Below are 129,342 nucleotides of genomic sequence, written 5' to 3'. Positions count from 1 at the left end.
CTAGTTCCTGTCTCCTCACACCTTACACACCTTTCTCCACCCAGCCGTATTACTTCCTTCCTAGTGCTGGGATTAATGGCATGTGTGCTTCCCAAATACTGGTAGCAAAGGCAGGAGATCTCAAGTGCTGGGATTAAAGATGTATGCTACCACTGCCTGGCTCTGTTTCTCCCCTAGACGGAATCAATCTCATATAGCCCAGGGTGGCTTTGAACTCACAGAGATCCAGATGGCTCGCTGCCTCCAGAGTGCTAGGATTAAAGGTGTGTGCCACCACTGCCTGACTCTGTGTTTAATCTAGTGGCTGACTCTGTCCTCTGCTCTTCAGGCAAATTTTATTAGAGTACAACAAATATCACCACAGACGGTCGTGTTCCTTCCTCTGTCGTCCATGTGTCTCTACATCCAGGGGTGAGGCGGGTGCAGCGGCCATCTTGTCAACCCCTTAGAAAGCTGAGTGAAACTGGGAGTTTTAAACTCTGAGATGTGGGTAAGCATATTAAATTAGTTTCTTTCTTTTTTTAATTTGTGGTTAGAGGACTAGACTTTATTTAAAACAACAACAACAACAAAACACTTCTGGAATAAGTACTTTGTAAGTATAAAATTAAGCCCGATAGTAATAATTAAGCTTTCATCTAAAATAAATACTGCATTCTGTTGAGGGGTAACAAATAGATGAAGATATTTGGGGCTAAAAACCTACTACTTGCAATATTTTCAGTTCCAAATGAGTTTCAAGCAATATAGGCTAGTCTGCTATTATAAATTATGCCGAGTGTTACAACTGATAGTCCCATTTCTTCCCACATCATTTGTTTGCTCCCTATGTCTGCAGACTGAGAAAGCAAGGAAGCAATGTCACCTTTCTCTTAGATTTTACTAAGAAAAAAAATCAGACTTTTGGCCTGAGGCCATGTCTAGGGAAAATGAATTTCAGAGCATGTAGTTCCTTGGAGTGCATTCATATCAGCCGTCATTCAAACAACTTAATACATGGAGAGACAAATTGGTATAAATTCCACAATGGAGAGTGCTTTCTAGTCAGGACATTTTTAACATGAAAACATTTCTTTCCAGTCTTTTTAGCATGTTATTAATATAATAGAATATAATAGAGTGCTGGCTATTACTTGAAATCACTTAAAACTGCTAATTAAATAAATCCGTAGAAAATATTAGGTATGAATTTGACTTCAAAGATGATTCTTTGTTTAATTCCTGGGATGGTGGAGCAATTACTATAGTGTCCAACTGAGGTATGTGCCTGGTATTGTAATACTTTATACTGGCAAGTTCAATACACAGAAGTACAAGAAGTAAGAATACACAACACAGTGTGTCCACCGTGGGTTCAAGAAATTGAACATTGTTACAACAGATGCCCCTCCCTCCCCCTCCCAGCCACTAACATTCCTTCCTCCAAATTTAACCTCTTCCTTTTTATGGTTTGGATTTGGAATCATTGGGCTTGTGTTCTATGTTTCAGTTTTCACTCAACAAAATATTTGCAAGGTTTATCTGTGATGCTGTGTGTTTGCGTACTGGCAGCGTTATAAGTAGCATAACTAGGAAGGCCTAGCCCATTGTGGGTAGGGCCACCCCTGAGCTAGTGGTCCTGGGTGCTATAAGAAAACATGCTGAACAAGCCATTGGGAGCAAGCCAGCAAGCAGCTCCCCTCCATGGCCGCTGCATCATATCCTGCCTCCAGGTTCCTGCCTTGACTTCCCTCAGTGTGGACTGTGATGAGAATCGTAAGATGAAAATGAACCCTTTCCTCACCAAGTTGCTTTTGGTCCCCATGTTTTATCACAGCAATGAAAACTCTAAGGCAATATGGTTCAACTGATCAATCATTTTATGGTTAGTGCTACTTTTCTCTGTGTAGGAGACGTTTTCTGAGGTCCTTTCTTTCTACCCAAAGAATAAAAAGCTGTAAGAGAATATTCTTCCCATCCTTAAGACAACAGCAAACCCAGACAGGCAATCAAGGTACAGCACTGTGTGAGTCCTTCAGACACTGATTACAAAACCACTGAGGAGATGTAAGACTGTGCGTCCGTGTGACACTTTTGGTGGCTCACCATCTAGCTGGGAAAACAAAACAACACAAAAACAAAACAATCAGCTCCTATTTCGCTAAGCTCCTAAAAGACGGATTTGGACATCTGGGCTAGCACATCTGCACATCTGTTTAGAAGGATTAGGCAACACAGACACTAAGGTACCACAGACGCTGGCGGATCATACATTGGTCCTGCAATATTCTTCATGGGTGTACCTTGGATGCTCTTGAGAAAGACAAGATGGGTAAGAGACCAAAGAAAGCTCCCTTCCATAGGTAGAAGGCAGTCAGGTGTGACCCCAACACCACCTATTTCCCCAGTCCCTTATCTCCTACGACCTCAAGGCCTCAAGATGTTAGAATGGACACCAGAGCTTTCCCTGAACATCCACATGCAAAGCCGTGTGTTCAATCCCAGTACCCGGGGAAAAATACAACCATGGAATCTGGAGTGTCCACAAAACATCACTCCTAACATCCAGTGTACACTAAAAAGAACTAGACTAGCAATAAAAAGGAAAGGTGGCCAAAGTCCAGAAATCCAAGCAGCCAAGGTGTGAAATGACCCAGATGTCTGACTTAGCAGACAGATAGTTTAAAGTAGCTAATATAAATAGTTCAAAGATCTTATAGTTAAAGGAAAATGCAATCTTAATTGGTAAATAAAGACTTTTAGCAGAGAAAGTATGGAAGTGACTAAAAAAAAGGAACAGTATTTTTAGAACTGAAAAACATAAAACTAAAATTAAAACATATCTGGGTGGTTACAAGAGTGTATTTATAGGATGCAGAAGAAAACTCAATAAACTTGAAGACAGCTCAATAAAAATGTAATCTGAGGATCAGCAAGAAGAAAGGGTGAAGGAAAGGAACAAGGATCTGCGGAATGTCTCAGATCAGCCACAGTGGTTGAGTTCCAGAAGAGTCTAAAAAATTAATTACAAAAAAAAGCCCATTTAGGATATAATAGCTCGGTGAATAGCATGTGTGATTCACTCTCCCCAGGAAGAGTCCATTACGGTGGGAGAGGCATGGAAGCTGGGGCAGGAAGCTTGGCAATCACAGCTTTGATGGCAGCTGGAAATAGCAAGCAAGGGTCATGGAAGTTGGCTCCAGGGCCCTTCTCCCAGCAAGGCTGCACCTCTCCACAGCCTACCCAAAGAGTGTCACACAAACTGCGGACCAACTATTCAGTACACGAGCTCATGTGGGACACCACAGTAGTCACATGAATGCATGCATTCATCCTAACAAACTGACAGAGCACTGAGAATGTGTGGATATGACCACATGCCAATTAAACCTCAGGAAGGCTGTTTTTTGTTTGTTTGTTTGTTTTGTTTTGTTTTGTTTTGTTTTGTTTTTTTGTTTTTTAAACACCAAAGTTTTAAGAGACTTCTACATTTCTAGTGAGATGTTAAATTGTTCAACTTTGGAAAGAGTTAATTTCTTTTCTTTTTTGGTTTTTCGAGACAGGGTTTCTCTGTGTAGCTTTGCACCTTTCCTGGATCCCGTTCTGTAGACCAGGCTGGCCTGGAACTCACAGAGATCTGCCTGCCTCTGCCTCCCGAGTGCTGGGATTAAAGGCGTGCGCTGCTGCTGCTGCTGCTGCTGCTGCCGCCGCCGCCGCCGCCGCCGCCGCCGCCGCCGCCGCCGCCACCACCACCACCACCCGGCCAAGAGTTAATTTCTTATAAAGCTAAACAGATACTTAGCCTATGATCTATCAGTTTTTACTTCTGGACAATTTTCCAACAGAAATGAAAACATAGGTCCACAAAAACCTCACACCCACACATCTTCATAGTAATTTTATTCATAATCATAAAAATGGCAAAGCATCTAAACAACCTGCTGAGTAGATACAGAAATCATGGCCTATTCAGCCAACAGAGTGCCACATAACAATAAAAGAGAATGAACAATCACAACTACAAGCAATGAATCTCAAAAGCATTAGAATGGATTGCATAATACCATTTATATGAAGTTTTAGGATAAGTTAAGTTAACCCATAGCGAGAGAAAGCTTCTCAATAGTGGCAGGAGGTAGAGGTTGGGAAAGCAGGCATAGACTGTACATGAAGGAATAGCAACATGGTTTCTAAGAGTCACACAGTTCTACACCTAAATGACCATGGCGGTTGTGTTCTTGCGTACATTTATCAGAATGCACTGGACAGTAAGAGACTTGAAATGATTTTGATTGTGCCTTGCCAGGAAAGGCACTTAAAATATGTTTTCATGTTGTTTGTAAGTTTTTGGCCTAATCTCTTAAGGCTGGAATGCCATTAGCTGAGATGTAGAAGTCAAGGATAGCAGATTTGAGGCCAAAGTTGGGGAATCCAGTTTCCCCTGCATCAGGATACAGGCGTCTCTCTGCGAGTCTCCTTCAAGCAACGCAGCTCCTGGAATCGATCAGCCAATCGTAGGGGCCCAGTTTGTGTGCCTTCCTGTCTTTGCTCCCAAGGAGCAAGGGGCGTCATTAGTCTTGTTCACTCTGTCCCTAGCCTTGGAGCTCAGTCCTTTCCAGAGTGTCCTAGAAGGTGACCGGGGCACAGGAACCTTTTCTGGAGGTGGGCAGTGCCTTTGATTAGGGCAGATTTCTCTCAGAGGCCAGTTCCTGAGGCCCAAGAGGTGCCCTGATAAACACTGGAGCCCTAGGCGGTAGAGGTGGAAGCCCACTGAGGGCCCTGCAGCCGCTGAATACTGCAGCCTATGGATCGTGGGGAGGCTGACAGCCCCTGGGTGAGAGGGGTCCCGTGATGCAGCCAGACCACCCTGCCCATACTGTCGCAGGGCCTGGGGAAATCACACTCGCCCACAGGGCCGAGGGTGCTTGGGTGGGGGAGTCTGGAATGTCAGAGTGTGGCGGTGGGTTTGAGGGGGGCCCTTCTCAGCGAGCTTCCTAGCGGCAGGAACACCCTCTCAGCAGGCTAGACGCGGTGACCCCCGGGGTGGCGCTACTTCATCACGGCTCAGTTGAGCGGTGCCCCCTGGTGGCGGACTGAGATTGCAGGGGCCGGGAGCGTTGATGATGCTACAAGAACAGGGCCGGGACACCGCTCTCTGCCCAGGAGCCAGATCTGCTCCCCTGTCATTAAACAGCGTGGTAATTGCACCTCACGATTCACGCAGAAAGCACGGAGGGCGTTCTTTGATCTTTTAACCTACTCTTGACTTCTGGAGCCTTTCTGGAATTCCGATTGCCTTTTCCCAGGACAAGCCCAGTGGAGAGCCCACTTGTTATTTCGAGTGCCCGTTCCCTGTAAGCTGGTATTTGTGAGGGACAAGAACTTTCTGTCTAATGTTTGTTCCTATCTGAGACCTCTGAGGTCACTCGGAGATTTGGATGCTGTGTACACTTTAGATGACGTACTGAGAGACCCACAGTGCAAAGAGAAGGACTTTGGGGTCACATAAGGAACCGGAACAGAGGACCTGTTAAAATAAGCCTGTCTCTATGACTTCCAATTACAGCCCTGGGCCTCCAGCTCCCACCTGGAGAGCAAGATAGGAGGAAAAGGGGGAGGGGGAGCCAGCTCTGGCTGCCGCAAAGGAGGGAGGCTCCCCCAGGAGTAACCCCGGACTGCTTGAGAGGGTGACTTTTCCGCTCTCTGGGGTATACCCCTGGGGCTGTACTTTGAGCTAGACACCATTCTGAGCTAGGAATGCCCTCATGGGACTGTTTGACTGGCCTCTAAGGCCATCCCTCAGGTTTTGAATGGGCAGAGAACAGAGCTGGCTCCAGTCTTCATGGCTTGGTCTAAGGCAGCCCTGAAGGATCGCTAAGGAGCTGTTAAGACACTACTCCTCTCCTGGCCTGATCGCTGTTCTTCAGGCGCCCCCGACCAGTGAGTTCTCAGAATGTGCCCGTTTGCACGCCTTCTTTCCTACCTTTGTTCACAACTTCGTTGTCCCGTCTGCTTACACTTTTGACCCTTGAAATCAGCTCTAGTCCCTTCTCTGGTTTCTCAACTGAATTCAGAGCACTTGGTTCTTGGCTCCTTGTTCAAGGTATACACTCTGCAACATCAAGGAATGTGTCACATCTGGTCCTTGCATACACCAGCTACTAAACAAAGCATGACTGACAGCTGGAAGGGACCTCATTTATTTATCTGTGGGATGTGATGGTCACGCTGGCCTCACTGTTCAAGGAGAAGCTCTGGAGAGACTCCTCCCCTCCGGGGGGCATGCTCAATCGGCCATCCTCCCTCCAGCTCCTCAGCCTTCGCATCCTTTGCCTAGGTCTCTGTCAATTAAAGAGAGCCCTTTTCTGACCCCGCATCTCTCCCAGCCTTTGATCCATCATCTCTGCCTCTTCTGAGCCCACCTTCGTCCCCACCTTCCTCCCTAAGTCAGCCCTGGCCCTGCCTAGACATCATCTTTTCCTGTCTGGGGACCCACTGTGGATGCTTCCTCTCCTGGGGTTTCCTGGCTGGACTCATTCCTCTTCCAACAGTCTGGCAAGGCTAGTTGAAGGGTCTCAGTGAGCATATTGGTTCACCTAGAATCACTGCCCATGGTGGAAGATTCTAGCACTTGTCCCAATCTGCCCCCTCGCCTCTCTGAGCCCGGAGGATGCTATTTCCCCACCTATACAGCAGTTAGACATGGCCAGGAGACTAGTTCTGACCAAGGGCCTGGGAACAGAAAGACTCTACGCCTTTTGGCCGAAACACTTGCTTATCAAGGCGAGACCTTCTTAGCTTTCTTCCCTGCCTCATTAATTGTGGATGATGAAACAGAGGTGTCTCAAGTCCAAATAGCTGGCATACTGAGCCACCCTTGGAAGCCACACTGCCCTATGGAGTCACCCAGACAAGCCATGGGCTTTGTGCAAACAAGAGATAAATGTGTGTTGTGTCGTGTGACTGAGACTGGTGAGGCTCGGGGAAGCCTAGCCAAGTCTATTCTGAGTGAGTTGAGGAGTTCGTTAAATGAGCGCAATGCTTGGCAAACTGTAATGATCTACGCACATTTTATTATTGTGATCAAAGTGTAAGCAGGTGTCTAGGGAGCAAGGACTTTAGCAAGGTAGAGAGCCCTGTGTCCCGTGGCCACAGTACAGGGCTGGGAATGGGTGTGGAGACTGATAAATGGGCAGGGCTTGTCACGAGAGAAAGGCTTTCTCTCATTAATGATTTGCCAAGGGCTTGCCCGGAACCTGTTGACATATTTAATCACTGATGAAAGGTTAACGAATCTGGCCCTCTTGGCAGGGAATGGACATTTTTTTCCTCCCATGTTTTGTTCCTGTGGCTGGGAAAGATGAGATTTTTTTCTCCTGGATTTACAGATTCCCCACCCCAACCTCTCTCTTACACACACACACACACACACACACACACACACACACACACACACACACACACACCAACCTCTGTCTCACACACACCACTGCCAATCTCTCTGGGAAGCTGCAATACAATATTTTAATATCGAGTGGACACTAATTCAGGACCCAGCTTAGCCACATCTCTCCATTTTTGAAAGTGTTGAAGCAAATACAACATGACTTTGTTTCTTAAGTGATACCAGTGATATCCAGTTACCAGATGCTAGTGTCCCCAAAAGGTCTGTCTGTGTGCCTCATTCTCACAGCTCTGCTTCTCAGAGTTCTGTCCTCTGTGTCTGTTCTTTACCGTGTGGTGCCCACAGGGCTCACCAGGTCTTGTCTCATGAGTAGTTGTAACGTTCTTAGAATACTTGAACAGACAGTGGGCAAGTGAAATAGTTACCTGGGTCTCCCAACCTCTACCACCCACCTATATGGCCCTAAAGAGATATCTCCACTTCCCTCTCACAAGTCAGTGGACTTCAGTGGGAAAAGAGGGGGACTTTTCACTACCTAAGGCTCCCCATAACTTCAGGATGACTCAGAAGGAGAGAGGGGATTGGGGCAGCCAGAAAGAACTGGACAGCTTGGTGAGTTATTTGTGTCATGTGGACCTTGCTGGCTGCTTCTTTGACTTTAGAGTCTCTCTCTCTCTCTCTCTCTCTCTCTCTCTCTCTCTCTCTCTCTCTCTCTCTCTCTCCTTAGATTTTTCAAGACAGGGTCTCAGTATGTAGACTTGGTAGACTTGGCTGTCCTGGAACTCACTATGTAGATCAGACTGGTCTTGAACTCACAGAAATCCACCTGCCTCTCAAGTGCTGGAATTAAAGGTGTGCTCCACCATGCCCAGCTAAGATTCTTCATTTTCAAATAGAATCCCAAGACTAGTGTGGCCTTCATCATGAACTGTGGTGAGGATCCCACCAGAAGGCTTTGAACCAAAGGCTGCTTGATAGAGATACCCCTTTCTTCTTCTAAGAGTCAGAAGATGGGTGGAAAATCCCTGCAGACCCTTTACTTCCTGGTCCCTTGGATCCTCCCTTGGGAGGCTGGGTGGTACATCTTCCAATGAGGTGGCAGGAAAAGTTATAGCTGTGGCTGTGCCCAGGAAGGGGACCCTGGCCCTGAGTCAGACTCTACAGGACTTCTAGGCTTCATGGAGAAACAAGAAGGACCAAAGACCTTTTATGGCCTTCTTAAATGGAAAGGCATCTTTGGTGGTTAATGTTGATGGTCAGTTTGACCAGACTTGGCTCTAACCCACCACATAGGATTTGAGGGCTACATCCACCTACCTGGAAAGTGGACTTTCTGGATCCCTTTTACAGTCATAGACATGGACTCAGACTTTGTGTAGGGTGTTTTGAAATTTTAACAGTAATCTTGAGCATGATACAATTAAAGTGTGTGACATTTTGCTCTCTAATTGAAAAGAAAGTGAGATCCTTATAGCCCCTCTGGCATTTGAGGGGCAAGATTTGCTAGATAATAGTAAATGACTATGGTATTCATGGATATAGTTGTTTATGACCAGCCCCACTTCTGGATATGAACTCAAGGGCAATGATTGGGCGTCCCAAGAGCTCATTCTCATGGGTCTTTGACATTGGCCTGCAAGGAAAGCAAGCCAAGGACCCAGACAACCGCAAGCAATACCTGGGGTCTACTCAGCACCAGGCAGATGGCTTGAGGGTGATATGGACCCTAGTGCCCTTGACTACAGACCTCTAAGGTTGAAGCATGGGTATTTCCTTTGTCTAGAAGGAACAGATTCTGTCTGCTCTCTGCTAGGCACATGACAGCACAAATTAATGACCAACTTACACTCATAACAAAATTATAATATATTAATAGCAATATAATAGAATAAAGGCTTGTGGGGACAACCAATCTTTCAGAACCTGAAGATTGGCATTCATTGTTCGTGAGGTTGGCTGAAGGCCATGCCTTCACAATTTGGTTAAACTGCAGTGAGTAAGCCCAGGGTTAGTTGCAGAGGATCATGTTCCAAGCAGGACCATTGCACATGCTGAAACTGGCCCATGAGGTTGTGTGGAGCCTCCTCCCAAGTAAGATCTGTGGAAATAAGCCGGGTGGCTTCAGAAAGAGCGCTGTCAGTAACAATGGCTTCCACCACGACTTCAGTGTCAGCAGCTTGGCCACACTGACATATAAGACATTTCTGGAAGGCACTTAAATGTCACAGAGGGCAATGACAATTGTCTAGCTGCTTCAGGGACATGGTGAGCTGGTTCTTCATCTCACGCAGGGTCAGGTGCACAGTCAGTCAGGTGGAGCCCTAAATGGCATGGGTGGTCATGTCAGGATCTTCTCTGCCAATCTTTGGGTACTTGATATGCTTGGCAGGCATGTGAGTGTGTCCCTGCTGACCACCTAGTGCTTTCTGGGAGGAGGCCCTAGTCTGAATGGAGGTCAGATTTACAGGGGTGCTCTCAGAGAACCGTGTAATATTACAGCCAAGCACCACCTCAGACTCCAATAAACAGACAGAATCACTGGTAAAAAGCCTTCCTTCCTGGGCTTCTGCCTTTGCCCCTCTGTGGCATAGCAGTGGTGGGCCCCAGCCCAGGCCCACAGAAGGTGCCCATCTCCACCCCAGAGGCAGTGAGGGGCTGAGAAAATGCCAATGAATACAATGTGTTTGCAAGCAAGCCAAGCTGGCTGCTTTCTCTGTGGCTGCAGCTTGCCATCAAGCACAGTGACAGGTGACATCCGCTCGGCTCCATCACTTGCTCGGGTGATCTGCTGCATCTCAGATGGCCTCCTTTTACTCTTCTGCACATGGGCTGAAGTCCAGACAGTGAAGTCCATGTGCAGCTGCTCTTCTGGTGCCAGGTAATGGTAGGGAGGGCCTCTCGTGTCTGAATGGGAAGGGTCTGGTCTCCACGGGGACGGTGGGAGACTAGGCCCTCTTAGGTCTTCTTGTGGCTTTCTCAGTTTGAAATGCAACCCCAGAAAGGCAGAGAGAAGCATAATGCTGCTAGGAGAGCAGAGAGGCCTCAGGTTCATAGGAACAGTGTGGGGATGACCCGGCCCCCGGCTCTTTAGTTCCTGCTCTGATACCAAGGTGTAGGTTATAGAGGTCTGTACTTCCCCAAATGGTGGCTTCCAAATCAGCCTAGGGGGCAGAAAGTGAGAAAACAAAGGGAACCAGCCCATCCCGGGCTCCACACTAGGCTGACTCCAGATGAAAAGCAGCCATAGCCAGCTCCTGGTTAAGAAATCAACCACCTCCTTCTCCTTCTCTCACTCTGCCTCTCAACAGGGTGTGGAATCAGAGGAGAGCTGGGCTGCCTGCCACGGAAGGCACGGCCCCTAGTCTCACTCTTCTGAAGTATTCCTGAGAGGCTGGTGAGAGCAGGGGATGATGCCTCATGGGCACCTTGTTGGAGGACCCGGTGCTGAGAAGAGCCTGCCTATGTGGGGGACCCCTTCCAAGGGGTTTGTGAAACTGGACCCTCCAGATCAGTGCTCATCCAGCTCCGTACACCTCAATAACCATGGGGGAGACTTTAGGAGGAGGAGGCAGGTGAGACAAAGGGTGAATGAGACTATCTTTCTATAAAAAAAGGGAAGATTAGGAGGGAGGGAGGGAGGGAGGGAGGGAGGGAGGGAGGGAGGGAGGGAGGGAGGAAGAAAGGAAGACAAAGAAAAGGAGAGGGCACGTTAACATTAGCTAATAGAGGCAGGTGTGTGGAGGGATGGGATCCAGTCTCTGAGACAGGGCAACAGCCCTGACTGCCGGTCAGATGAGGCCCGAGGCGTTCTCTTGCAGGCTGTATTCCCTATTCTTCTTCACTCTCCAGCTGATGAAGAAGAGCAGCAGTGTGCCCAGGGCCTTGTAGCCCACCTGCAGGCCCAGGTACCTAGGAGGCAGGAGGAGGGAGGAGCGGTGAGGGAGGAGAGCCCGTCAGCCCATGTCCCCGGACCAAGGCCAGCAGGAGGATGGATGCTGTTTTCACCGTGGCCTAGGAGCTGTGACGGCCATCACTCAGCTAACGGGCTGTCACCTCCCAGGTGGGGGTCACTTTGGACATACATACGATTCTCTGGTCTCCAGTGATACCACTGAGGGTCAGAGGCGCCAGTGCTGTCCCAGTGGTGTCCAGAGGGTCTGCACCTTTCTGCTGCCCCTCTGCTGGCCTTCTCTGCCAGCCCTCAGGATTTCTAGCCTTTGCACAGCCCCTTCCAGCCCACCTTCTCCACCAAATGGAGGCAACAGGAGAGATGGCTGGATTTGGCTCACTGGTGTAGGACAGTGCTCTGGGGTGCTGGGCTGGATTTGGCTCACTGGCATAGGTTAGACCCTTTCCTGGGACACCTCTGCTGGGTGCCGTGCTATGGTTTCCCTCTCTCTGAACAGTGGAGATTGTGTGGTATCTTCTCATATTCATAATTCCTCTCTCAGCCTTGAGGCGCCCCTTTACCCTTGGTGAACTTTTTCTGCTGCTATGGGCTCACGAGGGACAGAACCTCGGGGGACACCTCAATGCAGACCCGATGTTTCCTTGCCTGAACGGCTCCTCACAGGTCTCCAAATGCCTGCCATGGCGGCCCCTGCTCTCTGTCCACAGCAGAGTTTGCAGAGATGTCCCTCCTATCTTATCCCTTAGAAACCTGACAGCCACCACCACGGCCACGAGGCAAATGCCTGTTTGGTTTCTTGTCTGTTTGTTTTGTTTGTCTGCTGGGACCACAGGCCTAATCTCTTAGATACCCGTGTGTGGGGGAGCCCTCACCTGTTTCGGAGAGCGTCATTGTCATAATATGAACAGGCCCCTCGTCTCCCTGAGCATAGATAGTTCCACCGGATACAGGAGGAGTCGATGATGAGACCATACAGGGCTGGAGATGGCAGCCAGGCTGGCAACAATGGGAAAGAGAATTCAGAGTGCCTGGGTCACATGGAGCTGCAGTCAGAGATGCCCGGGTCCCCCACACCAATGGCCCGGTCACACATCTGAGGCCAACTCTACCTTGCCCTCGGAATCACAGTGACTTGGGAAAGCAGAAAACTATCAGTGAAGCTTGAATTCCCTTTCACCCGAAGGCTTAGGAGATAAAGGGGAATCCTTTCAGGGCTGAATGAATCACAGGGTCACCCTGATGTCAGCTCACACACACCACACAGTTTAGTTCTCCTGCTCAAGGTTGGCCCCAAGTAGAGATTGCATCTGGAGAGTACTAATGTCCCCAACTCCTCACATGGCCTCCAGGTGGCTTCATCATAATGAGGAACAAGTGAGCAAGAGAAGCCAGGGATGCACTGGACCCCACTTCACTGAAGTTCAAATCCCATGTTCTTCTCCCACTCCAAACTGCCCCTCTGGATTAGACAACACCCCTTGGAGACCCTGGATACCCCAGTTGCTCAGAACCTAGGCTGCCAAATGTCCCAGGACCTGAGTGGTAATTTCTACGTAGTCCAGCAGGCACAATGCTTTACTGGGTGCTGAACATTCTAGATGCCCGCTACCCAATTCCACCATGCTCCTTGTTGTTATCTAAGTTCTGGGCAGCCAGTGGGTCAGGGTGGACTTGTCCAGGACTGACACTGGGGATGGGCCATCCCCTACTCAGAAACATGGTGCTGAAAACATCCAACTGTCTACACCCAGTGAGTTGTTGTTTCTAGAAGAGGTGATCCAGCTCTGTGGCCTCACCCTTAAGTAAGAAACATCTAGAAGTGGCCTCTCAGCCCCTGGTCACTTTCCAGTTTCCAAGTGAAACGTGGCTAGAAACCAACTCTAGTGACATTCCTAACTAGCAGTCAAGGCGTGTTTTCAACCACATCTCAGTGGGTAACTGCAAACCTGCTGGAGTTTATAAATAGCCATCTTTTCATCTACTCCAGAGTGGAGCTGTGTTCTTGAGCAGTGAGTGGAATTCCTCTGGGCCTGAGCTTCCTAACCGTGGCCCTAACGCTGAGTTATCTGAGCTCAGGTGGAAGAGCAAAAGCAGCAGGTGCTTGGAGCAGAGGGACGAGAGGCCATTCTCCAGCCACACAGAGAAGCAGGGCAGGCGGTCAGCTGGAAGGAATGCCTTGTCTCTAACAGCCAGGACGTTAGAATAAGTCAGGAATGAGCTAGAAGTGCTAGATGATCAATGAATAGAAGGAGCTGTGCTGACAAACCAGTTTCTGCTCAGACAAGACGCCCTGCGTCCCCTGTGTGGCCCAGGAAGGTGACAGTCATCATTAGGAGAGTTAAGAAGGATCCTTTGGAACTTAGAGGGACTTCATCACAGGACAAGTGGCCTGAGGCCAAGAAACTCCACTGAAACGCTGGCTCAGACCCTGCACAGGCTCCTGCCCAGCTGACTGAGTCAGGAGGGAGCATAGCACGTGCCGGAAGGATGATGGATGTGACCTGCACCTCTGCTTAATAATGCAGAGCAGGCTTCACGTGGTTTCAGTGGTTAAGGCGGGAAGGTGCTCACTGCTAGTAACTGAAGAGTCCTTCTGGCTGGAATCTTCAAATCCCCATCCCTGTAATTCTTAGTACAAAGATTCTCTGTTGAATTTAGTCTCTTTACTTCCGTTCATCCCCATAGCAAGACCTCCATCTTAGTGCCTTGTGTTCAGTCTAATGCACACATGTGTTAAGGGTAGGAAGCCTGGGAAAGCATCTGCAGTGTGTCCCCTCACCCCACAGTCCCTGTACTCAGGGAAAGCCAGGTGCCTCCTGCTCCCACGGGAGTTCTCCCTCCCTCCGTGGGTCACGTGCATGCGTGCATGCACAGCTTTAGGGGTGAGATGGGGAGCTCCAGGCTACTTGAAGACAGGCAGGGTTCATAGGCAGAGGATCCCCTGACAGAACAGACATTTGCTGAACCATGACAGAGGAGAGAAGTCTGGAAAACGGGAAGAAAGCCAGGGCTCAGTTCAGAAGCTGCTGTCTGGGGTAGGAATGCAAGGTTTTGTTTCCTAGGGCAGATTCTTGGAGAAAGTTTAAAAATACCTGCTTTTAACTCTGTATCCAGTATTTTCAGCTATGCCCTTTTCTTTTCTTTTTCTTACATAATTTAGTTTGGCTCAAATGCCGTAGACGGAATTTATCCCTCCTGATCTCAAGCAATTAGGCAAACTGCCCTGTCAGGGTTTGATACTTGCATTGGTTGTACACAGCTCCCTAGACAGCTGACTTGAGGCGGGGCATCTCCCAACCCTGTCTTCCCCGGCCCCTCCCCGTAGCCTTTAGATGCCCATGGTCCAGGGCCTCGAATCCAGAAGGAAAGGTCTTCGTTACCTACCCAGCAAGCGCATCAACAAGAACTGTACCCCAATGGCAAATGACTTTTCATCCTGGTTCACCACGCTGAAAAGGAAAACAGGAAATCAGCACTGGGAGGCCTCTGGGCTGCTGCATCACCTGGAGGGGGTGGGGCGCGGGGAGTAGACAGACTCAGAGCAGGTCGGGACCAGCCTTCCTGCAGTCTGATCAGGCACGAAGACGGACGGTGAGATTCACCTGGCTAAAAAGCTCCTATGACACACGTGGTTCTCACAGCACCATCACTGGATCAGAGGCATCACCTAGGCTAACTAGTATTCAAAACACAGATTCCCAGCCCGACATTTATCAAGGACACACAATATCCCAGGAGGGTTGGATGCAAACTTGGGTTCGAGAACCAATGGTCTGTGTTGTTTTCAGGGCTGCCCAGGGACTGCTTGGAGGGAAGGCAAGCAGAGAAACAGTAGAAAGGAATTTCTGGCCCGATGCTTAGACAGCAGGCCTGAACAACACCCACAGAGTGTCTTGTACCAGGAAAAGAGGGCCCTGGGCTCTCAGCTTCTGTGCAGGTCTGAAAAAAATTCCTTGCCCTGGGCCAGCTTTGTGAGGTGTGACTGGAACAGCTGCAGAGGATGCCACCCTCAGAAAGGCCCAGTTTTGATTTATATATGACTTGAAATTCTTAATGATTCACAAGTCAAAGGCTTTACATTGTCATTTGCACCAGATCCTGTGGATTTTGCTCAGGGTTTTGCCTCCCACCCTTCCTCCTTCAAGGGAGAGAAGGTAAGGTCAGGTCAAGAGGTTCAGTTCTCCCTGGAGAGCGCCCACCTCATCTGGAGAGTGGAAATGGGGCGCGGTGGGCCTCTCACACACTGGGTGAGGAGCCCAGAGTACCAGTCGACACGCCTGCTGTGTGCCCAGACTCGATGACTTCTCCTGGCTTTCGGCACACATACTCCTGGGTCGGTGACTGTCATTTGGAAGAGAATTCAGAGCTGAGGGGACAGTGAGGATGAGGACTCCATGGTAACCTCCAGACCATGGCCTATTGTTTTGCAACTGCTGCCAAAGTCAGCTAGCAAAAGAGAGATATCCCCAGAGAGATGGCCCAGCGAAGGGATGCTCTTTGGGGTACAGGTGGGAGAAAGAGGCACCATCTGGGACCTCCCAGCAGACAGTGCCTGGAATCCTGACTGAATGGATGGTCTTTCCCTCTGTATCTACAGCTCCCCTTCCATGGTCCAATCCATAGTGGATGTCTAATCTTCGTTGCCCGCTTATGGATCTGGAATCAGCTGAGACACAGACCCCCTGGGTACATGAGGATGTACCCAGACAGGTTTGATTAAGTTGGGAGGACCTACCCTGAATGTTCATGGTACCACTTAATAGTCTGGGGTCCTGGGCTGAATGGGAAGGAGAAGGTGAGCTTTGTGTCAGTATTCATCTTTCTCCTTCTGACTATGGCTACAATGTGACCACCTGTGGACTTCTGCTCCTACCCCATGGCTAGAACCTCTCTTGTCATCATGGCTCGCCTGCCGTGATGGACTGTACCCTTGGACTGTGAGCCACAGTAAGACCTTCCCTGCTTAAGGTGCGTTTGTTAGGCATTTTGTCCCAGCAACAAGACACATAATCAATACCCTGCCTCCTTGTCTTTGTCCTTTACCGGGCAGACTGACTCCTACGTGTTCTAACTTAGTAAGACCGAGCTCCTAGGCCCCTTCTAGAGGCTCCCCCATCTGTTCCTGCGTTAAGCCTGGGTTTCTGACCACTCTTTCTACATTGTCAGCTGACCTCGGCTCCCAGGCTGTAATCTCGGGCCTGAGGTGGACCAGGACTAATAACTAACACTTGGGGCATCTGTCAAGTTACAGGAAAAGCTAGCACCCGTGCAAGAAGGGCATCCCACTGGAGTACCTCAGGCACTATCTTTTCTCCCATGGGATGAATCTTTAAACCACTGGGGTCCTGGAACCTTCTCTCTAATTTTGCTCTAGACTGACCAGTCTTGGGAGGGTTGAACGGATGCTGGTCTCCACAACTCAGGGAGGTGGTTTGATAGAGTTTGAGTTCCCCATGGGGATCCCTTCCCCTGCTCTCTCCTCTTCAGGGCCTCACGCAGGCTTAGGTCTGGGTCAGAAGGTAGACCAGGGCCTGCCTAACCCAGCAGGGAAGAAGGGAACTCCACCGATTTGCCTTGGGTGACAGGGTCAGTCCTTGGGGTGCACAGGATGGGGAACAGGAAGGAAGAAGGCGACAAGATTTGGGGGGGGGAGGCATCATGCTGTCAGCTCTGAGCATTCATACCCATTCTTCCTGAGATCATACAGTCCTGACTGCTGCTGCCTTTGGGCTATTTCTCTGGGCTGTGGTTGCAGGGAATAGCCTGGAGGCATGAGCTGGAGCTTGCTCGCGGCTCACTGTATAAGCTCTCTCAAGCTCAGTGTTCCCATGCTGGAATGAGAGCCTGCTGCACACAAAGCACATGTGTGGACCTGTGCGTCCATTCTGAAGGATCTGGAGCATATGGATAATCAATACAACTTCAGGGGATACACTGCTTGCTGCTGTAACGATAGCTTTTGTCTTTAACACGGGAATTTCTTATCTTCTGCCAGCGTCATAGAAATAGCGAGAGTATCAGGAGCTTGGCGGCTTGTGGGCTAACCTGGCAGAGAACTGACTTGGATAGGGTAAAATTCCGGCAGCTGCTTTATTCTCCCCTGGGAGCTCGAACCCAGGGCTGTGTACAAGCTAAGCAAGCACTCTGTCACTAAATTACATTCTTGGCATAGCATCTGGTTCTGGGGGGAATAGGTCTTAACCAATATGGAGATCACCACTCCCCACCTCCTTTTTGAGGTAGGGCAGTGGTTCTCAACCTTCCTAACGCTGCTGCCACCATTAATACAGTTCCTCATGTTCTGGTGACCCCCCCAAGCATAAAATTATTTTCATTGCTACTTCATAACTGTAATTTTGCTACTGTTAGGACTCATAATGTCAATGCCCGTGTTTTCCTATGGTCTCAGGTGACCCCTGTGAAAGGGCTGGTCAACTCCCAAGGGGCCTCGACCCACAGGTTGAGAACCACTGGGGTAGACTCTCATGTCACTTGGGCTGGTCTCTAATTTACAATGTCGGCAAAGATGACCTTGAACTGCTGATCCTCCTGCTTCCACCCTGGAAGTACTGGGTTTATAGGAGACACCACCACACCAGCAGGGTACCTTCTGTTTCCAAAGCAAATGGCCCTGTAGGGCTGACACTAGCGCTTGGAGGAGGGGACCACAAACTTCCTTCCCTAATCTGGGAAACTGAGGCTCCTGAGGTCAGGCAACACCCAAGGACACCCAGGGAGTGAGGATGCAGAGACTTTGAGGATGACAGGGAGTTTCCAGGATCAAGTTTCTCCTTCTCTGCTTTCCAAGTAAGCAGATGGGGACTCAGAGGGAGTACAGGGAGGCAGGCAGGAGGTGGGTGGGCAGGCGAACTCTTGAGTGAGGTATATTTTCTTTTTTCTCCTTTGGTAGAAGGAGGCAAAGGAGAAGCACTCTCTATAAAAGCCTGAGAGGTGCTCAGGTGTCAGCTGCAACTGGACGTCTCCCTGGTCCCCACCCTGGTCAGCGTGTTCCTCCCAACCTGCGCACTGGGTCTCTAGCCTCATGCAGTTTTCTCATTTTCAGCCTTTCCCACAGCTTTCGCTTCAATTTGCTTCTGGAACTTTCCTCAGTTTCCAACTTAACTGTTTGTACATCCGCTGATTCCTCCTCTTTCTCCTCAGTTCCTTTAAGATTGAAAAGCAAGTGACTCTGTACGCCCAGCCTGTCTTTAACCTGAGGCTCAGCCTTTTGCCAGTTCTGCCAACCTGGGTTATGATTTAATTTCCCAGGAACTGAATGGAGGTAACAGGACCTGTGTCTCACGGGTGCTGGGGACCTGAGTGGGGCCACCTAACAAGGAGCTCCTCCTGGAACCAGGAACCCCTGCCGTTAGTGTACTCTGTGGTCTTGTGTTGCTGTTGAGACCCCCAGGGCCAGGAGAGGGAGGAGAGACTGTAAGTGGGAGGAGACAGGATGTAACATCAAAGGGAGGGTGGGGGAGCATCAGTCAGAGGCTGGGGGGGGGCGCCACTCACCGAAGAACCATCATGTAGAGCGGGTTGTGGGAGACGCAGGCGATGAGCGCCACGAAGGAGATGAGGAAGGTAGACGCGAGCAGGAAGTGAGCACAGGATACAGGGCACGACCCTGTCTTTGCTGATGCAGATCCTCCGATCACACAGCTGCAGTTCAAATAGCTCTTGAGGAAGAACAGGAGGTAGGTATGTCAGGACTACACCTCCACACGTTTCACACATCCACATAGGCTCTTGCCACAGACTCCCACGAGTATGAACCTCTAGATGCCCAAGATCCCAACCACCAGGCAAAGTACCCTCATCGAGGAGCCTGGAGCCTGGGAGAGCTGTCCTCTGGGCCCAGCCAGCTGCGGGGGTTGTTAGAGGAGAAGATATATGCAGGGAGCCGAGGAAACAAGGATGGCATTGTATAAACCCTCTGCAGCACTTCCCACTGAGGAGGCGTCCTTTGGCCTAGGAGGGGACCCCACAGGAGGCCCCTGCCTTGTCATAATTCCATATGGCTCGATACCATTGGACAACTCATTGGTGGCCACTGCTCATCTGGTCATCTTGACCTTCCCCTTCCAGGGGCTGATGGGCCAGCCTGGAATGACGTCAGCGTCGGAGCTGTAATGGAGCTGTGTGAACTAGTGCGCTGGGATGCCTCCCTCTTCAGACATGTGGCCTATGTTCCCGCTCCCCTTTGGCTCTCAAGCTCAGAAGTTTATAATACACAACATCGCTGTTACCTCCCTCAGTCTGGACTTTAAACCATCAAGACTTTTTCCCCTTATAATTTATTATTTTTTTCCTTGCTATCATGGTAATGGATTTTATCTTGATATGCCTGTGCTGTTATTGGAAGCCTGTCAAGATTATTTCTGGAAGTAGATGAGTCAGAGGTAAGTAAATAAAGATAAGAAAACCACAGAAGCCACTGCTCTTCCAGTTGGAAGGTAAATTAAGGGACCATCTTGTCTCATCTCCTCACCCTTCTCTGCTTGAGAGCCATGTGCCTTTGTCCACAGAGGCTGCTGGGGAAAGCAGCCTTGTCCTGTCTCCTTGGAAGAGGTGGTAAGTGGAAGCTAGCCTGGCCTGCAGAGCCTCCGCACAAGTGCATTCTTCCTACTGGGGTATCCTGTGGTAATGGCGCAGACTTCCCATTGCTCTCACTGGGGGAAGAAGATCATCTACCCCCTGAGCCTGGCTTGCCCAGCCCTGCTCAGCCCTGGGCCTGCCTGGCCCTGGCCCTGGCCCCCACCCGGTCTCCTCTCTGCTCCTGTGGTGTACCCAACGCCTGGGCTTTGTACCTGCTCTTCCGTGACCTGCAGTGGGATTCAGGTTTCCATAGGTTGCCTCTGCTCTTGCTCAGGTGTAAGTCATCTTAAGAAGTCCCCCAGGCACTCTCTGTGCTGCTCAGTGTCTTCCCCTTGCACCCCAGCATTTATCTTGTGCATTTATTGGACTGAATGCAAACCGTGAGAATGGGCCTTGGTGCCATAGGCTCACCAGCTCATCCTCAGTGTGGTGACTGCACTCAGTGTGCGCTGTGTGCTGACTAACAGACAGATGACCAGAGGAGTCATTTGCCGTTGGCTGAACCCAGAAGGCCCAGGGCCACTGTCCTCACAGATTGATGCATGAGGCCCCTGTAGGTTGCCCAAGAAGGAGACCCATGGCCTTGAACACCAGTTGAGGCAGAGCTTTGGCTGTAATTCCAGATTTGCTCTTAAATAGCTTTGTGACTTCAGGCCGGCTCTGTGGTACCCCTGGGAGCTGAGGGGTTGAAGCAAAGGCCCTCGACTGTTGCTCCCAGGACTGACCTTTCAGGTCCACGTCACAGGGTCCCTCTGCTCCCAGCCCATGTGACCCTGTAACATGACCTGAACCCAGAACCTAGAAGTGCCTCCCCTTCCCCCGGGAGCCATCAGTATCAGCCACAAGTCTCCACTGAGGGCGAACACTACGGCTTGTTTCCATTGTTTCGACAAATCCCCAAGAATGAACTTGTTGGTCACGGGCCAATCTTTAATTGACTTTGGGCTGCAGGCATCTGGTCATGACCCTGGGGCAGGGATGGTGGAGAGAGGGTGGAGGAGGCTAGGATGCTGATGCTGAGTTCCAGAGCCAAGGGGCAGTTTTGGAGATTGCACACCGAGCCCCCAAGCTCCACGTGGCTGTCTGCCCCTGTGACTCCCTCGTCCTTACCGGTTGCTTGGAAGCTGCTGAGCTCATGTTGATGCTGCTGCAGCCTGCGTGGCAAGGGGAGAGGTACTCGACTCCATTGTCTCCGCAGACTGGGTGGAAGACGGAATCCGGGCACACGCAATCCCTGCGGCAGGCGGGAGGCTGCGGATGTATAGAACTTGATGTGCTGCCAGCGAAACAGGAAGCGCGGAATCAAACAAAGCAAGACCAAGAAACAGCCCTACACTCCAGCCCAGCACGAGTTCCTGGCCTGGCTGATGTGCCTGCATGTCTCTGTTTGTCTTGGGCCAGTGCCACCCCAGGATCTGAACTGAGGTCCATGGGAGCTGGTTGCAAATCTGCCACTGTTTGGAAATCATGGCTCTCTCCATTTATCCTGACACTTGGAGCCCAAAGCCACCAGTTGGGAAGGTCTAGCCAGCAAACCCCAATGCCACTGTCAGAGTCAAAATGACCAACGGATTGAGATGCCCATGACAGAAATGGTAGCTGCCACGGTAATGTCATTGGTGGTACTTGTCTTCTGTCATCTTCCAGCTAGGTTCTGGCTAAAGGCTGGGACCTTTGGAGGCATCTGAGCCTCTCATTGGCTGCTCATCTCTTGAGTCAATATGGATTTGCTGATCTGGGTCTCCCTATTCCCCTCCCCATCCTGGCCAGAACGTCATCTAAGTGGATTTCAATGGCTGATCTTACTGATGTTCCTTGGAGAAGTTGTGACAGACCACAGCTGAGTAGTGCATTGATGAAACTATGCTAGTGACTGGTAGTGTTTATGAGACATCATGACAGAGGGGCTCTTCATGTACAGTCCCCTCAGTATACCTAGAACCAGTTATGCTTCTTATGGGGATGAGAATGCTATAGCTTAGGCAATGTCCCCATGGCAGCAAGGAACATCATACCCAGAACTCAAGCCAAGCAGACAGCAGAGCTGGGACCGAACTCCCAGTGAAAGCCACCCAAAGGCCCCAAAGCTTTCAGGCTCCTCTGGATCCACAGCCAGCCTGCAGAACAGCAGTGAGTTCCCCATGCTAAGCAACGTTCTCTTGCTTTGTTACCCTCCCCTCCCTCCCCTGTCAAATACAGAGACCATCTCAAACTATTCTTTTGGCTTTTGCCTGATGCGGCTGCTGTATTTGGAGATGTACCTCTCTGTGACAAAGAGAATATACAGGGGCTAAAAGGTTCTGAGTCTCCAGATCTTGCCAATTCCTTGGACTGAGTCCTAAAGAAAGGGTTGTCAGGTGGTCACTGGAGCCAGGGGTCAGGGGGTGGGGGAGGGGGGGCGGGCATGTTCCTTGCTCACAGGGTTGTACTGCCCTTTCTGAAGATGAAGCTTGGCTCTAAAGGTATGTTTCACACTGCTTTATACGAACAGACCGGCACTTTGACCTGCCCTTGGCCTTCCCGGCCCCACTTCCATTGCGCATCTCAAAACTTTTCCAAGTCTTCTCTTTCTTCGACAGCTCAGCAAGGCTCTGATTCTAGCTGGCCCAGAGCTGGCACTAACCACAGCTCATTTCCTGGTTCCTAGGGCTCAGGCTCATTCAGAAACTAAACCGATCAGTTTCTGATGCTTCTTACAAAATAGAACCTTCACCCTGACTGCTGGCTGGTCTCATAATGGAGCAAACTTTCTGAGACCTGATTTTCTGTGTTATCGTGTGAGAGATCAGAGCCAAATGAACAGGACAGAGGAGGAGGTAAAAGAGGCAGAGAGGGAAGAATACCCGGTAGCTGGGTTCAAGCTGTGGTTCCAAGGGGCGTCTCTGCGTCCCTTAGTTCATTACCTGGGGGGGTAGACCTCAGCCACAGCTGGGGTGGAGCATCCCATAAAGAAGAGAGGGGCGCAGAGGATTATGGAGATGGTCATGATGGTGGCAGCCACTCGGGGGATGGTTTGCAGAGAGAAAACGAACCGTTTCATGAGGATTCCTCCAAACAGCATCCCCAAGGCCGCAGCAGGAAGGTTTACAGCACCTAGGTGAGGAGGAGAAGGGCTGGATGCACAGCTTGGGAGTCTCGAACTCTACCACCAGCAAGCGTGGCTTCATGAAGGGACATTGGGTATGCTCTATTATACCGGACTCCTGAGTATTATTACTATTGAGTGTTGGCTGGGTACATCCTGAGAATTCACTAGAGGGTTGGCTTGCGCGATCAAAGAATAAAGAAGCAGTCAGCTTTTGACACTTAGAATCCCAGCACTTGGGAAGTGGCGGCAGGAGGATCAGGAGTTCAAGGCCATTCTCACCTACTTAGCGAGTTTGGGATGAGCCTGGGCTACTCTAGGCCTTGTCTCAAAGAAACAACATTGAAAACAAGATGAGAACAACAAGGATAGGGAAGTAGCTCTTTCTTGGGTGGTAACCCCTGGTCTGAGACTGAAGAGGAGAGAAATGATGTCATAGCCAAAGCCTACACCACAGTGCAGAGAGTACAGGGAGCCATCCTCACATCTCACGTCAAATCTACGTGTGTGGTCAAGTTCACCTAGGGACTGGGCCCAGTCATTCACCTAGGCACTTGGTGGAACCTCTGTGGGTGGTTCTTAGCACCTACTTGAAGAAGTATGAGCACCCCACCCCCATAGGTTCTGGGTTCATTAATCTGGGTGGGGGCGAGCATCGACTCAAGTTCCTGGACAAGGAAACCCCTTAAGAGGCGTTTTGTATGTCTCAAGTTCCCTCTCTCTTCTGCTGTCCCCGATAAGGTCATTTGGGAGGCTCTCAGATTCCCACCCTCTTGATGGGAAGGAAAGCAGCCCCCAGCCTCCACCCACTCCTGAATAGAAGAATAGGAGCCTCCGAAACCTGCCAAAAACATTCTAGATTGCCAACCAGGAAAAATGTCCTTAAAATTCTTTCTCTTGGGCAAGCCTCCTGTCTCCTGTCTGTATCCGGTCTGGCCCCGGGCTATCCCTGGATGGATTGGACGGTACCCAGCTCCTCCCTAGGGGAGTACCACCCAGGCCTTGCAGTGGCACCCTCTGACACACCAATGAGGAAGTTGGCATAGGCTGCTGAGGCCCCATACTGCTTCTCCAGGAATTTGTTGAGGAATGTAGAGAGGCCGGCGATGACAGAGGAGAAGGTACACTGAGTCAGGACCACCAGGATGAAGAGTGGGTTCATCAGCAGCCTCAGGAAGATGCGGGGGAACCCTGCAGGTAGATGACTGTCAGGGAACAGGCCTTGGTAAGAGCATCCATCCCCAGCCTCCCAGAGCCTTGCCACTACCCTGACTCATCACCCTGTCACCCTCAGGGCAGCCTTAGAGTCGTCCAGACTCGCAGCGGTCAGCCCAGAGGCACGCAGTCCTGGGATTCCCACTCACTACGCTTGGGGTCTAACAAAGATGCTGCGGGTGGTAGGTAAGGAGTGACAGGGTTCACACTGGGCAAGGTCTCTGCTCCCACGACTACCACCTTTACAGGAAGTGAAAAGGAGACAGTGGGAGTGGGGGCCTGGCGTGGTGACTAGCTCTGCCTGAGCTAGGGTCTACCGGTCCCTGTAAGGAACCAGTCACCAGGATCATTGGCAGAAGCCCTCTGGAGTGAGGGGGCACCTGAGAGGCGAGGCAGTCCCAGATCTTCTTGTTTCTGGTCGCCCTTTACCCTGAACCTGGCCTCCTGCCACCCGGAACCAGCCCGCCCATGGCTGCTGGGGCCGTCAGTTACGTTTAATGAAATCCAACAGGGAGCCTCTTGACTTGTCTTCTTCCTCCATCTTCATTGTTTCATCTGCCACACCAGACCTCTGAAGGCAGCAGACACGGTGATGTTAGTGGCCCGTCCCCGAGCCCTTGACTCTCTGGACTCAGTGGCTCAAGGATCACATGCAGGTATGGGAGGGCACCTTGAGGATGCACTCTTGAAGCAAACACCACCTGTGTTTTAATGAGCCTGGTGCCTTGGCTGGAGACCAGAGTTAATCCGTGCCAGTGCCTCCCACAGTACCTATGGGCATGTTATTGCATCTGACTTTCCCATGACTGATGCCAAAAGCATCATCCTGGATCCTACCCCTTGCCTATATGTCATGGCTACACTGTGTTCCGTATGCAGATTCCTGGGGTAGCTTCTTCTAGGATAACAGGGTTCTCCAATGTCTGCTCTTTTCAGCTCTCCCTTTCTGTGTCCTCCCTGGGGTCCCTGCTTTCTCCTCAGTCCAAAGGTGAGTCCTGCTCCAGGTTCTATCCTAACCGTTACCCATGCCTTCTGGACACATTACCTCAGTCCCCTTGCCAGTCTCTAACGCCAGCAGCTCCAGACAGGGGCCCCAGCCCTCTCTGAGCCACTGCATAGACACAGGCCCCGGGCTTTGCCGTTAGCATTCTTTGGTGCTCCCATTAACTGAGCACCTGTTCAGCTCTGGGCAACATGCCCATCATTCCCCATGCATTACCTCCTTCCTCACAACTTCCTTCCCAAGCAGATTCTCTAATTACCCCCCCCCCCAAGAACTTTACAAGAGAGGAAGCTGAGAAATAAAGCAACTTGTCTAAGATCATTCAGCTAGTTTATGAGTGGAAGTCTTCAAACTCAGATCTGTCCAACTGAGCCTATCACAATATGTAATGACCTTTAAAATGCTTCCCTGGGATAAGCTCCAGGCCTCTACTCATGCCCGCTTTCGGACAGTGGGGCCCATTTCTGTCTCCAATCCCGGATACAAAGCATGAACTCCAACCCGACTCACAGCCAAGTCTTTGCATCACCCCTCTAGGAACAATCAGCCTGCCCTTTGCCCTGTCTCTCTGGTGGCCATTGTCCTGGCCCTCAGCTGGATTTTCCATCTTTCTCTTGAGCCTCTCAGATCTCTAATTTCCATTCCCTCATGAACCCCAACCTCAGCCAACCGCCATATTGTCACTAGGTGTCCGGGGAGTCACCACGATGTCTGGAACTCACAGGAGAAAATGTTAAGCATTTCAGCCCCACATAAAGGGCCTTACTCAGCCTCCTTTTCGTTGTTTCCCTTTTTCAACTTCCTAGATCCTTTCCCCAGCAGGTACAACCCTGCCCAGAGCATGCTGCACCCAGCCATCCTTGCACCATGCCCTCACGCCTCAGGCTCCCCTTCTCAGCCAGGCTTTCCGGCTCAAACCTTAGGAAGCTCTACTAAATGTAGAAGCCAACTGTGCCTCACCACTGGCTCAACTTTTGTGTGTGTGTGTGTGTGTGCGCGCGCGTGCGCGCGCGCGCGCGCGTGCGTCCACGTGGAAGCCAGAGAACAACCTTGGATGTCATCCTTCAGGCACCATCCATCTTGATTTTGTCTTTTTAAGAGAAGGTTGCTAAGAGGCCTGGAGCTCCCCATGTAGGCTGGCTGGTAGGCCCCAGGGAATCCTCCCATTTCTCCGCTTACCTAGCATTGGGATTGTAATTGCACAGCACCATGCTTGGCTTTTTTTAGAAAGCGAGGCTGTGGGGAAAAAGCTGGGGTCTTCATGTTTGCATGGCAAGCATGTTATGGACTGAGTCACACACACACACACACACACACACACACACACACACAAACACACACACACACACACGTTCCTTGTTACTGTTTCATAGCTCTTTACCCCAGCCTAGGTGAACTCAGAGGTTTCTAACGTCTGGTCTCTGAGATGACAGCTTGATAAGAGGATACCGAGGGGTACCTCCTCTCCATCTCTGAGGAGCCCTGTGTCCTGAGACTTGTCATTATTTCACTCAGTTTTCTGAAGCCGCTACGGCTTCCCAACTGTTTATTTTCAACCCGGGTCCTTTGCTGAAGCTTCTGTATCGACAGAGTCCTGGGCTCTGGGAAACTTACCTCTGCTCCTCTGGGCATTGCTTGAGGGAAGAAAAAAAAAGGCAGAGAAGTAACAACTAAGAAGCCTGAAGAAATGAGCAGGCCCAGCCACCAGGCTCCGATCCATCGGGGGTCTCCTGGGCTCAAGTTCACTGTAGCTGAAAAGAAACCAAAGGATGAAAATGTCTGTTGGTTGAATGCATGGTGTCTTCTGACTAGAAAGGGACAGTCAGTTCAAGGGAGTATTTCACTGACTTTCTTCCCGTAATGGTGACAAGACACTCCATGATGTAGGACCCTGGTCACCACACTCCCTCTCCAGACCTTTCTGATCTTCCCAGAGCACCCAGGCCATGGCACAAAAAGCCAAACACTAGAAACTCCCAGACTCCATCCCCCTCTCACTGTGTTCCTTCTCTAGCTGTTGGCAGGAAAAATGGTGAAATGACCTGGTCTCCAAGGGCTGACATGGTTCATGCATGTTACCTCCATCACCCTACTGTCTCCTCTAGCATGCCTGTGGCGTAAGAGTTATGTACATCTGACCTCTCTAACCAATCAGGAAAACAAATCCCTAGTCCATTAGCCAATTTCAAACCTGTCTTCCTGGTACCCTAACCTGTACTCCTAATCACTGAGCTCTGTTACACCCTACTTTTGAGGATCCCTAAGAAGGGCAGGCCCATGATTCTTAGGAGCCTGAGAATATAGGTTATCAACAAGATGGTTGCCTGGCCTCCAAAAGAGAAATGTTCCCCTAAAAATCTGCACTGCACCCCATCTAGAAGCCTCTATTGTGTTCTTTGACATCAAACATGGACACGGAATCTTTCTTTTCTGGAAGAAAGTGGCAGAATGGTTTCCAGTTACTCAGTGACAGGCACCCCCGGGCATTGTCCTACATGGGACAGGAGCTCCATTGCTGGTCTCTTTAGGCAGCCAAGAGGGAGGAGCTAAGTCAGAAGCACCAGTCAAAAGGGTAATAAGAGTGAGTGTCCTCGGCATACCCACCAGTGTCCACTCTGCCGAAGTCCACGAAGATCCTCAGCATGACTGAGCCCAGCAGGTACCCAAAAGCCGGTCCAAACACAGCGATGGCAAACAGGATGGCTGGGAATTGAAGCGAGGGACAATGGGTTGAGGGGCATTGAGAATGTTCAGCAACCCCAGTCTCCTAAACCGAGGGAGACTCCTGAGGTATCACCCACTGTCCCCTGGGAATCATAAGCCCTTGCCGCTGATACTTTCTGAAGCCCACGCCCGTAACATTTCCCGCAGATAAGGGCCAGATGCCAAGGCTGGCAGAAACGAGCCTGCTGCTCCTCTCCACCTGCCAGCGAGATCTTCTGGCCGGGAATGAACCTGCCTCCACCGTATCTTAAAAAAATGCCGGTCCAGGGTGTGTTTGTGTGTGAAGCTTCCCATGCACGGTGCTGGCGGCTCTGGCAGGTGAAGGTGGAGTCGGAGGCGCAGTTTGTGACTTGAGGCCCCGAGGAAGCTCAATGTGGCTTTTTCTAAGAGAAGGAATCAGGCACCAGTTGGCCATCTGCTACCTGCTTCACGCATGACAACCTGTCCGCAGCTCAGAGAAGTAATGTACCACCCAACAGGAGCCTGGGGAACTGGGTGACTTGTGGAGGATCAACCGAGTGTCTAACTCATGGCCCAGAGGCCACATGGTCTCCTGGATAGTTATGAATGTGGCCCACTACAAATTTTAAACTTACTCAAAACATTGTGTGTTGTGTTGTTGTTGCATTTAGAGAATGCAATTGCATGGTTCTCTTGTGTTAACTTGGTAGAACACAATGTCATGTTGTGATGTCACAGGCTCAAAACAGGGCTAAATATCAGCTCCCATAATCCTAAAGCACATGGCACACAGAAAGAATCCTGGTTCTGTCCTCCAGATGAGAGCCTGGAGCTCTGGGTTAACCACTTGAGGCCCATACATGTGGAAGGAAGTGGTTGGCATTCACCACGGGCCCACCGCCTTGTTGGCCAAGAGGATCAGGCCCCATTTCGGCCCCAAGAGCTTCTGCAGGTGCCACATCAGCCCCTCCCCCCCAGACCCCTACCCTTCACAACCCTCTTAAAGCTCAAGACTCACAGATATACAGAGGTGAGTTGGTGGGCTCTGCAAAGTCATCCACGTAGGAGATCCCAAATGGCTGAATGGGCACTGTCCCGATGCCGGCCAGCAGCTGAGCAATCACCATCAGTCCCCACATGCTGCTGGTCTCCTTTTGGGTATCTGGCACGGTGCTATGGCACTTACTGGGGGGCAGGTCCGGCAAATGCTTTTGACAGAGGTCGGTCTGAAGGCGGCTGCTGTTTCCTGCAATGAGCATGCCCACTAGTCACCACCACCCTGGTCTCCAGCTTTCACCATCCAATCCTGCCGTTGTCCTGTCCTCTCTCCATACCCCAGCGGAAGGGAAGGAAGGCCAGGGAGTAGGGAAATAGGACATGGTCCTTGAAGAGTGTTCCTCTGCCTGACTGGCAGGAGGAACTACAGAGACTGAGGTGGGAGCCAGGTGGACCTTGGCCCCTGCAACAGGAGCAGCTCTGCCCAGGATGGGGAAGGACCACCCATTCCCCCTCCTCTACTGCTGCTGGCAGAGGGCTGCAAATGGCGGGTCAGTGCTGCAGTCCTGGAGGAAAGCACCACCCAGCTGGAAGAAGGGATGCACAGTCAAAACCCAGAGTTCTCCTCAGCAGAAGACCATGTCACTGCCAGCCTTGGCTCTGGTCTTCCCTGGGTCTTGACCCCCTACTCCTTCACTTCTGAATGATCCCAGCACCCCATCCCATTGAAGGACTTGCTGCCAAAGATATTCAGTGCCCTGGCCACACCTGGGCAACTCCCCAGAATCATAGACTCTTTAATGCTTCTTGGCCTTTTGGCTAGGACCAAGTGAAGAATCACAGACTCAGAAAACAAGGGGATTTGGAGACCCTCTCATATTACAGATTGGGGAGCTAGGCTGCACCTGGAAACCCTTCTTGGAGGGCTCCAGTCATCCCAGCATGGCCTTTGGACGCCATGGGTCCTGCGGCTTGGACCTTGCCAGGCTTGGCGGCTGCTTCCATGCCTCTGTTTTCAATTTGGCCCACACTAAACAATCAACGTTGTCAGCATTCCAAGGCCTTGAGGGGTTTAAGGGATCTTTTCCAGATTTCTTTTCTTTTGGCCTCATGCTGGCCAATGGAAATCACTGACGTCACCATTCTCGCTCTGTGGGGTTTTCACTAACACTAATGGAATCAGGAATCCATTTTATTCCTACTTATGATGTTTCTAGAGGTGCAGCCCTGAGCTAGGGGGTCCCAGAGTCCCCTGGAGAGGAAAAATGAAGGCCACGGACTAGATGGTAGGGCTGGGACAGGGGCTGTGCCTTCTCGGCTGCTCTTTCCCCTTTCTACCCAGGCCTCATCTGGCCTAATCCCATCATAGCCTGTTCTCAATGCTGGGGTCTGTACAAGACCCATATGCAAACTTCCAGCAAAGGGGATCTCTCTTTGGTCACTGAGGTCTGACTCAGAGGAAACAGACGGGACCAAGGCCAAGTATTATGGGATCAAGTAGTATGTGAAGCTATGTATGGCAGTGCTCATCTGTAATCTCAGTACTCAAGGAGCTGAGGCAGAAGATTACCAGTTTAGAGGACAGCCTGGTCCACATAACGTGCAACCCTCTCAGCAAACCAAAATATCACTACAACTACTAACTAATGCTCGTGGGTGGTGTAGGATGTAGACGACTTTGACCTAGACAGGGGCCCATTATCTGTGCCCATTATCTATTCAAGAATAGTTTAAAGGTCATCTGAAGGCAAATGATAATACCAGGAAGGAGGTATAAAGACTTGTCCCCTGTGCCCAGCTCAGCCACTGAAGGTCCGTGCCTGGCTCTGAGAAGCCACCCACCCTCTAAATGGCAGGGTGGGTGATGGCTGCCTATTGAAAAGCACCTGCACCAAGATTCACTTTCTCTTTAGTCTCTCAGTTATCTGGCTGGTGACCATAAGAGGGCCCTCTTCATGCAGGCGACAGAGGGACACAGACATGGCCCTTAACGTCCTTCAACTTCACCATCTCTCCCAGGTTGCTAAAAAGGCAACCACAGTATCGCCTCACCAAACCAGAACCAGAAAGAGCTATCACTCAACACCCCACAGGACGGCCATCATCAAAAAGCCAGACAACAAGTATGGGCGAGGATACAGGGACAGAGAGACCCCGGTGCACTGCTGGTGAAGCATGCAAAACGGTGCAGCCACCCTGCAAAACAGGCTCAAAATCAGAATGCCCAACGGATCCCGCAAGTCCGCAATCGTCAGAGTAAGTAGAAGCAGGGGCTCAAAGTGATCTCTAGGCTCCCATATGTATGGCACCTTTGTTGGTGAAAACCAAGAAGTAGAACCAACCTGGCAAATAAGTCAAATCTGGCACATAGTATAGAATATTGTTCCGTCTAAAAAGGAAGCAGATTCTGATGTAAGCGAATAGTGATGAGCCCTGAGGAGACTGGGTGCTAAGTGAAAGGAGCCGGACACGAAGTGGCAGGTCCCGTCTGACTCCGTTGATAGGAGACTTCTAAAGTCGTCAAATTCATAAACCCAGAGAGTGGAACCAGGTTTGCCAGGGGCTGGGGGAGAAGGCAATGAAGCCTGTCCAGTGGATCCAGATGGCTGTGATGGCCACACTTAGCACCACCATCACCTGACAGTGCTAGAATGGCAAGTTTCATGCTACGTATTTCACCACAATTGGAAAAAAAAAGTTATTGACAGGCATGCACCAGGAGAGAGGGCAAAGGGTAAGGAAGACAGGAAGTGCAGAGTTTGGTGGTAGTAGTGGGGTGGGGCTTGGAAAAGTTCCCCCGAGAAAGGGGCCTCTCGACCAAGAAGAAGGCACAGTGGGAAGCCGGGGTGTAGCTCAGCACTCAGAAGTGGGTGACTCAGGACACCCACTGTTTGCTGAGGCCGATCTGCAGTGCAGCTCCCGCAGGCAGGCAGGGTAGCATGCCTTGGGAACGGGCCTGGATTGCACCTTGAGGAAAGGCCCAGACAGGTAGAGACCTTGACAGGGAAATGCAATAAAGGTGCGGGGCGGATTAAGGCCTGTGTTCCAAAAGCCCTGCTGGAAGGGCAGGGAGTCCCTCAGCCAGAACCTCCAAGGGCTCAAACAGGGGAGGCCGCTGCTGTGTGATACGAGGGTCGGGGCTTGCAAGGGCTCCATGGTTGTGTGGGTGTGAAAGCACGTACAAGGTCTGACTGTGGCAGGAGAACGAAGGGACTTGAAGGTGGGGATGTGTGAGGGGACTTGAGGAACTCCCTGGGGGAAACAACAGGCCAGAAAATAAGAGTTTATTCTAAGCCCTACTTCCTGATTTTGTCCATCCTCACTATTTGGCTAGACTCACATTTATGAGAACATTGTTGCTGCCTTTGGCTGGCAAAAGCATTTTTTTTTTTTTTTTGTGAGACATTTAATGGCCATCAAAGATCGTAAAAACGTTGACTGCCTTATTAAGTCTTCATGTGGCATATTGCGTGGTACGCCGAAGCCACAAAAATCCCCACGAAGCTTCACATAATGAAGTGTCCAGCGGCCAAAAATCTCTGGGGATTGTTTCACTATTACTAAGTTTAAAAATGTCAGTGTGCGGGTCAGAAATCTCTTTTATTCAAAGCATGCATGAAAGAAGAAAAATAATCAATTGGCCCCAACTCCATCCAAGTCTCCAAATTCTCTGTGGCTTAATTCTGTTTCCCACATTGATTCAAGAGGTCCTTGGAGAACATGCTTTTCCTGATGCCAGTCCTGAATGGGGCCCAAGCCTATTTCAGAGCCAGCTCTGACACTTGTGGAAAGGGACAGTAGTTAGAGTTGAGGGGATGGTGCGCTTCGTAAAGTGCTTGACTTCATAAACCTGAGGACCTGAATTTGATCTCCAGAACCCATATGAAAAGCCCAGCATGATGGCACACACTTGCAATGCCAGTGTTGGAGACATGGGGATCACTGGCCATCTAGCCTAGTCTCATTGGCAAGCCCAGCTCCCGGTGAGAGACTATGTCTCAGGTGGATCCTTATGCAGGATCTTAGGAACAAGCCAAGGACTTCCTTGTAGTGGGTGGCCCTGGCTATCACAGTCTGGATGGGAATAGGACCTTTTAAAATTTTAGACCATTAAACTCTTCTCTTTGAAAATCACTGGCATGGGGGGGAGGGGAGGACATCCTGGAGGGTAACTGCAGAGGCAGGAAGAGGTGAAGAACAGGCCTTGGAGAATGACTGGTGTGTCACAGGGAAGTTGGCCTTCTGGGCTGCGGTCTCCCACTTCCTCCCTGGGGCAGAGTTCTCAGCCTTTTCCAGGGGCTTGAGCCCACATAAGGGATCAACCAGTAGCTCACCATTTCTCAGGTCACATACCTGGGGATGTTCAGAGCCTTCCCTGGCTGGTCACTGTGATTTAGGAGACAGCTCAGTAAGTAAAGTGATGGCCACGCAAGCATTCGGACCTGAGTTCAGATCCTCAGCACCCACGAAGAAAGTCAGGAGTGGCAGCATGCCCCTGTGGTCCCAGCGCTGAGGACACAGAGACAGACAGGCCCGTCCCTGGAACTCACTGGCCAACAGCCTAGTCAAATAGGTGAGCTTCGTGTTCACTGAAAGATGCTGTCTCCAAAGAAACACAGTTGAGAGTGATTGAGAGAACGTACAGCATTGACTTCTGGCCTCCACACAAGTGGATTGATGTGCACGTGTACACATATGCACACAAGAACATACATACAATCACATCCATACGCATATACCCTGCACACAAATTTTAAACATTTGTATAGGTTTATTTATTTTATGTGTATGAGTGTTCTGCCTGCATGTATGAACATTAACTTTTTGTGTGCCTGGTACCCCTTGGGGGTCAGAAGAAGGCATTGACTTCCCTGAAACTGGAGTTGTGGATGGTTCCAAGTCACCTTGTAGGTGCTGGGAACTGATCCTGGATCCTCTGTAAGAACAAGTCCTCTTAACCACTGAGCCATCCCTTCAGCCCCACAATTTTTTTTTTCCTGAGGCAGGATCTCACTGTGTAACTGAACTCACTATGTAGACTGGGATAGTGTCAAACTTACAGAAATCTGCCTACCTCTGCCTCCTCAGTGCAGGGATTAAAGGCATGTGTCACTATATCTACTCCCCCACAAAATTTTAAAAATAATAAAAGTTCCATAATAAGACCAGAGAAATGGCGTCCCTTTGCACCCACTACAACACTTCTCCTCTGGAATCCATCTGTCTACCCAAGGCTGTCTGCCTTCATACTGCGGGGGTCCTGGGGAGGGAGGAGAGCCTGAATTAACAGGGTGTTAGCCTATTTCCTGTCTTCCCCAAAGTAAACCCTGGAAAGGTGGAAGCTCATCAGAGCACATTCTTTAATCCTGGTAGGACATCGGAGGCTGGCTTCCATCAAATTTCACAGGACTGTGCAATGCTATCGAAAACAGGCTGGCCTCATCCCTCCTGAGCTTACCCCAGGCACACCCTGGCAGCACGTGAGTCAACCTCCTGATTCATCCTGAAATTTTTATCTGCAGAATTCCAGTTCTGATTTCTGGATCCCTCAGCGGTTTTACAATATAGGAGATTTTGTGTCAGGAAGTCAACTTTCCTAGGATGTGACCCAGGGACCCAGGAAGAGATGGAGCAGGGGTGGAGCAGGGGTGGAGCAGGGATTGAGCAGAGGTGAAGCAGGGATGGGGCAGAGGTGGAGCAGGGATGGAGCAGGGGTGAAGCAGGGGTGCAGCAGGGGTGCAGCAGGGGTGGAGCAGGGGTAGAGCAGGGGTAGAGCAGGGGTAGAGCAAGGGTGGAGCAGGGATGGAGCAGAGGTGAAGCAGGGATGGGGCAGAGGTGGAGCAGGGGTGCAGCAGGGGGAAGCAGGGGTGGAGCAGGGATGGAGAAGGGGTGGAGCAGGGATGGAGAAGGGGTGAAGCAGGGGTGCAGCAGGGGGGAAGCAGGGGTGGAGCAGGGGTGGAGCAGGGGGAAGCAGGGGTGGAGCAAGGGTGGAGCAGGGGTGAAGCAGGGGTGGAGCAGGGGTGGAGCAGGGGTGAAGCAGGGGTAGAGCAGGGATAGAGCAGGGGTGAAGCAGGGGTGGAGCAGGGGTAAAGCAGGGGTGGAGCAGGGGTGGAGCAGGGATGAAGCAGGGATGGAGCAAAGGTGGAGCAGGGATGGATGTTTCCAACATAAAGAAATGTTAAGTGGCTGAGATGATGAAGATTGGTCAGTCATTCTGATCTGACCCAGACACATGCTGAACTATCACATACTGTGTAAGTGCATGTAATTACTATGTGTCATTACAAATAAAACATATTTTAATATTCTTTGAGAACTTTATACAATATATTTTTATTGTATTCCTTCTCGTTCCACTTCTCACTCCTTTACAACTTTGTGCTCTCTTTATTCACAAAACTTTATTTTATAAAACATTATTCTATAAAAAGCAATTATACATCATAATCTGGAACATACATGTCCTCCAATAATACTGCTTTTCATTCAGAATGATGAGTCACTTTGAGGAACTCAAATGGATAATGGAAAAGCCCACTGACAAGCAACTGCTACTCAGGCTTTTAAAACTCAGGGACAGGACCTAGTAACAGAGACAAGACCAGTGGTGGTTTCCACCAACAGCAGAGAAATCACAGGGCAAATGTGTGTGCCTGGAGGGGTTTACATCTGCACAGGGAAGGAGTGGGCTGGTGCTGGGGCATGCATGCCTGTGTGTGTGTGTGTGTGTGTGTATGTGTGCTGGTGTTGGGAATGTGTGTATGCGTGCATGTGGGGGTGCTGTGGGATGTTAATGTATGTCCTGTGGGAGCCCTTCTTGGGTTCCTTGTGGCGTTACCCAGCAGGTTTGCATAGAGGATGATTAGGACCATGGGCCTGAGTGCAGGTGTATGAGATGGTCTGCACTTGGCTGTACTGGGGGATGGTCTGTATGTCAAGTTGCTCTGATTGGTCAATAAATAAAACCTGATTGGTCGTGGCTAGGCAGGAAGTATAGGCGGGACTAACAGAGGAGAAATAAAAGAACAGGAAGGCAGAAGGAGACGCTGCCAGCCACCGCCAGGACAAGCAGCATGTGAAGATGCTGGTAAGCCACGAGCCGCGTGGCAAGGTATAGATTTGTAGAAATGCGTTACTTTAAGATATAGGAACAGTTAACAAGAAGCCTGCCACGGCCATACAGTTTGTAAGCAATATAAGTCTCTGTGTTTACTTGGTTGGGTCTGAGCGGCTGTGGGACTGGCGGGTGACAGAGATTTGTCCTGACTGTGGGCAAGGCAGGAAAACTCTAGCTACATGGGTCTCTCTCTCTCTCTCTCTCTCTCTCTCTCTCTCTCTCTCTCTCTCTCTCTCTCTCTCTCTCTCTTTCTCTCTCTCTCTGTGTGTGTGTGCTGGTGTTGGGCATGTGTGTATGCATGCATGTGGGGGTGTCTGTGGGAGTAGTGTGGGGGGGGGTGCACGTGCCTGCACACACACACATACGTGTGTATGAGTGCACTGAGACTGGAACCCACACTGCCTCCCTTATCCTAGAAGGGGCCTGGGAAAATGCTACTTGTCCTGGGCATGAGGCTTGCTGTGTGCAGGACTTCACAAAGTCACAGCCACCCTGGCTGGCCTGGGACTCCCCTCTCCTACTTCCTCATTGCCCTTTGCCAGTGCCCAGGAGCCCACGCCTGCACATCAGACCAGTTCCTTTAGTGGCTAGGGGAGAAAAAAGATGACAGCTGGCAGCCCTGGATTTAGTATTTCAGGAGATGGGCACCTCACTCACACCTTTCATTGGTTGTGAAGTAGAACTTATTGCTCCCAGATTTATCCCCTAGGCTGCCGGAGTGCTCTTTGAAGAAAACGCAGAGCGGTTTGCAGAGCCAGCAAGTCATTCATCCCTCCTCCCCCACACACATTTTCTTTGTTAGTGAGGCTCCTAAGCCAGCAGAAGCCATGGCAGGGCATGACTTGACTGGAGGCAGCCTGCTGACAAAGTCTGTCGTTGTATCTGCTAGGCAAGATGGGGACCCCTATCTGGGGAGTCCTCAGGGGGAACCAGCTTCCTGCATACCTGAGGTAGAAGGGCTGTGTGTCTACCACTCTGTGCTCTGTCCTCAGGGACACAACTGGCAAGTCCAAGAATGACAGGAAGGCTGCAGAGCCAGGAGAATGGCTGATAAGACATTCTGAAGGCTGAACATTAGAAAATCAGATGCAAGGATAAAAAGAAGGGTTCCAACCAAGGAGAGTGAATCTCATGGGGAAAGAACACAAGGCTTGGCTTCATCTAGACAGCAAATAGAAGGCAAGGCCTGGCGTGAGAAACAGATCTGCAGGATTGCGGTCCTGGCGATTTTGATCATAAGCTCCCAACTTAAGCCTGTTTTAGGACCCCCAGGTCCAGAGTGAAATTATTCTGTCTTTTTCCCAGGGAAACCCTGAAGACCTGCAGCCTTATTTTCTCAGGTGGAGTGAAGATTCTGGAGCTGAAGAGATCGAGGCTCAGCCCAGCTTTGGGATGGCTTTCCTGCCGCTGGGGACTAATCGACTTGGTCTGGATGATTCTCAGAAGCAGACTAGAACCCATGGAAGGTAGCACTGAGAGATATAAGGGCAAGAGTCATTTGGAAGACAAAGGCCTGTCCTCATGTCCATGGCTGACCGCCTCAAGGCAGCTTGGGGGAATTCACACCTTGGGAGTTCAGCTCTAAGGGCAAGGGTAGCCCTAGGCCAGAAGAACCATCTAATGTAGGGCTTGGAAAAAGAAACTACTAACTAGGCCAAGATTTGACCCCCACTGTGTCTGTGCCAAGGAGTGTTACAGCACACACCTAGACACTTTTGTCTCTACTGCCCATGGAAACTCTGGTGCCCCAGTAACATTGCTGAACAGTTTCATAGAGACTCAAGGATTGGCAGGCCCAAAATATTTTCAACCGGTTGCTTGAATAAAAATGTCTGCCCATGACTTAACATGGTTTTCAAACACTTCAGTCACTAAGACTTTCTGCAATCAAAGTTTCTGGAGACACAAACCAGATATGAAGGGTAGGTTTCTGGGGGCAGAGGGGTCCCCTACGCATCCTCACTCCTACTCTAGGCTAGGAAGAAAACAGGAAGGTGATATCTGGAACATTCCAGGATACCAAAAAGCCTTAGCTGACTGCTAGGTCCTGGTATGTGGGTCAGTTGTCTGTTGTGCTATTTTTCTTTTTTCAATGCCTGAGTGCCCATCTTCTCTGATTATAGACATCACAAGCTTGGAGCTCTTAAAAGTCCCCTGGTCGTGGGAGAAAGAAGGTACCCCATGGACCTCCCTCTCCCAGGGGACACTGCCTGGGGCATCCATGTCTGGGCTTTGGGCTACAGGGGGTGTTTGGGCATAGTCAACAGCCCCAGTCTCACCAAGCCCAGCAAGAGAAGCAGAAAGCACCTTCCTGCCCCCCCCCCCCAGGTCCTTCAGGACCCTGCTACCTCCTACAGTGACGACTAATGGTTTCTTCAAACCACATTCCATAGTGGGACAGGAACTGTGGGACAGGGACTGTTCCCTAGGAGACGCAAAGCCACGAGCATAGTAGGAAGCCTTTCTTATCTACCAGGAACCTTCCCCCTGTCCTGGATAGGACTGAGACAGTCTACCAACCACCCAGGAAGAGTAAGCTGATGGAAGAGCAGGAAGGAGCTCGTCTCCAGGACACCTGCAGCAGGCCTGCCGCCCGGCCTCATTGCCGAACAAGAAAAATGACTGCCCAGGCCCCAAGGGCTGAAAGGTGAAGAGGAGCCACACTCAGCCTCCTGCAGGAGGCCTAGGACAATGAGTCATTTTAATTCACCTGACTTCGCCCACCAAAAGTAGATGCTCCAAGAACCAGACAGAGAGTGGACAGACGAGGTCGACGGCTGGTGCCCGGCTGGTACCTTGAGAGGAGCTGTCTATCAAGCCACTGCGGTGGAGACGCTTGCTCCACCAACCTTAGAGTCCTTGTTCTTTTCTGACCTCCCTTGACACTCAACACAGCAGCCAGGCGCGGGCTGTCGTTTCTCCATGTTTATTTTTATCCTTCCCTACATCATGACTTTAAGAGGATCCACATCAAACCTCATTCCGTTTTCTTCTGCTCATCTTTTCAGGGCTGTTTTTCTTTTAGTTGAATTAATGGCACTCATGTTTTGTGATATTTTCCCCACTTGTATTTGCTGGCTTTTTTCCTTCCTTTCTCAGATTAAACAGGTTAAACAGTTCCAGCTAGCCAGGTTGTGCAACTTTCACCCTAACTACCCACCCACTCACCCCAGCACACACTTCCCCCCATCCTGTTTCCCCTCAAATGCATGCTCACCCCCCACATCCCCACCCACACACTTCCTCCTACATATGTGTTCTCCACTTCACTCCGCTTCCTCCTTGACCTATACCCCACCTCCTCACAATCCCCCCATCTCCTTACCTTCAACCCTGCGCCCCCACACTTCTACCTCCAGTATCCATCTCCACATACACCAGCCTCCTCTCCTCTCCATGCCCAGCTGCCTCCCTACGTCATTCGACTTCCTGCGCGTAGAGATGCTCTGCCTTACACACGCCTATGTGCCACGGGCACACTCAGGTTGCCTGCACACCATGTACCCCGCATGTCCCCCACGGCTTCTGGCATCTCCATTTCTCACCACAGCTGGCTGTTTATCACCCGAGCTCATGTTCCAGAGCCATTCTCTCTGTGGCCTGGCCCTGTGTGGCTTACAGGTGTAGGAGATGGATTGGCTCTGGAGGTTGAGAGCCGCATAAGGACGTATTGAAGTCACTCTGGATCCCAAGGCTCTGCTCTCTGTGCTTTCCTGTTACCCGCCTTCCTAGGGACACCATTGAGAGCACAGGATAGGGACCAGAAGCTTCAGAGGGCTAGGAGGGGCTTCTTCCCTTTCTTTTCTTAATTGCTCCAAAAATACAACTTCCTCTCCTCCTTTCCTGCTTAGCCTCTGGGAAGCTTCCTGCCCAGGCGACCATTGTCTGCCAGGCTGACTTCCACTGGACTACACCGACTCTTTCGCAGGTTATACCTCGTCCCTCAAAAACACTGGTTTCCAAAGCCCCTTCTCCTCTCTCCGGGGAGAACTGGTCTCGCGCTGGCTTGTTTCCTGTCTGCAAAAGCCTCACTGCACCTTCTAGACGTGGGCTTGGATGGAGGCTTTGGCTGGGTAGCTAGTTTCCAAAGGCGCCAAGGCACATTTCCGGACCCCACTGACATTTAGAAAATCTAAACATCCATAAATGTCTGCATGGACTTTTTAAAATAGGCAATTAGTTGTTAAAGGTCTTCGTGACTTCCCACAATGTTCAGCCTTTCTTCAGTTTTTTTTTCCCTCTGAAAATCATAGTTCCTCTTCATTTCCCATGGTCATTTCTGGAGCGGCTTTGTTCCAAGGGGAGAAGAAATGGGCAAATACTCATGAAGAGAAGATTGGGGGCTGATGCTGATCAATAACAGATCCCAAATGGGACAGCAAGGCAAACAAATGGAAATTTCCCCATGAGCCACACTCTTTTTGTGTCTATACATTTATTATATTATTCCACTTTAATTTGATTCTGAGAACACACTGAGTGAGAAGGTATTATTGCTCCCATTTTACAGGTAAGGATACTGAGGTTTAGAAAGGAAGAATACTCCCTCCAAGAAGAGTTGGCAAGTGAGCAGCTGAGACGGCATTTGTGTCCAAGTCCATGCTCCATCTCCGAACATGAGGCTGTGGGAGGAGGCTCTGGCAACTAGTCAGAACAGTAGCTCATGCTCTCACTGGAGGGACCCTATGCTCACACGAGGGTGTAATGGAGGCCTAGGGTGAGGACAAGCGCTCACCTGCACGTTCTCCCAAGCTACCCAGCCCACAGCAAAGAGCTTGTCAAGGGACACCATGCGCGTTCTCACAGGGGTTCTGAGGGGCTCCCCGTTTCCCCACTACCACATGAGCAAGAGCCACCACTTCACCATGCCTGCCTATGGCAGCCACTGGGCTAAAGTGAGAGCCTCTGCAGCCCCCGTAGCTCGATGGGAGAGGTGCTTCTCTTTTAGACCATCCTGAGGTACGGAGACTCACAGCAGGGACAAAATGGCCCAAGGACTGCCTGGCTCCAGAAGACAGTTCAGATGCACTGTTTGGGTGTCACGTCTAATAAAATATGCCCCCCATGACCTTGCATAATTCAAAGTTCCCGTAGGGATACATTTGAAGTAGAGTCATGACATCAACCTTTTCCAATGAAATGGCACTTGATGAATATTTATCTGAACATATCAACATGGCATACTTCCACACTGCATCCGCACCGAGTACACAGCCCAACTAAAGGCCACAGATGTGACTCCTAGGCCGAGGTCCTCCTCATCTTATTGCCTGGCACCAGAAAGATGCCCCGAAGGTGGCATCCCTGAACATCTCCAGCTGTTGCTTGAATCCCAATCAAAGCAAGTGCCGCTCTGTTGTCGCAATCACGATTTGTACAAACAGGACGGGCAGCAGCAACAACAACAGTCCGTTCTCCCAGCCTCTGCACGCTGTGGCCCTGTCAGGCAAGCTGTGGTGATTTGGGCCAGGAAGAGTGGAGTTAAGACTGGGCTGGTGTTAACTCCCTGTGATCTGGGGGCTTTGTGGTAAAGCCCGACTCAATCTGAATAGCCATCCCTAATAAGGAGCGAAGTGAGGTCCTCTCTAACCTCCCTCTCATGGCTACACTGTGCAAAGCAAATGCCATGGGCTGTGGGCCCAGGCCGCGGGGAGCCGACCAGCTTGACGGAGTAGGCCATGGCCTGTGGTGTCTGGCAAAGTGCCCTCCCTTCAGCCTGGCCCCAGTGCTCGAGGCTCTCTTGCTGATCTCATTAGCCTGGTCTTCATGCATCAGAAAGGTCAAGTCCTGATTCTCCATCAGAGCTGGTCTCCAAGGCCTTGTCTAGAAGATGAGGGGAGAAAGGACAGGGCAGAACCCATGGGCTTGGGTTTGTCCTCGTCCTTGGCTCAGACTTGAAAGAGTCCGGGGCTACGACACACCTATAAGAATGACTAGAGCACCCGGAGGAAAGAGTGAGTCCCAGAACCTTGCAGACACTTCACCAGTAGACCTCCCCGTTCCTAATCCTCCGCACTCTCACCCCACCCCCCATTCAAACCAACCATCTGTCTCCTGCACAGGCCTCCAAACCCAGAGAGGAATTTCCTCTGCCGTTCTAAGTGACTCACCTCTGGAGCTTAGTCTGCTTTTAGAAGAGCCAGATTCAAGAAAACACGAATCAGTTAACTTGCTCAGCACGTTCCTGGGTGGCTCACTCATCCTCCACCACTGACGTACAGCTCTATGGCAGTGAACTAAGGATGAGCATTTGCAGACTGGGCCCCCTCAATGCTGCTCATCATGAAGCCACCACCACACCCTACTTCTCCTGAGACAAGGACGAACTCATCCCGAGCTAACTAGTTGACATAAAGCGACCTGCAAAGCAATGATGACCCCTGGGGTGCTGAGTCCACATGGGGATAGAAAACACTACACTACTGCAGGTCCATTCCCAATCTGCCCACAGATAATTTACACACGGGAGAAAAAAAAAATCGCAGTGCAATCCACTCCACAGTCACATTATAGAACACACGGGAGGAGGATTCACGATGAGCATGCGCAAGCAGGAACAACAGAGGCAAAGGCGTCACATTCTTAAAGCTTGAGCTAGTGGGACAATATCAAAGAGACTGCATAAAATATATTTAAAATACTTGAAAACATCAAAGAAACATACAACAGACACACATACACACGCACACATATATCAGCTAAAAGCATTAAGAAATCATAAAACTAAGGGATGAGAAATTTGAAAACAAATCACAACTCCAAGAAATTAGCAAAATAGAGAGTAAATTTTACATAATGGAAAGGTGTGACTCCAATGAAAAAGGCTAGAGAGGGGCTCACAGAATGGGAAGACATGCTTTAAGGAAACCACTAAGGATAGGGTACAGAGGAACCGTGCACTGAAGACTCCAGGAGGTTAAGGGATGAGGGGTTCAGAAATGAAAGTGACTGACATGTATATTTATATAAAAGTTCCAGAGGAAAGGATGGAGAAAATCAGGAGCATTTTTGGCAGACAAATTTTTAGAGTTAAATAAAAATTTTGCAAGGGGCGGGGGGTGGGGGTGGGTGGAGATAAGGTCTTATCAAAAAAATAAATAAATAAACCAAACAACTGAACTCCCAAACAGACACAGATTAACCCATATTCAAACATACTATGGTAGCAAAACAACAAAAGAGAAATGTTAAGTGTAACTACAGAGGATAAAACCAGGATGCCTAAATATAAGGGGTTGATAATTAGACAGATGGAGAAGGTCCATTGAGAAGTCTCAAAGACAAAGGTGTGTTGTCTTCAGAGTTCTGAGCAGGAATAACTATGAATTTAAAACAGTTTGTAGCTAAACTAATTCAAGAGTAAGTGTAAAATGAAGATCTTTTCTGACAGAGATTTTATCACCCAAGGGTTCATCAACGTAACTACTAAGGACATATCTCAGGAAAAGGGGGAATTGAAGCAACAGAGCAGGTGAAAGGCCCCCCAGCATTGGTGAACGCAGAAACCCATAACCCTGGAGGTAAATACTGATAGGCAGTGAGCGCTGTAGGTAGGGTAAGGCAGGTGCGTCCACAGCACCGGGCGGCAATGGACAGTGGGCGTTAAGGAGTCCAGGGACTCTATTCTCCAGAAGAATAAAGACATTCATCAGCCTAGAGCTCGTTCGGTCATAAGTCAACACAAGGGTGATGGTGAGCCACACCGTTTAGGAGTTAGAGGATTAGCCAGACAGTGGTGGTGCACACCTTTAATCCCAGCACTCAGGAGTCAGAGGCAGGCGGATCTCTGTGAGTTCAAGGTCAGCCTGGTCTACAGAGTGAGTTCCAGGACGGCCAGGGCTGCACAGAGAAACCCTATGTTGAAAAACCAAAGAGTTAGAGGGTTACGCATAAGAAGCATGCCAACTGATCTATGAATTTAATGCAACCCCAATCAAAATTCCAGAAGAATATTTTTCTTTTGAATATAAACAATTAGATCTCAAAGTTTATAGAGAAAAAAAGAACAAAACTAAACAAAACACTGATGAGGGGGAGCATGCAGTGTTGGCACAGGTGACCCACAGATCAATGGGCGGGAAAGGAAGTCCAGAGATGAACCCACAGACGTGGCCAACTTTCTTCTCCGAGCTGGCGGCAGAACTCGGGGTCTTGTGTATTTTGGGCAAGCTCTCTACCATTGAGCTGCATGCAGCCTTTGCCCAAGAGAATTAATCTGTTATAATGGTACAATGTATCTGTTAGAATTCTGGTATGATGAAAAGATAGTTTTTATAACAAATTGTGCTGGGAAAAAAATCACATTCATACACAAAAGGAAAAATGATTAACTCAAAACAGATCATACAACTACATGTAAGTACAAAAAAAAATATGGGAACACCCAGAGAACGTGCACAGAAAATGTCTCTCTCCTGGCATGGGGAGAGGTCTTGAGTGCAGTACCAGAAAAATAAATAGTGGAAGAGAAAAAAAAAAAAAAGGAAAAAAAAAAAAAGGAAAAATTGGATTTCATCAAAATTAAGACCCCTTTTTGTTCTGGAAGTGACATATATTCTGTTAGAAGAATATGCATGATAAGCTAGCAACTAGGAGGAAATATTTGTAAAGCTCACATCAGCACAGAGCTTTCTAGAATGTGTATAAAATCACAAACTCAGCAATTTAAAACAGTTTATAATTAGTTAATGGGTTGATGGGAAGAGAGGGACATTTTCTTCGGTGGCAAAGCCAATGGTCAAGCACCCACATTTTTACAGACAAATCCTCATTTACACTCCTGTAATCAACCCTGATGAAACTCTTTGGGGCACACACACACTCACACACACACTCACACACACTCACACTCATGCACCTCAACAAGAAAACAGAAGTGGGGACTAGTTGAGAAAAGGAAAAAGATTAGCAAGAGTGGGAGAAAAAATATGAATATGATCAAAATACATCATGTACATGTATGGAGATGTCACAATGAAACCTATTATCATGTATAATTAATATATGCCAATTAAAAGAATTCTAAAAATAAAATGTAAGAAAGAGTCACCTTTTCCAGATTCTTCATTACTAATGAATACCATGTTTAACCACATAAATTCTTGGTCTATTTCCTCCTGTCACAGGGCATCCCAATAAAAAGCAGACGTTTGGGTCACAGAAAGAGCCCTTGCCTGATGAGGGTCAGGGGAAAGGGCTCCCTCTTCTCTCTCTCCTTAGCTACTTGGACCCTGAGAAGATATCTGAATACCTTCAGGTGTCAAGACCTACTGTGTAGCCATTTCCTCCCAATTGAAACACCCCCTTCCGGTTAGAATAGTGGTTCTCAACCTGTGGGCTGCAACTCCTTTGGGAGTAGAATGACCCTTTCTCAGGGGTCGCCTAAAACCATCCGCATATCAGATACTTACATTATGCTTAATAACAGTAGCAAAATTGCAGTTATGAAGTAGCAACAAAAATAATTTTGTGGTTGGGGGTCACCACAACATGAGGAACTGTATTAAGGGGTCACAGCATTAGAAAGGTTGAGAAAGAGTAGAGCTCTTTAGACTAAAGAAGCCATAGAAACTTGTAAGGCTCAGAAGTTCCTAAAGTTACAAGATTTACAAACCTTCCCCCAAGGTTGTAAAAAGCAGAAATCAATTGCTGGGGACGAAGTTACTCTGGTAGAGGTGCCTACAAATTGTCCAGACGGCTCTAAGGATACAGCTTTTGTGAGTCTTCACCCATGATGGAGTGTGCCTTTTGTGGATATGTCTGTCTTTGAGTTACCCATGCTCCTGTAATCCCTTATCCATGCTCCTGTAATCCCTTACCCATGCTCCTGTAATCCATAACCCATGCTCCTATAATCCCTAACCCATGCTCCTGTAATCCCTAACCCATGTTCTTGTAATCCCTAACCCATGCTCCTGTAATCCCTTACCCATGCTCCTGTAAACAACCCAAATAAACTTATTGGCTCACCAAGCTAAAGTTGAGAAGACTCATCTCTTTGGATTGTCGTAGTGTCTTATGTGGAGTGAACAGATATTTGTTCATGTTTCCCCTGGGAAAGTCACATAACTCCTCATCTTATGACTTTTCTCTGCACCCCACTAGTGTCCCAGCATCAATGAGTGTACCATACAAACGCTATATAATTTAAAGTAAAAACCGACAGATGTAACCAAACATCAGGAAAATCCCCAGACTTCATAGTGTTCCCCGCTTTGGTCCTCTTTCCTCCAGAGCTCTGTGGGCTCTGGTCCCAGGTAGGTGGAGTTTGGATAAAAACTGGCATAAGGCACAGGGAGTCATGGGGGAGAGGCCAGCAACCACAGGGTCTCTTCTTCCTCAAGAAGCCAGGAACCAGGTAGCTAGGCTGCTTCACACTTCTGTGTGTTTCAATAGGTCCCACATTCCAGATGTGGTCTGGAGAGAAATTGAGCTCCTAAAGCCAAGGACGGTCTCTAGTGGGAGAGGAAAGAAGCCATGACCTAGAGTGGAAATCCCACCCGCAGGGGCACCACCATCAACTCTGTACCATGCTCATCCTGCCTCATCTCCTCAAGGCAGGGGTCGGGGCCACTCACCAGCCGTGGTTGAGACGTATTGATAAGGCTCCGACAGGAAGTGTGGGAGGGTGAGGACAAAGGCCCCTGCCGCCAGGAGGAGCCCCCCTATGCCGATCATCCGTGGGCGGTTCACCCGGCTGCCGAAGTAGCTGACAAAGATGATCAGGGTAGCATTGCTGATCTGCAGAGGGGAGCAAGGGATGGAGTGAGAGCCAGGTCGGTCCTGCCTTCCCTTAGCCCAGAGTAGACTGACCACACTTCATCCTGGGAGGCTAGAGAGGGAAGGGGCTGTCCGGTAATAGTGAGGTCCCTGGCAAAGCCACGCTAGCCTTGCCCAGATATTCTTGTTTATGCTGGATTCTCACAGCACCAGCCTTCCTCCGGCCTCTGCTTTTTGGGCCAGTCCTGTGCAGTTATCTGAAGACACGATGAACTAATCCAAACACTGACCTTTTTATCCACAAATCCTGAGTGTGTGCTTATGTGTGCAAGAGGGTGTGCTCACATGTGCATGTGTATGTACCAGTCACCTCTTTTTTTTTTTTTTCTTTTGATACAGTTTCTTAGTGATCCAAAGCTTGCCAAATATCTAGGCTGGTTGGCTCCAGAGACCCTCCTTTCTCTACCTCCCTAACTCTAGGATTACAGGCACATGCCACTACTAAACCTGGGTTTTTAAATATAGGTTTGGGGGATGGAACTTAGGTCTTTATGTTTGCACAAGAAGCACTTTACCAACTGAACTCTTTCCCTAGCCCTTCTAGAAAAATCTTTTGGGGGCAAAATCTAAAGAAGCCTCAAACCCCAGAAGGATCCCGGAGTAGCACATGTTTCTTAATTAAACCCCTAACTTTAACGAGGTCCAGGGTAATGGACTCAGGGACTCTGGACTGAAAGTCAGAATAACAACCAAGCAACGTGCATGGCCCCATGCTCCATGCAACTGCTCTCATTTTATACTTGGTGCTCGTTCATTTTCATCACCGTGACACAAACTAGGGTCATCTGGGAAGAGGAAACCAATGAGAAAATATCTCCATTAGCTGGCCTGGAGGCAGGGATGTGGGGACATTTTCTTGCTTAATGATTAACATGGGAGGGCCTGGCTCACTGTTGCCAGTGAGACCATGCCTGGCCGGTGGTTCTGAGTTGTACTAACAAAGCAAGCTGAGGAAGAGGAAAGGGGAAGCCAGCAAGAGGTTTCCTGCATGGTCTCTGCTCCTGCCCCAGTCCTGGGACTGGCTTCCCTCTACGACAGCCTGATGTGGAAGTGTAAGACAGACAGACCCTTTCTTCTCCGAGTCCCTTTGGTCATGGTCTTTATGACAGCAGGAGAAGGGAAACTAGAACTTGACAGTGAAACAGGAAGTGTCATGTCTCCATCTGTGAAGTCAAGAGACAGACGGAACCAGGAAGGCCCGACTTCAGGTTTGTCTATGACGTACTAGAGCAACCTTCTGGAGGAGTTGGCTTCTGCCCCAACAACTCTGCATCCAACCCACCCCCATACCCATCCTTAGTTCTTCAAACTGAAGGACAAGGACCATCATACCACTTCCAAGTCCTGTCTAGTGTGGACAGGACCACTGTGTTCCCGACGTTCCTTAGAAGGTATGTTCCTTGTGTCCACCACTTTGGTCCTGAATGCCTTTCCTCTCCCACGGCCACCTTGTCATGGAACCCACTGTCTAGCTACTAGACCTTTATTTCTGTACTCTTGTCTTAGCTTTTTGTCTGTCTGTTCCTTTCTGCCTCCCAGCACCTAGGACAGTGCCTGGTGTGCAGTTGGTGCTTTTTAACATGTGAGAAGGGACATGATCAACAGTCAGAGGCTGCAGCACGTGGAAGAGGATGTAAAGCTATGAGAGCTGAATGAAGAGGCAGCCTGGCTTCAGCAGGGAGCTCCTCAGCCTCAAGTTCCTAGAACATTCTGCAATGGGTACCCAGAGCAAGGGAAAGCTTATTCTTGAGGTTCTTGGGTTTCATCATTCCTTCTTGCTTCTCTACTGATTTTTTATAAATGGACGGAAATGTCAGACCATTTCAGCTCTGCTAGCTGACTTGGAAGGGTGTGTGTGAGAGAGAGGTGGTGGAGGGCTCTGAAACAAACCCAGAAAGGAAGGTTGGAGTATCTATGGCCCCACTTATCTGCAGAAGCCAGGACTGGTTTCTGTGTGGGTCACTGGACCTGCTCGGGTATTGAGTATTGCTTCCAAGCTTTTCTTCGGCAGATGGGTACCTTGGAAAGAATTCTTTATTCTTTTCCCACTTAAAGCACACCTCAAAACTGCAGCTGTTCTAGCCAAGAAGACGACTTCAGGCCTCAACTATCCCCCTCAGGGTGCCCCTCGAGCAGCTCCAGCTAGTTGGTGGTGTTGAACAGTTGAAATCTGAAATAAAGCTATTAATAGCACGCTCTGTCCTTCAGTGTCTCAAAACTAAAGGGTCTGGGGACTGGAGTGGACATCTAGGGCAGGGCTCTAGGGCTCCAACCCATCTTATCTGTTCACCCTTTGATGTCATGCCAGAGTGGACAAAAGGAGCAGCTGTTTCCCAAGGCCGAGACACCCACGGCTTCTCTGCTGACGCCCCTCCACCTGCCTTTGAACTGCCGCAGGCAATCTGTGCCCTTTCATCTCATCCGGGCCCAGGAGGGCTTGGAAACTGGTGCTTCAGGCTGAAGGTTTGTTCTCACTACACACTCAGATGGCCTCACTCACGCCTGCACCAGGCTGGACTCTCTTCACACGCCCCTGACCACACACACACACACACACACACACATTCACTCACCACCAGCAGCACACAAACTCCAGTGTTCTCGGACCACAATTTTATTTCAATTATCTGATGATGCAGATAAAATTTCAATATGGGAGCTCATGGTTTTGGATCCCCTTGATTGCTGTAGGAAAGGGTCTACCATATACATCAGATATCATTTGTTTAGGAAAGGAGCCTGGAACACAGTGTGAGAAGGATCGAGAGGCTGTGTCTGGATTCACCAAGAACTGTGGGTGACTTGTGATACACACAAGGGCCAGGGCTACAGTGACATACATGTCAGAGGTTTGCTTCCTTGCTCTCTGTTGTCTGTGAGGACAACGTCAAGTCAAAGGACAAATTTAGGGCTTATATTCTGCACTAGGGTGTAGACCCAGCCCCATGGCATGCTCCTCTCGGATCCTGTGGTTAGGATAGTATACACAATGAAGGATGGTCAAGAGCCTCCCACTCAGGGCTAGAGAGATGGCTCAGCATTGAAGAGCATTTGTTGCTCTTGAAGAACACCCAAGTTTGATTCCCAGCACCTGCACAGTGGTTCACAACCATCCATAGCTCCAGTTCTAGGGGATCCAATGCCCTCTCCCGGCCTCCTTGGGCACCAAACATGCACATGGTACACCTGCATGCATGCAGGCAAAACACTCACACATAAAATAAAGTAAACCTGATTTTAAAAAAAAAAAAGTTTTTTAAATAAAGAGCCTCCCACTCACCTCGTTCAGGCTGGAAATGAGACCCGAGGAAGAACTGGAGAGCCCAAAGCGCTTCTCAATCGTGGTGAGGCTGCTCTTGAAGTAGGCGCTGTAGAGCAGCTGGCAGAGCTGTAGGAGGCCATGGCAGAGCACGAACACCTGGATAACAGATGACAGCCCCTGAGGTCTCTGCACAGTGGCCCCGCGCCTGCCCAGCCTTCTGTCCAGGGCCTCTGGGGGCAGGTGGGACTGTCTCCTCATGGAAACATTTCCTTCACTGGATGGTTCTGAGAGTGAAATGCTATCAGGTACCATACCATATTCTACCGCATGGGAAATAGTTCAAAAATTCTAGCCATTCCTAGATTTACCAGATTTTTTATTTGAAACCCTGTCCCATGTCTCCCAAGGTGACTTCAAACTCACCATGAAGCTGAGCATGACTTTGAACTTTGGATCCTTCTGCCTCTTCTCTGTGCTGAGCTTATGAGCCTATGCTACCACACTTGTTTTTTTATGCTGTGCTGGGCATTGAATCCAAGACTTTGTGCATACTAGACAAGCACTCTACCTAATGAACCACATCTGTTGTCACAAAGAGACCACTTAACCCATGAACAATGTCATCCCCAAGCAAGGCCCTGACTTAGACAAGCATCAAGAGCTGTTGGCACCTTGGATTGCTCCCTAACCATATCACAGTATACCATGGACTACTACCTGGTCTTCTTCCTGAGCTCTGGGAGGGCTGAAAGTCATCCTCTATTCAATATGGACCATTCTCAGTGATACTAGTGAGCCCTCAGTTGGGATGCTCTGCTTCTCCTGACCTGCCTTCCATTCCCGATCTCCATCCTCCAAGGCCCAGCTCTCCTGCCTCCAGGAAGATACTCTGGCACAGTCCTCCAACCATCTAATTGAATGACTATCCTCATTCCATCCTACCATGCTTTTTACCAGGGCTACCTTGACCTCTTACTAAGAACATCTATGACTGGACTTGTTCCCCTCTGGATGGATGTTCAAGGCCCCGGAGAAGTGCCAAAGGTTATTTGTCACTGTGTCCCACCTGGCCTCACATGCCTTGTCCTGTGTGTGCTAAGTAAATGTGAGTTCATGAATGGCGGAAGAGGAATTTGATGGTGTCCTCAGCTCCAGGCTCAGCCCTCCTGAGATCTCAGCTGTTGTGTGAGCAGGAACCAAGTCCTACACGTCCCACATCTATTGGTTCCCCAAAGTCCAAGGGGGCTTTGCTATGTCAGGCGTGGGATATCGGGGAAAATCTAGTACACTATGTTCTTATGTCTGTTAACTTTATTCCTCTAAGACAAAATTCTATCAATTCAGCTATAGTTCCACCAGGCATTCAAGGCAGGAATAACTCTAGACATATCAAGCTCTATATATCTGTCTACTTTATTTCTCTGGGATGAAATCCCGTCTCCATAACTGTAGTTCCGTCCAGCTCCCTAGCTCATAGTCCAGCTAACGACTAACTCCTATGCTTTCAGCCTCATCTTCATCCTCTGTATCCTCTTTCTCCATCTCTGTTGCTCTCTACTCCTGGCCCTCAGAAAACTCTACTTGAGATCTGCTTACCCTCTATGGAACCGCTGTGGTCCTCTCTTCTCTCTCGCCATGCATTTCTGACCTTGTCTACAGAAAATACCTGCCTTTTCTTTCCCTGGGCAAGTGGTTCCCTGCCTCCTCAGGAATATTGTTTTATCTCTCACCTTGATATGTAAAACCTCTTTTGTTCTCAGTCAAAATGCTCTGGAGAACCACTAGGCCTCCTCTAGGCGAGGGGAAGGTCTGAGCTTCATTAGCACAGGAAACAAAGGTATGGATGGGTCTCCTGCCAGCAGGTCTCCTAAACTCAGCAGGGCAGTTAGTAACTTAGCAGTTCAGCAGGTCTGGGAAGCTGAACTGTTTACCAGTTGGTCTGGGCATACAAGGATTTCATAGCAGAAGACAGCTGGAATATTAAAGGCTGGGTAACACCAAATATTCAGAAATATTCAGAAATATTCTGCCTTTTGACAGACACTTGGCCGGTCAAAGTTCAGTTTTAATGCACAGCTGAATCTCTATGATATATTCTTGCCGCCCGCAAGACACATCCTTAGGCAGTGCTTGGAAGTTTCCTTTGGGTTATGCTTTTCCCCCAGGGAAGAGTGGGATGTTGCTATGTTCCATACTCTGTGAAAGTTATCCTCGTAGTTGAAGGGCTGGTGTCTGAGAAGAATAACTGAGAGTCTCTCTTCATTTTCATTTCCCTCCAACACTGAGCTTACTTCTCTGCAGCCTCCCTCCAACCTGTGGAATTTCCCAGCTGCTAGCACAGAGCCTTGGTGAGGCCAACTTGAGGCTTCTGTGACGGAGTCCAGAGCTCACTGCATGTCCATCTATACTCATGGTCTCTAAATCCAAGAAGGTCATAGCACTCAGGACACCAGACACCTCTCCCAACTGCTGCCTGCCTCTGAGCCCCAACAACTAGCTCCCTCCTCAGCAAAGGAGAGCCTTCCAGGATTCAGAGGCACCTCTCCAGTCCTGCATGAGATCCCAGAAAGCATCTCATGTATTTTCTTTCATGGGCTTGAATCTTCTCAATGTTTTGTAATAAATAGTTTTTGAGAATGATTGTTGTCCCAGTTTCATTTCCAAAATGGAGAAACTGAGGTCCAAAGATGGGCAACCTGGCTGCCTGCCAGTAACTTTTGCAGCATAGGTGTTTGTCACTTGAGATGTGTGGAGTGGATGGAATTTGAATGTATATCTCCCTCTTCATAGTTATCCCCCTTCTCTTGGGCCCTTAGTTTTCTCAATTATGAGGTAATTCAGCTAAGTCATTGATCCTTGGAAGTCCACTTGGGGTAAAAACAGAGGACAGAGGGCCTGGGGGTGTCTGGAGTCTAAGGCTGAAGTCCAGATCCACAAAATCAAAATCAGTGGGAGTTTAGTCCCAAATGTATGTTTTGAAAAAGGACCTGAAGCAGAAGCTGGTGGACAACATGGCTCATGATTCCTGGGCTGAGGTGGCATGTTCTGGCGCGCTCGCCATCTCTGTGTGGTGGAGGATTAGAAAGGGAAAAGCAGACATAGAACTTGGATGTGATGAGGATGGTCATTGTGAAGGTGTTGATGAAGGTGATGTGACAGCCAGCATCAGTGTTGATGGTGACAGTGGAGGGGAAGTCGATGATGAAGGCGAAAGTGGTGATAAAGTAAAGATGTTGTTACAGGTGGTGGTGGTGGTGGTGGTGGTGAGGGTGGAGGTGAAGGCGATAATGAAGAGGAAGTGGTGAGAAAAGTGAAAAATGTTGGTGAAGGTGATGGTGTTTGTTCTGGCTAGATTTATGTCATCTTGACACATGAAAGAATGATTTTTTAGAAAAGGAAACCTTCATTGAGAAAATGACCCCACCAGATTGGTCTGTGGGCAAGCCTGTGGCACATTTTCTTGATTGATGGTTGATGTGGGAGGGCCCAGATGACTGTGTGCAGTGCCACTCCTGAGCTGGTGGGTCCTGAGTACTAAGGAGCAGACTGAGCAAGACATGAACAACAGGCCAGTAAGTAATCTTCCTCCATAGCCTCTGCACCAGCGTCTGTCTCCAGGTCCCTGCCCTCCTTGTCTCCTTGCCCTTACTGCTACCTGGAAGTGTAAGAGAAATTGAACTCCTTCTTCCCTAATTTGCCTTTGTTTGTGGTGTTTTATCACAGCCACAGAAAGGTTAACTAAGACAATGTTAATGATGGCGAAGATGCTGGGGATGACTAGGTGAGTATGGGGGTGAAAATAATGCAATGGTGGAAGTGATGAGGAGCGGGGGCTCTGGTTTCCTGTCTGTGCTGTGATAAAGCACTCTGACCAAAAGCGACCGAGGGAAAGAAAGCGTTTATTTAATCTTACAGTTTACAGTCCGTCACGGAGGGAAGTCAGGGAGGAAACTCAAATAGGAATTTAAAGCAGAAGCCATGAGGAACATTGCTCTCTGGCTTGCTCAGACTCATTCTCGTAGAACGAGCTTCCTTCCACAGCCCAGGCCCACCTGCCCAGGGAATGGTACTGCCATGGTGTGCTGAGCTCTCCTATATTAATTCACAGTCAAGACAATCCCTCACAGACATGCCCACAGATCAACTCCATTGACACAATGACTCAACTGAGACTTTTTGTGGGGGGAGGGGAGTTGACAGTTGATGCTAACTAGGACAGAAAGTATTAGCGAAGATGGGGTGGAGGTGATAGTGATGGTATTGGTGTTGCTGGTGGTGAAAGTCTTGGAAGGAGTAAAGGCAAGGTGATGGCAAAGATATGAGTAAAGTGAAGGTGTTGGTGAAGGTGTTGGTGAAGGTGATGGTGAAGGTGTTGGTGAAGGTGATGGTGATGGTGTTGGTGAAGGTGATGGTGATGGTAGTGAAGATAACAGGGTTAGCCAGTCTGATCACTGTTCATGCACACAAGACACCAAAACACACTGGATCTTGGACTGTTCCCTGGGTCAGGCTGGACTCAGGAAGGAAGCAATCTAACAGGAAATGTTCTACTAGAGCCTCCTTCTCTGATCATCCTTGAAAGTTAATACCCCTAAAATTGCCTGAGGTCCTCTTCTGGACATGCACTCTTTTTCGTACATTCTCTTGACAATCCCATGGCAGTCAATCTTGGTTCTTCTTCAAGAACTTTTCCCAGAACTCTGCACTCTGGTATAGTCTACTGTCTGTTGGACATGTCTACCTGGATATTCCAGCCCAGTCAGACTAGTCACTCTCCAGATGTGACATACCGTCTTTCCTACAGACTTCTTTTTCCTTTCACCCCTTGTCTTAGTTACCTTTCTATTGCTATGAAGAAACACCACAACCAAGGCAACTCATAAAAGAAAGCATTTAACTTGGGACTCATGGTTCCAGAAGGTAGTAGAGTCGCCCCCATTATGGTGGGAAGAATAGCAGTAGGCATTTAGGCATGGCGCTGGAGCAGGAGCTGAAAGTTTACATCTGATTCAAAAGCCTGAGACAGAGAGATAGAGAGGTAACTGGGAACTTTTGAAACTTCAAAGCCCATCTTAGTGACACACCCACTCCAATAAGGTCAAACCTCCTAATCCTTCCCAAACAGTTCTACTAACTATAGCCAAAGCATTCAAATGTCTGAGCCTATGGGGGCCATTCTCATTCAAACTACCACACTCCCAAAACTTTTAGTTTCCCAAGTAAGAAACCAGGAAACTTCCTACATGACCCCTTACTCATGTCCACTCTTGCCTATTACCTGACCCTACGATCTCTTCTTGGTGTCTCTCACACCTGAGTCCCTCCCTCATCTTTATACCTTAGCTCAGGCCCTAACTATTTCTACCCTGAAACACTGCAATTGTCTCCATGAGGTCTCTCATCTGTCCCTCCAAAGCTTCCATCATACTACCCCAAAGACAGCTTTTTCTCATACAAATGCAAGCAGGTCTCTCGTACAGGACTGTCATTGAAGCCAAACTACTGCCTGAATGAAAATGAGGGTGTGACTGCTGCAAGTCATGGCAGAGAATGATTTTAATGTAGATATGAGGGAGAGTTCAGACTGAACTGGGCCAGTGCCAATGAAATAGGACGAGAAGAAAGAAGAGAAGGCAAGCGGACCAAGAGAGGTGCCAGGGACCAAGAGAGCTCGTGGCCTGCATGGCAGGTTTGTATAGAAAAGGGAAGCTGGGTGAAGGGAAGCAAAGCCCTTGGCATGGAGAAGGTTAAGGTGGAGGGTGTAGTGAAAAGACCTGAGAGGAGTCAGAGGTACTGAGTGAGCAAGACTAGAAGCCGGAGCAGACTCAGGTATGCTAATAGGCACCACGGTTAGACATTTGTCCTGATTTCTTTGGGACTTAACACTGCCGTGTTTATGAATTCAGTTATATCCAGTTGTAAAAGGTCATCACAGCTGGGCTTGTTGACAATTGATGTTCCCTCACAGAAGGAGTGGTGGGAGGGTCGTGGGACCCTCACCTGAGGATCTAGTTACTCTCCCACAGGCTGGGAAGGATTAGGGAGGGGCTCCATCTATGTAGCCATGGGGAAACTATCACCCACACTGGATGTGGACCTTCAGTAAGACTTTTTTATGATCACCCACATTCTTTTCCATGACCCCTCATCCATGCTCTAGAAGTAAGTTCAATAAACTCATTGGTTCCTTGGGGTGAACTTTGATAAAACTGAACTTTGGTTTGTCATTGGTACCTTATGAGGGCAGGGGTAGACATTGCCTAGCCATGACCCCCCCCCTTACTCCCGGAAGAAAAATCTCTGGATTTGGTCTGATCAAAATCAAAATCTCACTGGCTCCCGATTCTGATGAGATAAAAACTGGTACCCTTGGTGTGATATCCTCTATACTACAGAGCTTATACCTGTCTGCCCCTTTGTCTCCATAGCCTGCTGAGGTTGATCATATTCATAAAGACAGCCGTATGAGTGTCCCCCCCAGTCACACCCACCTCTTACAGTGTGACAATGACTCCATCTAGGAGTGGGTTTACACTCTATCCATTTGAACATGGGCCAGTCATAGCTACTTGCTTCTGGTGAGCAGAAGACAGCAGAGGTGAAGCTGTGACTGCTGAGGCCAGCTCCTAAATGTGAGCAGAGAATCTGCCTAGATCTTTCTGTGACAGTAGAACCCAGACATCCCGTTGTAAGGAGGCTTAGCCTTCCTTATTCATGAGGAAGCCACACGCTGGGCTGACACCCTCCCCACCCCAAACCAAGATGGTTTCAGTCATCTACTGTTGTCAACCACCAGACAGGTTACTGAGCATTCCCTCAGACAGCCTTTGATGTCAACAGAAATGAGCTCCTGTCAACTGAAGAACTGTACAGCTGGCGTATGTGGCAGCAAACTAAACGGTGCTATTGTTTGAAGCACTGGGTTTGGGCTTGCTTTGTCATTCAGCACCTGGGGGAGGTGCACCTCCAAACCCTGCTGCTGTGCATCTTGCTCCTCAAACACTGTCAAGGTCATCTCGTAAAGGTCCTCAGAGCACAAACAGTGTCTGTGGTGGTTTGAATAAAAATGTCCCCCATAGGCTCATAGGGAGTGGCGTTAGGAGGTGTGGCCTTGTTGGAGAAAGTGTGTCACTTGGGGTGGGCTTTGGGGTCTCAAATGCTCAAGTCAGGCCTAGTGTCTCATTCTCTTCTTGCTGCTTGCTGATCCAGATGTAGAACTCTTAGCTCCTTCGCCAGCACCATGTCTGCCTGCACACTGCCATGATTCCTGCCATGACAATGGACTAAACCGCTGAAACTGTAAGCCAGCCCCAATTAAATGCTTTCCTCTATAAGAGTTGCGGTGGTCATGACGTCTCTTCACAGCAATAGAAACCCTAAACTAAGACAGTGTCCATACCTTTGCTCACAGTCTCCACCAAATCTTTTGGTTTGTTATCTAGAGTATTCTCCTGCCCTTCAGTATCCTCTTATCTGGGGTGAGGCTCAGTTGTATGCCTAGTTCACTCTACTGATGACTTTTGAACAGAGGTATCTTGAAGGCTTGGTGACAAGAGTGGCATCTGGCAGAGGAGTGAGGGAAAACAACTAGGGTTGAACTTAAGGTCCAGCCAGGGACATGTGAGAAAGGGACCAGATCAGAGACTCTCACTGAAGTTGAATTGTCACTGACTTTAAATGGAAGATCAGAAGCAAGAAGGAGGAAAGGCCCTAGGTGAAAAGGGGCCCGAGAGAATCATGGTATGGGAAGGAAGGACAGCCGGTTCTGAGTTGGTAGATTTTAGTTTCTGAGCATTGAGTTCAGAAAAGACCCATCTCCCTTCAATCTCCCTTTTCAATTAGTAATGAATTAGCAGGAGTGAGTAATCCCTGCCAACTTCCTCTGCTGTCTCTTGAGAGGAAGATGGGGACGGTGGGAGAGAAACTGCCTCAAAGCCTTTCCTGAAAGATACGAACGACTTTGCTATTTCCAGTAAGTACTGGAATCCTGCATCTTCACCGATGGGCTAAGCCTTTCCACATCCCTGCCCCTTCGCCACCAAGCTCACACCAGTGTTGGCCGCTGAAGCCCTGGTCGCTCTGTGCCCCTCACTGGTGCTCTGACAGAGGTGCTGATACGGACCTGAGCCATAGTCCAGGGGATTCTGCAGATGGAGACAGATGGGATGTGTGGCTATAACAGCAGAAGATGCCAGGGAAAGAAAACGCCATAGAGGGATGGTGTGGACAGAGCTTGTTGGTTGGGGCCACTGCCAGGGTCACAGGCACCTGACCCTGCACACCATTTCACAAGGATGGAACCAGGAGACCATGTCCTTGTCTGTTCAACTTACCAAACACCCATTCATAGCCAGAAAGGAGAGGAAGAAAAGAAGTAACAGCCATCCCTTGAAGAGGGCGTGGTTTGAGGGTACCTGTAGATTGACATTGGAGTAGGGAGGGCATGCTGGCTGCCTTACAGCCTCCCCGCATTTCACTTAAGCCATCCTGGAGTCACATGGGACTAGGTTCAGAGCCTCACTCTGTAAGAAAGCTTGGTCTACCAACATGGTCACTCTGACCCACAGTTCTTTTAACAGTACCCAGGAGCTGTAACACCTTAGTGGAAAGGATTACCCAAGGGGTGCATTTAGCATTCTTGGCACCATGCTGGGTGCCCAAGCTGCCCTAACTCACTCTTCCCTCACCCCTATGGCTTTCAATTCTGTGCTATGAGACATGGAAACTGAGTGTGCTCTATACGGGCTGCTACAGAGGCAGCTCCTTGTTCCACATGCTCCAAATCCAATGGGATTCCCTGGAGATTGGTGCATACTACAACCCTACCCCTTAAAATCTGTAATTTCATTAGCATGCCAAAGGCTCTAAGTCCTTCATTAAAGAGCTGCTCAGTTTTGTTTAAACCAATCCCCCCCCACCCCCCCACCCCCCCACCCCTCGCGCGCGCAAGTGGTTTGAAGTCAACCCCCAGGTGTTATTCCTCAGGAACCATCTGCCTTGTTTTTAAGGCAGGGTCTCTCACCAGCAGCTGGAGCTGGATTAGGCTAGGCCTGCTGGTCAGGGAGCTCCCATGTCTGCCTCCCCAGCACTGGGCTCACATGCACACACCACCACACATGGCTTTTTACTTGGGTGTTGGAGACTGAACTTTGGTCCTTCTGCTTTCAAGGCAAGTTCTTTACCTGACTGAATTTCCAAGAACCTCGACCCACCCTCCTTTACCTATAAAAAGCTAGGGCCTCCACTCCATTACATTTAACAGATGATAGAGCTCTCCAGAATACTTCACAGAAAGATAAGGAATAGTAAACAAAGATGTATTCCAAGGATTACTACTATAAATCACTTTCTATCTCCTTGTTCTACTGGTGCTCCCTCTCCAGGCATTTCTTGCTTCCACAAATTATGGAACACATATCTTGCTTATTGATATTTCCTCAACAGGCTCTAGACTTCCTGGAGAAAAGATGTCTGGAGATTTTCAGAATAAATAAGCCCCAGTGCTTGAAGCAATGTCTGGATCAGAGCTGTACACTGCAGTAACGTATGGTCTGGAATATTTAGCCAGCAGAAGAGCCACTCGGGATTCCAGTGGTAGTGGTACACACCTTAATCCAGCACTTGAGAGGCAGAAGCAGGCAGATCTCAGTGAGTTCGAGGCCATCCTGGTCTACAGAGCAAGTGCCAGGACAGCCAGGGCTCCACAGGGAAACCCTGTCTTGGGGGTGGGCACTCAGGGCACTGAAGATTCATCTCAATGACCAGTCTTGATCATTTATAAAATTTCCTTTTGACGTGGCTGTAATTTGTAAGCACAGTTCAGCTGTCCCCTAGCTTACCTGGCTCCCTCAGAATGGCTCTTGGGTATTCCAAACCCAAACTACAAAAGTTAAAGATTTGCAACTATGTATACAGGGATTTTCTGATGTGGTTGAAATCATCTACATTTTTATGGCAGTGATATTTATACAGGTAGAGTTTGTATTTAAAGTCTGTGCATTTTATTATAGGCAAACTAGACCTCAATAAAGTTGACTAAAGGAAAATTCCTTTGAAGACAAAGTCACAAGCATGAAGGTTTTCAAAATAATACTCTGACGCTTTGAAGGGCATTCTACAAACAGGTTTCTGTTTTTTTTTTGTTGTTGTTGTTGTTGTTTTTTTTTAAGTATGAGCATTGACAATGTCGTGGGAATGTTTGTTTATTCAAGGGGCCTATGCTGAAAGATTTAAAACTCATGTAAATATTTAGATTTGTGAGTCTATGCTAACCCAAACACCTAGGTTTACAGGGAATGTGTGTGTGTGTGTGTGTGTGTGTGTGTGTGTGTGTGTGTGTGTGTGTGTGTGTGTGTGTACACGTACAATTCACACAGCACTCTTGTAGATACATCTTGCAGAGAAAGTCAGCCAATACATGCCTCGCTGGGAAACTTTCTTGCAGGGCTGAATGTGAGGGAGGCTCTCAGACATCCAAACTGGAAAGTCATGCTCATGGTCCTAGTCCTCAGTCCTAGTCCTCAGTCCTAGCAAATATGGAAGCTGTGGCAGGGAGGGCAGAGAAGCAAGAAGCAGCGAAACTGGATTGGCCATTAAGACCAATGACCTAAGGAAGGCTGAGAGGAAGCCCATGGTGGCAGAGAGAGGGGTCCCAGTGACATGAGGAGGACAACTGTAGCAACAAGCACTCGGGGTGAGGAGGGAACCCCGCCAACTCAGGATGAGTGGGAAAGGGTCAAAGGACACCTAGACATGTTTTCATTGTCATGTGCGTGACTGGTATTCACCTGTACTAGACGTTGGAGCTGTGCGGCCACTGGCATTGGACCATAGAAGCACTGGCAGGCTATGGAGCTGCCAGGCAGGTCTGACACGAACCCATGGGGTTATAGCCCAGATAGTGGCTGCCCTGCTGCCACCCAGATCTGACTTTGTGCACCCTGACCTCAGGGAGCCAGAACTCTGCTCTCGTGAGTCCTTATGACCGCTAGGATGTGACTTCCCTGAGGCGATGCAGGACACTGACTGGAGCTGGAGAGCAGGATGAAAAGCCTTAAGCAGCCTGAGGGTGGCCTGACCGAGCATCAGCTGGTGACCTCCCAGCATTTCCATCCCTAGATGGTCGCTGTCTGCTTCTCAAAGAAACTGTCAAGGTGGACTAGAAGAAACAGTCCTTCCCAATGACGGGAAGGAAGGGAGAGATGGAGGGAGGAAGGGAGGGAGGGAGGAAGGGAGGGAAAAAACCAGACATAAAGAAACATCTCTCTCACTCCACAAGAGCGTTGGGTGGCTCCGAGTTCTGCCCAAGCTGCTCTGAGACCTTGGCTGCCTACTTTAGCTTCTTTGACCTCAGAGAGGACCTGGGAGGTGGCTCAGCCTGTAAAGTGTTTGCACAAGCAGTCAATCAATCCCCAGAGCCCACGTGACAACATCAAAGAGATGGGTTCTTCTTTGACCTCAGAGAGGACCTGGGAGATGGCTAGGAACCGGAGATAGAGAGGATCTGCAAAGTGTTTGCATAAGCAGTCAGTCAATCCCCAGAGCCCATGTAAAAACCCCAAGGAGATGGGTGTAGTGGTGTGCACTTGCAATCCCACACTGCGATGGCAGAGACAGGAGGGTCTCTGGAGTTGGCCAGCCAGCCAGCCTAGCCTGGTGGAGGAGACTCGGGTCCTAGAGAAAGATGCTGTCTCCACAACAACGAAGCGAATGGCTGTCCTGAGGAACAACACTTAAAACTGACCTGCTGACCCGTGGTCGCTGTACTCCTGAACCCATGTGTTCTGCACATACACACACATACATACCACGTGTACATACAGGTGCACATATACTCATGCATACGTGCATGTACACACACACACACACACACACACACACACACACACACACACACACACACACACACATCTGGCCTCAGAGACCGCTCTCTTCCTCTTTTCTCTCTGAGCTGGAGCTGACGATGATCCAGGACATCAGGAATACTACTGCTCAGAGGAATGGAGTTCTTGCCAAGGAGATTTTCAAACCACACTGAACAGCTCTGGTCTATAGGGACTCCTGGCCTCCATCAACCAGATCCCATACGGGACATTAAAATCTGTTTATATTTCTTTACACGTTTTATTTTCCCCCTTCACCTTATAATCAATATAATAATACGCATTTGCTTTAAGAACTCAAGCAGCACAGAGGGCTCAGAGGAACGAACCCAGTGGGCACTCAGACGCCGCCAGCCCCTGCTGTTCCACAGCTCAGGTTTTGCTTCTCCTGATCATACATCTCAACCGTCTATGTTTATTTTGGAACTTGTTGCTCTGCCACTGTAGAGTAGGCACCATCATGGATGAGGAGTCTGCTCACTTAGACGTGCCCTTCTCCCTGCTCTTCCCAACTTTTCATAGTTCTGTCAGTGCTTTTATTATTATTAGACCATCCCACCTTGTGGCAAGCAAACTGGAAGCCATAGGAACAGGGCTTGCCTCCTGGAACCCTCCCCCTCCCCCCACACCAGCTGATGGTGCCCTTGACCCATGAGGAAAGGGTAGTTGGGCTCTTCCTGACCCTGACCCCAAGAATTCAGCCGTCTGCCCCTTGACCCACATGTAGACTCTGCACCTGCTGTCTCTGCGGCTGTGCTAGGCCTCAAGTTCGCCACCACTGAAAACCCCTTGAAGGCGCTGGAGTCTGCCTCTCCCACGCTATCCCACCCATCAGTACTTTCAAAGCCTTGCCCATTCCACGGTGTCTCATCCATTCAGAGAGTCTTCCCCCTTTTAATGGTTTCTGGTATCTTTTTATCATCCTTACTCATTATTTTCATCACAATGGGGATGCTGGAGCTGAAGAGAGATGAACGTATGCTCAGCCTGCCATCTTGAAATACAAACCCAATCTATTCCCAACCTTCTGCCCCTATTTTTTTCAATAAAAAATAGACAGGCTCCAAGAGACATATTTAATAAACGCCTCATAAATAAAGAATATCTACATAGAAAAGTACACCATGTTCTTAACCTCCCTCACACACAGCTTTGTCTCACCTGCGGAATAGGATGTTTATACCATCCTACCATGGAGGCAGAATCATCTAAGAGAAAGCCTATTTCATAACAAGGTATCGGTTACCTCATATACTTTAGTGAACACTGTACTGAAACTGGAAGACAGGGCAGTGGTGTGGGCATACTTTTATACCACAGTGGCATCAAAAACATCATTAAGGGACCATTTATTATATTCCGGGCAGTGGACTAAATGTCAACCTCCAAAGTGTAAACAGATCCTCCTTCTGCCCCCCCACGCTCAGGTCTTGATGGTGTTATCTAGTTGGCTGAATCTCGCAGAGAGTGAGGTGTGCCTCTGACAGCAGCCAGTTGGCCTGGTAGTGGAACTGACTCTGGATGTGTGCTCATCCCCACTTACACTCCCTGCTCGCAGCCCATCCTCCTGCCTGGCAGATTCACCAGTGCTTAAGAGCTGAATGGGGAGGTCCCAGGTTCAAGGCACCTGATTGCAACAGAGATGAAGATGTTTTCCAATGTTGTCAGGCATTTCAGAAAGCTGGAAAAGGAAAGGGATGAATTGGTGCCTTTGGGACTCGCCTGAGAGGTCCTCATTGTTGGAAGAGGGATGGGGAATCCTTCTGACTCTTTCCAAAGGGTGAAGGAAGTAAATCAAAGAATCAGATGTGCCCCAGGGTAGAAGGTCTCAGATAGCCATTGAGTCCGCTTAAGCCTCCTATACCTTCAGTGGGCCATAGCCCAGTGCCTCACTGAGAAATGTGTCTTTCACAAAGTGATTCAGGAAATCAAGTATATTTCCATACAGGAAGGAATGTCTGCACAAGATAACACTCAGAGATTCAAAATAGCCGGCCCAGGCTCCAAGTTGGTGTCCTTCGGAGGAGAAATAAGTCACGATATGGTCAAGCTTATTAGTTAGTATTGTTGTGAACTAGAAAAGGCCTTTGATAAGAGAGTGTCCTGCTGGCTCTTGGAAGTTAAAAAAACAAAACAAAAAAATCCCAACCAAAGAAAAAATGAAGTCAGAGCACTCTAAAAAGGAATACAGAACATGCAAGACACTTCCTTGTTCCTTCATAGGGAAGCAGGCAACTTGGGGAGCTGGACCTGGGGTTATATTAGCACCAGAGTCTTTGATAAGATGGGGTCCTGGGGTATCCTTTGAAGTAAAAGGATCTAGCTGCTCGCTGTGGAAATGAAGCCTGTGGCTTTCCCCGATGCATTCTCATTTTAAAGCTGGGGTATAAACGGAGACTCAGTGAAGGTTCTGTGCTCCCAACCACACCAGGGGCCATAAATGGCCTCCTGTGCTGGCTGTATGGCACTGCTCTGGTCCCCCCCTCCCACCCCCCCAGGAGGGGGGCGGTCCTGTCTGATGCTCAGCACCAGGAATGGGTGAGGCAGACCACTGCAAGAAGGTGGTGACAGGGTGACATGGAAGAGCAAACTGTGAGAGATTGCCCGAGGGTGACATCTGGGTTCTGTACTTTCAATGTCACAGATTTAGGAAAGTTTAGGGGGAAAAAAAGTTCTAAGAGGGATTAAAATGCAAGCATGCGAGGCTGTATGAATGTATCATATTAATTAGAAGCATGGTTTCCTGGCAAATAAAGACTTGGAACCCACATTACCACTGGTGCTCATGTCAATCTATGCTCAATTTCCTTCTTTTCTAGAGATTCTGAAGGTTTCTTTTATTTTTTTTTAAGACAGTAAAACACTCCTTAATGGAGAACAAGTACCATCTTGTGGTTGGGGGAAGTTGGCTCCGAGTCGCTTGTTAGGTTGAAACGAAGCCGCGGTTGGGCAACATGCTTTGGCTGCGTTTATGGCAGGGAAAGGACATTCAGACCCTGCGAATATGGAAACTCTTGCTATTTTATATCCTTCCTCATCTTTGTTCTGGTAACAAGATGGGATGTCAATATTTTTTCTCACATCCTGGAAGGGTTTGAAGATAAAGCCCGTCCCTTCCTGCCTTCAAGCAAAGGGCAGCCAGTTTTTCAGACAGAGTAACTGCAAACTACAATACAAACACAGACTCAATGAGAGTCGAGGACCTTGGGAGCTGACCTCAAGGGAGGGGTCCTATGGCACCGTAATTGGAAAATGGCCACCAGGAAGTTCTGAGGGACAGCACTGACAGCCTCCACATCATCTAGTCTGTCTCTGTTACTTGTTTTCCTTTCTCTGTTTTTCAGGCTTGGATGTTCTCACTTTAATACCTACAGACCAACACATAGTACATGCTCAGTACATGCTTGCAAACCTAGTTCATCTCACATGACCCTGGGGAATGAATGATTCCTTGTGCCCGTGGAGAAGGTGACTACAGCCCAGGGGCACTTGCAAACCATCTCCTTTTGCAGTTGGCAAATGATAGCAGCCCACAGACACCAAGTCATACCACCGCAATGCCTACTCTTATGAGGGTTCAGAGGAAGGAGGTGCCACAGAAACTGTTTTTGCTGAAGTTGACAGTTCCTGATAATTCCATTAATGGATCCTCCAAAAACCACCTAAGTTCTGGGGGACTCTCCTCTCCTCTCCTCTCCTCTCCTCTCCTCTCCTCTCCTCTCCTCTCCTCTCCTCTCCTCTCCTCTCCTCTCCTCTCCTCCCCTCTCCTCTCCTCTCCACCATTCCCCACCCTGAAGATAGAGTCTAGCTATATAACCTAGACTGGTCTTGAACTCCTGCCTCCCAAATGTCAGGACCACAGGATCACTACACCCAACTAATTCAACATGGAGCAACACAGGAATACATGATATCACTTTCTCTAGTTATTCTGCCTCCATTGTAAAAACCTTGGTAAGAGACTTCTTCACTCTCCTCCAGATGTGATGGTACCCAGGATGTCCTTAGTGCCTCCACACATATTTTCTTTGGGTGTTTCATTCACCCGTCTATGGTAGCTTGGCTGCTTACTGAAGCCCTCCCTCCTCAAACTGACTTCCTCTCAACTGTGTCCCTATTTCCACTGATTTCCCATCAAGGCCCTGCCCCACACCACTCATGCCTTCCTACCGCCTCTTCTGGATTCTAGTTTTTGCCCTTGGTACATCCAAGTCAAATCTCAAATTTGTTACATCCTTCATCTACTTCAGCCCTCTCTAGTCTCTGCCACCAGCAGCTCTCACATGGCCCAGCCACTGTCACTGTCACATCTCCCTTCTCATCCCTACTTTCTCCTCCTTCCTATCTACTCTCCCCCACGCCCCCCGAGACAGGGTTTCTCTGTGACAGCCCTGGCTGTCCTGGAATGTTGTTCCATAGACCATGCTGGCCTCAAATTCAGAGATCCGCCTGTCTCTGTCTCCCAAGTGCTGGGATTAAAGGCGTGCCCCACCACACCCGGCTCCTATCTACTCTTTAAACCTAGCCAGGGGAGTCTTTGAGAACCCTTCTATTGAAGTATGACATTTTCACAGAAAATTCATATGTTATAAGAGTACAGCTTGAAAAGATTCCCAAGTGGGCTACACTTCAGGGGCCATAATAAAAACTAGATCATCACCAGCTTCCCCAAAGCTCCCTGGGGTCCCTTAGGTTGCCACCTGCCTCATCTCCAAGGCCTCACTCTCCTGACTTTCAAGAGGCCATGTCAGTTTGCCTTTGGTCTTGGTAAGAAAGGACTGCTAGGTGGCAGCATCTTCTGAAAATGGAGACCAGAGCAGATCAGTGACAAGATTGTGGGTTCCCTCCGCTTTGGATGGAAATGCAAGCCCTGTATCCAGCCTACAGTGCCCTCCATACCCTAACTCTTATCCACCTTCCCCCTCCCTAAGCTTCCCAGCACAGTGGCCACAACCCACCTCTCGGGTCCCGACCCACCTACATTCAGTGCTTGGTGCTAAGTGCTGAAAGGTATAGCTGGGTAGAAAGAGTGCTGTTGTGTGGTCATGTGTTCCAGGTCATGTGTTGTTGGGGCAACAAACGATGGTGAGAAATGCTCTCCTTAGAGGGTGCTTTACCATCCCGTGTGTGTGTATATTTGTGTGTGTATATGCACATCTGTGTGTGTTGTATGTGTGTGCATGCACATCTGCGTGTGTGTGTGTGTGTGTGTGTGTGTGTGTGTATGCACATCTGTGTGTATATGTATGTGTGCGCGCACATCTTTGTGTGGATGTATGCACATCTGTGTGTGTGTGTGTGTGTGTGTGTGTGTGTGTGTGTGTGTGTGTGTGCATGCATATCTGGGTATGTATGTTTGAAGGCCAGAGAACAACCTCAGTTGCCACTCACTTGTTTTGAGATAGGGTCTCTTACTGACCAAGAGTTTGAGAAGTAGGATAAGCTGATTGGTCAGCAAGCCCCTGGTATCCCCCTATCTCTACACTCTCTCTCATCCAGCACTAGGATTGTAAGCATGTCATGCCTCCACACTCAGTTCTGTCTTTTTTGGGGGGGAGGGGGATGTTGAGACAGGGTTTCTCTGTGTAGCTTTATGCCTTTCCTGGGTCTAGCTCTGTAGACCAGGCTGGCCTCGAACTCACAGAGATCCACCTGCCTCTGCCTCCCGAGTGCTGGGATTAAAGGTGTGTGTCATCACCGCCCAGCTTTCAGTTCTGTTTTTTAAATGTGGACTGATAGGATGGAACTCAACTCCTCACACTCACATGACAAGCGCTTCCCCGACTGATCCACCTTCCCAGCCTCCAGCTCCTCTTCTCTTTAACTCCTACTCATCAGTCTGGTGCTGTGGGATGTCTTTCTGCATGCTGGAAATATGTGTTGCTCTGATTGGTTGATAAAATAAAGCTGCATTGGCCTATGACAGGTCAGGATGGAGTCAGGCGGGAAAATCCAAGAGAGACAGTGGGAGGAGAAAGGAGAGTGGGGCGGGGGGTGGGGGGGGGTGGGGGGAGACGCGAGCCTGCCACCCAAGGAGCAACAAGATGCCCACAGACCGCTAACACCACGGCCATGTGGTAACATATAGATTAATAGGAATGGGTTAAGTTATAAGAGCTAGCCAGCAAGAAGCCTGACCCATAGGCCATATAATTTGCAGTTAATATAAGCCTCTGAGTGATTGCTTTATAAGCAGCTGCGGGACCTCGGGGCCAGGTGGGACAGGTGGGACTGAAGAAACTTACGGAAACTTACTGAAGTCTAGCGTCAAAGAATGTCCCTTGAGCGACAGTTCTCCATTGTTCCTTCAGGGAACTGAGCCCAGACTACAATTACAGCCACCCTGAGTGTTCCCGACCCTACAGCCTTCCTGACACTCAGCACACACCTGTCGCCAGCAGCATGGGAAGGAAATGACCACAGGAGCGGAGTGAGCATGAGGAAGAAGTGATCCTCCCCATAAATCCCAATGAACAGGGTAAAGGCAAGAAATAAATGTCAAATATGACCCCCTAGTTTCCTAGCCACCCCAAAGCTAGCATCAAGTGCATACAAAGTTGTCAAATTAGGTTGTAAATTCATTGTAGAAGCTGGTACTTTGCTCCCACTGTATCCATTTGCCTCCCCCTTAAAGTTTTGGAGACAAAGAACTGGACTTAGCAAATCCTTGTGGATTGATTTTTTTTTACTCTCTTCAGAATCCTAGAGGCAATTTCTAGCTCAGAGCCCCCAACAAATCCATCTCCATGGGAAGAAGCGAAGACTTGGACTCTGTTTTGACTTTTCATCCTTCCCACAGGTTTATTTTGGCAGACAATGGGCTGCCCAATTTCTTCTGGGCATGAGAAGCAGAGAGTGTTAAGCTGTGCCCCTGAGGTACCCAGGGAAGAGCCAAGCAAGCTCCATCAGAAATGAGTCAGTGTCTGTGCAGGATGGGAAAGAATCTTCATTCAGGGAAACCCTTGCCCAGGGCGGCCTGTGTGTCCACCCACCACCCATTCATCCTCTATAGCAACAGCAGCTCCCAGGAGACCTTCTGAGAAACCTCAACACGCTTGCTGGAAGCCACAGTGGAGGTCTGAGAACGAAGTTCCAGCAGTCTGTAGTGGGTCCCTGAACAAATGTAAGAGGGACATGAGGAGAGGACTTGAGGAGCGTTATGTGTGTGGGGTGCAGACACCTGTCCACCCTTCCCCTGATTAGGTTCCCTAGCCGCACACATTGTCAACCTGTCTTCTCTGGCTGCTCCCAAGTAAAAGTCTCTCTCCAGGTTATGGCATTTCAGAGTCTACACATGCACACCCGTGGGTGAGCTCTGCCCTCACTCACTGCTCACAGACCAGGTCCTTCTCTATAATCAGCAGTGACTGGCAGACACACTTGTTCTTACACGGGCACACTCACATACCGCATCATGGTCCCCTGATATTCCCTTCTCCAGCCTGCCAAGGGACCCACAGAACTACAGGCTGTGTTTACAGGTACCTCCTCCCTGCCAAGATCCCATCACTCTGAATGTGAGGTTAGACCCCTGAAAGTTTGGTCCTGTGCAGAGCAGGTTCATCTGAGCCGGGATAAGATATTCAGGCAAAGCAGCACCACCAGCACTCGGGAGGCAGAGGCAGGCAGATCTCTGACTTCAAGGCCAACCTAGTCTATAGCGTGAGTTCCAGGACAGCCAGAGTGACATAGAGAAACCCTGTCTTGAAAAAAACAAAACAAAACAAAAAACAAACCAAAAAAATCAGGCAAAATAAAACACAACAGAGAGATGCAACGTGCGTCAGAGCAGATCACCCCACCCTCCCCGTAGGAAAACCAGCTGGCTTCTGCAGTTATCTTCCCTGACTCCCCCGGAGGCAAGGAGGAGAGTGGTAGGAAGAGGGGAAAAAGCTCTTACCCAGTTCAGATCTCTGCATTCCATCAGACACCTCAGGAGAAAGAAACGCTTCTCTGCCTTAGGCTGCAAACACAGTTCTACCACGTGACCTCCAGTAGATGATGAGAGGGTCCTGCCTCGGGAGCTCTGATTTTACCAACAGAGTACTAAAGGTGTGGACCCAAAGCCCCACGTGTGGATGACTGTGGCAGGGAAGTCAGGATGTGCACCCTCACAAGTCTCCACATCTCTTCCATAGCCTTACAAACGGTCCCCAGTACATTTTGCTATGGTCTTGCTCCATCCTTTAGGACTCAGACAAAACATTAAGGACATTCTTTGTCCCCAGCCTCCTTGCTGGGTACTACAGGTTGAATTGTGCTTCCCAGAAAGCTATGTTAACATCCTATCCCCCAACATCTGGCATTATTTGGAAACAGGTTCTTTGGAACTATAATCAAGATAGTGGGTTATTGATATAGAGGAGGCTCAAATCCACTGGCTTTTGCCCATAAGAGGATGATTGGCTAGAAAGACACACAGGTAGGAACATGTGTGACAGTGAAGACAGAAACTGAAACGATGTGTTTACAAGCCAGGGAATACCCAGGATTTCTGATTGTCACTAGAAGGGAAGAGAGGGGTGTGGAATGTATGCCTTCAGCCTTCTAAGGGAACCAACTTTACTCACACCTTGATTTTTTTTTTTTAATCTCTGGTCTTCAAACACAAAGGAGAATAAATCCTTGTTGTTTTAAGCACCCCAGCTTGTGGTATTTTGTTTTGTCGGCTCTCAGAAGCTGTTATGATACAGTGGGGTCAGGACTTTGTTTCAAAGGCAAGGCTGAAGCCTGAGTGTTGCATGGAACCTGGATTGGACTCTCACCTTTTCCAAGTCAGTCCTGGCATCATTTTTAAGCTCCTGTATCTGTACAGGAGTGGTAGCAGCAGTGACTATGAATAGCCCTGGAGAATTGCTCAGAGACTAATAGGGCCCATTTGCAGGGTGCTTAGCACGTAGCTTCACTCCTGCTGGGTGAACGCTCACCCTTTGAAAGCCAAGATGGTGGGTCTCTCTGGCAGCAGTGAAGACGTTATAATTGCATTGGTCTACCAGTTTTGAAAGGTTTGGTTTTCCTTAATCCAGGGCTATGGGGAGAGGGGCAGTGTATTAGTGCCAGTTCTTCCTGGAAATCAACATTTGAGACCCTAAGTAGATAGTTATTGACTAGCTCCCTAGGTCGAGTACATTCCATGAGAGATCAAGAGTCAAACAGGGCTGGATCCCCTTTGCGAATGAGTTTGTTGATAAGATCCATGCGAATGATCGCAGCAAAGGCTCCTTGGAAGACTTGGTCAGACAATAGAGAGGTAGCACAGGGGCTGTACTGTGACAAGTACTGTGACAAGTACTGTGGTGGGGTGAAGACCATGGCCCTGGAGATGTGAGCTGGAACTGGGATTTTGGGGGATGAGTAGATTTTAGGGAGCAGAGAGGAAAAGAGGGGCCATCTTCAGTCCCAGGAGACAAGGAAAACAGGTATGATTGGACCAGGGGAAGGTCTGCTTAGCTAGGAAAAGTTCTGGGCACGTGGCAGGAAGAAATTAAATCGTAAAGGAGGATTGGCTCCCTAGAGGGGCCATAGGAGTTCCTCTCCATCTGGCCATGACTGAAGACTTCTAAGCATGGATGGCACATGCTGGACCTTTCCCAAAGGTTGTTGACTTGCAACAGGGAAAGAAAGCAGACAGGGTGGAGAAAGGTAGGCTGCTAGGACAAGGCAGGAAGTCGCTAGTTGGACAGTGGCCTTGGCTAGGGAGCAGCCAAGGGAGAGGATCCCCGGCAAGGAAAGGACTGAGAGCTGAGGTGGCCCAGCGATGGCAGGGGACATCTGAGAGCCAAGAGAGGACAGAGTGACGTTAGGGAAGCGAGGAGTGGAGAAGGTGAGGCAGAGCAGAGCAGGTGGTGAGAGGCACAGCCACAGGGCTGAAGGAGAATGTGTGGGAGCAGGTGGCCTGGTCAGCTAGGGGACGCTGTCTAACTGTGTCGTCCCTCAGGAGAGGTCCCTGAAGAGAGAGTGTACGGGGATGGGAACAGACAGGAACAGTGACAATAAGGGAGGAAAGGATCAGTGAGAGGCCTGGTGGGGCGGGGGGGGGGGGGGGGGGGGGGGGGGAAGCTGGGCAGGCACCTCATGTCTACCAAGGACAAGACCAGGTATCTCTGGTCTTGCAAACAGTTGGTGACAGATTAGTGACACACCCAGAGAAAGTGGTTGGGAGGCTGACTGGTAGAGAGTGGCATTAGGAGTGGCCTTTAGGGTTCAGCCAGGCCAGCAGATGGTTCCAGGGAGCCTCTTTTCTGCCTATGATTCAACTCCGAATCCTGGAGGGGATGGGCTAGAATACAAACACCAACCCCACTTTCCTTTTCCTTTCTTTTTTTCACTCCCTCCTTCCATTGTTGTTTTTTTTTCTGGTAGTACTGGGAACCAAACCCTGAGGGCTATGAGTGCTGGGCTGAGCTATCTCCCCACTCAAGACTGATTCCACTATCGTAACTGTCTTTTACTTCTGTTTGTCCCTGGCAGGGGCCTCATCGCCAGACTCCATTTCCCCCATTAATAAGGTGGAAGGCCAACTTGACATCGAGCCCCCACAGACGCCTCCCGACAACTGAGATGCCAAAGCGGCACCAAGCCAGGCAAAGTCCCAGCCACTTGACAGATACCCTAACCCAACTGAACTCTGACTTCTGAGGTCACGAATGTGCAGCCAGACAAGGGCCACTTGGTCTCTAACAGTATTTTATGATCTGGTTCAAGCTGAGTCCCTGCTCTAGTCTTTGGATGGGTGGAAGTCTGCACATGTGGTCCTACCCAGAAGTAGTAGTTTTCTCACTGATGGCTGTCTCAGGAGAGCAGATAGTCTAGCTTTCCTCTTGGTGTTTGTGGTCACTGCTATGGAACCCAGCCTGTGTGTCTCGAGGGCCCCTAGAGAGCCGGTGGATTCCAGCATGGTGCTCCTCCCGGCCAAGAAGTCACTCTAGTCTTCTGGCTCAGAGAGATCTCGGGGCCAGTGGTTCATAGCCGTTGGCTTTTACTTGAGCACATCAGAAAGTTCTGGAAAGCCTTCACTGGTCAATCTAAGAGGCCCAGCAAATTTCCTCCATTCACTACAGGAGCTTACATCAGAAGTTCAAGTTACCTGGCAACCAGGGAGCTGAATATCAATTAATTCCTGCCAATCACTTTCATGAATGCCTAGGCCACACACATATCAGCAATCACAGTACGTACACTCTACATGCACATCAGGGGCTCAAGATGTGCTTGCCTCAGAGGGGGTGTCCTTGAACTTTGGAGTGAATCAGAACCACACGAGAGACTTACAGAAACACAGTGGATCCAATGCCTCCAGCTTGTTATTCGGTAGTCTGGGATGGGGCACAAGAAAATGCCTTCACACAAAAGCTCCCGTGTGTGACGAGTGCCACTGGTCCATGGACTCCATTTCAAAAATCATTGCTGTAGAGTCAAAGGAAGTCCTCCCTCCTGAGCCCAGGTCCTTCCTTCCTGACATCTTTTTTCCCAGTGAAGAAGCTTAGCCTCTTGACATACACACCTTGTGAACAGGGCTGCCAAAAGGTAAACTCTTCTGTGGAGTGAGAATCTCCGAGACTTATGGGATTTCTCTCCCCCATGGCTGGGAATGGGGGGTCCTCACAAGGGTCTGGGCTGCACAATAGGTGTGGGGAAGCCCCCCCCCCCACACCCCATGCTGGTTCCTTTCCTTCTTCACCCAGAACTCTGGAAGGCAAGTGCAGGAGAATAGGGGAATGTGAGGTCCTTATCGACACTTGGCTGGTTTGGGCTGGGATTTCTCCCTGCAGACCTCAAGATTCCTGGATGAAATCATCAGTGAGCATCCTCAGATGGGAAAGATAAGCCAGGCAAACACGCGCCGCCTACAGCTGCCGTTCCAGGAGCAGCAGACATGAGCTCACCTACCTCCCATCACCCGCCCATTCTTGTCTGCACCCCAGGGGCCTATGACCAAGCAGTGGGAAAGCAACATACGGAAGGAACATCTGGACGATGGTGATACACACATCCTGTGGCCTGGCAAAGTTGGTGTAGAAGGAAGCAGACTTCTATCATGTAGCCTATTCAAACTGTGGAAAGGAGCAGGCCTCACCTCCCTCCTAGGCTTCTTACAGAAACTCATCCAAGCGTGCATGCCTCCCATCAACAGTTTCAGGTTCCCCATGGTCCCATGGTACCCCCAACTCCTGGAGCTGTCACAGTCCATCCTGCACAGGTCCTAATTCTAATAGTGTGTTGGATGTGTCGGCATGGCTAGGCTTGCCTCCACCCATTCAATCGAACACAATCCAGGTGTTGCTATCAAAGTCGGCTGATGTAATGAAAATGCAGAATCACCTGGCTTTTAGCAAGGAAGATGATCCTATATAATCTGAGAGGGCCCAATGCAATCAATCACAAAACTTCAAGAGAACTGACAAGTGTGCATGTGGAAACATACACACACACCATGGATAGAACCTTTGGACCAACCCAATGAGTTCTAGGGATTGATTGTGATTGGACTGCTCACCCCCAATATTGTATGAGCCAATTCCTTGTACTGTGTCTTAATATGTGTGTCTGTGCCTTCTGCTGGCTTTAGTTTGAGTAAACTCTGGATAGACAAAAGAATGGCTTCGCTGTGTAGAATTGTGATCCTCAGAACCTTTGAATATATTAGCTTCCATGGCAAAGAAGAAATTTGAAAGAGTGATTAGGATTTTAAATTGGGAACTTATCCAAGATCCACGGTGTGGTTTGATCACAAGTCTTCATGAGAGCGGAGTAGAGAGGGTGAGCTGAAAGATTTTCCAAGATGCTAAGCTGCCATCTCTGAGGATGGAGGAAGGGGCAGGACATGAAGGAATGTACGTGACTCTAGAAGCTGGAGGAGGCAAGGAAAACACTTGCCACAGCATCCTCCAAGGGCCCAGCTTTTTTGACACCCCACAGTGAGATAGTAAGTCTGTGTTGTTTAAGCCACTGCAGCTGGGGTCATTTGTTACAGCAGCACTAAGAAACAGCCGTGAGTCCAATTCGAAACATCCTTCGCTGGTACCTCGATGCCTTTTTTCAGGAGGAACCTTTTCTCTGTAGCAAGACGTTAAATAACATTGGAAGGGGAGGAGCAGCGCAACTCTGGACCAATTAACCAAGCTGTAGGCAGCTGTCTGGTCCACTGCTGAGCTGCAGCCAATTGAGTAGTTTCTTAAGCCTCACTTCATTGTCCTCTGAAGGCTGTGGTTATGTTGGTGGCTCCTTAGAACCTGCTGTGACTGTGGCCTGCAGAGCTGACAAACTGTTTTCATTTTGTTCTTTGCTCAGACAATCTTCTTGGCATGACACCTAAGGAATTTTCCACTGGACCCAGGAACACACCTCTTCTTTCGTGCCTCTTCATTTGTCCTCTTTGCTAACACAGGAAGTCTCTGCTACCCTGTCTGCCCACCCCCCCCTTATGAGAACAGTTCTCTTATTTAGAAGAAGGGTCCCTGTTGAACCATATGATTCAAGGAGACGTTACCAGTTGGGTTATGCCATCCTGCCTGCAAAAGGCCACATGACCCAGCTGAACCAAGTAGAGCCTGCCCTGGGATTTGTCAAATTGCAATTGGATGAAAGGCGGTGGGCATGCTCTCTGGCTGCTGACTGTGACTCAGTCTCCCAGAAGACAGAGCTTCATGGGGACAAAATAACAGTGACATTCAGAGAGATGTAGAGACACTAGTCCACCTGCTCAAGTCTTCCACATATGTTCTTGCTGCATTTCTTGCGAGTCCCGTTTGTTTTTTAGATGTTGCAATACGTTACAGCCTGGCATTCTTTTTGTTTTTAGCACTTTTACTTATTATTCAAATGGATAAGTCAAGGCAGACCTGGATGCTGTCCTACACAGCATTACTTCCGACTGAGGATCCCACTTCACAGCCAAAGAAACATGTAGGAACAGTGGAGGGTGCTGCTTGAAGGCTCACATGTAGGCTTGATGCTCAGCCAGCTTTTTTTATACAGTTTATTCAGGACTACCTGCCAAGTACTACCCAAAGTAGGCTAGACCCTCCCATATTAATTAACAATCAAGACAGTCCCTCACAGACCAACCTGATCTAGATAATTCCTCCACTGAAACCTCTTTCTCTGGTCATTCTAGGTTGTGGCAAGCTGACATTTAAAACTAACCACCATATCTATTCAGAGACAGAATCATTAGATCATGTAGTGATTCTCTTTTCAACCCTTCCAGGGACTATCATACTGTGTTCCAAGATGGTTGGACCATCTCACATTTCCATCGACAGTGTAAGAGTTCTGGTTCCTCTGCATCTTTCACAACACTTATTTCCTGATATGTTGGCTTTATGTTTTATGGTTGCTATCCTAATAGGTATGAAGGGGTTAACCCAGTGTAGTTTTGATCTGCACTTCTCTGGTACTTAGTGATGCTCAGCATCTTTCCTCATTTGAGGAGAAATGGATACTCAGCTCGTTTGTCAATTTTTCAGCTGGTTTTTGTTGCTGGGTTGAAGGAGTTCTTTATATATCCTAGATATTAATCCTTACCACACATAGGATTTGTACATATTTTTCCCATTCCTTAGATTGCCTTTTCTAAGATTCTGTGAACTGCCATTTGACACACAGAAATTTTTTAAAAATCAATGCCATATGACTTATCAACTTCAATATACATTGCCTATACTTTTGGCATCATATCTAAGAAAGACTTGGCCCAGTCTTGTGTCACCAACTTGGACCTCCATGTTTCCTTCTTAGTTTTATAGTCCGGGGTCTTCTATTTAAGTCTCTGATCCATTTGAGTTATATATAACATGAAATCTGTACATCATATGGTTACTGTAACTTATCAATTCAATTAAGCACATTTTGGGGGGTTTAATCTTTCAGAGGAAGCCTTTCACCTATTAGACACTGAGGTCTCTGCTCTGCTTGGGGTGGTAGAGCATGTTCTATTAGCTCCCCTTTCACCAACAGTCCCAGCTTTGTGGATGCATGTGGATGCATCTCACCCTGCTCCTCCACATAGATAGCTAACACCCAATGCTCTTCAGAAGGTCTCCCAGGCCTTCTTCACTGGCCTAACTGCCACTGTGCTCCCTTTCCATCTGTCCCCACCTGTCCCCCACCACAGTGACTGGTGCTCTCGTGATTCTGATGTCCCGTGTATCCTTCATTTCTCTTACCTGGAGGGTCTCCTCTCCTCGAAGGCTTAGCTGCACACCGAGACTTGTGCTGCTTTTACAAAGCACCTCTAAGTGTTTGCAGGAAGAAGGATTCCCTGCAACTTGGGCCTGCCTTGTTGATGGAAGCCATTTTTCACTAGAGCTCATTATGGTCCGTCTTATGCCATCTACCCACAGCCCACAGGAGATAGAGACCTTGTTTATCTCATCTCTAGTGGTGTTTTACATCCAGTCATTCTATATGAGGACTGTGAAGATGACATTAAAATTCATGATCCGTGACCCAGATATATAAAGCAGAATCCATTTTATTTATCACCTTATTCTCCCTCAATAACAGCCAGCTTTCTTCCCCACTTCCATGACATGTTTTGTGACTTTGCTATTCTTTGCATAACTGGGCACTGCCTATCTGACTGGAGGACAGATGCGCCCTTCTGTTTTTATTCATCACTGGATAGCTAATAGATAGTGATCAAGAATGGGAAGATGGGGAGATAACTCAGTCAGTAAACTGCTTGCCTTGAGAGTGTGAGGACCTTGGATTGATCCCCAGAACCCATGTCAAAAGAAGCTGGGCATATTGGTGTGTACTTATAATACCATCACCGAGGAAGCAGACCTTTGAGGCTTTCTGGCCATCCAGGGTAGTCTACTTAATGAGTTCTAAGCCAGTGAGATATCCTGTCTAAAAACAAAACAAAACAAAAAACAGTTGTCTTTACACACACACACACACACACACACACACACACACACACACACACCTATATATGAATGAATAAATGAACCTCGCCACTCTTGTCCTCAGAGGGTCAGAGATTACTGCTTAGAATAACAGCAGGGTGCAGCCTTGCAGACAAGGTGGGGAGCAATCTGGGCTCACCAAAATGACTGTGGGAAAGCCAACCCAGAGATGGTTTCCACAGCCTCCCAGGTAAAAAAAACCCAGACACAGGACTAGCCCTGCAGTCAGCATTCATCAGATCCAGTGACAGCTTCTGCTCCTGCTGTCTCACCCCTGGGCTGCTCTTCCTATAGGGAAGGGTGCTGATCACACATACTCATCTCTCTAAGAAGTTTGGCCAACCCTTGGGGCTGGATTCCTAAACTCTGAGCCAGCCCCTGGGAATGGGCACCAGGAGAGCAGGGAAGGCTTCCTCGATAGACCTGCCTCCCATCTTCCCAGAAAGGAGAATGCTCCACATTCTTGCCACTCTTTAAGGCTTCTGACTTTGCTTCCGTCTCTGGGAAGCAGTGAGACTGGAATGCAGTATTGGATGTAAAGATGCAATGGGAATAATAACTACACTACAGGACAGCTCTATCCTGCTGCACACTGCAATCCTGCTGCACCCTTGGTCCAATCTCAGAGCCCTGGAAAACAGCACTTCTGTCCTCCAGTGCTTTTTTTCATGTACCATTGGAGCAATGTCTTTGTGTACCGGGCAAGGGAGGGTGGATGCCACCACCCACTTTACGGTTTGGAGTTTATAGTTTCATCTAAGCATAAATATAGGACATGTTTGTTGTAGAACAATAGAGAACATAGAAAGCCACAAAGAACAAAGTGAAACCGTTGGTAGTCCCCTCCCACCCTACTCTCCACCTACCCCCTTCCCTCCCCCACCACCAGGGAGAACCGCCACTATCTGGGTGTACTTTCTTAGACCTGCCTTGCTCTGTGAGTTCTTTCAAAAACACGCATCCGCTCTGTCATACAGCCATCCATCCTGCCTCGTCTTACTTAACATCAGAGAATAAGCTCTTCCCCAATGTTTAAGTTATTCTTAAAACTTTAAAACTGGAGCTGGGTAGTGGCGGCACACACCTTTAATCCCAGCACTCAGGAGGCAGAAGCAAGTGGATCTCTGTGAGTTCGAGGCCAGCCTGGTCTACAGAGATGGCCCCATGTTCACACCAGATCTGAATGCACTGTAGCACTGGAGGGTGGGTCTAGGTTCAAGACTAGAGAAGAGGGGATGTGCCTCCAGAGAAGAACATGAGGAAGTTAGAGTTCCGGGACAACATTTGACAAATCCAACTTAGAAAACAGCAACATCTCTGCATCTCTGGTAGGAAGCCATGATGTCGTACAACTGTGGCCAAACTACTGGAAATTTGTGACATGCAGTGCAGCTGTAGAGGGAAAAAAAATCTCAAGACAGTGTCCCTGAGAGAGCCCTAGTTCCAGCTCCAAACCTGTGTGAGTGGCAGTCCCCACAGGCCCCCTCCCAATTTCCTCCACGATAAAATGTGAAGTAATGGTCTGATCTTCGTAGCACAGGGAAAGGGCTACATCAGTTAGAGTTCTAGAAAGACCCGGTCTTGTCCACATTATCTGGCTAAACTTGTACACAGTTAATATGTTCCCATGCAGGAAGCCTCAAATATCTTGATAATTATAGTCACAGCTGTCCATTTTTTTATGGCGCACCATACACATGGTCCTAATAACATGGATATGTTTTTGTGTGTGATTGTGGGTAGGAATTTTGTAATTGCTTGCTGTGGGACGGTCTATATGTCAAATTGCTCTGATTGGTCAATAAATAAAACACTGGTTGGCCAGTGGCCAGGCAGGAAGTAGGTGGGACAAGGAGAGAGGAGAATTCTGGGAAGCAGAAGGCTGAGGCAGAGAGACACTGCAGCCGCCGCCATGACCAGCAGCATGTGAAGATGCCGGTAAGCCACCAGCCACGTGGCAAGGCATAGATTTATGGAAATGGATTAATTTAAGCTATAAGAACAGTTAGCAAGAAGCCTGCCACGGCCATACAGTTTGTAAGCAATATAAGTCTCTGTGTTTATTTGGTTGGGTCTGAGCGGCTGGGGGACTGGTGGGTGACAAAGATTTGTCCTGACTGTGGGCAAGGCAGAAAAACTCTAGCTACAATTGCTACTAAGAATATGTTGAAATTAAGGGCGGAACTCTGAATGTTCATAATTTAAAGATAACCAAAGCCAGGCACAGTGGCTCGTGTGTATAATAACCACACTTAGGGAGCAGATGCAGAAAAATAATTGGAAGTATGAGGTACATCTGATTTATTTAGTGAATCCCAGAATTCCAGAATCTTGCTCTGGTTTATTTCATCTTATACTTTCAGGTCATAAGCTATCATTAAAGGAAGTCGGGGAAGGAACTAAAGACAGTGATTGTGAAGGAACACTGCTTGCTGGTTTATTCTCTGGCTCACTCGTAGGCTAGCTTTCTTACACAACTCTGGGCCACAGGGCAAGATTCTGTCTCCAAAAAAAAAAAGCAAAAGTGAAACTAAATTAAACTAAACTATAATACAAATAAGACAACCAGAGAGGTATTAATAATGCCACCTCACTCCCTATAAATTTTACATACTTATGCATTAAATATATACATAGGTTATATCCTAGTTAGTTTCAGCTATCAACTTGACAGAGCCTAGAGTCATTTGAAGGAGTCCCTATTGAGGGATTATCCAGATCAGATTGGCCTGTGGGCATGTCGGAGAGGGATTGTGTTAACTGATGATTGACGTGGGAGGGCCTCACCCACTGTGAGTGGTGTTATCCCAAGGCAGGCAGGTAGGCCTGGATTGTAGAAGAAAGCTAGCCCGTGATGGAGCCAAACAGCAAACTAGCAAGCCAAGTTCCTCCATGATTCCTGCCCTTGGCCCTGCTCTGACTTCCCTTAGCGATGGAGTATGACCAAAAGTATAAGATGAAATAAACCATTTGCTCCCGAAGTTGCATTTTTGCCAAAGTGCTTTATCAGAAAAGCAAGCTAGAACAGGTTAAATGATGTCCTGGTTTCCTAGCAGGTGAGTGACCAAGAATGAGGGGATTTCTGCAGGGCAGAGACATGGAGGAGAAGGTACAGATTTTAGCTCAACATGGACCAGATGAGGCTGTGGTGCTACCATCTGCAGGGCTTGCCTGGAGATACAGTGAGGTCCTCATCTTTGAAACTACATGGACAGACATGAACAGATTTCTGTGTCTTTTGTTTGTTTTTCGAGACAGGGTTTCTCTGTATAGTTTTGGTGCCTGTCCTGGATCTCGCTCTGTAGACAAGGCTGGCCTTGAACTCACAGAGATCCACCTGGCTCTGCCTCATGAGTGCTGGGATTAAAGGTGTGCGCCACCCTCACCCAGCCAGATTTCTGCGTCTTTGAGGATATGAGTTTGTACATCACAGTCAATTCTGAAATTCAACAACTCCCCCAGACCAGGAAGCCTCATCTTTCCATAGCTTAGTTCATCCTTATTTGTAAAGATTTTATCCAGTGAACTAGCCATGATTCACAATGGATGCAGGAAGCTGGGAGAAGGGCTTTCATTTATAAATGGGAGAGACTAATGAGCCTTGCCACTCTGCAAAAGCCCAGGATCTGGTCCATCAGTAAGATGCTCTCTGGAAGCTTCCATGAGCCCCCAAGGTTCACTTCTACCTGGGGACATCATCTGTGCCCTCCTCACTGCTTATGATACCCCACAGGCAGAGGGAAGAAGATTGTTTTTGTAAACTATCCAAGCATGGGAGGCAGTTATTATCAACTAATTCATTTTCCCTAGAACATTTCCATTTTTAAGGGAGATCCAGGAAAGGTGCAAAGCTACACAGTGAAACCCTGTCTCAAAAAAACAAACAAACAAAAAACAAAACAAAACAAACAAACAAACAAAAAACCCTGAAAGTCCTGTGTCCCAGGGCAAATGGAAGCGGTTGTTCAGCCTGAGAACCAGGGAATTTACCGGCAATCTGTCTCAAAAACTTGGGAGCCTCTTGGGGCGGCAGACATAACAGCAGTACCTAGCTAGAAAGGGTCTCACCCACAATCAATCAACTACAGACTCCTGGCTCACCTCCCAGCTGTTGCCTCCACCTACACTGTGAGCCAAAGAAAAACAGGAAATTTAAGAAAAAGAGGAGCTCCCAAGGCACAAGTGAAGAATGACTTACAAAGCCGAGTGAGAAAGTGGTTGGTTGAAATCTGTCTAGGGATCTGTTTGGCAACCAAAGACACCAGGAAAAATCTGTTATCTCCGTCGATAGAGATTGGTAGCAATCTACCAATATGTCTATATCCCCCAAACCCAGGGTTCTCGCTAGATTCTGTAGCTGGCTCCTTTTCTGGAGTGTCCCACAGGGCTCAGTTTAGGAGTTTTCTGACCCACATCCTCACCCCAATTAAACTGTCTAGAATCCTTACCTCTGTACCCAACCAGCTGCCCGGGAGAGCTAACCAGATAAAGTAGCTCTTGCCTGAGGTCTACCTAGGTTGTATTTCTCAAATTTGGTGGGCAGCATTTGAGAGACACCAAACAGCTCCCTGGGCTATTGATGTTACTCCAAGATTTGGGGAACAAGAACAAACTTATAGAAATAGATGATTGTAAAGTAAAACATTAAATTCACTTGATTTTTCAGGGGACAAAAAGAAAATGTATCAAAGAAACGTAACTCTCTGGGTTAATCAGGCCAGGCCATATCTCCAGATACGTTGTCCTCCTGTCCTACCCAGATGTGGAAACCCATTTACTCCATGTGAAGTCCACGGCCTTGAGATGGGGCATTTGATGAAATCAAGCTCCATGTGGACCCCTTCTGAGGATCTCTGTGTCCTAACAAAGACTCTTGGTGCTCTAGGCTAGCCCATATCCCAGGGAAATCGGGTGCAACAGTCCTCTGGCTATAAACAACTTGCCAGGCTCCTCCAGGACCCTGCTACTCATTAAATCCCTAAGGAGAGTAGAGTCTGCCACATCTCTAGTAGCGGAGGGCAGTCCTGGAGGTTAGCACTGTGAGGCTCATTTCACCCTTGGGCTTTGTCCAATCCTTTTGGAAATTCTGCTGAACGTCACTATCCAGAATGCAAAGGGGCTGGGAAGGCCAGCTCAGGAAGGGGACTGACTGCCCACCCCCACAGTATCAGCCCACCTCTCACCCCCCACAGTAAAACCAAGACTTCTGCCTTGGTTTCACTCTCCAGCCCTGAATAGATTTAATCAACTTCCAACAGTAAGGCAGACCCAGGCCACCACGGTCCTCGGAGACAAGTGAGCAGGGATCGGTGGAAGAATCTGGTTTCCTAACAGTTCTCCAAGCACAGCACAGATCCTTGTCTCACCTTGATCAGCAATTGCCAGCATGAGATAAAAATCTGAGACCGGGGAAGGAAGTCTGAGACCACTGAGCCCAAGCCTCACAGTCATGGATGAGAGAATCTGGTAGTCAGAATCCTTCCATGGCCACAGGAAGACGTGGGCTGGAAGGGAGATAGATGCTGAGTGGGAATTCCTGCTTCACCAGTTACTCAGCATGAGCTGTACATGGTTCTCTTTCCTCAAATGTGAGGTGAGGGGGTTGACACCTCTCTTCAGGGTTGTTTTCATTTATTGTGTGAGTACACATCTGTGTGTGCACACGTGTGCAAGAGCACATACATGTACAGATGGAGGCCAGAGGTTGACAGCATGTGTCTTCTCAGTCTTTGTCCACCTTAATTTTGAGACAGGGTCTCTCACTGAACCTGGAATTTATGGATTCAGCCAGATTAGTTTTGAGACAAGGTCTCTCAACTGAACCTGGAACTTATGATTTGAGCTGTGTTGGCTGGCCAGCCAGTGAGCATCAGGAGTCCTCCTGTCTCTGCCCTCTCAGCAGTGAAATTATAGGCCCATGCCACTGCTCCCAGATCTTTACATGGGTTTGGGGGAATATGCTTGTATAGCAGACTGAGCCATCTCCCATTCCCATAGAAAAGAATTAAGAAGCATAGATCTTAAAGTCCAACAAGAAATGCCAATCAGCGAGACTGGAAGGCAAGTTGGAGACATAAGTGCACAAGATACCAACAGCAAACTTGAAACCTGCCCTAAAATCATCCTAAGAGTAAAAGGCAAGAGAAACTCCGTAACTACACCATTACAGGATAACAGCAGGCCCTTCCCCCTTCATCCACTGCCACAGTGGTCAGGCAGTGGTATGGGGGAGAGCTTCTCATATATGATAGTGAAACCCAATGAAGAACCAATAGACCCACGTGAGAACAATGGCCAACTGGCTTTTGACAGACAGTTTAGGGGAGGAGAGACGTGGTACAAGAACAGTGAGAGGTAAGAAAAACAGGACCTTGACTCCACCCTCATACCTACAGAAAACTTAACTCAAAACAGAATAAATTTAAATGTAAAAACAAATTTAAAAGACTTTTACAAAAAGATATAGGAGAGAAAAACACTCAGGAATGATGATTCAATGGAGGGTTCTTAGATGTACCACCAAAAGAAGGATCCAGAACACTGAAAGCCCTGATAAATGTAAGTCAGACATGGCAACACACACTTGATACCTAAGCAATTTAGAGATGCGATCAAGAGAATTGGGAGTTCCAGGCCAGCCTTGGCTATACAGTGAGTTGAGGGCAGCCTGGCCTACATGAGACTAACAAAAACAGACAAAGGCTGGGGTTAAATACAGCAATGAACATGAAACCCTATCTCAAACAATGTGAAAGTTGAGGACCGACACCCAAGGTCCTTTGACCACTCCATGCTTACAACTGAGCAGGTGTATACACATAAACCCACAGAGAGCCTGATAATTGGAATTCATCAAAATTAAGGATTTTCTCTATAAAATAATTTAAAATGATTAAAAAAAACAGGCAGCAAACCTATAGATTCAAAGGCAAAATTTGCAAACCAAATACCCAGCGAAGGGCTTGTAGCTGGCCTACACAAAGAACTCTAAAAACCACACAGCCCTAAAGGGAAGCGACAACACGTAAGGCCAGCAAACACATGAAAAGAGGTTCAGTCTTCATGCTGCAAGCCGTGAAGAAAGCACCAACTCGGAGACAGTGGGATGCAACTGCACATCTATCAGAGTTTTTACAAAAAGGAGTGACAATATCAAATGCCGCCAAGTAGCCAGAACAAGTGGAAAGTGAGATGGCCACTCCAGGAAATAGTTGGGAAGTGGCTTTTTAAAAGTATCATTGTGCAACAACCACACCACCCAGCAACATGCCGTGGCATTCACCCTAGAGAAATTACGAGCTATGTCCACACAAAAGCCTGTACACAATCATGCTTGCAGAGTTATCTGAACTAGTCCCAAATGGGACATAAGCCAAAAGCCCTTCAGTCAGTGAACATGTGTAAACGATGTATAGTACATCCAGACCTTGGCATACTTCAGCAGTAGAAAGGAACCAGCTCTTGAGACAAGTAACAGTTTAGATGGGATGGAACTCAAGTGCATTATCCTGGATGAAAATAGCTGATTTTCAAAAGGTCACCTGTTGCATGATCCCATTCATAAAGCAGCCTTGAAATAATGCAACCATAGAGATGGAGACTGGGTCAGTGCTAGGGGTCAGGAGTCAGTAGCAAGAGGACGAGACTATCTGCAAGCTGGTGCAGGGAGTTCTCTCTGTGGTGGGTGGTGAAACCCTGCCGGATCCTCAGGTGGGTGGTGTCCGCACAAATCTGCATGTGATAAAACAGTACGGGACTGTGCCGTATGTGCACGCGATAGCAATGTCAATTTCCTGCTTTTGATATCCTTTGGAATGACCATTGTTATGTAACATGGAACCCTGACAGAAAGTGGGCGAAGATACGCAGGACCTCTAAGACCAGCTTTGCTGGGAACCTGTCAGCATTTCAAACCAAAAACAATTTTCTAAAAGACTAAACAAATCAGGTTGTGGCTGGTACTAGCAACACAGGTGACTTTCTCCTGGGGCCACTATGAAAGAGCCCCAGTCCCCTAGCAACAGCTAGCTACCTGTGTAGGGCCTGTGGGCACAAACAAGGGCAAACACACACCTATTCCTTCACAGTATTCCTTGAGAAAACAAGGCTAGACCTCTGGATAGTCTAAGAATAACAGAGAACAACTCCCAGGGGCTCTCTGAGGAGCCCAGGAACCACCCTTGCCCCTGAGTCTCCCTGGCCTGGTCCTCTCAGTGTGCCCCTGCATCTCTGCCCTTGGGATTGGGCACGTAACAGGCATGTGCAGCCAGTGCCTCTATGGATAGAAAGGCTGTCTGCCAGGATGTGGTTAAAACCATGGCATGGTAGAAAGCCAAGCAAGAATGGGAAGAGGGAGAACAGGAGAGGGTGAGGTCAGAGGCCTCTGACCTTCCCTGACAAACATCACAGCTGATGACACAGTGAGACAGGAGAAGGTGAGGAGAAGCCTGCCCCTCGTCCCAATAGCCCAGACTGGCTCTCCCTCCTAGCATGGGAAGGAAACAGTCACGTCACAGTCAGGAAAGACGAAAGGGACTCTTTGCCTGCAGAAACGTTCTGTGTTGGGAAGAGAAAAGCGATGGAAGGCTTTGAGCATCATCCCAGACAGGATCCTAGTGTCCTATTACTTAGAAAGTCATCAATTCCCATGCTTCCTTCTCCCTACCCTTGCCTCCTAAATTTGACAAGATGGCCTCCTGAGAATAGAACACTTCTCTGAAAGCTAGAGAAAGGCGCCCCCTGGAGGGGAGTGGGTGCAGGGAGTCCATTGGGAATATTTTCCTGGGGGTGGACTAGATTGCTGGCATGCTGTCCTAGATTCTGGAGACCAAGAAGCAATGCTCAAGATGCCTCCCCAGGGTCTGGGGGTCCAAGGCCTCAGAAGTTACAGACTCGGGCAAGAACAAGGTACTTCCCCCCATCAGTGCCCCCAGTCCACTCAAACCGAGCCATAAGGTTGGCCCTTTTTCCCTCTCTCCCCTCTGTTCTTCTACAGGGGTGCCCCTCCACCCCCAATGGGTGTGGTTTTCCTCAAGTTTGGCAACCATCACCAGCAGACCATTCCCCCTATAAGATAACGTCAACTTGGCTCCAAAAGACATCGACCGCCATCCTACTCCAGGCTCTCTGAGGGACCCTCTTTTTAATTTGAAGTCCTGGGGCTATACGAAGCTAGTTGGCAGCAATCGCTTGAGCAGGTTCTGGGCTTCCTAAGAATCTTGCAAATCACATCTCAGCAGATGTCTCCTGCAGGAGGAGATATGAAAATTCACCCCGCAGGGCTTGGGAGGTAGCTCAATGGGAGAATGCTTTCTTGTACATGGCTCTGGATTCAGCCAGCAGCATCATAAAACATTTCTGGAAGGGGTAAGGTGATAACCCTACCTATAAGGTATTTGGATTGTGAGCAGAAGGAACCCAGTCCCACCCTTAGCACCTATGTAGGAATGTCATTGCCCAACACTGTGGTGCTTTTGATCCTAATACTAAATAGAGATGGGAGGAGCCCTGGGGATCCCAGCCAGCCAAACCTAATCAGTGAGCTTCAGGCCAGTTAAGACTCTTTCTCAGGGGAGATAGGTGTTCCTGAGGATGATACTGTAGGTTATCCTCTGACCACCACATATCTGTGCACATCTGGCCACGTGTGTATACATGCACGCACACACACACATACACACACACACACCACAAAAATTCCCCTAACTGTTGCAAGGCTCTTTTACTGAGCATCTTTGTAAAGAGACAGCATTGAGGATGTCTGTCTGAGTACCCACCATCCCTCCTCCCGGATGTCTCCCAGGTCTGGAGAAAGTACTGTTAACTGATGGCTGTATTGTTGCGGCTTACAGACCCAGGGTGGAAGGCAGGGTGCCGGTGGCGGGTTGGGTAGAACAGTTTTCCATTCTACAGCTGCTTCTCCCACGTCTCTTTCCCTGTCACCCTTCCTGGTTCTGTGAAGCCTTGATTTCCTCATCAATGAGATTGGTAATACTATCCATCTGATAGAACTGTAAAGCAGGTGGAATGTGGACACAAAATTCTCCAAGTCTGTGCCTTCATAGAACTCAATTACCATTAGCTATTATTTGTTGATATTATTATGATATTATGATGAATGTTATCAACTGTAGTTGTTAACTGATAACTGTGCATCATGGGATGAGTGGGACAATGGATCGCTCCTTTTTTTTTTTTTTTTTTTTTTGTCACAGGGCCCATGTAGCCCAGGTTGCCTCACTATGTAACTAATGAGGACTTGAGCTTCTAGCCTTCCTGTCTTTATCTCCTGAATGCTGGGATTACAGGGCCACCATGCCCAGTTTTTTTTTCTTATTCTTATTATGTGTTTGTATTCTTATTGAACCTTTAAACAGGTTTAAAGATTTGTTTTTTTATTTAACAATTTTTGTACAATATATTTTGATTATGTTTCCCCTCCGCCAACTCCTCCCAGACCCTCCCTACCCACCCAACTTTATGTTCTTTCTCTCTCTGTCTAAAAAGCACACACACACACACACACACACACACACACACACACACACTCAAAAATGAAAATCAAAACAAACAAAAACCAATAAACCAAAAAAAAAAAAAAAAGAAGTCCAAACAGCCCACAAAAAAACCAAACAAATCATGGAGTCCATTTTACCTTGGCCAGCTACTGGACATGGGGTCTGCCCTGAAGTGTGGTTGATATACCCAGTGACACTCCATTGGAGAACCCTGATTTTCCCCTTGCTGATACATATCAATTGTAAATAGCATCTTGGTTAGAGGTGGGGCCCATTCCCGCTTCTCAGCGTGGGACCCCATCTGGCTTGAACCTGTACAGGTCCACGATGCGGTACTGAGGACGGAACCCAGGGCTTCTTGTATACTGAACTAGCACCGGATCAAGAGCTCCTAACTGGCTCTGGAAGGCACAGTATTGTTTATGGACTCAACTCATGTCACTAGGTGCTCACCCTGGAGAGACCCTTTTCTGCTCTTATCCCAGGTAATTCTTACAGAGTTGCATGGGTAGGAACTGTTCATGACACCCACTTTTTCAAGAAAGGACCCCAGAGGCCCAAGAAAGGTGAGCCATGTTTCTTGCATGACCCAGGAGGTGAGTGGCTGGGTTGGCCATGGATCCTGTCCTCAGGCTTTCCCCTCCCCCGAACCATGTGGAACATCACTCGATAGTCACTGGATGTCCCGTGTCACCTCCCCCCATGTCACTGTGTCCCCTTTCCCTGCTGGGAAGGTATAGGGCAGCCACCCAACCTGTCATTAAAAGGAAGAACGCTCCCTTCAAATAGCAAAGCCCCAGGCGTAGATCTGTCAAGAAGGAAAAGCTCAGATAAGAGGGATTCTCCACTCCAGGTGGGCCTGGGGTCTCCTGGAATCACTGGGCTTCGGATTATAGGGGAGCCAAGGTGGGGTCTCTCCAACTGCCTGTCAGCTGATGCCTATTATCCACCAAGCAAGGAGATGTTTGAACAGAATCAAGAAAAACTCCCTGACTGATAGATAAGAGCACTTACCTCCCTTCAGAGGCCAACTGGCCTGGGTCCAGGTCTCTAGCTTGAATCTCGGGCATGTGAGTGTGGTTTTTATCTTCTTTTTATATGTTTTCAAAGAAATAGCTGCCATCCACGTGTTTTAGGGATGAGGGGGTAACTCTACATGGTTGTTCTTGATCGCTACAGCTCGTTCTTGTCCCCCTCACTGTCAGGAACCCTGGGACAGCCACCTCTCCTACCATTCCTGGGGAAACTCGGAGAGTCCTCCCTCCCCAATCCCGCCACAGTCCTATTCCTTTGAGACCATTCAACCCTTGCACACGCCCTTTCCTTCTGATTCCTCGGTTAAAAATATCAAAAAATGTTCACAACTCCCCAAGTCCCTCTGAACCGATAGAACCGACGTAACACATGTTATTCCCATTCAGGTCTGGTTAAAAGGGAGGAGATATGGGGACTGTTTTCATTAGCTCCCATTTTCCATGTTATGAATAGTCCAAGGTGGAAATCGATGCAACCTTTTTAAACTGTGGTGGGGGTAAGAACCAACGCAGGGGTCCCCACAAGGAACCCCGGCTCTACCAGTAACAGCCTGAGGTAAAGCGTGTGGGTGGTATCCACTCTCACCTCCGAGTCTCTTTTTGTTAGACACACATAGCCTGCCCACAGTGCCCCAGTCTTTCCATGTGAGGTCTGGGCACCCCATACTTGTAGTACTAGTTGTATCTAAGGTAGAATTGTGGGAAATAATCAATCTCTCAGCACCGTACTCTTGCCTGGCCCCAACGGGCCTGGAGGTAGGATCATTTAGCCCTCCCAGGAGGTGCCTCCTTCAGGAACCTCTCCCCCAAATACTGTGAGTGAGGAGTCAACCATTCTAGGTCCTTCCAGACCTGTAAGAAAGTGGACCTCATTTTGGCCCTTATCAAAGAAGGCATTGGCATCCTAACAGTTTCTAACACCCCACTTTTTCTTCCCTAATTCCCCATAACTCTCAGGCCACAGGCACCTCCTGTGACCTTTCTTAATAAACCTCAAGTGCCTGCTGTTTTCTTGAGGCCATTTCCAGACCAGAAGAGTTTGGGGATGTCTCAAAACTGCTGGGAGCTTTGCAGGCAGGTCGCAATCGGGTCCAGGACAACTGCGAATCTGAAAGCCCAGCCAGGGAGAACAGGTTTCTGTCATCCACCTGGTACAACAGTATGAGCTCTGACCTGTAGCATCTCAGGCTGCCTACAGCCTGTTGCCCACAGAGCCCTCTGGATCCACTCTCTAAGGAAGAACGTGCCCACAGCTGGAGACCCAAAAGATTTCCCGGGAGGACAGCTCCCTCTGTGTGAAAGTACGTCTATTCTTCTAGTTATTATCCCCAGGAGAGCCTGTGAGCTTGAGAGAGAGAGAGAGAGAGAGAGAGAGAGAGAGAGAGAGAGAGAGAGAGAGAGAGAGAGAGAGAGAGAGAGAGAACACCCAATCGCCCTGCAGTCTCCCGGCCAGGCCCCAAGGATGTGGCACCCGGCACAGAGAAGGGAGCCCGGTGCACTCAGCTCCCGGACTGGACTCATCGACGCCCTAGGTTGTGTTCCCCCAACTCTACTCACCTTAATGTTGCTGAAGACAGAGCGGGAGCAGCGTCTGGCTGGGACCGAGGAGGTGCCGCTACCCTGGCGCCCTCCGGGTTTGGGCAGGAGCCCCATCGTGACGGAGGCGACGTCCCCTGGCCGGGCCCAGGCAGTGGCGACAGGCCGGGGACAGGTTCTGCGGGACTCAGGCGCTTCAGGCTGCGGCGGTGGTAGCCCGACGATGGGGAGCGCGGCGCGGAGACTGAGCGAGAGAGTGAGCGCTCAGAAGTTTTTATAAGTGGCGGCGATGATGAAACGCTCTCCCTCCTCCCTCTTTTCCTCGGGTGTCAGAGGTGCTGCAAGCCCCCGCCCAGGCGCTGCCGCCTCCCCAGACAGGTGTCTTGGGCCCTGGCGTCGCGGCTGCGGAAGCCCAGAGGCTCTAGGACTCGACCCTGTGAGCCCCAGCTGCCTAAGAGGTCCCGCAGGCCGGGAGGTGGCACGCGGGGAGATGGCAGATCCCCGAAGAAGGAGCCACCGCGGATGAAGGAGACAAGAGGGTGCAGGACAATGGAGAAACCTGGGCACTTGGTGGGGTAGAGGGTGGGCACGGAACTAAGGAAGGGGTGGGGAGTTGGAAGGGCGCGGGGTTTCCAAATGGTGGCAGGGAGCGAGGAGTCTCCGCGGCTCTTGGGATTGTCCAGAGCCGGGCTCTGCGTGTCTGCACTCGCTCCGCAAACCTGGGCCCTCGGTTCCGGTGATGGCTCTGAGACTCGCCGCCCAAGCTCTGTTTGTGCTGAGGACTGATTTATATTTAAACTGCTCTTTGCGCTGCAGAGGAGGGTGGGAAGGCGTAACAAGGTGGAGAGGTGGGGGCCGCCCCAGGGCTGGGCTCGAACTCACTGGAACGGAGCCAAGGTAAACCGCAGGCGCTGTCGAGTGTCAGCGGGTCTGGCCTGGAGTGCTGGGGGTTGGGACAAAGGGAAGCGCTGGTCTGACGGGATTGCCCCCTCACTGACCTCCTCTGCAGGCTAGAGTGAGCATGGTTTTTTCCCCCTCCTGGACTGGAATCTTAGAAAGGTGAACCTTTTCCGGGAGAAGCCAAAAAGGATCCAACAAAAGCACTTGAGGCAGTTCGGCGGAGGAGGCATCTTTGCAGCCCCCGAGTCCATTGTCCTCCGCAGAGTCACCGCTTCCAGCCCATCCCAGCTCAGGAAAAGATGCCCTTAAGTACACAGGCTGGGTGAAGGATGGAGCACACTGCCTTATTTCTACCCAAGGCCGGATGCCTTTCCAATTCCTGTTTGGCCTGGTGGTCTGGGGACTTCTTCCTATGTACCTACAGGCCAAGGACTCTGGACACAGCAACATGCAGAGGCTTCCGGACCGTGGACAACGTCTGATTGTTTGGTTCAGCTGCAGAGAGAGATACATACAGACCGGCTTTCCAGATCCACAGCAAACTCGATCACCATTCTGTTCCTGGTAAGGTGGCACACGCAGAAGGCTGTCCGGAGTTGGAGGTGACACTCAATGCACCCTGGGCACAGATAGCCACAGCCACGGTGGGTTGTGCCTGATGCTCATGTACCCGGCGCTTCAATGATCTGGATTTTACAGGCCGGGATGCTAGCGGGGTGGAATAGAAAGAGACCAAAGGCCACAGAGCTAGGAAGTGATACAACCAGAGACCCTGAACTCAGCTTTGCCCGATGCCAAAGCCCATCCTGAGGTGGTATAGAGGTCAGAGGACAGCCCCAGGTGTTTTTTCTCAGATGTCATCCATCTTGTTTTCAGACTGGGGACTCAGTGGCCTGGAGTTCACCGTCAGCTGGGCAGAAAGCTGTCTCTGCCTCCCCAGCCCTGAGATTATAAGTCATGCCACCAAGACTTGTTTTCTTTGACTGCATGGGACTGAACTGAGGTCCTCCTGCTTGCAAAGACAACCATCTCTCTAGCCCCAAGCACTTATCAAGTTATCTAGTCCTGCGATCTCACATCACGCAGGGCCTCTCGGTGGTTAGAATTTCTTCCTCAACATGTGGCCTTCCCATGTTCTTCTAGCAGACTCCCCGAGAGAATCCATCTCTCCTGTGTTTGTTGCCCTGCTCCTTCCTTTAACTTTGCCCTCGGCTTGGTATCAGGGCCAGTGTGTCACGGCCAAAGGAAATGTTTATTCAGAAATGCTATCAGTAGAGTCTGACTAAAGAGGTGGAGAGCCAGCCTCGGTGACTTCAATGAGAATTATCTGTGTGTGTATGGGCTGATGGCAGGACCACTCCGTGGTGTGGTTAGGAGGAAGGGTTTTATTGTAGATGTGGAAGAGAGAATGGCCAGAGGCACCTGCAGGAGTAGAGCAGAGAGCGAGAAAAAACCCAGAGAGAAGGGAGAGCGGCAAACAGAGAGAGGAAGACAAGAGAAAGAGACAGAGTGGGGTGGGGTGAGCAGAAGGAGGGAGCAGAGCCAAAACAGCAGGCTGATAAGGGGAACGGATAGCTGGCCTTTGTTTACCCGCCAGGATTTGGGGAAATGGAATTCCCTTTGGCCCTGACCGTCTGTTGGATGAGGTTTGCTGGTTGGTAGTCAGAGGGTCATGACCTGACTCCTTCAGGGTTCCTTAGTATGTGGCTCCCATGACTAGGGCTAGCTCATGGTCACAAGATGGCTGTTCCTCCTCCAGCCTTCTCTCTTTATTTCAGGAAAAAGGGGGAAGATGGGGCACAGGAAGGGGCCAGGCTCATAGCAGAGAAGGAAACTTCACCACACACACACACACACACACACACACACACACACACACTGAGAGAAAGAGAGAGAGAGAGAGAGAGAGAGAGAGAGAGAGAGAGAGAGACTTTGCCCACAAAGTAACCACCTACAAAGGAACGCTTCACACATGCTGTCCCTGGGGTAAAACTGCGGCTCTGTTGGGGAAAAGAGGAGAAAGGATGTCCTATCACCAACATTCAGGGTCTCCGCACCCATGTCCTTAAACCAGCACCACCAGCTTCCGCTGCTGGACTTCTGTCCCATCCCTGATTTCAGGAAGTAGTCTCCATCTCTGTGGACAGAGTGGAGGGAAGTGTGTTACAGGGCGGCTGTGCGCAGCAGCTGTGAATGTGCCGGAGAGGGGCCCCAATTCACCCAGGACAGCAGAAGGGCCCGTCTGAAGGGGCGACTGTCTCTGTCAAGTGAAGCCCTAAGAAAAAGGAGGATTAGGAGAGAGAGAGAGGGGGGAGGAGTCTCCATCTGCTCCCTGGTGTCATTCTGGCTGGGGTATACAACCAGGAACAGTGGGAAATACGTGACCCTGAGGAAGAGACCGGGAAACTGAAGGGCATGCTGAGAACGGAGGCCTCATCCCCAGAGCACAGAGATAACTACTGAAGACTGCTGAGTGTCAGGGCTCCCGGCTGATGGGTATTTTCCATAGGCCTCTATGGCGGCCAGATGAGAGAGGAAAAGAGGCAGACAGAGTATGGAAAGGGGGCAGGAGTGCAGCCTTGGACGGCACAGAGAGTGGGGAGGAAAACTCAAGAAATACTGTAAGGGGCCAGCACTCCTGTGCCAGTGGTGGACACGGCAGAGGTGAGCATGTGCACACAACATTTGCCATGCTCATCCCTGGTAGAGGGGACCCGGAAGGACCAGCAGCCATGGGGGAAGCCAGTGGTGTCCTATGGATTCATGTTGAGTTGACCCAGTCTGACCTACATGCAGGTAAAGACGGGCAGCTGGATTCTAAGTATTTATCCTCATGCCCACAGATAACCGTAGCTCCCATCTCTCATTAAAGAAACTTCTCTTTGCAACAGGTGGACACCATAACCGAAAACCACAACGGGTCAAAATGCAGAGAACAAGTGATCGTGGAAGATTCAGTCCCACTTGACACCCATGCAACACAGCTCTTGTACTTAAGGCTGGGGGAACATGGGTGGAGTGACTGATTCTAAGAGTCGGAGGACCGGGAAATCTGCTGTGAGACTGTCTCCCAGAAATGAAAGGGAAGCTTCACCCTGGACGCCCAACAACATGGCTGCCTAAACAAGACCTGAACAAGGACACGAGTAGACCTGCTAATACAGCTGGAGGAAATCTCACAATAGACAAAGAACTGTAGAAACTAAGGAATGCTGAGAGAGGGAGAAACAGTCTTCCCCAAGGATGAGCCTCGTACTTAGTGATCCAATACCATTTGGTCAGTCCTGAAATCATATACACACCAGTAACACCACATGGACTGAGCAGGTTGGATTTATTTAGGTGTGTGTGTGTGTGTGTGTGTGTGTGTGTGTGTGTGTGTGTGTGTAGCAACAATTAAAGAAAAAGATGCCATGAATTTGAGAGGGAGCAGAGGATGATGTGGGAGGAGCTGGAGGGAGTAAAGGGAAGGGCAATAAATGATATAAATGTTATTTTAATTTTAAATTAAAATAAGGAATTATTTTTTAAGATGGGCGGCTGGGAGGTGGCTATGCAGACTCAATAACCAGGATAGACACTAAAGGCAAGAGAAGGGTGTCTGGAAACACACACACACACACACACACACACACACACAAAATGTAATTAATTTGAAGTGACACCCAAAGATTCTAGCAAATCTTCCTAATTCCTAAAGTCCCTGGCCATTGCTCTTACGTCAGTCCCCGGAGACATTGGCTATTCCCATTGGTGACTGGCTATGGCCTTGATGGTAGGTCTGTCAATCCATGGGCTACACAGCTCACACCTGCAGCAGCTGATGACCTTTTCTTAGGTACTTGTACCTGAGTGTGATCATGAATTAACTCTGGCTGACTGGCTCCCTGGTGGCATACGCCAACAAAGACAGGGTTCAGGGGTTCTCTGATGTCTCTCCCTAGTTGGAGAAACTCTCCTAAGCCAAGGACTCAAGCTCTCTGTCACCCATGGGCAACTTGCTCTCCTACCAGGGCACCCTAATGACTGTTTTATGTTTTGTGGTATATGTTTTACTATCTTAACCATTTCTTATTTATTCTTTCACAGTTTTCTGTATATATAAACACACACACACGCACACGCACACACTTTGGTCATATCTCCTCACTCCTATTATCTTCTTATTCCCTCCCCAGCTTGCACTAAACCCCTTCTTGCTCCCATCAAGCCCCCTCCTACTTTTAAACCTTTTTTTCTGGTGCTTCTATCAGCTTTGGGTTTTTCTGTGACCCACCGAATTTAATTAGGGTTGCCTGCATGAACCTGGGTGGGGAGTTATTTACTTGAGCGAGAACAACTTACCAGTGGCTAGACCACTAAGGAATATGACTCTCTCTGCCCCAGCAACCATTAATTGCCTATGGCTCCTCAGGGAGGGGTGGGGCCCTATGAGCCCCGCTCTTGTCCATGATGGAATGTTGATGGGCCCAATCTTGTGCAGGTAGCCACCGCTGCTGTGAGTTCATGATGCAGAAGCCATGGCATATCCAAAAGACAGCATTTCATGGCGTTCCTTCCCACCCTTGGGCTCTCACACCTTTTCCTCTCCTCTTCCATAATGATCTTGGAGCCTTGGAGAGGGTGATGTAGATGTCCTGGTTAGTACTTAGCATTCTATTATTAGTTATGTGTCTGGGTATTTTTTACTCGAATACATGTCTATGCACATACATTTCTAGTGCATCCAGAGGCCAGAAGATGGGGCTGGACCCCCTGTTATTAGAGTTACAGACTGTTTTAAGCCACCATGTGGGTGCTGGGAATTGAACTCAGGTCCTCTGAAGAACAGCCAGTGCTTTTAACCACTGAGCCATCGCTCTAGCCCCAGTACTTGGCATCCAACCACCTCTTACTCTCAACGCTTTGACCACTTGAGTCTGTGTATTGCCCATCACCCACTGCAAACAGAAGCTTCTCTGACAAAGTTGAGAATAGCACTGATTGTGGCGGTATTGTGTTCCCCAAAATATTGTACACCCTAATAAACTTATTTGGGGTCAGAGACAGAACAGCCACTAGATACAAAGGCTAGAAAATGGTGGCACTCACATCTTTAATCCTAGCATTCCAGAGGCAGAAATCCTTCTGGGATCTCTGTGAGTACAAGGCCACATTGGAAACGGCCAGGCATGGTGACTCACGCCTTTAATCCCAGAAAGCAAGCCTTTAATCCCAGGGAGGGGTGGTAGAAAGCAGAAAGGTATATAAGGCGTGAGCATTTGGCTGGTTAAGCATTCAGGCTTTGGAGCAGAAGTTCAGCTGAGACCCATTCTGGATGAGGATTTAGAGGCCTCCAGTCTGAGGAAACAGGATCAGCTGAGGATCCGGTGAGGTGAGGTAGCTGTGGCTCGTTCTGTCTCTGATCTTCCAGAGTTCACCCCAATAACTGGCCTCAGGTTTGATTTTATTAATAAGACTCTTTAAGATTCCTGCTACAATTGATGGTAGAAACAAATCCTTAGAAGGCACTTTGACACCATGTCCATCTAGCAAAACAACAGTAGCAGGTTCCTCCCCAGGGCCTATGACCTCCCTGGTCATGGGCTTCTGACCAGGTTTATAGTACCTGCTTTGAATTCCTCCTGTGGAGCAGGCCCAAAAGCCAATAAGAAAGTGGTTAGTTGTAGTTGGTTGTTTTTACTCTTTGCTCTTTTGGGGGCCTACCACCCTGCTCCCAAATAAATACATGGAAACTTATTCTTTCTTATGAATGCCCAGCCTTAGCTTGGCTTATTTCTAGCCAATTAACTTAAATTATCCTGTTTACCTTTTGCCTCTGGGCTTTTGCCTTTTTCTATTTCTGTATATCTTTTCTTTCCTTCTTATTCCATGTCTGGCTGTTTGGCTGGGTGGCTAGCCCCTAGCATCCTCCTCTCTTCTTCGCTCCTCCTCTTCTTCTTCCCTTCTATTTATTCTTTCTGCCTGGTAGCCCCACCTATCCCCTATACTGCCTTGCTATTGGTCATTCAGCTCTTTATCAGACCAATCAGGTGTTTTAAGCTGGCAAAGTAACACAGCTTAGCAAAGTTAAACAAATGTGACATAAAAAAATGTAACACGTTTGCATTATTAAACAAACACTCCACAGCATAAAAGAATGAAACACATCTTTAACTAATATTCCACAACAGTTGGTTACCCCCACAATAGTCATGCCACTACTGGTTGGTGGTGTAACTCTCAGGGTTCACAGCTAGGTGAGACTATTAATGGCTTTCCTCTCCCAACTGCTTGCACAGTACTCAGTACCTTTTAGCACTATGAGGACCAGCTGGATTTGATTTCTCTATGTCCTGCAACTCAAGTATATGGTATGTTTAGTGATATGATCTTATCACCTAGCTCTAGTGTAAAAGCAAGAAAATCGGCGATAGCCTGTATTGTTTTGAGGGCCCTTGGCTTCCCTCACCAACAACAACTCATGAGGAGATATCCCACACTATTTTATACTTTTATTTAATGCATTTCCAACAGTCAGTGCTCAAAACAATGGCAATTCGTTTAATCCTCTAAACAACCCAATGAAAGATGATGTTATTATTACTTCTGATTTACATTTGAAGAACCTGAGGCTAGGGGAGTAGAGAGATGGTTCAGTGATTTAGAGTGAGTACAGCTTTTGCAGAGGACTAGAGTTCAGTTCCCAGCACCCATGTTGGATGACTCACAACTACCTGTGACTTCAACTCCAGGGAATCTGGCACCCTCTTCTGGCCTGCATGGGCAACTGCACTCATGTGTACATACTCTAACACAGACACACATGCATACACATGATGAACAATATACTTTTCTTTAAAAAGAAGAAAAACTGGGGCACAGAGAGAAGCAATAACTTTGTCAGTCAGAGAGCTGGAAAATAGCAGAAACACCACAGCCAGGTATAGAGTCTAGGCACCCCAGGTGGAGGGGGTGTGTGTCTTGTGTACAGTCTATGAGCCACAGCTATACACAAATCACATTTGGAGCCCATGGTGGGATGCCTCATCCATCTCTGTCCTTTAGAAAGCCTTCCCTTCTGAAAACTGCAATCCCTGCTGCCGCTACCACAACCAATCTGGTAAGTTCTCCCTAAGCAAAGATCCAAGCTAAGCTGTGGCCACTGGTGGGCCCTGTTAGCCCAGCTACAAGACCACTGTTTGCTCTTCACTGCTCTGCACTTTGGGCCCTTCAGCATGGGTTTCCTCTAGGCCTCCTAGCTGCCACTGTCTCTCCCCAGCCTGCCTTTACCTCTCAACACTCAGACACAGACCACCACCACCACCATCACCGCCCCCAGGCCCCGCCAAGGAAACACAGTGTGACAAATGCGGGCCGTATTACAGCACCAGAGAGTTCCGTATGCTTCCTGCCGCTCTCCATTTTCTCTGGGATGTGGCAGGGCCTGGCCCACGCCCACGATCGTTTCAGTTGTCTTTCATGATGACTTCTTGTGGATCTGGCTCTGCCGTGCTAGCTCCTGGTCTTACCCAGTGCGGGTCATCTGGCAAGGAAAGAAGAAACTCCCACAGGCCTCTCCCACACATCTCCCATGTCTGCTCCCTCAGCGGCCTCTTCCTTGGGGACGGGGGTCCAGCCTGCCCTCTCTACACTGTACCCATTCAGGTTCAGGTCAGACCCCCAGCCCGTGGGCTCTTTGTCACCCCTGTGAGTAGAGGGGATCACCTCTGCAGGCACACATTCAGCAAGCTTCTGAATGCTCTCAGTACTGCACAGAGAGACCTGGCGGCCCACGGGTCTTGCTGTCTCAGGGTTGGGGAGTGGAGAGAGAACCACAGTTGGTCTCTCTGACCCGGTGCTTGTTTCTACGATTTACTGTGCTTTAACTCTACTGGGAAAGTTATATTTTTATTGAATTCCCTTCATTCCGTATCCCTATTGAAATGTGTTGAATTTTCTACTTGCCCTAATTCTTTCCCAATAAGCATGTTTGTTACCTCAAAGCAGCACCAACAACAGTCCGAAGTGTATCAGTTGTTCTTCTACATGCATCATTACACATGGAAGGGGCTTTTCTTCTCCGTCTCAGAAATGGCTGTGGGGGCAAAGAGGAGTTACTTAACCATCTGCCGGGGTGGAATGGTGCAAATGTCATTAACGTGCCTTTTAAATAGTGATTTTTTTTTTCTCTCAAAAAGCCCTTTGTCTTAGGCTGAGGGCCAGCAGTGAATTACTAAGTTCAGTGGGTGTGAACTCACCTAGAGATCTTTTTCTCTAATATTTAACGTCATCTTTCCTGTTGCATTTCTATTGTGTAGGTCACTTCTTCTTGGTGGTGACATCTCTCCAGCCTCCATAGTGCAAAGCCAGAATTCTAGGTGGGGGCGGGGATGACGTGGCTAAACCTGCCGGGGAAGATCTCCCAAGGGATCCTCAGGTCGCCCGTGCCCCTAACATTACACACAAAGCTCTGGAGCTCAGAAAGTCACACAGATCCATCTGGAAGCTGACCAAGGATGCCATGGGTGTGGCTGTCTTGATCCAGCCCTGAAGAAGGACTCTGCCCCCCAGGACCTTACCTGGCTGGATTACTCCCCTGCACACCTTAGGTGCAGGACTTTGTGATCCAAAGTGGGGTTACCTTCTTAGCTCCGTCCTGTATGTCCTCATGTGGCTCGACTCACAGGTCACCATCCCTGGAGATGTGACTTTCTTATGTGTTCAGCAGTGATTTCCTCTTGGCCTCTCCCTGGATGCACCCAACTTGTTTTGTTTGGAGGTTCTGCCTTGTCTGGGGCCCAGATCCTTTCCACAGCTGGTATAGTCTCCTTCCAGACCTGTGGTGGCTATGGTTCCAAGCCCAGGTCCTCTCCACAGCTGGCATCATCTCTCTCCAAGTGCATGTGGAGAGCCTGGGGGTCTCCACAGCAGCCTCAAATTCCATTCCTCTTTCAGGGAGCCTATGGCTTGTCTTGCCTGCAGTATATACACAGACGTACAGACAGATGCATACACAGAGAGAGAGAGAGGAGGGAGAGCACTCTCTAACAACAGGTTTCCTCACAGCTCTCTCAGCACTCCTGCCTTCCCCTCCTGTCCTGTGTCTTTGTACTCCATCCATAGCAGAGCCAACCCCGGGAAGTCCTCATGAGGAGGCCTGAGCACCCTTGTCCACTTCCGGGATTTCCCACAAACACCTAGATCGACACCTGACCTCTTGCAGCAGGTGTCCTGCCTAGGCCGTGCATATCTGTGGTGTCCTCAATTCCTGGAAGGGCCTCAGGCTCCTTGCCCCACATTCCCCCTCCCTTAGCACCCTTACCACTGTCTCCATAGCACGGAGCCCCGACTTTCTCACCTCTGGAGGGGAGCGGAGCCTTGCCTTGCTACTGACACATCCTCACTGCCCTGCTTGGACTGACTTCTGCCGGGTGGCTTGTAATCCTTCAGGACAGGGACTACGTGCAAACACAAGAGCAGAAAGCAGGATGCCCTTGAAGAACACACAGCAGGATGGATCCAATGGGCACCTGCCCCTCCTGGCCTCTCAGGTCCCAGGGCTGATGGGAGACATCGTACTGCAGGTCTCTGTCCCTTCCCTGCTGCGTAGACAGGGCCCTGGGTGTTGAGACTGGATAGGGGTCTCCAGCCCCATCTCAGAGCTGTCACGTTCAACCTCCCCTCGTCCCAGATCCTGCCCTCCCCCTGCCACTGGCTCTCCCACCCACTCTGCTCCTTCCATGGGACACTTCAATTGGGCCTGAGACTGGAATACACCTTGGACCATGTCCGTGAAGGTGAGATGAGTCACTTGCTGAGGTCACTGAAGGCCAGCCTCCTCCCAGTTCATGGTCACCAGGGTTGAGTGCCTGAAGGTGTGGTTCTTTCTATAGGTAGTTGAAAGAAAAGCATTAGTGCATGGCTCACAGGAGGAGAGAATGACCAGGGAAAATTCTGGCCACATCACAGTAGATCATGAATATCAAGCCCAGAGGGGCTGCTGGGTTTCCTACTCTGAGGACCTCTAGCCACAGTGGAAATGGTATTGTATGAGTATAAGTGTGATGTATAAGTACAGAGCTGCTATTTACCCTCCCCCCCCCAAGTCTACCTCTCTCTTATGAAAGCACCCCCTGAGTCTTCTTGGGAATACCACCCTTAACCACTCACAGCCTAGGAGGTGAGTGGATGCCCATTGAGACAGGAAGGTGTGGGCCAGGCCTAGCCACTTGGGCCTCTGCAGAACAATCAGGTCAATGTGTTTTCTCTTGGGGTTACCAGCATTAGGGGTACTGTCCTCAGTGTGAAGGTCTGGGAAGTACTGGAAAGAATGTTCCCTGGGAAGGGATGACCAGAACTGTAGGCAGGCAGGACAACAACCGCTGAGGCCTGTAGCCATGTCCTTCAGGTCCTGTGTCCCTCTTGGGTCATTGGGTCTGGACTTTGCCATTCTGTGAGCTAATAAATTCTCTTTATGGTTTAAGTTTTGTGGGGCTGGATTTCCTGTTGCTGGCTTCTGAAAGTTCTGGTGAATCCAATAAACCAAGACTCGGACTGAGCTGGCAGCTCACTTGCCTGGTAGCTATCCTATGAGGCAAGCTATTGATCCCATTTCAAAGAAGTGAAATGGAGGCTAGAGTTCAAGGGCTGGCTGGTCCTGTGAAGAGGTCACTATGACCTGGCTCTCAGGTCTTCTGAAGGCAGACATCATCCCCTCTTGGTCTCATATGTGGTGGATCCACTAGACCCTGCTGGGCTCAAGTCCTCATGGCTGAGTGGCTCAAGGTCAAAGGCAAGACTTCCCAGCCCCCAGGGGAAAAGGGCTTCCAAAGTGTGCAGACACTGCTTCCATGGGCTAAGTTATAATAAGGAAAACATCTATATCATGATGTCAAATAAAGAGTTAGGCTAATTTGGATGGGCAAGATGGCTCAGTGTGTAAAGGTGTTTGCCACCAAGCCTGAGGACCTAAATTCAATCCCTGGGAATTACATGGTGGAAGGAGAGAACCAACTCCCCCAAGCTGTCCTCCCAACTACACACACGCACGCACACACACACACACACACACACACACACACACACACACGCACACGCACGCACGCACACAATAAATAAATAAATAAATAAATAAATAAATATGATTTAAAATTTTAAACTAATTTATATATTCTGTATATAACAGATGTTATTTATGGTTTTAAAATGCTGGTAGAGGTGGATACAGCGGTGTGTGTGTAGTCCCAGCACTAGGGAGGAAGAGACAGGCAGATCCCTGGGACACACTGGCCAGGCAGCCTAGCTAAATTGGTGAGCCCCAGTTTCATTGAGAGAACCTATCTAAGGTTGAGAGGGATTGAATAAAACACCCAACATTGACCTCTGGCCTCCACATGCACACATAAATGCATATGTACTCCTACCACACACATGCTATTTACATACAATGTAAGACTAGAAGAACATGCAGTGAAATAGGAATACAGATTATCATTGCACTTAGAGGACATGTACATAATTTCATTTTTCTATATCTTTTGAATTTTAAAAGTATTGCTTTATAATGAAGCAAACTTAATAAGTTTTGTTAAAAAGAATGGGGGGGAGGAGAGGTAGGGGGCGGGGGGAACCCACCTAAGCATGCGTTAGTTTTCTGTGCACTCAGTTTGGGAATGGAAATCCATCACAAGGAATCCCACATGCAGGTGGGGTCCAAGATGACATTCTGGGTCCTGTCTTGCCTTAATCTCCCCTTTGTGGTTGTGGAGGAGTCACAGCTCCTCTCTGTCACTTCTGTACACAATGGGAAGTCACATGGGTAGCTTCCAAGCTAATGTTCCAGCTACTGTGACTGTCAAAATTCACTTTTCTCCTCTGCCCTCCTAGAAGAACCCACCCTCTTAGAACATGCGTTAAATAGCCTGGAGCTCCTGTTAGCGCCCAGTGAGCATGGGTCACGTTTCCTAATCTTGCCTCCATAGCTACTCTGCTGTTTCCTGCCTTCAAACTAGCTGGTGAGAAGCCACGGGCTTGTATCATTTATGAAGGGGAGAATAGAACTCTTATCAATAAAAGCCCAGAGTCAGATGTTAGGATGAAAGTTGGAAGATCAGAGAAGCAGAGCAACAGCCACTAGAGATTTCTTACCTCTATGAAATCTCAGATGGAGTGGGGGGGGGGGGGTGACAGATCCTGTCTCCACCTTCCTAGTACTGGGATTAAAGGTGTGAGCCACCACTGCCCAGCTGTTTCTCTTTTAGACTGGTTCAATCTCATATAACCCAGGGTGGCCTTGAACTCCTGATCTTCCTGCTTCCTCCTCCCAAACGCTGGGATTAAAGGTGTGAGTCACCACTGCCTGGCCTCTATGGCTGGGTAGTGACTAGCTCCGCCCTCTGATCTCTGGGCAAGCTTTATTTGTCAGAACACAAACAAAATCTCACACAACAGAGAACACTGAGGCTAGAAGAAGCTAACTGTGGGACCTGCCTCACTAGGACAGTGGAAGACAGGATTGGAGCACAAGCTGCAGTCTGGCCCATTCCAAAGTCCAAGCCACTGGCCTCACCGTGACATTACTTCTCTTCTAGAACATTCCTGGGTGACGTGTTTATTTGTTCCTTTCACAAATATTTGCTGAGCACCAGCTATGCGCATAACATGATTCTTGTTGGCACAGGAGACACCAGCCTATCCTCGCAGCTCACGACAGACAAAGAGAAGTGCAGGTACCCTGCTGGAGACACAGGGCCATCTCACAGGCGGTATGCAGACGATATCATAATTTCTATTTATAACTCTTTTCAGTGTCCTAATGGTTCATTTCTATTTCTCATCAACTTTACAACACACAACACAATGTCATATTAACTATACATAAAACATGTCTAGGGGTTGGAGAGATGGCTCAGTGGTTGAGAGCACTGTCTCCTGTTCCAGAGGCCCCGGGTTCAATTCCCAGCACCCACATGGCAACTCACACCTGTCTGTAACTCTATTTCCAGGACTTCTGACACTCTTACACAAGACATGCCTCACAGAGATGAAAAACTACCAATGAGCACAAAATTAAATTAAATTATTAAAAAACGTGTCTAATAAATCTCATATTCTTTCTCATTCCATATCCCATGAGCTCAGCTGCCACCCCCTGCTAAGTGACTTCCTGACAGCTGCCTATGTTGGTTAATATTGATTGCTGACTCATCAGGACCTAGAATTGCCTAGGAGGCAAAGCTCCAGGCACAGCCCGGAGGAACCCTCTAGATTACAGTGGCCTCTGGGTGTGCCTGTGAGGAATTATATTGATTGGTTTAAATGAAATGAGAAGAAGCACACACAGGAAGGTACCAGTCTCCGGGCTGGGGTCCTGGACTGCATACCAGGAAAGGCAAGCTGAGCAACAGCATCCACTGCTCTGTGTCCTGGCTGTGGATGCCACGTGACCAGATGCCTCAAGCTCCTGCCGCTGGAACTTCCCTCTCAAGATATACTGCAAACTTGAAATATGAGCAAAACTAAAACCAAAACATAACAAAAATCCTTTCTCCCTTAAGTTGCTTTTTGATCAGATCATCCTGGCCCAATGGTTCCCTTCTGATGTGTTGTCAAAAAGCTGACAGCATCTTGGCTTTGGCATAATGCTTGTATGGTCCCTTTACTCCATCTTGTTGTGAAGATGGACCATCCTAAAACCTCACGAAAAGGGAGAGAGATAAAAACAGCGTCTGCGTGACTTTAAGTTGCTTTTGTCGCTATTTTATCATAGAAATAAGAAGAGTAACTAATCAACCAGGGATCTCCAGACCTGGAATGCTCACATGACTTTTATCGCAACCTATTGTTATAGTTGTTCCATTTTATTGTCATTGTTGTTAGTTGCCTGTGCCTGATTTAGGAATTAAATTTTGCCATGGCTGTGCATGTATATGTACAGTGCACCAGCAGAGCTAAGTGCTGCTTGCCATCTCAGGGGTCAATAAGAGGTCTTGGAGGTAACCTCTGCAGACAAGGGGGCTGCTGTGCCCGTGATAATGCTGGGACTGAACTAGTGTCATGAGTACAAGGGACATTCTCAGACTGTGACATTCCTCAAGAGCATCAGGACTCAGAGGAGGTGACCCATTCTGACCTCCTGACTTTGGACTCCACATTACCACTAATTGCATCCCTTTTCCACCTTCTTCAAACTCAGTCCACACAAGTCCACCCTCAGATAACTGCAAGTTCATACTTAGCTGTTCCATGTGAGCTTCCATGGGCTTCTCTGTGAGTCCCGACGCTTCTTTCTTTATATAGAAATATCACTGCAGGGCAGGAGGGAGTCAGGCCCTTTTTCTGTTTGTTTGTTTTGTTTTGCTTTTCAACACAGGGTTTGCTCTGTGTAGCCCTGGCTGTTCTGGATCTCGCTCTGTAGACCAGGCTGGCCTCGAACTCAGAGATCTACCTGCCTCTGCCTCCCGAGTGCTGGGATTAAGGCCTGTGCCACCACTGCCCACTGTGAGACTCAGACTCTTTTTTTTTTTCATTTCTTTCTTTTTATTTTATTTTTTTTTAATTTTACAATACCATTCAGTTCTACATATCAGCCACGGGTTCCCCTATTCTCCTCCCTCCCACCCCTTACCCTTACCCCCAGCCTACCCCCAATTCCCACCTCCTCCAGGCAAAGCCTCCCCCGAGGACTGCGCGATCCACCTGGTAGACTCAGTCCAGGCAGGTCCAGTCCCTTCCTCCCAGACTGAGCCAAGTGTCCCTGCATAAGCCCCAGGTTTCAAACAGCCAACTCATGCAATGAGCACAGGACTTGGTCCCACTGCCTAGTTGCCTCCCAAACTGATCAAGCCAATCAACTGTCTCACCTATTCAGAGGGCCTGATCCAGGTGGGGGCCCCTCAGCCTTTGGTTCATAGTTCATGTGTTTCCATTCATTTGGCTATTTTTTTTCAATAATTGAGTAAAACCGAAATTTATTATAAGCCACAGTTGTCCTAGGGACCTCCATGCTATATATATAGCCTCCATGGTTCTATGGGTTGTGGTCTGATTGTTCTTTATTTTATATCTAGAATCCACTTGGCCCAGTGGCTAACCTTGCCACAAGGAAAGCAAAGTCCATAAGGAGTTTCTTCAGTGTCCATCATCTCTGAAGTAAATTGGTGCTGCCAGGAACAGATGTGTATCATTGTCATGAAAAACTTTGTTAACAAAACATTTTAAATGCCATATTTTGTAGGTCTTCGAAATCTTTGAAGACCATATATCTGTCTAAAATATATTTCCATATGATCTGTAAAGCATACTTAACATATCTACAAACTTGACGTTATAAATGACTAAACACTAACCTATGTTTCCTGATTATCATGATTATATAGTCTATAATAAAAGCTTTCAAAAACTAGAATTTTACCTTACATTTGGTAAGAATTGAAACATATATACAATATGTTGTAACAAAAAAATAACACGTTTTTATCAATATACAAAAATCCTTTAAACAAGAGTAGGAACATATATACAGTGTAACAAAAATAACTTTAAATTTGTATCAGTATTTTATATATTCCCCTAAATGATAACAAACATCCATAACCCACCAAATAACCAAAAACCACCCATACCCCCAATCTCTTGGGAATACAGGTCCCAGAGAAAAAAATTTGAGATAATGACCAAGTCCTGGGAATACCAGCAGTAACCTTTGCTGATAGATATCACCTGTCAAGGTTCAGGAGGTCTTGCCTGATCAAACCTGATCAATACCATTCCTGAAGGAATCCATCCATAGCCTCTCTCCTCCTGTGGGAACAAAAGCAAAAACTCTTCTCCAAAGCATTTTTGATTTCCATTTGACAAATATATATTTTTTGCTTTTTAAAAGCTAAAGAACTCCTAAAGTATACAGGCTGATTTATTTCAATAGTCCCTCTTTCAATTCCAGGTCTCTTTGCAGCTGTCCTTTGCTCTGCAGCATTCAAAAAATTCAAAATCAACACAATACCATAGGAGATCCAGACTCCCTGTGTATTTCCCATCTTACATGGCTTTTTTCTTTTGCTCTCTCTTTATAGACTTTATTTAATAAACTATTCATTTTTTGTCTATGACTATACCCCTTTTCTTTGTTTCTTAAGCCTATGCACATTGTTAAACACACTGTAACCTGTTTAGAGGTTCTTGTCATCTGGATCTCTTTTACTGTGTACCTCTAGTCTTTTTTGCATGAGCAAACTTTAGACTGCTAAGGTACACTGGGTCCTCTGCACGCAGCTCTCAGCTGGCTCTTCCCACTTCACGGGTTATGAAAGCTAAACATGAGACTCGCAGCCATTCTTGTAGAGGTTTGTCTGACCAGGAACTGCATTCATCCTTCCTAAAACTCGAGAATACCAATGCTTGCACTGGGGCAGGTGTTTTTACTTAGTTTTTTTGTTCTTACTTCACATACTGGTTGCTCAAGAGCTCACTGACCTGCAGAAACTGCCCTGTCAAAACTCTTAAAGGAGACATATCCCTTTTTTGTTGTTCAGCTTTCTCAGACTCTAGATGGTTATTCAAGTCCCAAGTTGGTACGCCAAAATGTTGTTGTTCGTTTTTGCTCTTTTGAAAAGACCCTCAAAAGAGCCAAAAAAACAAATGACAACAGGCTCTGGGCATATCTGCCCCTCTGTCTTCCACACACCATGGCACTGAAGCAAAATTAAGAGGAGACAGTCTAGAGAGTGGCAGTTGGGCCCCCAGGAGCATCACACCTCCAGCTCCTGGCTGCACCTGGGTTCTGTCTATGCAGTAGTGCTTGTGTGGCCTGACACAGGCAGCTGTGGAACCCATGGAGGGAGGTGGGATGCAGAGAGCAGTGGCTTCCATGTTTGAATGTGCACCAGGAACTCCCAGAGCTTATTCAAACACGGCTCTCTGGGTCCTGCCTGGAGCCTCTGACTCGGGAGGTCTGAGGTGGGGTCCAAAACTGCATTTCCGACAAGTTAGCAGATGCTGCTGTGGTTGCTTCGGCCCCAAAAAGCACCTTTGCAGAACCCTTCTTTTAGACAAAAGCACACTATTTTGAATGCTGTCATGAGTGAGTACCGCAGGTTCCGGTACAAGAGGACTATTACCTGCCCAGGCCAGAGGGACAGCTCACCCTCTGCGTTAGCTTAACTGACAAAGGCGAGTCCCCTGTCATCGACTTGCTTCAGTGACTGGACTCACTCACGCCTCGTTTCCCAGTTTACTCTTGGTCACTCTTTCTGGGACTGAGAGCAGAGCATGGGCATGAGTCATGCACAAGGCATAGATGAGCGGTGATGACAGCCACCGGAAGGGCTCTCTGCCTGTCCCCACCCCTAGAGTTACAGCCCTCACATACTGCATTTTCAAAACTTAGTATGTGAAGCTGGGTGGTGGTGGCGCACACCTTTAATCCCAGTCCTAGGGAGGCAGAGGCGGGCGGATCTCTGAGTTCAAGGCCAGCCTGGTCTACAGAGGTAGTTTCAGGACAGCCAGAGCTACACAGAGAAACCCTGTCTCAAAATAGGAACAACTTCTGTGTGTTGGGGGGCTGGGGTGGTCAGAGGACAACTTGTTGGTTCTCCCTTTCTACCAAGTAGGTCCTGGGGATCAAACTCAAGTTGCCAGACTTGGCAACAGATGGCCTTACCCACTGAGCCACCTCACTGGCCTCTCATGCTGCCATTTTTCTAGGTTCCTTTCCTGTGTGATTTAAGAGGACATACAGCCACACTTCCATAGAGGCCCACAACGTTATAAATCGCACCCAGCTTAGGTTCTTACTTTCTTCTCGTACCTCTGAGTTCCCACTGCCAAGCCCCCAGATTCTGTGTTGAAGCCTAGAAAGACCATCCACCCTGAAAGATGCCAGCCCCACAGAGGAAACGGGTAAAGGCATTTATTTGTTGATGTAGCGACCCACGCATGCACGGCCAGCCTCCAAACTGAGGTCAGCAGAGCTCCCCAGGGCCATAGCCTCAGAGCCACTAGGTTCCTTTCCCTTTGCCCTTGTCTGCACATGGCTTTACCTTGAGAGCTGTGCCAAATGCCTGCCCTGTTTTCCACAGTCGGGGGCTGATCCTATCTACACAGGAAGAAGGCGGCTGACTCCCAGAGGACTGAAGGAAGGCATGGGGACGCACATTTTATGAAGTGCGGGGGCAGGAATCAGGTTTCCCTGGAGGAAGCCTAAAAGTATTTGCTATTTTCTTTGGTAAATACTATAATAGAATGGTCCTTGTTTCCTTCCAAAGATCCAGCTCTGATTTAATCATTCAACAGCCATATTTTAAGGCCTGTGCAGCAGGGCCTGGGTCATTATCGCCTGGCTGTCTGAAGGTCCTCCTCAATAAATACTTGCAGGGCAAATGAATGAGTGTGCTCATTCCAGGGTACTCTGTCCATTCCAGCAGAATCAAGGTGATCCTGGCAGCTCTCATTTCAGTGGGGGTGGGTGGGTGTGTTTCTGCTTCTTTTCATCCTTCCCTTTCATAAGGGACCATACTGGACATAAAACAAATTCTCTTTTATCCTGCAACCTGGCTGCCAGGAAACAAAGGATGGGTCACTTGGAGTCAGTAGAGGGTGTCACTCAGCAATACACAAATTAAAATTCCTCCCTTGTGGGCCTCAGGACCATCTGGAATAGAACCAATCTTTTTCATTGATGCCTCTGATGGACCCCGGTGAGCTCAAGCATTCAGGGCCCCTCATCCTTCTCTTTGCACTTAGGCTCAGGAAGCTGCAAAGGGGAAGCCTGTGCTCTAACTACTGTGAAGGTCAGAGGTCACTTAATAAGGTCACCTCTTATTGTGAATTCCCCAGTCCAAAAGTAGCACTCCTAATTCCCCCAGCTTTAAAGATCCGAGGGATCGAAGAAGTCACTAGAAAGAGACACACGTTTTTACAGGGTTGATTTGATCACCAGTATGCACAAACCAAGCTGCCTTAGGGTCACTCAGAGTCCCAAGTGCCTCAGAGACACGGAGGACAGTGAACATGATATGTACTCTCCAAATCCCCCAAGGTGGGGTCTGTCCATTGCCTTTCCACCTGGACCTTTTGCCAGTCCAAGTAAATGACATGAAAACTGTTCCACCTCCCACAAGATCTCTCAACAGTGGACCTAGCTCAAGGAAACCCATGATGAGAAGAAATAGAAAGTTCCCAGGGGGTCTCTGCATTAACTGGCCTGCGGGTTCAACAAAGCCCGATGCTGAAGGGAATCTGGCTGCTGAAGCTTTCCAAGCTGTGCAAAGGGCAGTTCTCAGCGATGTGAGTCCCTGGGCCCCTCACAGGACCACCGCAGCTGTCAGCCTGTCTCAGAAACACTGAGTGTGTGAGGAAACAAAGCCAAGTTTGCCATGGCTATGGAATTTGGAAGCAACGCACGTGCCAAAGCATTTCACAATTATATGAGTAAACAAACCAGCTTAAAATGTCATGTTTTACAGGATAAATGAGCAACATCAGCCTAAGCTCTCAAATACTGCACACTTTCAGTGAGTAGTGATCGGGCTACGAACCTTCACTGATGCCGTTAATAACATTAGCAGCATTACTGAAGATGAGGACCAAATAAATCTTTGTAATTGAACCCACAGATAAGCATTAACCTGAACGGTGTTGTACTGAAGGCCAACTCTGGCCTCATGTGGAAACTGTCCCCCACATGTTCACAAGGGTCACCCTTGCTCAGACGCAATGTCACTGGGTGGTTGATTTCATCGCTCTCTTTATGGCACTTGCCTTCTTCCTCTGGGAAAAACATGTTCATGGGGAGAAAGAAAAACAGGAGGAACCGTGGAAGCATGAACTCAAGACACTGCCCAGCTTGCAGTTGCTACATAAGACACCAAAGTGACCTCAGGACCAGGCATCCAGAGCATTGGCCAAGCTTACTCTCTAGAACCCTGGAGAGGATGTGACTTCTGGGAAGAGCCTGGCTCCATCCTCAGTGAAAAATCATTGACAAACGTAGTGATTGCTATGGCAACAGGTTCCCTTGCCGAGCCTCTGATGCCTGATAGCATAGACAATGGGTACAGGCACAGCTTAGGGTCACTGGATGCCAGATAAGCCATATGTTTTGTGACATGTACAGCAGACCATTAAAGTTATTCCATACTGGGGGCATGCTTATACTAAAAACTCCCCCACTGAGCTAAAATTCCAAATGTCCTTAGAACAAAATACTAGACCTGACAACCCTTTACTCAGTGGCTAGAGGCTGTTTTGAGCCACCTCCAAGATGCCAGTGACAGACGTCCATTTGGTTAAGTATCTTTGGAAAGTCCAGAGACAGTAAAGCTATTCTTAAGTGACCTCTAAGGGAACAGGTCTATTTAATTCATTCCAGGGGTGAGATGTCATGGTTCTGGTATTTTGTCTCAGGCATACAAAGCATTTCTGCAGGAGAAGAGTTAACAGTGAATTGAGCAGAAGATTGAAGTTGATAAACTGTGTCTAGATGCTTTACATAAAAAATTTGTGATTATTCCTGCCTTGGAGGTTGTGATAGCAAGTTCTTGATGAGAGGAAACATGGATATTGCTAATGCACTTAATTTCTCCCGAGCTAAGCCTATTCTTATTTTCTCTGAGATGTAGCCGGAGGAATGGCAAGAGTCTATCAGGACGCATTTTGTTGGCACATGCTGTCAACAAAGGGTGCCCTTAAAGGAGGGTGGGGGATAGACGAGCTAACTTCAGGCAGAGGACATAGAGAGGAACAGTTTACATGGACCATGAGGAGTAGGTGGCAGCTTGGGGGGGGGGGTGTCTTAGGATATGAAATACCTATGGTGTGTGTGTGGGGGGGGGGTGTGCGTGCGCGCCTGTGTGCATGTTTGTGTGTGTGTCCGTGTCTGTATATGTCTGTCTGTGCCTGTGGGTGTGTGCCTATGTGTGTGTGCATGTGTGTGTATCTGTGCCTGTGCATGTGAATGTATGTGTGTGTCTGTCTGTCTATGCCTGTGCATGTGTGCCTATGCACGTGTTTGTGTGTGTGTGTGTGTGTGTGTGTGCCTCTGTGTGTGTGTATTGATGTTGTGATCTGACGCAGACCCTGGCAGGACAGTGAGTAGGGGCAGGCTCAGACTCCAGTAAGGCTAGTTGTAGGCAGCTAGGGAGGCTGAGTCTACTTCTTAGAGCCTATCCCACAAGGTGGATACGAAAGAGTGGATGGGAGCTGTCTGGTGAGGTGCTCTGTGAGTGTCCAGGACCTGCCTAGCTCCTGGCCAGGCATGGGAACACAGCGACCATAGTTATAACATGACCACTGAGGGCCGGCGGGGGGCGGGGGGTGGGGGTGTTGAGGAGAGGCATTGGGTAGCCAGGTTTTCTGGAGCCATGGTGTTTGATGCAGACTATTGTTTAGGTGTGAGGTTGGACTCCAGCAACTTCCTTTACCCACTGTTGGCCAACCAGCGGTCAACATCCTTTCTCAGTGCTAGGTCTGACTACTGCCCTGCCCTGGGTCATAATACCCATACTGTGTTATCCCGGACAGATACACCTCTTCACGGAAGCTGCTTTCTTATCGGCATGGAGAGCTCGTGAGGTGTGCTCAGTGACATCACAGCCTGTCTTACCAGGTTGGCTGGATCAAGCCGGTCACAGGGCCAGTTCCTGAGGCTGGGACATGTCCACCCGGCATTGCTCACTGTGGCCCCGGGCCATCACAGAGGTGGTACAGCCTCCCCTTTCTCAGTGCTTCCGCAAGGAGGTCTGAAAGTGAAAATGTCAGGATGGAAAGCGAAACCTCCTCTTCTCCTGGCTGTGGGGGAGGGACCAGGCACCTGGCCTCTGCTCCCTCATGGGAGTGGGGGACCAGGAACTTGGCCAGGTGGAAGAGTCAAAGGTTACTTTGTGCCCCTTGAGACAAAAACCCAGCAGAACCCTTGGGACTTCCCCCTTGCCGGACTTTGACACAGGTTCCTGAATGGTTCTTTCCTGGGGTTCAATGGGCCCTATAAAATCTGTTATTATAGTCCTGTAGCCTGTGACCAGGTGGCCTGGTCCACCCCATCCTGCACTGGGGCGGGATGAGCTCCTAAAGGCAAATTAGAGCTGTTCTCCACACCAGCCACACTCAGAAATCGCATGCACACTGGGATGGTCGGTCACATTCTCCATGGTCAGCATCACAAGAGTACATGTGTCCATTCTCAAGTGTATATCCACACAGAAGACACCCTCAGCCACAGCTCCCTAACTGCACCCATACCCCTCCCCAGGTACAAAGTTATATACCCCCCTTCCTTCCAGGAGACATCCACATACCCATTCATCCTCGCACAAACACAGATATCCATGAACACATAGGACATCCACATTACATATCCACTGTTCCTGTTCTTCACATGCCCACTGCTTCTAGAAGTCCTACAGAAAGACCCAAAACCCTAGATGGCTCCCTCTAAGCTTGTTTTGAAATGTCCCTTACCCTGGCCACCAGAGCATTGCTCCCAAAATTATATTCTATCCTGCTTATACTGAATGGAAGACCTTTGGAAGCCCAGGTCCTGCAAGGGCCATATGGGTTAAATGTGATAACTTGAATTCAATGCACCCAGACGACTCTTTTTATTTCCATTCAGAACAGGCTCTTCCAGATGGAAGAAACACAGACATGCAGGCTACTTCACATGAAAGCTCTTTATTGTCAAAGGAGGAAGGGTGAGTAGAGAGGTAGTTGGGTGGCTGGACAGATGGATAAAGGGATGGATGCTTACCTGGATAGATGGACAAGACATCAGCAGTGCCCAGTAGCCAGGACATGGAGGTTGGAGGTTGATTCTAGGGCCAAGTTGACAATGATGTTAGCTTTTGCTTGTCAAGCGCTTCCTCTTCCTGGGTTTCAGGCAGGGCACCAGAGACTATGAACATCATCTTTCACAGTCTCATGGCTGAGAAGACGGGCCATAGCCATCACCCTATTGGGAGCATGTTGAGACTTAGAGAGCTTTGTAACTCACCCCAAGTCTCATGGTGAGTATGTTCAGGGCTGGAATGCAAGCCTAACCTATCAGAGTCCAGGAGAGCCATTCTTCCAAGGTGAATCCCCATCTCATGGCTCCCCTGAAGCCAGTACCTATGACTTCAGTCTTGATGAATCTGCCACTCTTGGGACACAGCTTCTTTGTACCTCTGCATCTCTTTCATCCCTCCCTCTACACCCCTATCTCCTCTGTTTTCTGTTCTGCATGTCTCTGTGTATTTTGAATGAGACTGTCCTCCCATAAACTCATATGTTTGAGTATTTGGTCCCCAATTGGTAGACCTATTTGGGAAGGATTAAGAGGTGTGGCCTTGTTAGAAGGGTTGTGTCACTGGGGGCGGGCTTTTTCCCAGGGTGTTCTCTCTGTCTCCTGCTTTCAGATCCAGATGTAAGCTCACAGCTGTTCCTAGCACCTTGCCTTTGTCCTGCCACCATAAGCCATCTGAAACCCTAAGCCCAATCAAAACACATTCTTTTATAAGTTGCCTTGGCCAAGGCCTTTTTTTCACAGGGATAGAAAAGTAACTTAAGATAGTCCCTGCCTGGAAAATCCCAGAGGGAGGATCATTTGGACCAGTCAGACTTCAGCCAGTATGGAGCCACTCTGAAGCAAAGACACAGAACACTTGCCCAGATGAGCCCATGAGACTGAGCCCCTCTGTCTCACCCGCCAGCAGCTGCCTCAAGTGGGACCTCAGCTGTGGTCAGGTCTGTTATCCGAGCCTCTGGACCACTGTTGGAACTCTTTGTTCAATGCGTTTCTCATCTTCCTGACTCTGTAAGACTCATCTAGTCAGCACAATCGAACTCATTACAAATTTAGTCAGAATTTTAGGATTCCCAGGATGGGATTGTGAATGCCAACTAGACCAAGCTGTTAAAGTAGGAAATGAGTTAGTGTGTAGTGACAGCCAGGAAACTCCCTAGCCATCTTAGACACATGCATTCCTGCTTGGTTCTCTACCCTCCCTTGTCTATTGAAGCAACTTGAGGAGAAAAAGTCCCTGGCAATAGGTTCCAGTGAACTTGGGTGCCATGGCATCCACAGAAAATACAAGCAGGTCCAGAGATTATGTGTCCTGCTTCTCTTTGACATTTCCAGCACAGGCTGCTGAGACGGCCATCTTCTTGGAGGACTTCCAGAGAGTTCTCAGACATTTGGGGACTGAGACCAGTACCTCCATCATCTCCCTTCCTGGGATCCATCCACACTGACTGGAAGATGGACGATGGATTGCCCAGGTCACTCCAGCCATAAGACCTGCAAACATAGGCTGCTAATCCAGTCTTGGAACTGCCAGGAAAAGCCCACTTCAGTCTGACCTTTTGTACAAATAGATTAGAGGCCACAGACCTTTATTCTGAGCATCATTCTGCTTCTACGAGAAAATATCCACATTTAGGGCTGACAGGATGTAACATGGGAAAGACTAAAGGTCTTAAAAAACATCATCAGAAACATTTGAGTGAACTGGATATCCACCTCAGAGCTGAAGTGGGAATACAGAGCCCTGTTCCTCCAATGCCCAGAAGAACGCCCAGGGACTCTACACACTACCCAATGACAGCAGCTATTTGGACACCAACCAGTCCCTGCTGGGCTTGCCCTCCAGGCTGACCTTAGAGTTCTCAGACTCAGGAAACATGTGGGAGCAAGGTAGGAGGGTTGGGATTTTAATCTCTCTCTCTTTACAGACCCCTCGGTGTGTCACAGATAGACAGGGAACGCAGAGGAGCTGGGGGTGAAGGGTGGAGACTGTGGAGTTGACAGGCTGGGTCCTGGCAGCTCCTCTTTCCTAAGTCAGGAATGAGTCAAATAAGGAGATAGCCGCAGACCATGGGCTGCAGAGTGACTACAGTTACAGGACAATGGACCAAAACTCACAGCTGCTCGTAGCAGGCCTAGATTTTTGAGGAGAATGTATGTGGGTGGCCTTGTTTACTTTCTATTTTTCCCCTTACCCTGAAGAAGAAGTAAGATCCTCTCTACCAGGTCGCACACGATTTCTGCCCTGCCCTTAGATTTGGACACTCTTCCAAAAGGGTTTCATTAATGTTCACAATAGCGATATATTGAGCTCATTCCTTTGGCCTCTGGCCTGCATTGTTGACTATAGCAATTGAAAGAGGTCTCGTGGCCAGAATGGGGGATGGGGCAGTCCTGGTAGGAGGACACTGTGACATTTCATGACTAAGTCAAAGCCTAGCTCAGGACAGAAGGTGTCCAGATGAGCTGCCCCAGCAGGGGATGGCTACTGAGTAGAGAAGCCAGGACAGGCCTGGAAGCTGGCTGGAGGCCTTGCCCTCTCCTGTGGTTGACAGGAGAGCCCCTGGTTCAGGGTGCGGCACTCCATACAGACTCACCTCCCAACCCTAACAGCCCCGTGTGCCCACACAGAACCTTTGGGTGGAAGGAAGAGGGGATTGGTTTAGGACCCAGATGCATGTCTACCCTTTATGGAGGTTTAGAACCTGGATGCATGTCTGCCCTTTACTGAGGAGAACAGACTTCACTCATCTGACTCATCTGGATGACATGGGAAAAGGTGAGCCAAGGCCACACCCCAGCTCTTGATAAATTGATGAAAATCCTTCTAGAAGCCCTGCCTTGAAAGCCATCTTCCCAGGGTCTAGTTCAGGAAGAGTGCCCGCAGTGTGCTAAGGACAGTCTTGAGCTAATGGGTCTCTCAGGGCTAGGCATGCAACTGCCCAGCTCTGGAATCCAGGAGGGTGGGTCTGGAGATGGGATGTTTGGACCAATGTGTGGGAAGGGGTCTGCATGGCTGAAGAGTACCTCGACATTGGCTTCCTGGAGCTGCTGTGATGAAGTACCACAGACTGGGCAGCTTCAGCCTCAGGAATGTATCATTTCCCAGTTCCCGAGGCCGGAAGGCAGGGGCATTGGCAGGGCAGATTTCTTTGGGCGGGGGAAGAGCTCTCTCGCTCTTTGCTCATTGATGATCACCTCCCCATCTTGATATTAGCTTCTCTCTATAGGGATCCATGTCAAAAGTCCCCTTCCTAGGAGAGCAGCAGGGTTGGGGTCCATCCCACCCTAACAACTTGTTTGTAAGTTCACTGTCTCCAGATATGGAAACATTCTGGAGCGTCTTGGGGGTTGGGACTTCAACATACGAACTTCAGGGAACACAGTTGAGCCCATGTGACCTGCTCGAGCAGCAAGCACACTGTCCAAAGCAGGCAGGCAGCTTTGTGGGCCGGCTGTCAGTGGAAGCCACCTACCCCCAGGCACAGCCCCACACTGCTCAGGACGCATCAGGAGCAGCATCTCAACCTTCCCATCGATCCTGAAGTCAATAAAGAAAACATTCTTGTCCCATTTCACAGAGGGGAAGACAAAGGTCCTCATAGAGCGAGCTGACCCACTGCCAGCAAGTGGGAGGAAGCAGGGCTGAGTGCCATGTGTACCCTCCAACTGCAGGGTGGTTTCAACCCCCTGGGTCTCGAACCAGAATATTTTCCTACCAAGAGAGAAGAAAATACTTCATCGGAGGGCTTCACACTTAAACCAAGCCTGCTGGTCCTCTGCCTGTCCTACTTTCTCTTGGTGACATTTATTTGCTAAATAGAGTGCCTGCAGTTGGCCCCTGCTAGGCACCTCATTCCTACTATAGCTTGTAACAACTCCAGGAAACCATATTTTGTAGGTCAGAAAACAAAGGCCTAAGGAGACGAGATAAAGCAGGTAGTGCTGGAGAGAACCACTGAACTCAATAGAATAATCTGGAAGCTCTTCTTCTGCCGAGCAATAACCTTTGACTAAGGCATTTATTTAAGGACTGGTTCTGTTCCAAGCCTATGAGAGATGCTATTCTAAGTGTTCAAAATCCCTCAGTTTACAGACCAGACACCTACCTCTGGCCATGTGAATCTTACCTTCTCCTGAGGGGACAAAGAATACCTGGGATGAATAAGTAAATTATGTTATACATTAGAAAAGGAAGATGCTATTCAAAAAAGAAAAGAAAACAAAAACAAAACAAAACAAAACAAAACAAAACAAAACAAAACAAAAAAAACCAGTGGTCAGGAAAGGAGTGACCTGGTACTAAATCAAGAGTCCAGTAACCTGACCTGGGCCTGGTAACACAGGCCTCTCATTCTAGCTACACAGGAAGCTGAGGCAGGAGGATTGCATGTTTAAGGCAAAAAAAAAAAAAAATCAAGAATCCAGCAGTCTGCATTCCTATATAAACTCTATCAGTACCCAGGTGAGTGGACTTGCAAAATGATCTCTGCATGCCTCAGATTCCCTATCTGTCAAATGTGGGTGTTGATGAAAGTCTCTAAGCATCTCTCCAAGCTCTAGAAGTTTTCCGGGACCCAAACAGAGCTCAGTACAGCAGGGATCCTAGAAGGCATCCTTACTTTCCCGGCATGATTGACTGTGCACCCGGCATACCCCCACTCTCCAGCTAATCCCTTAGCTAGGTCTGAGCTACTTTTACAGGAAGGGCTCATGAGTTGAACTAGGGTCAGAAGAATCCTGGAATAAACTTGAGTCACATAGACACGGCCCACCCACTGCAGCCTCTTGGATGACATGATGTGCACGGTGAATGCAGATGGCCCTGCTGGAAAGTTCTATAGAGATCCCACTTTATATGTGGGCAAGCTAAGAGAAAGAGAAGGACCTACCCAGAGTGTCACAGACATCATGAAGAACCTTCAATATAAATAACAACTCTATTGGCACACAGTGAGCTGCACATAATGTATACACTAGGGAGTTTAGGTAGTCTTATACAGCCATGAAACCATCTCCATGACCGGGGTATTTAGGTTCCCATCATCACCGAAGTTTCCTCTAGCCTTTCTGTCACCATCCCTCGCCCCAAAGTCCGGGGACCACAGATCTGCCTCCTGTTCCCAGGAAGCAGCCTCTGCTCGTCTCTTAAGACAGAATTGACAGGACCGGTTCATGGATCTGGGTGTGAGTTGTGAAAGGAAGAGGAGGGTCGGGATGACGCTAGGATTTGGGCCCGAGCAAACGGAAGGACAGAGTCTCCATCCTCTCAGATAAGGGTGCAGCCAGTTTGGGCTGGGTGCCCAGGGCTAGTGTGGGAACCATCACCTTCACCCCATGCTTGTCTAGGAAGGGGGGCTAATTGAGGATAGCGTGGAGTCTGGAGCTCCATCAGGATGGTAAGAGCAGAAATTCAGGGTGTGGGACCGAAGGACCAACCCTCCCGGGCATATCGTGGGGAAGTGGGATAGAGCTTGGGCTGAGGGATGAGGAGGAGTCAGCAAGAGGAAGGCATGGGAGAGGGTGAGGACTTGAGAAGACCCTTGTGCCCTGAGGGTGGTCAAAACACCTGGGGGTGTCTGTGAGAGCCACCGGACCAGGATTTGTAAGTCTTAAATAAGATCTTGCCCCATCTGGCTAGGCCCTGGGAGCAGGCTGTGGTCCAGCCCCATTGTATGTGGAGGTGCAGCCTCAGTTCCCACCCAGCAGCTTCAACACCTCTCTGTCCATCAAAGAGAGACCTGCCAACTCCCCAGCCAGTCTAGGGAAAGGAAGAGGCCCAGACCTTCCATTTGCTATGAGTATTTGACCAAAGAGGAAAGGCCAAGCCCCGGAATGTGCTGACCTCTTCACGCTGCATGGTTCAGGAACCAAGGTCCATTCTTTCCAGCACCAACATGCTACGGCCCAGAGGAGGGCAGGGCCATGCTAGAGCATCCATTTCCCTTAAGATGGTTCCCAGAAGGGTTTGGCTCTCTCCAGAGCTTACTCCACCCTCCTCAGCATCCTTCCCTAATGAGGAGGGAAGGTCCCTGAGGCCAGGGTCATCCACAAGTACATACCCAGGGAAGGGCTGGCTCACTGCTTCCTGGGCAGGGCCCTGCCGGGAGTCCTTGAAGCCAGCCACTCTAAAGCACATTTCAGGAAACCTCATGGTTTGTGTAGGAAACTGAGCCAGTCAGTCAGCCACATAGGAGCACAGCACATGTGATCTGTATTTGGGGGGAAGTTGCCAAAGGCTGGGAAGAGTGGCGGTGTATGCTCTTCAACATGAGGTGGGTACCCCACTATCCCAGCCTCCATGGCCCTATCTATAAGATGGAAACACATCTGCTCTGTCAAGTCCCATGGAGTTTGAGGTAACAGAAGGGGGAAGGTTTTTTTTTAAAATATCCTTCATTATCCTAGGGAGATACTGTGGTCAGCCTTTAGACACAACGCAAGGAAGTTGGTAAGCTGGGCCTATCCCTGCATGGGACCTGGAGGTACCCACAGTATGGAGAGTTAGCACTCTAGGCCTTGTTCGCCAAAGGAGATATGAACACTGTAGCTAGAGTTTTCCTGCCTGGCCCACATTCAGGACAAATCTTTGTCACCCGCCAGTCCCACAGCCTCTCAGACCCAACCAAGTAAACACAGAGACTTATATTGATTACAAACTGTATGGCAGTGGCAGGCTTCTTGCTAACTGTTCTTTTATCTTAAATTAATCCATTTCCATAAATCTATACCTTGCCACGAGGCTCGTGGCTTACCGGCATTTTCACATGCTGCTTGTCCTGGCGGTGGCTGGCAGTGACTCCTTCTGCCTTCCTGTTCTTTCTTTTCTCCTCTCTGTTAGTCACGCCTATACTTCCTGCCTAGCCACTGGCCAATCAGTATTTTATTTATTGACCTCTCTGTTAGTCCCGCCTATACTTCCTGCCTAGCCACTGGCCAATCAGTATTTTATTTATTGACCAATCAGAGCAACACATTTGCCATACAGAACATCCCACAGCAGAACACTGAGCTCTCTGAACACAAGACCTGGACTTGTGTTTGGGATGGAGTCCTTTGAGAATCTCCCTCAGAGGCAAAGGAAACATACACACGTATCCCTTCCAGGTTTAGACACTCCTTCCAGGTTGAATGATGCACAAAGGCCTGGCTATGGAGCCCTGGGAAGCTGGTGTGTGGGGGTTAAGATTAGAACAGGAATTAAGTACAATTCTTAGCGAGCTTCCTTCCCTCATCTCTCTGCACTCCATTTTGAAATTTTCCTGGAGACTCTTTGATTGGGGAGTTCTCAGGGTGCAGACCACGTCTTGCTCCTTTCAGAACCCGCAGGACAGGGGCTCTGTGTGGAAAAACAGACACCAGAAACTCAAGCAAGACTCTCAGCTGTCTCCTCCAGTCTGGCCTCTAGCACCCAGCACAGCACCAGCCAGTGGGTACTTAACAGATGTCAGCTACATGGCTGTTTGCTCTACATGGACCCAACCCTGTAGATGGCAGGCAGGGGCTATTGGGTATTTCCCAACTCTCTTCTTTTCCAGCTTCCCAGGCCTCACGCCTTCTGCCTTGGGAGTCCTCTCAAGTCCCCCTTCCAGTGACATCCTAAATGCCCTTCCTAAACCAGCCCTTTTGGGATGACTTTTCTGACCTGCCTAACTTCAATCTAATATCACCCTCTGCCAAAGTCCCTCCAGGGCCACCCAAGACTACCTGACTCTCAGTACTCACTCCAGCGTCCAGTCCATCCCCAAGCCTTACCCTAATCCCAGCACCTAACACCACATATGTGCTGGCAGACGGCAGTCCCCCAGTGTGCAGAGGCTTGCAAACACTGGAGCACACACAACCCCAGTGTACACAGATCCGTACCCACTGCTCCTCAGGAGACCCCAGGGTGATCAAGCCGAGAAGCCCTGAACCTTTCCCATTGGGAAGAATTTGGTGGGGTTAGGAGAGCACAGAGCTGGTGGGCAGAAAGTCCAGGTAGGTGGAACTAGAAATGTCTGTCATCTTGTTAAAGTCTCAGCGACCACCCTATCACCTCCCACCCCCTCCCCCATAAAATAACAACAAAGACCATATTCTTTTCAAGGTCTTTTTCAGCACAGAATTCTGACACATGGTAATGCACCAACTGTAGGACAAGGAAGGGATTTCCCCTAAGTGGCCCTGGTGTGGGGGAGAGGAAGGTGTCTCCCTCTGTGCACTGCCTCTCTGGGCTCCCTTAGCCCCAGGCCAGGCTCCTGCTGAGAACTACCTTTGTAGCTGAGGTGATGCAGGCAGACAGCTGGCCGCCCCGTCAGAACGTCGCCGCCAGGTTGTGCTGAGTCTATCTTATGCCCATGCATGTGGTGGTAGGTGGCCTATGGTCAGCTGTCCCACCTCACTGTAGGCAGATTTCCTGAGGAGTGAGGCCTGAAATTTCAGAGAAGGGAGAACAAATTGATTCCAGCGAAGGACTGCTTCCAAGAACATTAAATCCAGCTGTTGTTTCTGCAGTTGGGGGGACTCCTCCCCGCTCTGCTGGCTGCTGCTTCCCTGGGGGGCCACCGCCGCCCCTCCCACCCTGCCCCTGTTCTTGGGAGCTGAGGAAGAAGCTTTCTTCTGGCCCTCGGTCCCACCACTACCCTCTCAGTTCCAACCAGCAGCACTTCCGGCTGGGGTTCTCCGCCTTGGACTTGCTCCCAGGAATTTCTGGAAACATCAAGGGTGCAAACAGATTGTTTTCATTATGATTATACTGGGCTTAACCTCCTGGCCCTGCGTCACCAGGATCATGGGCTCTTTCTTTGTGGTGCATGGGGCCAGGGGCTTGTTTTTCCCTTGGCCTCACACCCTGAACCAATCCTAGGTTCCTTGCTTCAAGTCCGGATCCTCTCATGAGAGGTTCCCAGGCCTGTACACTGGCTCCTTCTCTTCCAGCCTGCATTTGACAGAGCCAAGGGGTCCCAGGGGCAATGGACAGGCTGCCCTCCCCATCCAACCTGTGACCGTGTTCAAATCCAAACCAGCACCGTTGGCTCCAAGCTGCTCTCCAAGGACTTCAGGGGATGTGCCAACATTTGGTTTGAATGTTTCTAACATGAAGAATTTCCTAGTCCTCAAAAATTATAATAAAAACAACACACCCACTCAAATGTGTTACATACAAATTTTAGTATATTGAAAACTACCCACCTAATAACTTGTACCGTGGGATTTGTGCCCGCCTTAGAATAAAACATCTATGTAATTAAAGGGAATCCTAAGAGTGTTAGGAATGGGTCTCGGTCTCTCTCTCTCTCTCTCTCTCTCTCTCTCTCTCTCTCTCTCTCTCTCTCTCTCTCTCTCTCTCTCTCTCTCCCCTCTCACCGGTTGCAAACACTCTTCACTATTAATATTTTTTCATTCAAAATAGATGACTGTGGTTCTTGACTGGAGTGATCTTGTTCCCTAGGGGACATGTGAAATGTCTGGAGACATTTTTGGTTTAAACAAAAGGGCCGCCACTCCTGGCATCTGGTACAGAGATCATTGTTTCTGTAAATGTCTTTCAAGGCCCAGGACAGCCCTGCGACTGAGGGTCACCAGGCACCCGTGTTGATCGTGCCGAGGTTGAGAGAACCAGTACAGAGGAAGGCACTGCTGGCCTAGGCTGGCTTGAGACTGCCTGCTTCCCATCACCTGGGGTTTCAAGTGTTTTTGTTGATCTAATAAACGGCCTCATTGTTTTCTGACAGGCCTCAAATAAAATTATGTTAATAAATCACTGCTCACTTAGGCTCCTAAGTGAGATTCTTTTTGAGTTTTTACACGTATTTGTTTGTGTGTGTTTGTCTATGTGTGCTCACCTGAGGGTGCATGTGCAGCCACCCACCCACACACCACATGTGGGGGACAGAAGATGGTTTTCTCCTTCTGCCATGTGGGCTCAGGCATTGAACGCAGGCTGTCAGGCTTGGCAGCAAGCACCTTTACCCATCTTGCTGGCCCTAAGTGAGATTGATCTAAATTTTTGTTGTCGTTTTAAATCTAGATGGAAATGTATACGGCCAGATGGGCTGGTGGCCCCTCAAGATGCTCCAGTCTGCACCCTGTAAGCGAGTAGGGGAGATACATCCCTCTCAGGGTACACCTGGAACACAGGGGGAGAACATAGGCTTCCTAGAGGTAAGTTCTTCAAGAGCAAGAGTGGTACTCGTTAAAATAGTCTTCAGATGAACGTGCCCTTTACTCTTTTTATTCCCCGTCTTCCAGTCAAGGCTTTGAAGTTCTAGTCAATTCCTTCAGAGGGCAGGTTGGTGAGTTAGACCATCCTGGAAGCCCTGCTACCTCTGTTGTCCTCTGTCCTTGGCCCCGCCAGGCCTGTTATACTCAAGGAGCAGAAGAGGACAGGCTTCTTCCAAAGAGCCTTTTGACATCCAAAGCGCACCGGCCTTCCAGCTCTGCTGAGAGAGAGGGGGCCCTCCTGAACACCCCAGGAGCCTGCCTGGAGCCTCCCTCCTGAACACCCCAGGAGCCTGCCTGGAGCCTCCCTCCTCAACACCCCAGGAGCCTGCCTGGAGCCTCCCTAAGCTCCTTCAGCTCCCCACACACTGTGGATGTCCACGCCACACTCGAGGAGCCTCACTCCAGTGTGCTGTGCTCCGACACACACACTCAGAGTATCTAAAGCTACAAGAAAAAGCTCCCACGGTGCGATGCCAGGGAACAGAGCAGGGCATGAGTAAGTCATGCCCCCTGTGCCTTCCAGAGGCTCCTGAGTGACTCATCTTACCCACAATACAAGAGCTGCCACCCAGTGATGGCACAAGAGTTTCTGCCATCAGAGAAAGGTCCACTCAAGCCTCAGCAGGCCCCAAAGATGGGCCAGGCCAGGCTGTGCATGTGCCGGGCACAGGTAATCTCCCATCTCACTCCACGGAAGTTCACCATTAACAACCACAGAACACATTTGACAAGGTCTAACCCCTAGGAAGCCAGTACCTCAGCCAAGTGATTCCTCTCAATTTATCCAAGGAACTTCACCAAGCAGTGAGTGGCACCATGATCCTGGTCATAGTGGTACACTTAGCTCACGGCCTTTGCTTTGCCAAACTATAAACTCCCTGAGGACAGGGACCATGTCCCATTCACACCTGTGCTCCCAGAGAGTGTGTGAGGGTCTGGAGAAGAGATGTTTGCTTCAGTGACAGGATGACTGAGGCCCTCCTCATCCTGACCCTTCTCTGCCCTAACCAAGGGCAGCCGTCACCATGAAGGCTCATGTATTGGATCATATAGTTTCAACCTTGGTCCCTTCCCTCCCAGACCTTATGACCTCAGACATATTGCTGATCCCTCCAAACCTGGATTTCCTGAGCCATATGAGAACAGCAATGCCACTTGTGTCATTGCTAGTCAAGGGGATTAAGTACTACCGTCACATCAAGTGCTCTGGATAGTTCCAGGCACACAGTCAGTCCTCCACGAACACTACACCCCACCACTGTTACAGTCCTACAGCCTGCAGATCAAAGGAAGGGGCTGGGCAGCTGGTGACTCAATGCTTACAGAGCTTGCCATATAAGCCATAAGGACCAGAGTTCAGATCCCCAGGCCCACGCAAATGCTGTGTAAGTTTTATGGCCTGCCTGTAATTCCTGCTATGGAAGACTGAGACAAGGGATTCCCAGAACAAGCTGACTAGCAAGACTAGCCCTATCAGTGAGCTCTGGGCTTGATTGAGAGACCCTGACTCAATGAATAAGGTGGAAGAGCTAGCTATCAAAGATGAGTCTCTACATCTGTGTTTCTCAGCCTGTGGGTCACAACCCCACCAGGTTGCATATATGATATCCTGTATATCAGATATTTGCATTAGGATTCAAAACAGCAAAATTATAGTTATGAAATAGCAACGAAATGATTTTATGGTTGGGAGTCACCACAGGGGAGGAACTAACTATAGTAAAGGGTGGCGGCATTAGGAAGGTTGAGAACCACTGATGTACATCAGCTTCAGACCTCCACATACCTGTGCATACAAGACACTCAAACATGTAACACACACACACACACACACACAAAACCACAAATGGAAAAAGAAAATATCTCAAAGAATTGGTAGAAATGGCCACTTGTGTTCTCATCAGAGGGTCCTTGTCTTCACAGTCCAGACTCGTGACTGGACTTCTCAAAGGAGGATCGCAGCAGCTCCCTACTGCAAGTGGCCAGCTGATGTTGCTAGGTAACCAGGCTCAGAAATTTGAGAAACAGCCCTTTCCACCTTTCCACTGAAAGATGGGCTGTGCACAGATCACAAGGGAGGGGGGAGGAACCCCTGCCTCAGGACAGTGGAGCTGAGGGCGCTCTTACAGTTTCCAGGCTCCAGGGTTCCGGGGGCCGCATGCCTTCCCACTATGGAAGTGTGCCCGTTTCCCGAAACCATGCTGAGAGTGGTCTGAAGTCCTGTGCCTTGCATTTGAGACCAGGCTGTGTGTTTATAGCAGAAGCCAACACTTCACAAATATACCGCCTGGCAGAATCTATAAGCTGGCTTCTGGTTCCATTTTGAGAAATTTGATCTAAATCTGACAGGTGAGCTGGTCACAATGCAATGGGGCAAGGCCAGAAGCAGACCTGTTAGGCTGTGCAAGTCTAAAGAGCTCCAGACACCCCTCCCCTCACAGGAGACCCTGTAGAGCAGCCAGGTGGACCCTAGAAAGTGTAAGGACCTGGTGATTTCTTCATGAGTGTGTCTCTACCCACTGTCAAGGTGTGTGTGTGTGTGTGTGTGTGTGTGTGTGTGTGTGTGTGTGTGTGTGTGTGTGTGTTGGGGGTGGGGAGACTTGAAACTGTCCGGCAGGTTTGTCAGGTTGAGAATGACTGAAATGTCTGTTCTTGACACCTGTCCACTCTGAGACGAACATCCCCCTCCCTGCTCCCCGCACCTCTGCGCTTTCAGGTCCTCAAGGCAAAGTCCCGAGGTCTCACCAATGCCATCACTTCCAGCTGGCTCCTCCTTTGGATCTTGCAGGAATCAGATCATCTCTCACTACATCCAGGATCACCCTAGCCAAGGCACTGTCTTCCCCAGCCCGGGTCCCTGCTGTGGGCTCTCCCCCAGGAGTTCTCTGCTTCCGCCCCCAGCTGCTGCAGCCTCCCTCCACACAGCTTCAGACCAAATGGCTTCGTCAGTAAGTCTGAGGCCGTTACTGTCCTGGGATGCTCCAGGCCCTTCCCATCTCAGAGTCAAACCGGAAGCCCTCCCTGCAGCATGCTCCCACTTCCACCCCACACGCCGCACCTCATCTCATACTTCTGCCCCTTGCTCCTCCATCACCAGACTCCTTTTCTCTGCTCCTAACCTCTTGCTGCCCCCAGCACATCCCAGCCACTGGTGTGTGGCCTCACAATCAGCCCCCAGACATTATCTGCCCACTCCTTACTACCTTCCCCGTCCTCTTCAGAGAGACCTCCCCAGCCCCTCCTGATAAAATTGCTGGCATATACCCCCACTCTGCATCCCGGTCTGCTGTGCCATTTGTGAGATGCCTTGCCAACACACAGCCATCTGACTCCTGCTTATTTGCTTATAGCTCACCCTGCTCCCCAGAACAGAATCTCCTCAAGGGCTGGGCATTATGTCATTCACAGCTGTAGCCCTCACGCCCAGCAGTCCATGGAAGGAGACTGAGATCCTCCTAGTGAGGGCAAGCATCCCGTAAAAGGAGAACAGAAGCAGCGGAATATTCCAGGGAAAAAGAAACAAAAGGCACCAAAACCAACAAAACTGCTTCCTGAGCAAGGGCTGGCAAGTTGGGATGCAGTCCCATAGACAGGGCAGACTGCAGTCTTTGTGCTGTGGGCATGGACAGAAGGAAATTTCTGGAAGACCTACAGTGTGCCAGGCCCTTATGCTAATAGGATGGGAAAGATCTGCATTCACTCTGCACAGGACAGCAGGTGTCAGCGTCACGCATGTATCACAAAGACGTCGCCATCCTCAGGGCTGCAGTGCTAAAGACCCATGGGACGATTCACAGGCCGCATATGTTTCTGCCCATCAGTGTTCAAGCTCATCTCCTAAAACACAGTAAAACTTAATCTGCCTCCCGTCCCCTCCCCCACCCTCACCTTTGTTTCCTTCAGGTCCGGACTCACATGCACTATGAGAGGGAGTTGATGGCTGGGAAGCACAGGCACTTTCCTCATGCACGCCGCTTTGTGGCCACAGCTGAGCGTTTCGCTGTGGTTCAGATGGAAACAGGTAAGTGTTTTTGGTGGAAGGAACAGGGACCCACTGGAAAAGATTTGTCTGAGGTGGGAGATGAGCCTGAAGGAAATTGGTTCCATTAGGTATCAGGAAGGTTACCAAGCCACCTAAAGTGGCCCCACATCCCGCATGGGGTTAACAGAACAAATGCACTTGAAATTGGAGGGGGAAGAAGTATGAAAATGGACAGATCAAAGGGAACCAAGAGTGTGAAATGGGCCATGGGAGACTACACTCATTTCCCATCCACGGGGAAGAAATCCCAGGCTTTGGAGAATGGCTCCGCTATTTTGAATGTGAAGTTACACTTCAGAGACAATTAATGGGATTTAGAATGCATGACTCAAGTTATAAATCCCCCTGGGTCTGAGGAACCACGCCTGAGCCTGTTCCTCGGTTTCTAGTAAAAAACAGAGAGCTGGAGGCTCAGGATGTTGGGGACATAGGGAGGTCCCAGCACAAGTTTCTGGCTGAGTAGCCTACTTCTTGGCAATCTTAGGGGCACTCTATAACCCACAGAAGGACATTGTGCT

General features: G+C 49.0%; 1 protein-coding gene and 2 long non-coding RNA genes across 6 annotated transcripts; 1 reads left to right on the top strand and 2 right to left on the bottom strand.

The window, feature by feature from the left end:
- Nucleotides 1-9,226: 9,226 nt before the first annotated feature.
- Slco2a1 (solute carrier organic anion transporter family member 2A1) lies at nucleotides 9,227-91,071 on the bottom strand. The gene is made up of 14 exons (XM_006978664.4): nucleotides 90,939-91,071; nucleotides 50,053-50,190; nucleotides 46,571-46,733; nucleotides 28,899-29,126; nucleotides 27,800-27,898; nucleotides 26,810-26,946; nucleotides 24,685-24,763; nucleotides 24,004-24,168; nucleotides 22,796-22,985; nucleotides 21,003-21,168; nucleotides 18,810-18,973; nucleotides 14,679-14,743; nucleotides 12,167-12,290; nucleotides 9,227-11,293 (listed from the first exon to the last, which is right to left on the bottom strand). The coding sequence occupies exons 1-14, from the start codon at nucleotides 91,032-91,034 to the stop codon at nucleotides 11,173-11,175; spliced, it is 1,935 nt and encodes a 644-aa protein (XP_006978726.3). The 5' UTR covers nucleotides 91,035-91,071; the 3' UTR covers nucleotides 9,227-11,172.
- Nucleotides 91,072-92,243: 1,172 nt separating this feature from the next.
- LOC143274316 (uncharacterized) lies at nucleotides 92,244-95,203 on the top strand. 2 transcript variants are annotated; one of them, XR_013052910.1, is made up of 2 exons: nucleotides 92,244-92,381; nucleotides 94,709-95,203. It is a non-coding gene; the product is annotated as an uncharacterized LOC143274316 (long non-coding RNA). The 2 variants fall into 2 exon arrangements; XR_013052911.1 differs by having other exon boundaries at nucleotides 92,328-92,461.
- A 2,041-nt stretch (nucleotides 95,204-97,244) lies between these two features.
- On the bottom strand, nucleotides 97,245-104,270 carry LOC121830968 (uncharacterized). 3 transcript variants are annotated; one of them, XR_013052913.1, is made up of 4 exons: nucleotides 103,947-104,270; nucleotides 101,158-101,686; nucleotides 99,797-100,775; nucleotides 97,245-99,342 (listed from the first exon to the last, which is right to left on the bottom strand). It is a non-coding gene; the product is annotated as an uncharacterized LOC121830968 (long non-coding RNA). The 3 variants fall into 3 exon arrangements; XR_013052914.1 differs by having other exon boundaries at nucleotides 101,158-101,257; nucleotides 101,611-104,268; XR_013052912.1 differs by having other exon boundaries at nucleotides 101,158-104,268.
- Between the last annotated feature and the right edge of the window lie 25,072 nt (nucleotides 104,271-129,342).

The sequence above is a fragment of the Peromyscus maniculatus genome, chromosome 7, assembly GCF_049852395.1.
Source record: "Peromyscus maniculatus bairdii isolate BWxNUB_F1_BW_parent chromosome 7, HU_Pman_BW_mat_3.1, whole genome shotgun sequence".
In the NCBI taxonomy this organism is placed as follows: domain Eukaryota; kingdom Metazoa; phylum Chordata; class Mammalia; order Rodentia; family Cricetidae; genus Peromyscus; species Peromyscus maniculatus.
Note: the sequence above shows the minus strand (reverse complement) of the source record. Positions and strands in the feature narration are given on the sequence as shown.

What these genes read in the sequence shown, in the direction of transcription:
- Slco2a1 (XM_006978664.4), bottom strand. Translation starts at nt 91,034, where the DNA reads ATGGGGCTCCTGCCCAAACCCGGAGGGCGCCAGGGTAGCGGCACCTCC. An exon ending in CTATGCCAACTTCCTCATTG is followed by an intron (nt 22,986 to 24,003) that starts GTGTGTCAGAGG and finishes CTCCTCACCTAG; the next exon opens with GTGCTGTAAACCTTCCTGCT. An exon ending in CTTGTTGATGCGCTTGCTGG is followed by an intron (nt 12,291 to 14,678) that starts GTAGGTAACGAA and finishes CATTGTTGCCAG; the next exon opens with CCTGGCTGCCATCTCCAGCC.